At 36.2% G+C, this 133,683-nt stretch overlaps 3 protein-coding genes across 3 annotated transcripts; 1 reads left to right on the top strand and 2 right to left on the bottom strand.

Annotated features, from left to right (window-relative positions):
- Window positions 1-13,096: 13,096 nt before the first annotated feature.
- LOC149797275 (uncharacterized) lies at window positions 13,097-26,831 on the bottom strand. The gene is made up of 9 exons (XM_089960385.1): window positions 26,653-26,831; window positions 26,161-26,227; window positions 25,434-25,523; window positions 24,551-24,652; window positions 23,757-23,946; window positions 19,952-20,065; window positions 19,235-19,395; window positions 14,596-14,736; window positions 13,097-13,328 (listed from the first exon to the last, which is right to left on the bottom strand). Exons 1-9 carry the CDS (start codon window positions 26,700-26,702, stop codon window positions 13,170-13,172), a joined length of 1,074 nt encoding a protein of 357 aa, XP_089816511.1. The 5' UTR covers window positions 26,703-26,831; the 3' UTR covers window positions 13,097-13,169.
- Window positions 26,832-28,157: 1,326 nt separating this feature from the next.
- On the top strand, window positions 28,158-42,614 carry LOC149797274 (lactadherin-like). The gene is made up of 9 exons (XM_089960384.1): window positions 28,158-28,258; window positions 29,292-29,367; window positions 31,432-31,518; window positions 32,010-32,111; window positions 34,036-34,225; window positions 34,889-35,002; window positions 35,298-35,462; window positions 40,511-40,644; window positions 42,408-42,614. Exons 1-9 carry the CDS (start codon window positions 28,191-28,193, stop codon window positions 42,549-42,551), a joined length of 1,080 nt encoding a protein of 359 aa, XP_089816510.1. The 5' UTR covers window positions 28,158-28,190; the 3' UTR covers window positions 42,552-42,614.
- Window positions 42,615-44,550: 1,936 nt separating this feature from the next.
- Window positions 44,551-102,793, bottom strand: LOC149797273 (uncharacterized). Its single transcript, XM_089961984.1, has 11 exons — window positions 102,652-102,793; window positions 99,027-99,074; window positions 95,885-95,977; window positions 94,314-94,439; window positions 87,291-87,487; window positions 81,203-81,260; window positions 73,329-73,428; window positions 69,907-70,087; window positions 60,357-60,548; window positions 56,418-56,522; window positions 44,551-52,469 (listed from the first exon to the last, which is right to left on the bottom strand). The coding sequence occupies exons 1-11, from the start codon at window positions 102,686-102,688 to the stop codon at window positions 52,176-52,178; spliced, it is 1,431 nt and encodes a 476-aa protein (XP_089818110.1). The 5' UTR covers window positions 102,689-102,793; the 3' UTR covers window positions 44,551-52,175.
- Between the last annotated feature and the right edge of the window lie 30,890 nt (window positions 102,794-133,683).

Raw genomic sequence — 133,683 nt, 5'->3', positions numbered from 1 at the left:
ATAGTAACAGTGTTAAAGCTGACATCAGTAGGCTCCACTATACGTACGATTAGGAAATCATATGTTAAACTGGTCCATAGGTTTAACATAGGAATGGGTTTATGGGTCCAAAGTGTTTATGGAGTCAAAATTATTTATGGGGTCAAAAGTGTTTATAGGGTCATAATGGTTTATTGGGTCAAAAGTGCTATAGGTTAAATGGTAACTCTGTAACTGTTATAGGCCATTTCCATATTGAAAAATCTATTGGACATATGGTAAATGTCATATCAACAGTGTTAGATACAATCCAACACACACTTGTCTGAGTATCATTCAGCGCCTCCTTTTTTTAAATTACATTTCAAATACATACCATACAATCTAGCATCCACTTTTGATTACAATCCAAAAACACCAAATATACAATCCAGCACCTAATTTTTTTATTACTGTTTAAACACACATGTTTGTATGATTTCATCGCTTCTTTTACATCATAGCCCTTTCGCTGACATATACTATTCAGCCTCATTTTTTCATCACTATACAAACGCTTATAGGGCACTATGAGAAATTAACATTGGAATACTAAATACTATCCAACTACACACGGTCCAAAACGACTTATGTAGTGTCTAACATCCCCACAACTAATGTCAGCGAAAGGACTATGATGTAAAAGAAGCGATGAAATCATACAAACATATTGTCCATCATATCATCTCTACCATCCAACACCCATAGACAATCCAAAATGCCCTGTGTAGCGTCTTGTATTCAAATATCAACTATCAAAAGAACGGGATATGGTGTAAAAGGAGATGAAATCTTACAAAAGTATTATCCAACACACCATCTATACTATCCAATAACCCATACACACTATCCAAAATACAATTTTCCAATCATTGAATGCTGTGTCGGTGTGTGTGTGTGTGTGTGTGTGTGTGTGTGTGTGTGTGTGTGTGTCCACAATATAAAAAATAAAGACAAAAAACACATACGTTTTTCACTGGTATATTCTCTGCTTTTTCACACACTTCACAAAAATCCATTTTCTTCTTTCACTATCTGTCTCTCTTTGAATTTCTTCGTCTTCTGTTGTTCTTCGAGTCGTCTGGATTTCTCTCGTTTGTTCCGTTTTTATTTCTTCCTTTCTAACGACAATGATAACAGGTATCGTAACCTTTGTCTCTCTTTTCTCCTGTCGTTCCTTTACTTTGACATTGTGGGGATTCTGGAACCCAGCGTCCTTTCTCCTGACAGGTTTAGCAAGTAGCTTGACTTTTATCTCGAGAAGAGGAGTAGATGTCTTGTCAGAGGTATCGGTTGTTTCCACTTGAATTCACAAAATGTGTGTACTTCCATATCCGCCATTTTGATTCTCTAGCCACGCAAACCGGCACCTAACAACATTGTTCATCCCACATAATTATGAAGGCATGTCTCATTTTGTGCACAAGTATATAACATAACATCACATTATGTTGTGCATATCAACTGCATGAGACATATGCGTGTCTTTTCTCCTTTTTTCTTCTAGTAGAACATTGAAATTTCAACCATGTTTGTTGTTCTTTCATAAGCAAACAGATCCATCAATAAATAGACGCATAAACAAATGGATACACAAACAAGTAGAAATATGCATTTACATGCGCTAAAATCAATTATTTGATTATAGCTCAAGTTAAAAAGCCAATTGGTAATATATATTTTTAAATTTTAATAAGGCATTTCAAGAATAATCGGTTTTGAGATTCGGTACAAAGTCGTGCTTCTCTAGGCAAATGTTTCGTTTTAATACAATGAAGACAATTTCCTTGAACAGTTATCGTTTATATTCAATATCACCCATAATCTCCACCACAAATACAATATTTGACCCTACTTATTAAAACTGGTTCGTCAGCTGTCTTTAGTACATGCACGTGTTTGAGAAAAGAATTTGTACATAAAAATCTGGCATAATACACATAGTATGATATTTTACTTCCGTAACTGTTATTGTATCCCGAAGATCATTGCCCGGAAATACTCTTTCAAGGTGATAAGCTTAGGGTCAAAACACAAAATATTTTTTAAAAGACAATATTTTCTGTTTGTATAAAAAAAACTGCATTTATTTTTTATAACAATATGCTCGATTACGCTTCAACTTCACTCTTCTGTCTTTCGATATAAGCCAGGTAACTTACAGTTTTATTTTTATTTTTGTTCTATAGGGGTACATAATTTCAAATCCAATCTATGTATCATTTCGATTAAGTAAATATCCTAATCGACAAGTAAATAAGATTATTATCTTGAATATACGTGATGACTCATGTTGATAAAGGTTTGTTAGGGACTCAAAATGGAGGCGCAAGATACGCTCTCGTTGTATTGTGTGTATTTGCGTACACAATCATGACGTCTGTGAAAACAACCCATAATACCTTCGTATGACTGAAAGCAGTATGTTTCATCGCCGATTTGTGGGATCCCTTATTAGAAACACTAAAACAACAACGTCATTTTAAAGAAGATGATTGTTTGAGACTCTCCATTTATTACGACAGTTTGAAGTTGCCCGTCTCGATTGAGTTTAGCAGATCGGCAGAATTAATGCCGTCTGAAGTCGTCCACAAAATTCAACAGCAATCTAATAACGAAATTAAGATGACCAATGGAAAAGCCACACTACACATGATCATATTTCATCTCCTAAAGATATTACTGGTATAATAAATTCACAGTATAGTCCAAATCAACAACTCCCAAGACTAGATATGTTTAGCCCCGGGCTATCTTTATGGGTTGAACATATGCCTACAAGAAGGAAACCGCAGAATGGAAAAGAGCATGACAGAGAACTCGACAATCGGACAGACGAAAACAACGCAGAACTAATGTTACAAGAGGTAGACATACGGAAAGAGACTGCGTGTGGCATTCAAGAAAGGCAAAAAATTCAAGACGAATCGGCTCCTCCCTAAACATTTAAAGTATTCCCTCAAGTTGATCGTCGACCTCTGGTGTTTCTGGTGTTTCGAGGGTACACTTTCCCAGACGGAAAATATATTCACGTTTATCATCAAGGACATTTCGATGCCATTACTAGTATCACATGATTTCTCGAATACAGTTACTACTGTGAGAAATGTTACCAAGGAGTTACTACTCGAGACCAACACATTCACTGAGGAGAGAGATGCTGGGGTTGTTTGGCGTCCAAGCAATGCATTCCTGAAGGAAAGGAACGAATTCATTGCTTTTCATGCAAGCGAACCTTTGTCGGTCCTACGTGTTACGAACAACATCGCATGAAGCAAGATCAACAACAGAAAAGTGCTTGCGAATTATTGGACATCTCATTAAAATCAAAAACTCCAAGACACACGTTTGTCAAGAAAAGAGAATGAAATGCCGTTTCTGTGACCTGATCGTGGACTCTGAACATTAATGTTGCATTAAAAATACAACAATGAACTGAAGGAAGACCAGCACAAGAAAAAGAAACAAGTGGATTTCATCTTTTTTAATGTTGACTGTACGCAAAGAGACTGACATTGCCGTATCTAATTTCTGCGTAGCTCAGTGGGCTTGCTTGAAGTTCATCCAAGAACCGTCACTGTCCTAATTGTAGTAAGTTTCCAGGAGGACGTACAAAAAAAATCTTTCGAGGACCCGCACTCTTCTCGATTTTGCCAACTGGATCTTATACCCTACCGACGACACTTTTAGCCAAGAGGGCATCCAGCGTTACGGAGACTGCCATTGATATGCTACAGTTAAAGCTTACATTTTCGGGATACGACACACGGCTTCTTTTGAAATATTATTCAGAACAAGGCACGAAATGCCCTACAGTCATCATGAACGGAGCCAAACTCATCTACAGGAAAGTCGGACAAATTTTATTTAAAAATTCCACGAGTTATTTGACCATGCCTTTGAGAGCCTAAAATGTTCGAAATGACAGAAATGGCAAAAGTGGTATTTTCACACTTTTTTTTAATACCGATGCCAATAAATAAGCGTTGCTCCTGCATTTGCATGAATTTTACTTTTAAAACCCCCACAGTATTCACACATAACAACGAGAAGCATTGTACGCTTGGTACCAAGCTTGCGTTTCCAACCCTTTCGACTTTCAGGATGAAATATTAAAGTAGTGTCGGTCCGTTGTGGAATGTTTACGTTGTTGCTGTAGAAAAGTTCGACAATTATTTCTGGATCACGGAGTAATCGATCCTTTGAAGGAAACCTCTACCATCGATTAATGTACCGCAAGAAAGTCATGCCCCGGCACAAACTAGTCACTAAACCCAATACAACTTACCTCGCCGTGAGCCGTCGATACTGCGTCAAACCTGCGCCTTAGCTGCATTACTTGTGCGAAAGACAAATGGATCCAGCCTGCTAGAAACAAGGGAGAAAAGAAAATTGGAAGTCTTTCGGTGGACAGTTGGGATTTAGAAGACCCATTGAAGAGAGGTTGTCAAGATAGTTGTGAAACGCTAGGAATAATTGTATAATTTGCGGCATATATTTTTTAAACTAGTGGTACCTAACTGCTCTAGGAGGATCGATTCTTTTGCAAGTGTTTAAATGGTCAGACATTGAACAACTACCCACAGATAATAAGGATTTTGATGCGTTGACTTCTATTTCTAAAGTAACTTCTTCTCCAGCGATATCTTTTTTAGCTGCTGCTGAAGCCTGCATCCACTAAAAACTGGCCACACCAAAATCCAAACTCTGAGACAGAACGGAAGTGTTGCAAGGTTCGATTTATCTAAACAAGAACTGTCACGATTTAGTCCGTTTGAAAACACCTTAACGTCGAGTGATGCCTGTCATGAAGCTGATATTACATACCGACAATCAGTGGGTGCGAATTCCAGTATAACAAAGAAATGGAAGATATGATTCACTTGAGTGTTTTTGCTCCTGAAACAAATAATTTCATCCCAAAGAAGTGTACACTACTATACTCGTCGTCCTCACAATATATCAAAAGAAAAATGAAAAAACTTCAAAGGACTTCCTCCTCTTTTATCGAAACATTGGGATGTTGCAACAAGAATTACAATCGTTGTTGGATCGAACAAGGATAAGGATAAATCGCAATGGTACGACGAAGTATTGCAATGTCTTCAATTATTTCACCAGAAAGCATTAGACGAAACTGCTAAACCTCAGATATGTCAAGGTACTCACGAAAAGCGAACCCAAATTTTCCAAGAAGAAGACACACGAGAATCGTTTCAAACTGGTCTGCTCCCATACAGACTTCGATGTCATCAGCTTCCTTGTTCACACCTTACCCAACTCCCAGACAAGAAGAAATAAAAGCTTGGGTCAAATAGATTGCGTCGTCAACATCTTCGGCTTAAGAAAAAAAGAAAGAATGAAAGAAGTGAAGAAAGAGAGCAAGATAAACGAGACCCTTTTACAACCCCGGCTGATACTCTTGTGGCTCGTCCGACATGTCAAACGTCCTCCGAACCACACGAATTGAAGTGTAGAATCGGAGAACAGGGTTGACTTATTGAGGAGTCACCATGGAAACCCTTTTAGCTCGCATTTACTACAATACTGTCCATGCTGCGTTCACAGACGGGTTCAAAAATTGTTTCGTGCTGCTAAACCCAAGCTTACAAGTGTACGTTTATTAGAGGTTCGACAATGGTTACAATAATAAGCGACGTACACGTTATACAAACCCATTCCAGGAAAATTTCCAGATGTCAAACCAAAGAGGAAGGCACCGATCATCAATGGCAAGCGGATTTAGCTGATGTCTCTAATTTGGCAAAGGACAATCGTAGTTACAACTATTTGTTTTGTGTCATCGACGTCTTTTCCATATCAACTTTGGTCGTTCCTTTAACTTCCAAAACGATTTCCGAGTTTGTAGGAGCTTTAAAACTGGTTTCAAAACAAAACAAACAGACAAAAACACCACATTCCTGAACCTAGCTTTAGAAAAGAAAAAAATAAGAGAGACATCCAATTTTTACCACCGAGGATAACGAAACGAAAGCCAGTCTCTTGGAACGTTTTCATCACACTTTAAAAGAACCTGTGTGAATATATTTTACATCTCAAATACATCGACTTGTTACCACGTCTCGTCTAAGCTTGCAAACCAATCGCTGTAAGAAAAAAAAGACTCGATCGATGAACATGTAAAGTAGGCAAACACAGACTCGAGAAAATGAAAGTGCGTTGGAAAGGATATCCACCGAGTATTGTTGTTTTTTTTTGGATTGCCGCCTCGCAAGTCATCGATTATAAAAAGAAGTAATGATCATTCCATTAAGCACTGAACCTACCTCTCATTCTTAAAGTTCCTCTCTACGATATCTTAAAAATCAATCCCTGTGGGTGTAGTGTGGAGAACGTGAGCTTCAAACTAACAGCGTCTTTTTCTGCCAAATCTTTATGGTTTACTGTGTCATCAGAGCAGCCATCACCAAACTGATTTTGCAACAAGGAGACAAATAATTGTGGACCATTTTACTCAGCAGTAGCATCTGGTATCTTTTTTCAAATATTTCCTGGAAATATTCTTGTGACAGTAGTAGGCTTTCCATCAAGCCAGTCATCGTAATAGTGTCAGCAACAATAGTTTTCTTTTGGAACATTTAGAAAATCATTCTCCTTTGATATCCAGTGACTCTTCGGGAAGCAGAACCATCGAAGTCTGAATAATATACCCAGTGACAGTTCTATGGCTGTGTTTCACAACAACTATTTATGTTATTTCAGAACCAAATTGCCTCAATCCTTAAAATTTGATCACGAATCATTATCGCCCAAATCCTGAAAGACTAAGTTCAAGAACCGCTGTGCAAAATTAATTCCCTCCTATACGAATTCAAAAAGCAAACACACTCCAGTCCATCTCAAATGAGTACCTCTACCATAAGAATTTTTGTTTGGTATTAGTTTAATCCTCGACATCTGGTCTAAACGACTGCTGATATTTTCAATGAACAGTTTGGCAAAGCCCTGGAGAAAACTACAAAGAGCGTGAAGATCGAGTACCATACAATTGCTCTTCGCCTGAGAAGGCAGTTTATGGATGACAAAACACTGACTTTTGAATTTTGTCCTAAATTGTGTTATATTCTGGGTGGTCAGACATCAAGGTTAACACGAAAGTGATCAACAGTTCCAATCGGTTATTTTCGTCACTTTGTGCAGCTGAATAGAAAGAATGAATTTGATGTTTTTGTACTTCGATGTGGCGGAGTACAACGTGGTGGTAAACACGGCCACTCCGTTACTGAGAATCATTCCTGTGAAAGCGAATTCTACAGTAGGTGCTTACGAGAAAGGTGGAAACACGTAACATGTTCACCGTGAGTTTGTACGTCCTCGCTGTCTTCTTGTCACTATATCTTACTTTGTGAGTGTGAACATTGGTATATATGGAGATCTGGGACAGTATGTTCCATTCTCAAAAGGAAAAGTCGCGCTGAAACTAAATTTTCAAAAATGATTCTCTAGCGAAATGTAACCCATGTATCCTGGAGATATGCTAAAATCCGCTTTTGTACGGTGACAACCAGATTAAAACCGATGGTGACACGAGGATTGTATGCTATGAAAGGTGTCACTTTGACGCGAGGCCTTCCTAAGGACAGCAAGTATGTGTTTCTTCAAACTGCAGATTTTATGTAGGGTCGCCAAGAGACCTCCTATAAATTTGCTACCTGCTTCTAGCCAAGGCATTTATTTTCTCTTCTAGGCTAATGCAAGGACAAGGCAGATGGAGATGGCGAATCTCATTCCGATCTCATCAACACGTTAAATTACTAAGTGAAACAGAAAATGCACACATGAGTGTTCACGGTCCGAACTCTGTTTGTCATGACGATGCAAGAATCCTGATGGGAAGAATTTCGTCACGTTTTGGTTTTGAATAAATCAGCCCACACTGAATTTGAAATCAAAGTAGAAACCGAAGATTTCATCGATCTGAATAACAGTCGCTTCTTGTACCTGAAAGTCAAAGTTCTCAAGACGGACAACAACAATTCAGCCGGCGATGCAAGAGTAGCTTCCGTCAACCATTTCATGCATTCATTGTTCAGCGAAGAGGATTTGTAATTGAATAACAAACACACTAGCAGCAGCCTGGATACGTACCTGAAAAATATCGTTAGGTTTGAACAGAAAGCCAAGAACACACATATGGATGCTTCTGTGGTATGGAAACTTGACACTTTAGACAAGTTTAACGACACACACATAAAGGAAGATGGCTAACCTCATAAATCTGAATTTAAAAACCGTCGAAACAAAATCAAACAAAGAGCAGTTTAAAATTAATGGATCGTTTGGATTTGGCTATTCGGTTGCAAAACAACTGTTTGTTGAACGGAGTGTATATAGGCCTGAGACTGAATCGAAGCAGTACCTTCTTCCATTTGATGGCTAATGCAAACGAGCACAAACCCATTAGAGAAGCCCGACTTTACGCGCACCGTGTAAAGTTTTATAAAAAGTGGGAAACGACATCAGTCAAACTTTGAGCTGAACGACAACCAAACATCCTATAAGATGAGTGAAGGTGAAAACTTGACCGCTGCCTCTGGACTCCAATCCTAGATCGAAGATAATCTTATCCAAGGACAGCTAACTAATTAATTACTCACTGACATCATCTGTTTCGAGTATTAACACACGTCAACGTATCTAAGATAGAGGTCTCTTGAGATGCCCAGAGACTGTGTACCAGACGCTTTGAACCTAAATTTTCCCAGACAAATTACTTGAGATCATACTTGAACGTGTTTGAAGATGCGAGACAGTTATTTGCCAACAGCAGCCACAACATTCGTACGACCATTATATGCAGGAGGTTATGCTCTGTGGGGTTTTAATTTAACTTCAGACCAAGGTAGCAACAATGGACATTTCCACCCTATAAAATAGGGCCAACTTTGTGTGGAACTTCAGTCCTCAACAGTTCTGATCAACACAGTGAACGTCATCTTGTATGCAGAATGAGATAATACTCTTGAAATCAATCATTTTAGATAAGTGATTCTAGTCTATTAAAAGCTATGGAATACGAACAGTCTTTGGAAATAGAATATGATGATGTGTTAGAGCAAAACAGCAAGAAGAAAATAAAAACAAACTACAGAAGGAAAAGACAGAGACATCCAATATGTCGAGATGGACAGAACAAGAACATAAATTATTCTCCTGGTTTGCTAATGATCTGGTTGAAAGAATTACAGATCTCTACTCATGAATATTATTTCAGCTGTCAAAACGATCAACCAGCCATATTCAGCATGACTTATGTATGATGTATCAAGAAGAAAAGTTGGAGGAGTATATGGATGATGCCTAGAATCTTCGATTTTGAGAAATTGGTATAAAGACTTGTGTGACTAATCCTTACCGCCATTGACTTCTCTGGAGAGCGAACGAATCGAAGCTCTCTTTCAACAGATTACTTACTGGACAGAGATTTTCAAGGCGAAATCTATTTGTGAATTGATGACTCATTATTGCCTGTGAAAAAATAATGGATGCCTATGAACTTCATTATTTTCTGACGCACATTTCATACACTTCTTCTTGAAATCCTGTGGTGTGTGCTAAAGAGATGAACTACTTCTCCATCGCAAACCTAAAGACATTCAAGCTGACGTCATTAACACAGACGACAGTCATCAAATATGAACCCATTCGGTAGCCGTCTACTTTCCCAACGATCAGAGTTGTGACTATTTTGATTCTTACGGAGCACCTACTCTAGAAGACGACATAACTGAATTTATGAGAAAAATGCCATATCAACTCAATTCAGTAATGTGACGTTACAAGGAACAGATTCCATAGCGAGTGGACAATATTGTGTGTTTTTTCTCATCAAAGTAGTCTTGTATATATCTTGGAAGATTTAGTGATTTTTTTATCCTGGGTACGCCAGAGACGATAATAAAGTAGAAAGATGGTTTTGTGAATAATATGGTTATCTCAGGTTTTTAGCTCAGCAACGTAGTGTGTATCGACGGCACAATGACAGTTCCTTAGATCAGTGGAAGTCATGTTTGACTCCACAACGTTGTCAGTCTTGCAAATGCGTTAATGTTTGCAACTGTTGAATTGATGATTTGTATTTGTGTGTACTTCTTCTTGTGATTACACATGTTAATTTTTTAAATGGTGTCTCTTGTTGTTTTATAGAAAGAGTATGAAAATATATTATTTCACCTTTCTCTCTATAGAGCTTGGTCATGATTTCCTTCACGTTCGCGTGCCGAATCGAAGAGATGCATTACATCACGTAGGTGCTTTAGGCACATAAAGAGTTGTGTTTGCCAGTCTGTTTCGATATTTTTTATACTTTAGATAAGTGACTTGAACACTCACACACGCACACCATTCAATCATGGGGCAAAGGGATTTTCGATTGTGTGTTGGATAGTGTGCGTGGTGTTTTGGATAGTTTGCTTGTGCGATTTCGTGTTCTTTTAAATCTCACCCCTTCTAGTCTCGTAGTAGGTGTAGGTGTTTAGACACTATATATTTGTGTGGTTTCATCCCTTCCTATTCATCACACTCTTTTCTTTTCGTTTCAGACACAAACTTTGAGGATTAGTGGGTAATGCCTGTTGGAAAGTGTATGTGGTGTGTTGGATAGTTTGTTTGTGCGATTTCATATTCTTCGTTTACATCATATCCATTTTGTCTGATAGTAGATGTGGGTTTTTTTAGACACTTCACAAGGCGTTTTGGATAGTGTGTAGTTGGACGATATATAGCTATTGACCATATAAACTAAACCTATGGACCAATTTAGCATATGATTTCCCATTCGTACTTATAGTGGCACATATTGAGGTCAACTCTAACAATGTTACTGTGTCGCCCAGTTGAGGTCAACCACTTGTAACACTGTTACCGCTGGATCCATTAAACAATTTTGACCCTATAAACCCATTCTCATGTTAAACCTATGGCCACTTTAACATAGGATTTACGGTATGGCCCCATAACGACCCATCAGTAGAAGTCTTCGGGCCAATGTTAATTTCCATACGAACCACAATACTCCCGTACAACTATTGTGGTCATTCATATTGTAATGGAGCATGGAAACTATTTTAAAATCAAGGGGAAGAAATTAGCAAATATCTGCTTCTTAAACAGACTGTACCCCCGTTTCCAGGTAATGTGACTTATTATAACATTATTAAGTCAGTATTAGATAAAGTAATTGATTTGTTTACACTTGAAATAACTTGTCAGCAATGACAGATAAAACGAATTTCTTGCGGTAATTCGTTTTCAAAATAGGTCATGCTCAACCATATTTGAATATTCGCCATATCTACAACCATCTATTTATGACTACTAATAAGGGCGCAATGTTCTTATATGACACGTCGTAAAAACTAACCTGAAAACGGAAGAAGTATGATGCAGATTACTACGGCGAACGATTCAAAAGCAGATTTTGACTCGAGCACCTAAACACTATTTTATACGTGTTTCTGTGGTGAAAATCGGCAGTTTTTGGGTATTAAATAAGAGACATACTTTAATTGTTTACGGATATGTATGCAATATTTTCAAATTTTCTGACTGAATGCAGAAAAAGTGCCGAGTGTTAATCTCAAACGGCTGTTGCATTTGTAGATATCTGATCATTTTAGTATCCTATCGGTGAAAGAGAATCGGGTACTAACAGTAGTACCACATCTAACCTTTGGTGTGAAAGAGCCAGGGATTTAACTCAGAAACGCAGAGATCTAAAGCTTGTTTTTAGCCACTAGTTCTGCCTAGTAGTTTAGATTGTCAGAACGTAAAATTAAAGCGTAGCCAGGAATAACGGATCCTTTTGAGTTTATAAAACGCCGTATTCATAGTGTTATGTTCATTTAATTTGTATTATGTGTTGTCTTTTCTCCATGATTATATACTACGCATATCCATAGTGTTTAGGGTTAGTCAAACGTCTTGTTATTTTGAAAACATATTGCATAAGTAATATTTTTCTATGATTTTTGATTATATATTAAAATCATTATTAACCGGAGGTAAACATCTTTACGGATGTTGAGTTCAAGATCTAGGGGCTTTCTTGGTGGGTTTTTGTTGTTGTTTGTTTTAGAAATTAAGAATGTTCTAGAATCAAATTGTTTCAGAATTTGATGGGAAAATGACCTTCATCTTGGCTGTTATTATGTCTTAGCTTTTAATATTAATGTTGTTTACTTCAAAATTATTCATTCCAATCTCAATATCCAAAGTGGAATCAGTCTTATTGTTATGTTCAAGTTTAATTTGAGATGATTTCTTTAAATTATTCTTTCTGGAATTACAAAGTGCTCATCATTAATAATGTAGGATTAAATCACTATTTTGAATTACTGTGAATTCATTTACTGACATTTTGGATCATGTCATTGTGATATATGAAGATATAGCACATAAACACTATTCCAAGCTATTGGTACATCAACACAACCAAACTTGGACTTGTTTCGGAACACCAATGGAATTCATTCAGAATACTCTATACTTTTTGGAGTTTTGATAGAACTCTTAGGACTATTTGGGATTAAACTCAAAATATTATAATTTCTTTCAAATTTTCACTTTGTATTCTCGGGAAATCAATGATTTGTTGAATTTTATAAAACGTGTCGCTTTTCACTCTTTTCTGTTACTTAGTTTATGATCATAGATTGGTAACAATAGCATTAGTTTGGATATTCTCTAGCATCGAAATTTGTATTCCTTATTGTGTGCTTAAATGTCGTATTCATAGCATTATTCCTGATATACTCTCGCATCTAAGTTTATAAGTCTTCTCGCTCAAGGTCGGGATACAAAACTTAATTCTTTGTAAAAGTTTCCTTGAAGCTTTGCTTCATAGACAGTCTACGAGACAGTTGGCAAAAACAAAGAATTGTCATTTAATATTTAATGACATGTGAACACACGTGCACGGAGAGATGACATACACAAATCTTCGCGTACCTTGGTTTGAGAAAAATAAAATGAGTTCGGTATTACTGCCACAGTTTCTCATGAGTGGATGAACTAAGTCATAACGAACAAAAAAAATGTCAACAAATAAGCACATATATTGACGATAAAACTCCAGTTTATTTTCATATATTCCATAAAGACTATTTAAGCATGGTCTCCTCAAGGCTTTCCTAGTTGTCCACTTTACATGCATAAATCTCGACCCTCATTCCAGGTTTGATAGCAGACGTCCAGTTGGACGGGTGAAACCGGATGTAGCGAGCTCTGATGGGCATTGGTAATGGTTGCCTGCTCACGCTATTGACAGAAGACCCACTGCCGGCAAATAACTGAAATATATCAATAATATTCGGGATTTGTTGCAAAATTGTTTGAATAAGATCTTAATATAAAATATTTTTTCCTGGATTCCCATGTATGCCGTTAATTATAGTTTTGTTTTTTTATTAACACATTTTCGGTATTTAAGCATTCTTTTTAAGTCACTATAATTGTCCAAACTTGTGCTGCATTCTAAAATAAAATTCAAAAATGCACAATATATGTTCAGTGAAAATCATTAGTCATAACCGACTGAGTGATTGAAAACATAAACAAGTGAGGCATTCTGCGCATCTTGACCCTCCACATTCTTTATCATTAACGTCTTCCTTCTCCTCCCTCATCTTGTTAGTCGCAGAAATACAAATGACAGAGCTGTAAAAACCATTGTGCGACCAAACTAGAATCACCACTGAACAGGCCTGTACATATTATTTGAAACATCAGAAATGGGGCTAAATGATCTATCTACCTACCTATCTATCTATATGTCTATATAAATACTTACCTGTCTATCGTCCTATTTATCTATCTACATATATGTCTATCTACTTACCTGTCTATCAACCTATCTATCTATCTACCTACTCACCTGTCTATCAACCTACCTACCCGTCTAACTATCTGTCTATCTACTTACCTCTCTATCAACCTACCGACCTATCAATATGTCGGTCTATCAATCTACCGACTTACCTGTCTATCAACCAACATACCCACCTCTCTCTCTCTCTCTCTTTCTCTTTATATATATATATATATATATATATATATATATATATATATATATATATATATATATATATGTATACCTAATTACCTGTCTATCAACCTACCCACCTATCTATCTATCTATCTACTTATCTATATACCGATTTACCTGTCTGTCTATCAACCTATCTATCTCTCTATCTACTTACTTACCTACCTATCTACATACCTACCTACCTATCTATCTATCTAGCTAGCTAGCTACTTATATGTCTATCTACCTATCTATCTACCTACCTACTTACCTTTCTATCAGCCTACCTACCTATCTATATATGTGTCTATCTATATATCTCTGTCTGTCTGTCAGTCTGTCTGTCTGTCTATCTATCTATCTCTATCTATCTGGGGGTATATATATATATATATATATATATATATATATATATATATATATATATATATATATATATATATATATATATATTCAAAAAGTCACCATAAAATATGTTTATCTCTGTCTCTGTCCATTTCGTGAAAGTGTAAAACTTTGCATTTACTAACCGTAGTAGTATTTCCGGTCTTGACCGCATTGAAGTTATTTCCATCCACACTGTAGGTAATACTGTACTGATTGACGTAATAGGAACCGATAGCACCTTGTGTTTCTACAGCATACACATCATGGACTGCGCCAATATCAATCTGTAATGATTGATATCCATAAACATGTTTAATCGACGGGCAACCTACGCAATGTTATAAATATGGAAGACATTAATAACAGGGTTTTGTGGGGCTATGACACAGTTCCATATCTTTTTATCCAACAACGTTTGTTTACATCGTTTTTACCCTTCTATGTCGAAATTTAACAACCCTCTTGTGGTAATCCAGATTGTTTAAAAAAAATAGAAAATGATTACCATGATGACACCTCCAACAACGACATTCTTTTTTACTGCGTCTAAAATTAATTCTGTTTCTTGCTTCATACGAAATATAGCTCAATAAACCCCACTAAACCCAACTACTAAACAGACTGAAAACTTATCTACGAGTATGTTTTATAATATCCTAATACCATCAGTACAGTATAGTTTGTCATCGAAATTATTTAATCTTTGTTTAGCTATCTATTCTGTGTTTATTTCATGACAATATGGTCTTATCGTGGTCATTTCTGAAATGTGATTTTTTTTCTTCATTACATAGTACCTGACGAAAATTGTTATGAATAACATTCTTTTTTACCACGGCTTTTTTAACACCTTTAGAATTAATACGTTTCTTTGGATTTGAACATAATACTGAATATATCTTGCTTCGAAGTCCAACAAATTCGATAACTGGCTCAAAACAAACTTCGTCTTTCATCTTACCGATTCCTTTTTAATTTGTTGGGTCGTGAAATCCTGTCTTTTGAGAAACATCAGATAGATCAAATATTTCTATATTATTATATATATCCTGATACGCATCATCATTAGACAATCAACTCCATCAGTCTCATACGCGAGTGAATCAGTATCTGTGAACAACACCCTTGCACTTGGCTATTTATTGTTTACAAAACTACACTGAAAATCGTACATAAACCACTTTGAGATTTCTAACATAGATGCATCGACATAGACTGACTTATTAAGTACTAAAATTGTTTTATGCTTCTTAATCATAACGAGATTTTCATTGAGGTGTATTAATCCAGCAAACATTCTGACGCGCCAAGCTTGCTGCATCATTTGGGATTATCAACGACTTCAATATCAACTCCATTTCGAATATTCTCCATCGTCTTTCCGAACACAGAATTGTTTGTCAGCTTCAAAAAAGCTTTATCACAATCCGTTTTAGCTATCGTTTGCATATCAGTGTTGAATTTGATATAATCGGCCATCCACCGTGATTGTTTTAATTTTAAAATTCAGTGATTTTTTTAAAAGAATAAGTCATTATTGAGCGGCTGTTTATGCAAACAGTAATGACAAATATAACTGTGTTTACTCAACAAATGCGGGACTAATTTAGTTACTGAATACGGCTTTCATCGCCGATGTGATAACTGCTCTTTTCATTATAAAGAATATCGTAGTATCATTTTTTCTGCCATAAAAGGATAATCATTATGATAATTATGCAACGTTTCGGGATAATCAACATCTATTTCAACGAAATAAGTAAAATCTAAATCGGAAAGATCTACAGTTATATTTTTTGTTTCTGTGAGCAAATTGCCTATAGTTTCCCTTATAAGGCATTCGTTCTGACATTGCCTAGCCATACAGGTTATTGTATTGAAATACAAAATATATTTATTTGGTTTAGTCGGATCATAATCAGATAAATATTTATTGTTAGCGCGTGCATATTTTTTTAAACGCTGATTACACAACGAATACCTTTTTCAATAAAATAGTACATATCAGGATATGTTATTAGTTCTACTTCCGTTTTGGTTAGCTTGAATAATGCATCCCATGCTAACCCTGGTGATGAGAAATACCAACAAGGATCTAGTTTCTACTTGTCAATATTTGTTCGACGAAAACTCTGAATTATATCATCGATTACTAAAACATATTACATCAAATACAAATCTAGATAATCACCAAGAGTCTTACAACTAAATTCTTGCCAGACTCGATGTGCGTGATTATATTCATCATCAGTTATATTTTCCACTGAGAGTGATGAATACAATTTATCATGATCTGGGTGTAATGTTTCATTAAGTCGTTCAAAGCTATAAAAATACTCGAATGGGAAGATGCCTACTTTCTGCCTCCTTAATTCTGCTCGTTCATCAAAATGTCCCACCAGCGACGGAATGTCCTTACAATTTTTTTACTAGCGAGTACAATGAAAAGTTCATGAATCGCAGATTATCAATAAAACGAAGTAGCCCAACTGTTAGCGACATAATTTTTTCAGCGTTGTTTGGGATACCATCTATTTTGCGACCATTACACAGTTTGATAGTATCAGGATGAACTAACACTGATATGATGAAATGACCAACATAGGGTGACCTAACACTGATATGATGAAATGACCATCATAGGATGACCTAACACTGATATGATGAAATGACCATCATAGGATGACCTAACACTGATATGATGAAATGACCATCATAGGATGACCTAACACTGATATGATGAAATGACCATCATAGCTTTTAAAATTATGTGCAACACAAGGAACGAACTTGGATGTATGAACTTTTACATTACAACGATTATGTGCGGTTCTTCTGTATTATTCAGTAATATGACAGTGATCACGAACTTTTCTAGTATCATCAAAATTTGTATCTGTTAATGGAGTTATAAACGTTTTTTTCACAAATATGACAGCATGCAGCTGCTTCAAACCCGTGCTGCTGCTCTGTGGTTAATTGGATCATTGGAACTGGATTGGAAAAATGTTTAAATATTTTTGATGCTTCATTGAAAAGATTTTTTATTAACTAAACAGCTGGTTCTTCATCGTTTTTATTTTTTCGTCGGTAGATTTTAACAGGCTCAGATAGCGCAGGATTAACCATACAAGTAACTTTATAAACAACAGAGACTGGACTGTGTTTATTTGTGTGCGTGTTTATTAACGATCCAACAAAATTAGATTCTTCAGGAATGAACTCTTGAACTGACTCAAAATCGTGCCTAATTGTGAATGGTATCACGAACTTTTTCTTATAGTTAGAGAATGTCAGTACTTTATCTTTTTCGTCTGGCAATGTTGTGCGTTGTTGATGAATACAGTATTTTATTGTGCTTCAAGAGAAGTTTTCCATAGGTAAAATCCCATAAACAGCGATAGCAAAAATACTTTTTTCTTTGTGTTTGTTAAACTGTTTGCCTGCTAATCCATTAAAAAAATTTTCAGCGCATAATGTTTCTTATACAGCAACAGATTAACTGTTTTACAATTAGCTCTCTTTGACTTTCATCTTGGAAAGATTCCATTATCATCAACACCAAATACATTGACTACACTTGGTAAGAGATTAAGATTATTTGTTCTATAGTGTCTATTTGTGATATTTGCTTTTTATAAAAAAAAAAGATGCGTTACACATAAATACACTCCTGGCTATAAAGCACCGACTAATTTTAGATATAAAGTAACCAGGGGTGCCCGCAGATTTTTTTGTTTTTTTTTGTTGGGGGGGGGGTAAAACTTGTAGTGGTCAGCCATTAAGTTTTATGAATGTAGGCCAAACGTAGAGGTGATTGTGCACGTAACTGCGCCCTTGAAAGTCACGTTAACATATAAACCATTTACGTTCTGATGTAAGGACCTTACTAAATTAGCTTTTTTTTAAAAAAAAATTAACACTTGCTGTAAGATACGTTTGTCTTTGCAATGAGGAAAAAAAAAGAAAAGGTGCAGATGATTAGGAATAAATGAGAGTAATGTTGTGACTGGTTCCCTACGGCGACTATTGCAGGTACGATAGTCAGATAAATCAGTCCCCCAAATCTGTTGATTCTGATAGACGATATGTTGGTCTGAAGTTACATGATTATTAAAATGTGCAAGTTTTCCGCATGCAGATCTTTCCGGAACACACATGCGTACGATTTAGACACTCACCAGTATTTGGTTATAGTCATATCTAGCACGAAATTCAAAATGTTCACAGGGCAGAGGGTTATTCCACATGGATTAACAAGACGGCAAACATAGGATTTGATCTGAACATAGTATGCACCTATCGCCAAAAGAACCCTTCAGCTGACTAGTAGCTCAACAGCTGAGAGCAATACCGGTGTGTGCAGAGAAAAGTGACAGCAGATATTTGCATCTTTTAAAGAATAGGTGATATCAGCCCCTAAATCGCTAGTCAATATTGTTATAGGTCAGGGGCTGATTTATAGGCCAATACTAACAGTAGATCAATGGTAAGGGCGTTTTGATTCATGACCGGATGTGCGCGGGTTCTCAGATCAGTCCGGATTGACTAACGTGATGGTTCCTTCTGTATCGCACTTCACAAAACTTACCTGGACACGATGTAACTAACTACGAAAGATACGTTGTTTGCCGTAACATCACCTAATGCCAGCCAAAACTAATTATCAAGTTTAACATACTTTGAATAAACGATGAACCCGATTTACCGGGAAGGTCACTTCCGCCAGTTTTAAAACGACAAAAACTAACTATTTTATTGATTACAAAAAGAACCTCATACCTGGAGCCATGAGTTAGCTCCATCTCCAATCCAGCCAATGGAGTCGTATAGCCGTCCGTTGGCTCCGGACCGGTCGTTACTGGACAAGTGAGCGGACAACTGGGCATCTGGGATCTTATTAGCGGTATTATTACTCACCCCTACAGCCGTAGTGGAACAATCTAAAAATAAGAGTGTATATATATATATATATATATATATATATATATATATATATATATATATATATATATATATATATATATATATATATATGGTCATACATACATGGTCAGACACCTGGACCTAGCCATTGGAACATTCGAAGTCGATTTAGAGCATCTATAATCTTCAAAATATAAAACAAGGATTGTTATGGCGTCAACACATTCTTAAGATGCCTATTATAAGTCGATCATTCCTCGTAATTCTGTAAAATAGGTCAATATTGCTTATCCGTAAATTAATTTCATATATTACAATTATGAAAAATAAAGGCTTTGTGCTCACAAGAAATCTATCGAGGGTTAACGCTGTAAGTGAAATGAAGCTTAATGAAATGAAGCTTGACTGCAAACCTGGTTGAAATAAGAAATGAAAAGAAAATGTTGATACGCTGATGCCACCGTTCGAAAGCTTTTTCACAAACAGAAGGACATTACTACGGCGGGAGCTAATAATAATAATAATAATAGGAAGAAGAAGAAGAAGAAGAAGAAGAAGAAGAATGCTTCTTACTGTACTCGCAGCTCTGACCCCCATACATTGGTAGGCACGTGCATTTGTAGCTATCAATCAAATCTTGACATGATCCACCGTTGCGGCATGGGTTGCTTACACACTGGTCTCTCTCTGTGAATAATAATAATAATAATAATAATAATAATAATAATAATAACACTACTACTACTAATAATAATAATAATGATAATAATAATGTAGTAAATTTAGAGTATGTGCACTTGGTTGTAGTGCCCCGTTTTAAGCAATTCTTAGATTTGTGTGATTACTTGTTTGATTATTGGAATTCGGCGCCATGGAAATATTCCTGGCCCGAACTAATGAGCTAATTAATAGAAGCAAACGTCACGGAGTGAAGTGTTAGTGTGTTTCCATGATGTCCTGGTTCACTAGTAGTGAATTCGATCAAAACCGAATGAATGTCCCTGTCGTTAAATAGTACATATTAAAATCTAGTGGTATACATTGGTAGCGTGACTGCAAGGACGGTACTTACGGTATTAAACCGGTAAATTACACAAGGGCATAAATAAAAAGGGACTTGACAGACACCGTTCATGTCGCCATGTGGGCGAATATGGTGCAGTTATATCGGCGAAATGTGCCTAGAAAGCATCATTGACTGGCCTAAGGTGGCGGAGTTAAAATAGTTCCCATTGTTAGGGAGTATTCATATATGTTCTAAGGCGTGAACGGTTGGTGGTACGGAAACATAATGAAGCCAAAACATGCAGATGTACGGTTGATAGATAGTTGGCAGTTTGGTTTATCTGTGGTCTTGCATTAATTAGAGGAAAATTTAGGTATAGAATGGACACGTCGGGCTTTCTGATTTACATCTGAGGTTGTATGGAAGTCTTTGGAAAGTCGGGGAAACTTATGACTTCTAGCGAGAATCGCGCCAGGGTTTGACAACCGCTCGGTCAAGTATTTACCCGTGTGCGTGTAATAATAATACTAATAATAATAATAATAATAACACTACTACTACTACTACTACTACTACTAATAATAATAATAATAATAATAATGACAACGGCGCAGACGAGAACAACAAATATATATGCGATAATAGGAGTAGTAGTAGTAGCGAAATAGACAAAAATATCATTGGCAGCAATGGTGATGGTAGTAGTAGTAATGAACACAAATACAGTAAGCAACAGTCATAGTAGTAGTGGTAATGAAGACAACTACAGTAAGCAATAGCTATAATAGTAGTGGTAACTAAGACAACTACAGTAAGTAATAGTGATAGTAGTAATGGTAATGAACACAACTACAGCAAGCAGTAGTCATAATAGTAGTTGTAATGAACACAACTAGCACGACTCGGTTGCCCCAGGAAGTTCATTAAGATGATCCAACTTTTCCACGACGGCATAACGGGACTCGTTCTCTACAACGGGGATGTCTCCAAGCGATTCAACATTTCTAACGACGTGAAGCAGGGCTGCGTTCTCGCCCCAGTATTATTCAACATATTCAAGAGGCACTTTTCGCAGATGACTGTGCTCTCATAGCACACACGAAAGCAGATCTCCAGATCATCGTTACTCGCTTCGCGGAAGCCTCGAGACTTTTCGGACTCACTATCAGTCTGAACAAGACATATGTACTTCACCGACCTGTCTCAGTCACCATAGCCCCCCCCCCCCCCCGATTATGTCTATCAAAGGCATCCAACTGGAAGCTGTCGATCACTTCAAGTACATTGGAAACATCATATCTTCCGATGGATTGCTAGACGAAGAGATAACGGCACGTATCAGCAGCGTCAGTCAATCATTAGGACATCTCTGCTTTAGCTGTTGAGTCACAGGAATATCAAACCGTCCACCAAGATAAAGGTTTATAAAGCAGTTGTGCTAACAAGCCTCCTATATGGATGTGAGACCTGGACAACATACAAGAAGCACATCAACCAACTTGAGTACTTCCACACGAGAGCCCTGCACTGGATTATGGGCATCAGATGGCAAGACAGAATGATGAACCTAGAAGTGCTGGATGGAGCAGGCTTAACTTGTATCGAAGCGATGGTCATGAGGGCCCAACACCGGTGGACGGGTCGTGTCATCCTTATGGAGGAGTCTCGAATTTGCAATGAACACAACAACAACAATAGTCATAGTAGTAGTTGTAATTAACACAACAACAACAATAGTCATAGTAGTAGTTGTAATTAACACAACAACAACAACAGTCATAGTTGTAGTTGTAATTAACACAACAGCAACAATAGTCATAGTAGTAGTTGTAATTAACACAACAACAACAATAGTCATAGTAGTAGTTGTAACTAACACAACAACAACAATAGTCATAGTTGTAGTTGTAATTAACACTACTACAACAAGCAATAACCATAATGGTAGTTATAATGAACGCAACTACAGCAAGCAGATTTCATAGTAGTAATTGTAATGGACACAACTACAGCAAACATTGGTCATAGTAGTTGTAATGAACAGAACAACATCAATAATCATAGTAGTAGTTGTAATTAACCAGCTACAGCAAGCCATAGTAGTTGTAATGAACACATGTACAGTAAGTAATATTCATAGTAGTAGTTGTAATTATCACAAGTACAACAAGCAATAACCATAATAGTAGTTATAATGAAAACAACTACAGCAAGCAGTTGTCATAGTAGTAGTTGTAATGAACACAACTACAGCAAGCAATAGTCACAGTAGTAGTTGCAATGAACACAACTACAGCAAGCAGTATCCATAATAATTTGTAGTAATGAACACAACAACAGCAATAGTCATAGTAGTATTTGTAATTAACACAAATACAGCAAGCAATTGTCATAGTCGTAGTCGTAATTAACACAACTACAGCATGCAATTGTCATGGTAGTGGTTGTAATGAACACAACTACAGCATTATTCATAGTAGTGGCTGTAATGAACACAACTACAGCATTAGTCATAATAGTAGTTGTAATGAACACAACTACAGCAAGCAATAGTCAAAGTTTGTTATAATGAACATAACTACAACGGCTAAGACAGAGGTACATGTTTTTGTTTTATTATTTATTCACTCATAACGATCCGTGGAGTTGCTACTTCTCCCGTCGTCTGACTAAAACTCACAATGGCATCAGCGTCAACAGTATCACCATCGTCATAAACAAGATACACAACAACAGCAACAACAGTCACAATAAGAACTCCAATAAGCAAACACTGTAAATTACAACAAAATTAATATGACGAGGATAATATGACCGATCAGAATTCTGTTTATTTCATGGGGGTCCGACTACGACAAATCCATTGTTGTATGTTGGTTGTTGTTGTTGTTGTTGTAGGGTTTAACGCCATTTTTCAGCACACGATAGGCTATACATGGCGGCCAGTATTAATGGTGAAGGAAGAACCCGGAAAACCGCGGAAAAAACCACCGACCCTCGAGAAGCTACTGACAAGCTTTCTCACATACCCACATTGGCCGAATCCAAGACTCGAACCTACGCAGACAGAGGTAAGATGGCAGTGATCCGTAACGGAGAGCGCTTTAGACCACTCGGCCACTCGGGGCCCCCTTGTATGTTGGTAGTTATTTTCTAGGCAATGCCAGCTGCTATTTCATTAAATTTAATTCATGCTTTGATTAATTTAATAAGTTTTATTGTTTTTACAAGTTTTTATGTATTTAAATTATATATATATATATATATATATATATATATATATATATATATATATATATATATATATATATATATATATATATATATATATATATATATATATATATATATATATAAAATGTTCCGAGTTACCTCGCGTATCAATAGAGAATATCTGGTCAGCGTACTTCCCATGCGTATCGCTGACCCGCACTCCAAACTCGTACGACGCATCTACATCTGGGGCCACACCACTAACGTGACCAGTATCTGGATCTATGATAACTCCTGGAGGAAGAGCCCCGGAAATTTTCTCAAAGCGAAGTTTGGTTCCTTCTGGGTCCTGTATAAAATACAATATCATTCGTGTGGTGACAGTCATGGAACATCCACATTTGGTTCTCTGTTTTAGTGTTGGAATGCTGCTATTCAAACTCCGTAGATCTAAAAATTGTTCATATTTTAAAAAAGTAAAGATGGGACCGTTCGAAGTTATAAAAAAAGAAGAGGAGGCGGGACTGAGCTTGTTTCGTCACTACAAGCATAATTTATTATGATTTAATATAACACCCACATGTACATTCCACGGGAGTTTGCCCTGGATAAATTATTTTTACAATATTTTATCTCTTTCGCATTCAGTACATGAATGGAACAATTTACTTAACGCACCAGAAGTATTAAAATGGATGTCGAACTTATCCTATGAGCGCTTTTTATTTGCAAATGAACAGGCTTAGTGAGCAAAGTTGCAAATGAAATCGGTTTATTTATATTACACATTTCTGCAAAGTTAGAGTTGATTCTGTTTGATTTACTAACAATCTGATGGTAGTCAATCCATGGTATCTCAAAACATTCTAGTGCGAACATTGGGAACAACTCTCTTAACATAAAAATCAGGTGAAAATTCCAAGCTAATTATGAAAACCAAGAGTATTTTTTACCTGTGCCTCGAGATATACGTTGATTTTGCTACCACCAAGGTAAGTTCCCAGGCTTCCATGGGCGGATTTTTCACCCCAAATCGGTGGCAGACTGTTCACAACCTGGCAAAACAGGCAAAATCTCTCCGTATAAAAACGGGATGATAAAGACAAATTTAGGAAAACTTATGACTCTATAAGACTCAGCCTTCATAAATATATCAATCTTGGCGTTCTGAAGATATATATATTACACACAGACACGCGCGCGCGTGCACGCTCATATTGCTAACACGTCATGCAAGTTGGGATATCTCAGATATTGCACATAATACACGTTCGTTATGTCTTAATCCAAACGTCGCAGGTTAGATACACGCCTTGACAAGCCATAGTCGGCTGCCTTGATGTGTCTTGAGGAAGACTTAAATTTCCTCAGCATAATGTGCTAAAAGTGCCGTTAAAACCAGCAAAAATAAACATAATTGTGGGGATAGAGGAATGGCATTTTCAAGAATTTAAAAGTTATTCATAGACCATGTAATAAAACAAGTATGCACATTTTAGTTTTAGTACATGAAACCAGTCTAACAATCACGTCATCTCCGCTTTACGTCGTTCACAACATGATCATATAGCATAGTCTTGACAGCGACAACCACTGTCGGATAACGATCGCTTCCCAGTCACACGTGTGTTTGTTTCGTCTCGTTTAATGCATAAGTGAGAAAATGTATCTATCAAAACAACAACTCCTTCCAATTCAGACCATTCATTACAACCTGAGGTGTACACTAAATACGGTTTTACGGTAAAGACACACACATGAGAGAGAGAGAGAGAGAGAGAGAGAGAGAGGATATTGGCAGAAAGGGACACATGTATCATGACCATAAGCGAATACCTCAAACAATCTCAATATGTCTGTGTGACCAATGAAAACGGTACCATTTTTTCCGGGTCTCATGTGAATGTTTCCTCCAACTGGACCCGCCTGGTAAAGACATAAAGATTAGTGTTCCAAACCTATTATTATTAAACATTAATACATTAACAAAAATGCCCCTCATTACATTGTCGTTTGCATAAGAAACCACGTTTTGAAGTTCTGACAGAAAGGTGTGCACTGTACTCGTATTAGCAATAATTGCAACTGAAGTGTAACGGATAAAGGGTGGGGTGAGATTGTTTTAAAAAAAAAAATAGCTTTAGCTTGTTTTTAAGACTGAGAAGAAAAAAATCTAATTATAAGACCTAATTTAAATATTACCACCAAGTCTTCTGGTTCTTAATTTATTGGTATTATTTCTAGTAAGATAAATTTAGAAAAATTAAACTGTACACACTGCTTATGATGGAACTCATCGTTTCATTACCATATATTGACCCAGGTTTTTTAGCTAAACTAATAAACAAAACTGTGCTCCTACATATTTAAATTAGCGAAGTCGCATACAGGTGTGACCTTGCACAAGCATAATCTACAAGGCAATATCTTTATTCATGATTAAATAGAAAGCAGAAAAGTAATTTAGAATAATAAATAAACTTAAGAATATTTTATAAATTTGCAAGAAAAATAATAAACACTACGAAACATTATCAGCTGGGAATTGTAACGGAACTTTTACCTCGATTGTTATGCTTCCATTTCGCTCTGCTGTCACGAGAACGCTGGGATACTGTACTTCGAAGAAGCTGGTAAAATAGAGAAAAACAGATTAGTTGCACACAAAAAGGAATGATCACGATCCGAAGGTGCAGCGATTATACTGAAAGTAACATTTCTAGCATAATTTAAAGTATATATATATATATATATATATATATATATATATATATATATATATATATATATATATATATATATATATATATATATATATATATATATATATATATATATAAACTAAATTTTTCAAATAATGTTTGAATTTGAAAGCCATGCTAAATTTTCTTATTATAAGATAGCCGATTTCTTTTATGGTGGTCATGACATTAAAAAACCTTCTACTTAAAGGATAACCATTTTATCAGAAGAAAATGGAAAATATATTGATTTATACGTGAATTTAAAGGTTGACATTTAAAAAATGAAATGATTTTGCCAAATGTAAATTTACCTTGCATATGTGGAAGAAATGAATGCAAAGCAGATGAAAAGTGGTTTCATCTTCGTCTAACAAGGACTCCCCGTCAAAACTGGAAATTGGTCTTAGTCAAAGTAATCGTCTCTTCAGTCAAACTTCACGTTACTGGGGCACAGTCGTTTAGCTTGGTACAGTTCACTTGTGATATCACATGTTATCCGCTCTTGGATACAAAAACTGTAACCCTTCAGACAAGTAATAAATTGAAGTTAAATGTAAACGATGTCTTTAAGTCAAAACAGAAAAGATCACATATGTTATATACAGATATAATTAATGATTGGTAATGATTCTGTCTGTTTGCAAATGACATGGGAGCCAGGATACTTTACCCAGCCATTCAAAAGTACTCATTAAGGTAGCACCTTACTTAAGGTTGTAATTCTCAAGCAGACCGTCTTTGACATGGTAAATATAATATAATATTAAATAGCACAGATATTTTGAATTAAAGTTACAAGATTTCATGTAAAAATTTATATTTCACTCTCATGAAATAACGAGTTCAATTCCGAATGCAGTGTAGAAAAAGTTTGTTTGTTGATTTATTTGTTTGTTTGTCATTCCGTGTGCGACCAATGTAACCGCTAATTGGCGTTTAAACAAAATGTCAGATAATCTATTTTATTTTTAAATTAATTATGTCATGTGGAACTTGAAATTAAAATTGAACTGGGCATTCGATGCTGTGCAACTCCAATGTAAACAGTGGAATTTTAAAATCGATGGGGGAGACCAATCCACACAGAAAGCTCATGCCGACACTTGTTAGACGCTCTAAAAACCCGGGAGCGCATCCCGAAAAACTAGCATGCATTTTTGCACATTAATTTAAAATCCTGGGTTTGGGTGTGAGTTGGTGGGGAGAGGATAAAAAGATTTGTTGTTTTTTTCCTGTTGCAAAATGTGATTTACCACCTCGAGAGAATCATCGCAGTTGATTTTGAAAATGGTACATATGCAAGATACTAAGTAAGTCAAAACAAACAAAGTAAATAAATAAAAACTTATTTTCACTTTCGGTAGAATTATGTGGCTCCCCCACCCCACTCGTCCAAGCTACATAATACGTCCATTTTCTTCAGATAAAAGCATTGGTCTTAGCGCACAGAAATATTAATCTCTGTCGCTTTGTGTCTTTATCTGTTTATTTATTTATTTATTTATTTATTTATTTATTTATTTATTTTCCTTGCTACGTAATGATATGCAAACTGATATAGAGTCGGCTATTTTAGATCGAACCAATATATATAAACGATCCATTTATTTGCTATGTAATTTAATGTATAGTTTACCCTCGTACACTCATTTATCTTAAGTCAAACACAACGAGTACATAACATGCCCTAATATACGCATGAATTATTTTTTCTTGATGGCACATTGCACTGTAGTGTAATGCAGCTCTTATCATTACTAACTAGAACAATCTTTTGATACGACCCCTAATGTACTCAAATCAGGCGGCCCGCAGATTTTCCACCTTGTCTTTATTTGAAGCGTTTACAATGGACAGGGAAAAGATGCTGATTTTATTACATTTCCTGTCATTCGCCGGACTATGTATATCGGAAGAGTAAGTATATGTTTCATTAATTATATTACTCTGTTAATTAAAGAGATCTTTTTGAATTGCAAATGTGTGGAAGTGTATTGTTAATTTGAAAAGGTGTTTCGGTCTAAAGTCGTAAAGTAAATTCCAGTTGTCCCATTTATATCGCTAATGTTTCGTCTAGCTCTCTTCTCTCTTCCAAAACATAGTGTTGTTCTCTTTAAGAAATTTTACCGATATATAAACCGATGGTATTATTACTAAATTTAATGTGGTCTCAATATCTCACGAGAAAAACCGTATTGAATTCAACATGTAAGGTAGCAATGAATGAAAACTATACATATTTCTGTTTAGTTCATTCATAAAGAAATGCTGCCATACAAAACATAGATAATTGTGTAAGAACACTGTGAAAATTAGGATCAAGGATGTCGAGAATCGAGAAATAAAATCCGAACATTGACAAAACAAAAACAACAAAAACATTGGATTTAGCTGTAGTGAAACAATTCATCACTTTGTTACTTTTTGTGACTTATTGATGATGTTTAATGCATTTAGATGGTTATTGGTAAGCAAGATAAAAAAGCAAGGGCTAAATGCAACTATGTAAACAATTATCCAAGATATATTTAAAAACAGTTTGCCAAAGGACAAACACACACACACACATATATATATGAACACACACACACACACACACACACACACACACACATATATATATATATATATATATATATATATATATATATATATATATATATATATATATATATATATATATATATATATGTATGCTTGCGTGTGTGTGTGTGTGGGTCACATGATAAATGATTATAAAAACGGCCGCGGGGGGGGGGGGAGCAGCAAAAGTAAATACATCCACAAGTTTTGTTTTCGCACGTATTTGCGTTGTTTTCAGGAAAGCAAATTTATTATGTTGTTGTTTATGATGGTTCCGATATTTCCCTTTGATATTCTCTACAGCCTCAATATCCGATGTTGCTAATAAACTGTTATTTTTATGTATCTTTTTTTTCTACCGTTTAAGACCGAGCGTTCCTCTCATTGTCAATAAACCGAATGTGGCCTTCGAAGCAAAAGTAAATGGAAGTATTGGCCTGGAAGTAAGTAAATGGAAATATTGGCCTAGAAGTAAGTAAATGAAAACATTGGCCTAGGAGTAAGTAAATGAAAACATTGGCCTAGAATAAAGTAAATGGAAATATTGGCCTGGAAGTAAGTAGTCAAACAGAAGCAGAAGATAATAATAGAAGACAAAACTTGATCTTTATCAAATGTAACTAAAGTTAAAAACAAACATGGCAGTCTCAAACACATAACAAAAAATTTGTAACTATCAGGGTTAGATTTGAAAACGAATAGATGGAAAGATAAGTGATGTGGAGTTTAGAAAAGAGCTAGATTTGAATAAATGATTACTTTACTTCTTTGAGCTGAAAGGAGAATTTGGTTAATAAATATAACGATAGGCATATGTGTTTGGGGTAGTGATTTTGATTTTAAAACGAGTCTGTGTTTTCCGACACAAGCGTTCAGATCAAAATATACGAACGGTCTAATAATGATTCAGATATGCCTAAACAGACCATTTTCTTTGTTCTCTGACTTGAATATGAAAAGAACGTTTGATGGCAAACAGCTTGACATAATAAAGATATATTCCAATCTGGGAGTTAGTTCATTAAATATGTTGATAGTTTGCATTGAAACTCCAGCAGCAGGAGGTGTTAAGTAATGCTGCCGTCGAGGATATAATCCAGAACTTATTATAACAAAGTAAAATTGTCTAGATATAACCCATGACTTATTATAACAAAGTAAAGTTGTCTAGATATAACCCAGGACTTATTATAACAAAGTAAAGTTGTCTAGATATAACCCAGGACTTATTATAACAAAGTAAAATTGTCTAGATATAACCCAGGACTTATTATAACAAAGTAAAGTTGTCTAGATATAACCCAGGACTTATTATAACAAAGTAAAGTTGTCTAGATATAACCCAGGACTTATTATAACAAAGTAAAATTGTCTAGATATAACCCAGGACTTATTATAACAAAGTAAAGTTGTCTAGATATAACCCAGGACTTATTATAACAAAGTAAAGTTGTCTAGATATAACCCAGGACTTATTATAACAAAGTAAAGTTGTCTAGATATAACCCAGGACTTATTATAACAAAGTAAAGTTGTCTAGATATAACCCAGGACTTATTATAACAAAGTAAAGTTGTCTAGATATAACCCAGGACTTATTATAACAAAGTAAAGTTGTCTAGATATAACCCAGGACTTATTATAACAAAGTAAAGTTGTCTAGATATAACCCAGGACTTATTATAACAAAGTAAAGTTGTCTAGATATAACCCAGGACTTATTATAACAAAGTAAAGTTGTCTAGATATAACCCAGGACTTATTATAACAAAGTAAAGTTGTCTAGATATAACCCAGGACTTATTATAACAAAGTAAAGTTGTCTAGATATAACCCAGGACTTATTATAACAAAGTAAAGTTGTCTAGATATAACCCAGGACTTATTATAACAAAGTAAAGTTGTCTAGATATAACCCAGGACCTATAATAACAAAGTAAAGTTGTCTAGATATAACCCAGGACCTATTATAACAAAGTAAAGTTGTCTAGATATAACCCAGGACTTATTATAACAAAGTAAAGTTGTCTAGATATAACCCAGGACTTATAATAACAAAGTAAAATTGTCTAGATATAACCCAGAACTTATTATAACAAAGTAAAGTTGTCTAGATATAACCCAGGACTTATTATAACAAAGTAAAGTTGTCTAGATATAACCCAGGACTTATTATAACAAAGTAAAATTGTCTAGATTCAAAGGTCGAGTCCTGCTAGACCAAGCTGCATTGCGATAAAACCATCCAGCACCAACACTTTTTGACAGAATGTTCGAAATAAAAATATAAATGTGCAAAATCGAAAGAACGTCAAATAGCTCAATTGTGAGCAGTTTTCAAAACTTTTGCTTAAGGTTAAACATATGAATTTGTTGGCATATATAATTTTAGCTTCATGCTAAGCATATGAAGTTTTTAGCAGCATAAATTCTAACACATGTAAAATATGTATGATGTTGCTTGCTCTAGGAAGGGATAATGGACACGCTATTTTCTTTACTTGCAGTCAGGCGCGTATGGCAACATTTCGTTTCTCCCTGGCACTGGCGGAAGTGTGTATTTTGACGGAGAAGATCTAATAGAGCTGATTGCCGTATGAATACCTCTCTCAGTATTCCTTTGCGAATTTAGAACAGAGAATTCGAGATTATAATCTCAAAGATGATTACAAAATTTAACAGACAAATATAAAAGCACAAATTGTATTTTCATTGCAATGAATCGTTTTATGTCTTGAAGTAAAGTAAAAAAATGTTTAAGATCAATAAAGCTGACAACCCCAACAAATTTAAAGCATTGGCCCGCACCGAGGATCAATAGCAGCGTAACCTCCGTTAATTGTTATCTCTTCTAAACAATAATTCATTATATATAGTCTGGTTTTAACTTTTCATTTCTTCTCCTTTTGGTGTTGTCTGCAAAATTAACGTTCTCTGCGAATTCGTTGATCTGTAAATTGAGTTTAAAGCAAACACAAATAAGTACTAACGACTTGTGGTATATTTTTGGGTTTTATGAGTTTTTTGTTCTTGAATAACAAAATGCTTAACTAATTTTATGGCATTTTTTATTGGTTTTATCCAGACTATCATCAGCCTTCCCCCCGTGTGGGTGGAACATTCTCCATTTGGATACCTAGGTACTTTCCATGGAGGACAACAGATCAGTGTCCAGTTGGAAGCCAAGGTAATTTCTAATTGGAATAAGAATATTCCAATTATCAGCTGTGAGTACATTGTTTTCACAAGTGCTACCTGTTTGAAATTAATAAGAAGACAGAAGCAATAAATTTGCGCTTTGACTCCTATAAGAAAGTAATCTAGATTTGGTCATATTGAAAAGAGAACAATAATATTTGAATAAAAACCGACACGGATGAAGTGGAAAATGAAGAAACGAAAATAATAAGGTACATATAAATAGATATTCTCTCTGTATGAGTAACTAAAAACACTTTCAGAAGATGCAGCTTTTAAGACAACTCTCATGGAAAAACAGCAACATCTTGTTCTTGTTTTTTATTTCGTGCACTTTCATTTGGATTCTTGGACTGGAAGAATATGACCTTGAAAGGTCGATAAACATACTTGGAGCAATACATGTACTTTAATTTGCTTTCATTGTGACGATGGAAGCTAAATTATTTTCAATGTGTCGCAAATTATACAGATTTCATCATTATGTAGCATAAAACATCAGTCGAGGTTGCTCGTTTAAAGGAAGATTACATTTATTTATTAAAAAAATTGATTTGAGAGTAAAACTTGGTATCCATATTTGCCTAGTGGTACTGATGTGCATCTTCTTCAGTTTCAGTACTGTTACTGTTTTTAACCATATTTCTGTTCATCTTTCAATTAATTATCTACACTTTCGTTTCCTGAGCAAACTCCAAAACTGTTTCAGACATTGCTATGGAATTTGATACATATATTATATGGAAGAAATCGCCTTTAGTTTCAAAATGTTTTCGTTTCAAAATTTTTCACATCTCATCTGTTTGTATTCCATCCATCCGTTATTCAGACTTTGAAATAATAATAAAAAATTTCCCAAAACCGTTCAAGATATCTCAGTGAAACCTGGAATATATTATACTAGTGGTCCAGACAAACATTTACAGTTCAAAATTCTTCGTTTCAATGCCTTTCAGTTTTCTGAGAAACATTTACTATTCAAATTTCGTCGTTTCAATACCTTTCAGTTTTTTGAGAAACATTTACTATTCAAAATCGTCGTTTCAATACCTTTCAGTTTTTTTGAGAAACATTTACTATTCAAAATTCTTCGTTTCAATACCATTCAGTTTTTAGAGAAACATTTACTATTCAAAATTCTTCGTTTCAATACCTTTCAGTTTTTTTTAAGAAACATTTACTATTCAAAATTCATCGTTTCAATACCATTCCGTTTTTGAGAAACATTTACTATACAAAATTCATCGTTTCAATACCATTCAGTTTTTAGAGAAACATTTACTGTTCAAAATTCTTCGTTTCAATACCTTTCAGTTTTTAGAGAAACATTTACTATTCGAAATTCTTCGTTTCAATACCATTCAGTTTTTAGAGAAACATTTACTATACGAAATTCATCGTTTCAATACAATTCAGTTTTTAGAGAAACATTTACTATTCAAAATTCATCGTTTCAATACCATTCAGTTTTTAGAGAAACATTTACTATTCGAAATTCTTCATTTCAATACCATTCAGTTTTTAGAGAAACATTTACTATTCGAAATTCTTCGTTTCAATACCTTTCAGTTTTTAGAGAAACATTTACTATTCGAAATTCTTCGTTTCAATACCTTTCAGTTTTTAGAGAAACATTTACTATTCGAAATGTTTCGTTTCAATACCTTTCAGTTTTTAGAGAAACATTTACTATTCGAAATTCTTCGTTTCAATACCTTTCAGTTTTTAGGGAAACATTTACTATTCGAAAGTTTTCGTTTCAATATCTTTCATTTTTTGTTCCTCATATTTGTCTTGCCATTCATTCATTGTCCACTCTTTTTTTTTGTAATCGATGACTTTATAACCTAAAATAATCTTTTGACTTAATGCTATACACATGTCTCTTTCAACTTTACGTAAAAAACCTATAGGACCCAGAGGGAGGGTGGATATACTATAGAAAAGTTGCCGGCGATTTCCCACCGGGTATAAATATAAATTCCAAAACCGGCGAGGTTCGAGGTTTGATTCCCGATACAGACACGACATTCATCTTCACAATCCGAGCAACAGATATCCATGGAAAATTTGCAGACTCTGTCTTCAAAATAGTTGTAAATGGTATGATTTTCAATCTGCTTTAATATATATATATATATATATATATATATATATATATATATATATATATATATATATATATATATATATATATATAGTATTAAACACTTATATGCAAACCCAATTTCGTAATTAGGGATAACACACACACACACACACACAGACACACACACACTTCAAAGCCACTTACGCTTAAATACAATTTCGAATTTTGAAATATATGTCCTGTATAAACTTTATACGGCATTCTCAACACACAAGGTAAAAGTGTGTAGTATTAGGGAACCTACATGTGCTGCACAGCGTCTTTGTAACTTAGGTTAGTTTGAAAAAATTGTTTTTCAAACTGATAAATAACTGTAAAAGATACAACTCGTGAGAAACAATGTGGAGAAACTCCGTACGTGTGGGGATACCTCTTTTCAAGTTCTTATCCGTCTCGTTTTAAATAAAAGAGAGAATACTTGAACTCATTACGCCTAATTCTCTTTTGCATAAAATTTGTCATACTTTGTGTTTATGAAATGCAAAAATATGGAAATACTATCATAATCATGAAACATGACTGGAAACATATTGTTGATATTTTGACCCAAAAATGACGACTCTTTCATTATTTCTGTATTCTTCTCAAAATTAAATATTTTACTACCTTTGCTGCAGAAGGTGACTCTTGCACAAACATGACGTGCCAACACGAAGGAGTGTGTCACGATATCAATGACGACTTTCAATGTGATTGTGTGCATCCATACGGTGGAAAACAATGTGAATTAAGTAAGTAACTATTTATCTAAACCATCATGAATTTTAACTTCTGTAACTTATCATCAGTCAATTTATCGTGACGTACAGTCGACGAAGCTTTTTTATTTATTTAATAAATTAGCATTTACACAAATATAGGAGTTAAAGGGAATGTTTTCTTTTCTCGAATGGCACAGGCTTCAAACGGAACGTCAATTTTTCATGATAACAAACAATACAGTGTCAGAACTGAAACCGAATATGTGGAAGAGGAAGAAGGCGAGGAAGAGAATAAATATTTATCAGATTTTATCTTTATTTTCAGATTGTACAGGTAACTCCCTTGGTGTACAGGATCCACACGTGATATCCGAGGCACAGATGACTGCTTATAAAACTTACAATGGCTATGCCGCTTCCAATGGTCGACTTAACAACGCTCATGGCTGGATTGGAATGGGGAAGGGTTCTTATCTGCAAATTGACTTCAGTAAGAATTATAAATGATAAAACATGCCATTTAATGTATTCATTACAGTATTTGGTATATAAAATATGGTCGACTTTTGCACACCACTCCACACCCTGTATGCCAAATGACTAATTAGGTCAGCCCCAGAGATCGAACCAATACTGGGAAGAGCCCGCAATACCACGTGGTAAACGACAGTGAGAGAATACAATTAATATCGAGGGTTGTAACCTCAGCTACAAGCTGTAAAGTTGTATCCTCCGTCATTTTCAGTTTTACACCACATGATACTGTGGTCGCTCCGGCATTGTCAATTTTAGCTATTGGGTATGCAGAGTGGGTAAACCAGAACACGCCAGAAAGTTGTGGTCAAGAACCCAATAATTCACAGGTACCCCTATTGACGAATCCACCACCGTCTGTCAGTGAATAATTGTTTGTCGAAATTCTAACTGACAAACAACAATTTGACACCGTGTTAGGTGTGAATGAGACCTGCGGTATTAAGATTTTCTTCTTTAACTCCTCTGTACCTTGGTTCACTAAGGATTAGAAAATTATGTAGTCCAACAGAGCATCCTCTGAAACCTGCTCTGATATTGATGGACGACTAGTGGGTCTGAATTCACCGAGAGCCGACCATAGGTCGATTGGACCGAATTGGCCAATTGGGCCCCGCGCTCACAGGGGTTCAGCTCGTCAGTAGTTATTAAAAAAATATATATTTATAGAGAGAAAGTAATTTTGACACGAGGGAAGAAAATTGTTAATTCAGTATTATATAAAATTGTTTAAAAGTTTATTTCCAAATGCCATGCTTACAGAAGATCCAGCTCGTAAATCCTGGGACCCAGCCAAAATGATCAATATAGATTTTTAATTTTTAATTACAATTACGGGGATCTTAGTGATGAATCCTTCCGTCTCACCTGGCGTAAGGCTACGTAAACATAATATGACAGTAGGTTTTAGTGATAGATCCGTCGATCCAGCCATGCCCGGGGCACGACTGCTACCGGCAACAGCCAGACCGACTTCCACACGGCCGGTAACCGTGCCGACCATACTTCTAGCGAACTATCCGTCCGTATCAAAATAGTTCGGCAGAGCCGGCTTGTCTTAATATTCACTGCTTACCCGCAGGGCATTGGCCATGATTTATATATAGACGATTACATCTCATCATCGTTGCCACAGGCAATGTTTTATCTCAGAATGGAAGCAGATGATGAACAATAGTGGGTGTGAAGATATTCCTGAGTAACAGCCTTACTCCTATTCGACCATGGAGAGGACCGAGCTTAGTTTTAAGGTATCGAGAGTGTTGCTGTTTTTTTGTGTGATTTTTTTTAATGCATTCCATCCACTATAGTCAGGAATGATCATAATATTATAGTGTCGGTCGACATCGACCCTGAAGAAGACTCCATCCTTCCGGCTGCTTCCCCAGCCAATGAAAACCAATGGGATTAACGATAGACTGGCTATCTTGACATATCTGTGACCCGGGGAATACTAAGGTTTTCTTTTCGGAGAGCCAAGTAACAGCGACATTTTCATCGCGCTGGTTCAAGACATTAAATCGCTTGCAATACTGAACTCCATCCGTTACATAAAACTTTTGAACCCGTTAACAGGTCAGCCCAACCTTTTTTATAAAGTGGATAAAAATGTGTTCCTCGCCACATCAAAGTGATTTCGTTACGTTTTCGCCCTGTCTACGATGTTGGATTTGACCTCCGTGGCTATTTTCGGACTGGGGTAAAAATTTGACAACCAACACGCCTGGGAGTAGAAATACTCTGATCATTAACAGAGCAACTCACCATTCAGTAGCGAAAATATTGACAGACTCTGCCAATCATGACTTTGTATGTCGTTTCGCGTGTTTGCGCCACAAGTCGCTATAGTCGCATCAGGTTCTGGCTTCAGTGATGACTCCATTTGGCTCGCCATTGCTGTTTATGGGCAATATTAAAGACGTTTTGGAGGCATTCAGCTCAAATCTACCCCTCCAACTTGCCGTTCCACCCATATCTGTTTTAAAAACCAGCTGTTCCTGCAACAACTAGGGGCTATAAGCGATCTAAGCAAAAAGAATTCTTTACGTCCAAAGTGCTATTCAGATCTTAACCTGATGACAGCAGACAACACCCGAACCAGTCTAGGAGGCACCATTACGGGGGTTGTAAGAAACCATTTTTCTCTACCCCCACAAGTCTCCTGCCTCCAGCCGCTGTCTTCTGGACAAGCCCCAAGCGGATGTGTCGGAATGTATAAACGCCAGTGCATACGGTTGTGATGCCACTTGGACTGGTTTCGAATTAAAAACATTGTCCCTTTGAGTGCCTCTATCCCTCAACTAACCGACTTTTTCTCCGGTTTTACGGGCAGAAAGAAACTGGCACCAAATACCATTCCATGATATCTGACAAATTCATGCACTATGGCAGAATATATATATATATATATATATATATATATATATATATATATATATATATATATATATATATATATATATATATCGATCTTTTATCTCAGGAATGTAGCTCCGCAGAGACAAAACCTGAATCTGATGGGTCATGTGCCCGAGACAACTACAAGACCCCGTTAAACCAACACAATCTCTCAGCTTTGCCAGGGAAGTTTGACGATATGAAGATTTCAGTAATCATCTTTTTAACCCGATTTAAAACCCGGTTCTCGTGACCAATGGCTGTGTTGCGTTAAGTGTCAGAGTAGGTTATCGTTCACATAGGAAATCCAATCTTTCTTCCCTAGAATAATGACGAAGGTATAGGTAGGATGCTCAGCATTCCACCCTCCTATTACCCATTACCTTTAATTTTAACGTGATCGGGGAATGTACTTAAAGGAGAAAGCAAATTTTTCACGCAAATTATGTTTCTCCGAAAATACTGACCCTCTCATCCACCCTTCTATGCGAGTCTCCTCCTTGGCAGTTCGCTCAGTTTAGAATCTGCTGAAACGTAGTGGTGGCAAGGGGAAGTAATGTGAACGAGTTACTGCCCTTCGTCTATATGATATAAATAGAAAAGACGAATTTCCTCCCATAGTTGGGCTGGATTCGGGAATTAGCAGACTTTAGGCTAATGTTACTGTAAGTGTAGGAGAAATATTATTTACTAGAAAAATTTGCTTTCTCCGGAAAAGAGCGAGACATAGTGTTCCGTCTGTATTCTTAATGGCAAATGAAACTGAATAGTTGGCCATTGGTATTTTATCGAATGACAGTTTAGTGTTACATACCAATTGCAACTTATAGGGCAGTATAGCAAATACTGAGGGTCACGTATCGGTATAATCTTGAGATCTGCATCGACTTCCCGATACGTTTCCCAGTTGTTGGTACTTGTGTCACGAGACTACAGTCCGCATGGCCGCCGTGTACCAACCTTTGGAAAGACTACTTGCATGGGATCCGTGTGCCCAAAATAGAAAAGACTATCCACATGGCCAGTAGCGTACTACACGGGGCGGCTGGAGGGGGGGGGGGTTGTTCAGGGCGGTATATGTCAGCATTTTACCCCAAATATTATCGTAGTTGTTACAACCACTACGCCAAAACCCGTTTGGGCCATCATCGTAGCACGGCGATCATTCAATGCATTAGGTACTAGTCCAAAATAATCCGAATGATCTAAACGCAACTATAAAACATGACATTTACCAGTCAGTAACATCACAAGATTGGCGGCCGATTGATAAACTATAAAACACCATAAAGAAGGAAATTGTTCCATAGTGTCTATTTCATATGGCCATCGTGTCATCATCATCATCATCATCAGTCTCTTGACCTAGTGTGGTTGTCGAGGCGCTGTGCTGCTGATCATCTGACCACTTCCGTGTACTAAATGTTGTAACGACTATTCGTATGTCTGCCGGTTGCTAACACTATTCGCACTACTGTTGAAAAAAACACCGGAAATTATATTTTCATTCGCATTTCGGACGGTTTTTGTCTTAGAGTTTGGATTATAACAATTCTAGTATGTGTTACTCCCAAACTCTTATTAGTTTAAAGATAGCAAACATATTTGAGCATAGCATAAAAAGAATGTTTTTCTAGTGCGAATAACGGATAAAGGTAATCGATTAGGTGGCAATAGTGGAGTTTTTCACCTACGAGCTACGCTCAGTATTTATTCGAAATTTCCACCGGACACTTGCGTATAACATTGGATAAGCTTTAACGACAATGACTTACAAATTTAGATTAAAGGTAATCGGATGTAGAAATGAGTATACGTCACAGATCAGGTGGTACTCGGATGACGTACGAATAGTTTTATGCAAATTATATGAAAGTTACATATGGCGGCCCCGCGAATAAATTTTTTTCTCTTCAGATTTGGTACACGGAGGTCGTGAAAATAGTTTTTCCTAGTTAAGGTGCACGGCGGCCGCGCGAAAAGCCTCTGCCAACTTGTAAAGCCATGCACGGGACACGTGATGTTCTCAGGACATATTAACTGAGTTGAGTTTTCATCTGAGCATAATAAATAATGAAAATATGTATTCAAATGTACAGAGAAACTGACGAAATCTCTTCCCCGTTTAACTTAATTATGATTGTTCAGTTTTCTACGGGCAAAGGCGTCACAATAATTTATATACTTGTTCTCATTTTTAAACTTGCAATATGCCATTCTTTTAATATTTCAATTCAAATTGACCATGTGTTTAAAGCCACAGAGGTCTGTATCGTGGCCTTCAATTGACCTGTCATACATGTACTAAACAATAACTAGTTATTATATAGTACATGTAAGACAGGTCAATTGTAAGCAACGATGCAAGTCCCTGTGTTTAAACAGAGTAGCATGTATGAAAATTTACAATCCGGTATAAAATCTAGACATTGCAAATATTATCGTAGTTGTTACAAATGCCCGATGATGCTGAATCTGTAAACATCCGCATGTCCGGAAATCTCCGTGCTCATCAAGTTAAATCCCTGCCGACAATTAATTCGTTATACATCACCTGTCATTTAATGCATGTCATTTCAGATAAAGGATATCTTTAATTTATTACAGAGAATAAAACGATGTTGCACTCTGTGATTATGCAGAAAGTAAATACTAGTTACTATACGGAATCCTACTTTATAACGTACAGTCTGGACGGAAATCATTTTGACACTGTCAGTGATCTACGCGGGGATATGTGGGTAAGAATTTCAGCTTGCATTGGTCATACTCTCTCTCTCTCTCTGCGTCGTGTTCCATTCTCGTAACAATGTTTCTAAAGTCATATCGTGCTTGATATTATTTTCATTTATTTATTATTCGTTCATTTTATAGCTACCCCATTTCTCCCAGAGAGGGTTTGTTTATTTACTCTTTCATGATGTAAGATTTACTGATCTATCGTTCTTATATTAGTGTGAATACCATGTAGCTGTGGTTATCCGCTTGGAAGAAATAGCAATAAATAGATTTGGTAGAAATGTTGGAGATCATACGCGCACCATTTTCGTGTTGTACAAACTAGACATAATACAAATGTAATTGACCGCTTCTTTGGCCTAAGTGGTTAGAGCGTCCGCCTTGGATGCAGGAGATCGCGGGTTCGAACCCCTGCAGAGTCATATCAAAGACTTATAAAAATGGTACTAGCAGCCGCCTCGCTTGGCGCTCAGCATTAAGACTTTTGCCTATTATCCCGTCCATTATATTAATATCATCAAACACATGTTGCCTATTATCCAGTCCATTATATCATTTATCAGATATATATTGCCTATTATCCAGTCCATTATATCATTTATCAGATATATACTGCCTATTATCCAGTCCATTACATCATTCATCAGATATACATTGCCTATTATCCTGTCCATTACATCAGCATCATCAGACACAGCTTGTCTATAATCCTATCCATTATATCAGTCAAGGAAACATTATTTACTATCCTGTCCATTATATCAGCATCATTAGAAACACCTTATCTATTATCCAGTCCATAATAAGAGTTATCAGACACACTTTGTCTATTATCCTGTCCATTATATCAGTGTCGTCAGAAACACCTTGTTTATTATCCTGTCCATTATAACAGAGTAATATGAAACACCTTGTACATTATCCTGTCCATTATATCAGTCATCCAACACACCTTGTCTAGCATACTGACCATTATATTAGTCAACAGAAACATCTTGATACTATTATCCTGTCCATTATATCACTCATCAGACACACTTTGTCTATTATCCTGTCAATTATATCAACATCATAGACATACCTTGTCTTTTGTCCCGTCCATTATATCAGTCATCAGACATACCTTGTCTTTTGTCCTGTCCATTATAACAGTCATCAAAAACACCTTGACTATTATCCTGTCCATTATCTCAAAGTCATCAGAAACACCTTGTCTATTATCCTGTCCATTATCTCAAAGTCATCAGAAACACCTTGTCTATTATCCTGTCCATTATCTCAAAGTCATCAGAAACACCTTGTCTATTATCCTGTCCATAATAAAAGATTCATCAGATGCATGATATCTGACAGTTAGGACAATTATAATTTACCATAATATTAATCATGACAACCCAGTAGGTCTTGATGGAAATGTTTGATCCACCCTTGAAGATGTAAATGTAATTGCAAAACAAATACTAGTGTTTGATTATACTATATTATTATATGAAATGTTATAAAAGCCCACAGTGTAATGTATATATCATAGAGCATAAGCTTATGAAGCCCACAATGTAATTCATATATCATCAGGCATAAGGTTACAAAACCCACAATATAATTTATATAGCATTGTGTGTAATATTCTGAAACCCACAACTGTCTTCTGTCTTTCTTTAATTCTGTAGTTGTAAACATTCTGTTCTTATGGATGTATTGTTTAATTAGGAATTTAACTGAATTGTATAACAACTAATTTCGCATACTTTTACTTTTTATTTAGAAAGGAAATGGGGGCAACAATATTTACAAAACAGACCTTGTGCAACCTGTTGAGGGACGGTTTTTCCGTGTTTACCCGTTTACATGGACAGCAGCTTCTAATCCCGGAATGAGGATAGAAATGTTCGGTTGTTATGTGTTTTGAAAAGACATTGATCTGTGAATTTCAGTACAGAAAGTAAAGTCAAATTCCCGCATTAAAATCAAACTCTTATTTGTAAATAAATAGTTTCCTTTAATTAGAATCAGGCTGAGACAAATGTCAGACTGTTTCTGTTAGTATTTATTTTTCTTCTTCTTCTTTTCTTACATTTGTATCACTGGTTGCTTTTCCATTTTTCTAGCATCAAGGACCAAAATTAAAAATAGTCATTTTAGCAATAAATGTAATACTTCATCAGTGTTGATTAAAGCCACACATCAGGTGGAATTTAAATATTGAAGACTACATCAATCAGGATTCAGCTTCATTAAACATGGAATGTCAACATACAAACATGAAATCCATGGCATATCTACATTGTTTTCAAGATGTTTGGCTCCATTTCCCTGCTTTCCCATTCTTGTATCATGACTGAGGAGCCAATATTCAACACTTACTTCATGTTGAGTATCTCTCTCTCTCTCTCATGAATATTGATCAGCTGGGGCGCTGGAATATGGGCTGTAGGCAATCCGACATAGCATGGTGTTAACTTCTTATATTTACAATGGTGATGTTATCAAATCTTGTTCTACAACTCTGAATTGAAATCAGTTCACTCACAGATTCTGCCAATTAACATCAGATTAATTCGTACATGTGCAAAATGGCCAGGTTTCTCAGTCTGAGGGAGAAATTGGTTGGCTCATAATGTGATGCAACACTGATATCATCTGGTGTTAAGGGAACCCAACAATGTTTAGGACCAATATCTTTCATGACTGAGTATTATTCAGATGATTTGGCATGTACGACTTTTTGCATGTAATGGCAGCATTGGGCTTGTGATATGCAAAATACTTTTTAATAGCCATGTATAAGTATACATCCTTTACTGTCAAACATCTTCAAAGTTGAATAATAGAAAGGAAAGAATGAACGAATGCCTAAACTATAAAGTCACTACATTAAATTTGAAGATAGCCCCCCCCCATGAGGTAAAATGCAGAAAAGAATGTGCAAATTAAAATTTAAAATATTAATATGTTACCTTGACCCTGAAGATAGGATCCCCAGTCTGCTATAAGATATAGAAAGATATACAAATATAGAGGGTTTCATTCCAAAATTTCTAAGGGGTTGAAATTTATAGAGCAAAAAGAAAAGTGTGATGTATGGACAGCAACATGAATACTTTGTGACCAGCTTTCTATGACAAGGGACAAAACATGAAAAGATCACTGAAAAATAGTGTAAATGTACAGGGTTTATTCTGCATTAGAAATATATTTCAGTATACAGGTGCAGGGATAAAACGTTACCACTGAAATATGGGTTTTGCACATGTCGAGTTTAATCTAATGTTTTGTACATTTTTACCATGGTGGGTATTAACAACTGCTATCTGCAAGAAAATAAATTCCCTCCATAAAATAATTTGGTTTTCTTAAGTTGGGATGCATGTTTGTTGTGTTACAAAATTCCTGCTGGCCAAAGATATAAAAAAATTAAGAATTTATTATAGGTAAGATGAGTCAAATAGGCACTGAAAATTGACAATCCAATTAATGCACGAGTCACATTACCATTCCAATGTGGGGCCCCGAGTGGCCGAGTGGTCTAAAGCACTCTCCGTTACGGATCACTGCCATCTCACCTCTGTCTGCGTGGGTTCAAGTCTCGGATTCGGCTAATGTGGGTATGTGAGAAAGCTTGCCAGTAGCTTCTCGTGGGTCGGTGGTTCTTTCCGGGGTTTTCCTGGGTTCTTCCTCCACCATTAATACTGGCCGCCATGTATAGCCTATCGTGTGCTGAAAAATGGCGTTAAACCCTTCAACAACAACAACCATTCCAATGTGGAAAACACTGTAATAAGAAACTCCACATAGATGGACAGACAGACAGAGAGATGGACAATTAGATAAATAAACGTAATCCTAGGTACCATTAGTTTCTTTATGATGGGTATAAAAATAAACAAAATGAATATATACAAATTAACTCCATCATTAATATGTTTATTAAAAAGAAGGCCAGCTTCTTAGTAAGCATGGTACATAACATTAAGACTTGTTACTAAATATTTGATTAAATTCTGGTAAATTTACAGACACAATGTTAATCCTAATGTGTACACTGAAAACATAGTTACAATCAATGCTTTAAAAGTTCACAAATATTGTACAATGGACGGAGAAAAACAATTGGCAGATCACTACAAAAAACATTAAAAATAAATTACAGATGAATAAAAGCTGCAATTGGGTATTTGAATAAAAGCTGTAATTGGGTATTTGAATAAAAGCTGTAACTTGGTATTTGAATAAAAGCTGTAATTGGGTATTTGAATAAAAGCTGGTATTGGGTATTTGAATAAAAGCTGTAATTGGGTATTTGAATAAAAGCTGTAACTGGGTATTTTAATAAAAGCTGTAATTGGGTATTTGAATAAAAGCTGTAATTGGGTATTTGAATAAAAGCTGTAATCGGGTATTTCCACCTGATTTTTGACATCCTCCTCAAGATATAACACAGTATCTAAGTTGGTTAACATCTCAAGAAATTGGTTTGATTGCTACCTAGTATTCCAAGAGGAACAATTTCTGGAAATAAAACGACTCAACTTCTTTTGTTTAAACAAGGATGCTTTTGTCATTCCTAATTACTATTTTCAAACATAAACATGTATAAATTTCTTACTTCTAAATCAATCTTTCAAATTATTTGTACAGACAGGAATAGATAAGTCTGCCAAGGTTATATAAGGACTACATATAATATGTCTCACTTGTGAATGACTGAGGTAAAAATGAAGAGTCCCTCTAAGGTCCGACAGGGATCCCTGTAACATAGTGTCTTACCTGTCACAGACAAAGACAGAAATAAAGAGGTCCTCAAAGGTTAGACAAGGGTTCCATGTAACATGGTGACTTGACTGGCTGTCTGAAGTAGAAATGAAGAATACCAATAAGGTTACATAAGAGTTCCATGTAACATGGTGTCTTGCCTGTGACTGGCAGAGATATAAATGAAAAGGCCCACTAAAATTAGACAAAGGTTCATGTAATATGATATCTCAGCTGTGACTGGCAGATATAGGAATGAAGAATCCCTCTACAGGGTAAAACCAGGGTTTCATTTAACATGGCGTCTATCCTGTAACTAGCAGTTATATAAATGAAGAGACCCTCTAAGCTTACATAAAGGTTCATGTAACAAAGTACCTTGCCAGTAACTGCCAGATATAGAAATGAATAGGCTCTCTGAGGTTACACAAGGCTCTGTGTAACATGACATCTCATCTGTTACTTGCAGAGACAGAAATGATGAGGCCCTCTAAGGTTACACAAGTGTTCCATGTAACATGTTGTCTACCTTGTGACTGGCAGAACAGAAGAGCTCTAAAGTTAGACAAGGTTCCATGTAATATGGTATCTTGTCTGTAACAGGAGTAGACAGAAATGAAGAGATGTATAAGGTTAGACAAGGGTTCCATGCAACATGTCTTGCCTGTGACTGGCTGAAGTAAAAATGAATAGGTCCTCTACTATCAGACATGGGTTCCATATAACATAGTGTCTTGATTTTGACTGGCAGAGATAGAAATGAAGTAGAACTCTATGGTTAGTCATGGGTTCCATGAAACCTGGTGTCTCACCTGTGACTTCCAGGGTTAGAAATGAAAAAGCCTTCCAAAATTAGACAAGGGTTGCATATTTTGCCAGCGTCTAGAAGCCTTAGGTTAGACTAAGATTCCATTTTTTGACACAATGTCTTGCCTGTGACTGCTTTAAGCAGAAATGTCCCTTCAAGGTCAAACTATGTATCCATGTATTATAGTGTCTTGTCTGTTACTGGGAGAGACATAAATGAAGAAGCCTTCAAATGTTCAACAAGGGTTTATATAACATGGTGTCTTTCCTGTCACTGGAAGAGACAGAAATAAAGACGCCATCTGAGGTTATACAAAGTTTCATGTAACATGGTGTCTTGCCTGTGACAGGTAGAGATGGAAATGAAAAGGCACTCTAAGGTCAGACAAAGGTTTCATGTAATATGACATCATGTCTGTAACTTGCTGTGCTTGAAATAAAGAGGGTCTCTAAGGTTTAACAAGGGTTCCATGTAACATTGTCTTATCTGTTATGGCAGAGACAGAAATTGAGATTAAAACATTGGTATAATAATACACACACACCCGACACAAACACACACACACACACACACACATACAACCAGGTTCCAGTAACTGATAACTTTCAAAACTTTTTTAATTCAAATTCTCACACATACATTGTTGTCAATGCAGGTGAGAAAAAGAAAAAAAACATCACATCAGGGCACAACTTTAGGCACATATACAGAGTATACCAGTTTTATTTGAAAAAAAACAACAGGTAAAAGGGAGATAACTTTCACAAACTTAAATACAGAATCTTAATGCTGTCACTGGTAGAAGAGTGATAACTGCTTCACTATTCACTGCTGAGTTAAACTAAATCACTAGTGGTTACTAACAACAATTGAAAATATAACTAAAGATAACATAATGCTGAATTGGCCTGGACCTCATAACACTCTTAATCTTGACACTGAAAGATCTTGTATGAAACAATCCCATAAATTGAATCTTGTAATGCAACTTTGAATTGCCTCAGAGTGAAAACTCCAACATCGGACTTAAGCTCAAATTTTATTAATCTTCAGACCATATCTCTCTTATATTTCATGTTCTATAATGACAACTGATAACACAAAGCTGCAGTGATAACTCAGGCAGATAATGTTACAAAACCCACAATGTAATTCCTATATCATTGGGCACACAACTGTATAGTGCCCAGAAGAATTCAATAAAGTGGCAGTGGAGAGGTCAAAAATTCATTTTACTCAAATAATATAGGATTGACAAATTTCCATACTTAAAACCTGAAAATAATTTCCTTCCATTTTGAAAAATCTGTCATCCGTGTTGTCATGTTTGCTGTGGAAATAAGACTTCAGATCTTGTAACATCTAATGATATCTCATAAAATCTCCATAAAATATTTAACCAGAGAAATTATTTATTACAGTTGTTTGAATTTTTAATTATTTATTACATGCTGTCTTTGCCTTTCATGTGGCTGAGTTCTCAACCCAAGCAAACTAACTAAAATGTTTTTCTCTGCCACCGTGTATCATTTTCTGATATGGTTGGTCACAAACTACAAATGTCTAATAATCTAAAGTGGTTGAGAACAAATTTTTTTATACATCTGACACAGAAAATAGTACATTTATCTGTACTAATGTACCTATACCTTTACTAGTACATTTTACCTGTACTAACGACTTTCATGCTCTCCGTCTCATTAACCTGGAAGTCAAGAATTTTCTAGACATGTACATCATAATTTTGGAGATATCAGGTCACATTTTTAATTTTTTATACACTACTGTAAATGTTAAATTCTGTGATGGGTTTTGACAATCTTTTACTTTCTGGGTGCATTTCGGACAGCAATGTAAGAAATTTTGTAAGCAGGTGATGTGATTCATTTACCTGTAGATCTCTGACTTCACTCCTTCTTAAAAAGTCTACTCTTCTGGTCACTAGAAATCAACCACAAGAAAGCTTAGAGTTAACAATGAAAAATGCATATCACAACATAGGCTTGTCAACATCATGATGTCAGCACCAGATGATGGAAAATCTGGTGAGAATTAAAAAATACTTGGATGCAATGAATACTCGGGGGTAGAAGAAAAAAATATATTCCCTGGGAGCCCTGGACAACTAAAAAGTAATGCCAGGGAACCATTTATTCTAATGTGAAAGCCTGGCCAGGCAACTAAAAATATATTATTAAAAAAATGTGTAATGTTAAAAATTATAATGAACATTTAACTGTTACATCAGTACTCTGTGGTAATAAATTGCTCATTATCAATTATCCACAGTACTCTATGGTACATAAATTGCTCATTATCAATTATCCAGAGTCAATACTAGAATTTTCTTGCTAAATTTATCAAATTGTTATACATTTGCAATGGACAGCATACTGCAACATTTCATCATAAGACAGATTTGCCTTAATCTACAACCAAAACAATAACAATGGTTTTACAATTGTGGACACATTTCCCTCAGCTTTCAGCTCAACCAATTAAAACTATCGATACATTCTTATTGTCTAAAATATTTACATTAAGTGAATTTCAGCTAAAGCAAGTTAGTGTGGACATGTCAGCTGCCTGTCTGGTTTTATAGAGAACTTTACATAAGTTCGTATACTCAGAATGGTGCATACTTTAGTTCTTATGAATGCAGTACTATACATTAACTCCCTGAGATACATGAGGGTTATGTTCCCGGGACCTCTGTGTTAGTTGGTTTTTATGTAAGTTGGGTCTTACAATTGTTCTTATGCTTTAATGTCATGTTGAAGGGTACCTTCAACAAACACAAAAAAAACCCTTAAAATTATGAAAAAATGTAACAGGAATGATTTATACATTTACATGAGAGGAGAAGCGGAACTAGATACTGCAGAGGCACTTGATCTGAAGGTTGCAAAAACAGGTAGCCTAGACCAGGCATTAAGTCTGTGCATATTTACGGTTCATTTACGTATCTGCAAGTTTATGTATGTCACATTTTACATATCTTGGGGAGCTGGTGTACAATAATAACCAGAAAAATTATTGCACAATATACAATTGTCATTTGAAACTGATGACATTTGATTCTGTAACCTATACACCAACTAAACCACACCTCTTAATACAAGATATGAAACAGTATGATCGACTGTACTGTTTGAAATGTACAATAAAACACAAAATATATATTGGACAGTTTAACAATTCAAAACAAATATATTAAATGAATAAGAGTAATAAATCTAAATCTAAAGTGATACTAGAATCATGACTAATGGTTTTAATTAGAGAAAGAAATTCTGAACCTATTTATAACAAAAATTTAATGAATTTTCAGATATCACAAAATACTGATTTAAATAAAGTATAAGGCCTGTCCTTACAAAACAGTTCCTGTTAAACAGTGAGCATGGTCATGGATTCCATGTCGTCAAGTGGTAGAAAATTATATGTATCATGTTCCTCATCATAAGGTGTTCCCACTATAAGGCAACATACTATATGGTTCCCATTGACAGTGTTATAATGAGTTCTGTACAAAGTAAGACAGTCCATGGTTTCATTTTTCTTATAAGCAGGTTCCAATTTGCAAAATAAATTTATCAAAGTACTGTAATTTTTTTACAAAGTATGTACTTAAAATACCCATAATAAATTAAAAAAATAATGAAAGGCATCAGTTTAATATATTTCAGAACTCCATGTGACCAAAATAATGCTTGTCTCTCTAGTGAACAGCCAAAGGTTATTTGCCAATGATCATGCTACTGGAACTTGTGCATTAGAAATATCTTGTTCTCATTAAACTATTTCATTCTTTTTTTATCCATAGTGCTGAATCAGCCACCAAAAACTAAATTACATTTTGATGGGGAATAATGACCAAGAGAATTATAATTACATTCTGGAGAATAATGAATGCATACTTAAAAGCAAATAAAGATTGGAACACATATTAAATTTGTTTTCCATAATTTTATCATCACTGTAAAAATGAAGACAATTCCTATAAAAGCTTCCAGTAAATATTCATCTCTATTTAGCAGACACCTGGACTCAATGATTATTTCCATTCTCTGGCACGGAATTATCCTTGATAAAGTTGTGTATTAAAATATTCAGTCGCTTGAGCATACTGACCATGAAAATAAAGAATTTGTTTTCCTCCAAAAAGACACTGTTCATATAAAGACATGTAAACAGATCAGTAAACTTGTCTTTTCTTGCTTCTATTCATTCAAATCAATATGTTGGGTAACTTCAAAATGTCTTATTTCTTTATTGTTATTATACGAACTGAATAAAGGCAAAATATTACTTAGAAAAATTAATTACTTGGGTAAATGCTCAATGTAAATCATCATTGTCATTTGTGGGTATGCTGCTGACTGTACAAAATGTACTAATCATAAAAGATTAATAGCTAACTGGATTTAATTGTTTATCATGCTTTCTCTTGGCATAAACGTCATGTGATGTGAAATTTTACTCTGCTTCCTGTCTGAGAATCTCCTGAATCATAAACCCTTGGATTTTTTTCTGACATTACTTGAAGAAACATTAACATTGACACACTCATTAAAGGTCACACTCAGGACCTGGACAGATTGTCTAGGATTATCAAAGATTGCAATGAATAAGATAAGACAGTACATGGTCACCATGACAGTACACACTCAGGACCTGGACAGATTGTCTAGGATTATCAAAGATTGCAATGAATAAGACAAGACAGTACATGATCACCATGACAGTACACACTCATGACCTGGACAGATTGTCTAGGATTATCAAAGATTGCAATGAATAAGATAAGACAGTACATGGTCACCATGACAGTACACACTCAGGACCTGGACAGATTGTCTAGGATTCTCAAAGATTGCAATGAATAAGATAAGACAGTACATGGTCACCATGACAGTACACACTCAGGACCTGGACAGATTGTCTAGGATTATCAAAGATTGCAATCAATAAGATAAGACAGTACATGATCACCATGACAGTACACACTCATGACCTGGACAGATTGTCTAGGATTATCAAAGATTGCAATGAATAAGATAAGACAGTACATGGTCACCATGACAGTATACACTCAGGACCTGGACAGATTGTCTAGGATTATCAAAGATTACAATCAATAAGATAAGACAGTACATAATCACCATGACAGTACACACTCAGGACCTGGACAGATTGTCTAGGATTATCAAAGATTGCAATGAATAAGATAAGACAGTACATGATCACCATTTTTGCTCATGATTCTTGATATTTCCACTTGTTTCTCCTTTTGTTTGACCCCCTTTTGTGGCATCTTTTCAAATTATTTCAGAACTGTAGAACATGATATTCCACTAATTTTTCTACCGATAAAATCTTTCTTGATTAACAGAATTTTCATCTGCTTCTGACTGTCTCAGTTTCTTACCATGAGGTGATATTTTTTCATCCAACATTAATAAAATATGAATTTATACATTAAAATTAGTTTCCTTGGTAAATTTACTAATCTTCATGCTCACCAATATTTTGTGATTTACTGGACGAGGTAGCAGTGGAAGTGTCAATAAATCTCTCTACGCAATTATTATTCTGATGCTCAACACTTATCTACTGGGTTTTTTCCCCTGAGGTAATGTGAAAACATCATTAAGACCAAAGGAGTGAAATATCTTAATTATTACCAATTATCTACCATAAACAACTGATATAAATCTACGAAAATGACCTTTGTTTTAATTTTGCATGTTAGTAAATAAAGTGACAGAACAACTAAATTATAACAAGGGGCATAACGATATGGTTTACATGCATGTAGATTAAAGCACAAAATTTCATCACAATTTTAAGTGATCTAAAGAATTTGAAATAAGTTTTAAAAACTGGATCCAAGACAAATATATCAGTGAGGGCATATTACAAATGGGTTACATTATACACTAAGACCACCCCAGTCAACAGAGAGATCCATCACCAGTCAAAAGCCATTTTAATTTTCTTCCTGGCTGTCTTAACATCCTTGATGGCATCCTGGCATTCAATCTGAGTGTGACAAATCTTGGCCCTGTTGTGCTCCACAATTCTTGATATTTCTGTCACCTTCTCTTGAGTGTACCCCACCTCCTGGCTCTCTTCTCCAGCATCTAGTGGAAGGAGAACTGGGAGGGGCTTCTCACAAAGCTTGCCAATGATTGTATCAAAGTCCTTCAGCAGTGATTCAAGCTGTGGGCACTCAGTCAAGATGGTTTTGCTAACCACTACATACTGGAAGATAAAACGACAACACTGACCATATATGGCTGCAATGGAGATGGGTGTATATAATTCAAAGATGAACATAATTCTAAATGTCACTAGCCATGTTGGGGAGGTGGAGCACACAAGATACTTCGCTTTTTGAGTAAGTTAAGCAATGCTGAGTAAGCCCTGGAAAGTGGGTCAAAATAACCCAGTTTGGGTGCATTACATACCTTCATCCCATAACCCCATGTAGTACGCAAATTGCAACAACTGCAGGAAACATAATACAATTAATGTTAATGAAATAATAAAAGTAGGTCAGAGAAATCAAACTTTTTTTGTGCAAAACTGCTTTACCCAAAGTGAACCCATACTAGAATTTTGGTTGCCAGAGGTGAATAGGTACAGTGTGACCCTGCTATAACATGGTATTTGGGAGCCATAGAACCTGACCGTGTTATAGACTGAACCATGTTATAAGCAACCAGGTCAGTTAGCTGACGCAAATGACGCATGTACCCCCAAAAATATGTGCAGGAGGTGGGTGTGTAGGTAATAAATGCGGGCGCAAAAAATATGTGCTTTATTGGCACAGTTACCATCTTAAATTGATGCATATTAAATGAGAAATACAACTGTAGTGAAAACAGAGAAGGAATATATAATATTTTACTTTATTCAGAGACCCACACATTGGTACATGTACATGTATACTGTTAATTATGTACATGTCTAATGTATAGCATTAATAGAGTATCAACACCGTGTACTCACCTGCCAATCTCATCACATACATTGAATCTGCAAGTAATTCTATTGAAAATATGCACATACACAGATTTAAAATATTCAATAATTTTGTGACAGCTTTGAATTCAGTGGAAAAAAATAGCACAATCATGTAACAAATGATGACGCACATTTACTTTTCAGTACATCTCAAGTTGGTAAAATTTAGTTTGCATTTTAAGCTGTCATTGTTAGCATTCGTAAGCATAAACTTTTTTCCTGCAAAAACGAAACTTTCAAGCAAAGTAAACATGTTCAAGCCATGTTGGAAAATGAAACAATCCATCAGATTCCATTGCTTTTATTTAAGTTTGGTACTGACTTCCTTTGAAGAAAAGTTCTTTGTTTTTATTGAAGATTGAAGTCAGCTTTCTTTGATGGAGGGTGCAGGCATTATTGAAGTCACTGCTTAATGAAAGCTTTTGAGAATCAAACAAATGCCCATTTCATATTGTGGTGGCAACATCAAATAATTGTACTGCATGACTAAGACTGATTTTTTTTCTCCCTTTGCTTAGTACATTTTCATAATCTGTGTTTCAAAGTTAATCCGTTTTCTTTGAAATTTCAGCAAATTATTTTATCTGGGTACATTTTTAAAAAAGGAATTGGCCATCATTTGGTCAATTGTAATTACTGTTTCTCCCTGCCTATTGAATAGACCAACAAGATCTTGGGTTTTTAATTTTTAATTTTTTTATAATTTTTTTTTTGTGGTAGCAGAGTGATACTGCCTTCCACACATGCATCAGAAATTTAAAAAAGGGTCAATGGTCAATCAGGGATTACTACAGAAAATGTGAGTGTTCTGAAGGATTTAATTCTGAGTGAAAAGAAGAGGAATTTTATTTACAACCTAAATACAAATATCAGTCTATGTAAATATATTAATTACTTGCAAGTGGCCGAAAATCCAATTAAAGATAGATTATGAGACAATGCCAAGTCTGGTTGATCTCCACTATTAGAAATGTCAAAAACAAAGTGGATATCTCAAAACTCATGCTAGATGTCAATATAAGTAGATTATGATATAACAATGCACTGTTAAGATGGTTTGTCAATATGGACAAAGAATTTGTTTATGTAACAACAGATAAATTTCAGTGCTTTTTATATCAAGTTAGCAGCTTCCTTGCATCTGAATTTCTCCACTCCAAACCAATGGTTGTATATACAAGTTTAGACGGCCAACAATGTCGCCTATAAAAAAAAATCCCTAGATGGAATATTTTGCCACCAAAAAGAAATTAAAATGTGATTTGTGACATTGGCGAAGCCCTGCGTGATCTCTGAATAAACATTTTACACGTTATTTTTCCTACTTTTAAGAAGAAAAAACTATTTTTTCGTGTACAAAAAAAATACAAATAAAATTTCAGGAGCCACAACATGATTGTCTTGTAATATTCATACGTGATCTCTTTCCCAAAATGATAATAAACTTTTTAAGGTTTTTTTTCACTTTTAAGAAAGACTTTTTTCTGTGTATGAGAAAAATACATGTATATGAAATTCCAGGTGCCACACCATGACCGTGTTATATCCGAATTCATGTTATAACAGAGTGTGCTATAGCAGGGTCACACTGTATTGGGATTTAAGCCTGGTCAAAATATTTAGTGATAATGAATAAAGCACTGAAAATAATTCACACTGACCTAGTTTTTGTATATGATACATTTTAATATAAGTTTTATCATACTGAAATTTGGTGTCAATGTTTTAACAGGGTTAATAATATAAGAGTTATAACAAGGACAAAAAAAGTGGACAATGTGAATCCTACAGTCCCTGTAGCAACAACAAACTGGAACCAAACCATAACTCGCTGGAACCCAACCATAACTCACTTTGTTATAATACAACTTATGGACAATACACATAACAAGTAGAAGCAAATCATCTAAATCCCCTGCTCTGCCAAAGTGTGTGAATGAAAGATGAATGGATGCACAGACAAATGGATAAAAATAAAAAAAAGATTCTGAAACATGAGTTTTGCAAATGACAAAAGACCCCTCCAGAATGCTAGTCTAATATGTGTATCAGTTTCAAAGAGATGGATAGATGGATGAATAGACAAAGAGATGAAAACATTTTACAATATTAGCAAAGATGAAGAACTCTGAAATGGAAAAGGAACATTTACTATACTACCATTATACTGTGAACACCAAATTCAACATAGATATCTGATAGAGTATTAGTTCTTTTTGGTGCCAGAAATGAAGGTAAGGATAATGGATGATGGATTGACAAATGGCCCAAAACAATGGAATATTTTGAAATGAAGAATTGTGAATAACAAAATGCACACCTGGACAACAAGTGTAATATATGTAAACTTTAATGAGTTTCAGAGAAATATCTCAAATGGTTTTGGAGTTTTGCAGAAATATCTTGAAAGGTGTTGGAGTTTCACAGAGATATCTTGAATGGCGCAGAAGTATGCTTTGAAAATGAAGGTGTGAATAATGATGGGATGGATGCACAGGCAAACAAATCAAACATTAAAAAACATTAAAAATAAAGAATTGTGATTATAAAAAAGACCTTGCCATAGAACACAAAAAAGCTAGCCAACACAGGCTTATATGATGATAGGAACTGAACCCACAGCCTTTCAGTTGTTGAGTGACTTGCAACCAAATGTTCAAACCCTGCCACTAGATCATCCCTGCATTGAGTGCTTGGCACTTCACTCTAATTGCTTAAGACAAAAATTCCATTAAAATATAGAAATGAAGCACTGTAAATAGCAAAAAGGCCCATCTACTTTCCTATTCTAATTAGTATATAAATTTCAATGAGATATCCTATACAGTATCAGAGTTTTGCCCTGGAAATGAAAGTATAGATGATGGATGGATGGATAGAAAATGGTCAAAAATGTAAAAATGCCAAAAGTGAAGAACCGTGAAAGTAGTAAAAGGCACACCTTGTCCACTAGTCTAGGTTTCATAAACAAAGACAATATACAGTATGTATGTATGTATGTATGTATGTATGTATGTATGTATGTATGTATGTATGCATGCATGCATGCATGCATGCATGCATGCATGCATGTATGTACACACACAACACACACAAACATGTTTGATATGAATACCAAAGACATAAAAATATCTGTAACCAAGAGTTTTTAAACATATTTCTAATCTTATCTTCAATAAATACCTCATCATTGAAACATTTAATTGCTTTCTTTACTGGTTTTGGTAATTTCTTGTCAACGTTATCTTTCACTATTTCAAACTTGTAAAATCCTTCATCCTCAACTTTCTGTAAAAAGAAGAAAAATAAGTCATAATTTTACAGGATTTTTTTTACTCACAAAAACATAACATAAAAATGATCCAAGATGTTATTCAGTGAAAAAGCAAATCTTTGATTATTTTACAAAGTGCAAGACTTAATTTGAAGATAATTAATATTAGGTGCAACCTAATATACCATAGTGTGAAGTGAAGTATAAATGCTTGTGATGTGCACCATTCATTTAATTTTGGGTTCATAAAGGGAATATGTCCTCATTTTTTAGCAGTAACAAAGATATACCCTGCTGTTAACCATTCTGTTTTGGAGACAAGTAATACAAGAACAGTGATAAGCCGAAGAAATAAGAATGTTTAATTAGGTCTAAAAACACAGTAAAAACTGTTTAAAATTCATGACAGAATATTTGTTCATGCTTCTCTGATTTATGACATTTTATGTGAAGAAATGGCAATACATGATTGTAAAGTAAATCTAAATCTATAATTATCTGCAGCAGTATTTTAATGATACAACAAGCCTACAATGAATGGTTGTTGTTGTGGGGTTTAAAGCCATTTTTTGGCACACGATAGGCTATACATGGCGGCCAGTATTAATGGTGGAGGAAGAACCTGGGAAAACCCCAGGAAGAACCACTGACCCACGAGAAGCTACTGGCAAGCTTTCTCACATACCCACATTGGCCGAATCCTAGACTTGAACCCATGCAAACAGAGGTTAGATGGCAGTGATCCGTAACAGAGAGCGCTTTAGACCACTCGGCCACTTGGGGAGCCACCATGAATGGTGCATTATTTTATTGTTAGAGCAAGCATACCGTAGAATGGTACATTATTTTAATGCTAGAACAACAGTGCCTTGAATGGTACTTAAAATTTAAAACCAGAACAATTGTTCCATGAATGGTACATCATTTTAATGCTGAACAAATGTGCCATGAATGGTATATTATATTAATGTTGAAACAAGAGTACCATGAAACTGTTTCAATGCTTGAACAATAGTACCATGAATGGTACATTATTCTAATGGCAGAATAAGTGTACAATGAATTGTACATTACTTTAATGCTTGAACAAGTATACCAAGAATTGAACATTATTTTAATGCTAGAATTAGAGTGGCATGAATGGTGCATTATTGTAATGCTAAAACAAAGCTGCCAAGAAGGGCACATTATATTAACACTAGAATAAGTGTATAATGAATGGCACATTATTTAATGCCAGAACAAGAGTTTCATGAATGCTAAATTGTTTTAATGCTAGAACAACAGTACCATGAATGGTACATTATTTTGACGGTAAAACAAGCATACAATGAATGGTACATGTTTTAGTGCCAGAACAAGAGTACCATGAACAGTGCATGATTTTAATGCTAGAACAAGTGTATCATCTACGGCACATTATTTTAATACTAGAACACTAGTACCATAATGGTACAATATTAGTTTAATAATAGAACAAATGTCAATGAAAGGTACCTTATTTTAACTCAAGAACAATAGTGCCATGAATGATCAATTAATTTAAAATGCTAGAAGAATGTCATCAATGGTCCATTTTTTAAATTTTAGAACAAGTGTACCATGAATGGTATATTATTTTAATGCTAGATAAAGTGTGCCATGAATGGCACATTATTTTAATTCTAGAACACAAGTACCATGAAAGTCATGTTAATTTAATGCTAGAACAAAAATACCATGAATGGTACATTATTTTAAAGCTAGAACAATAGTACTTTTAACGCCACAAGTGTACCATGAATGGTACACTATTTTAATGTTAGAACAAAAATACCAAGAATAACACATTATTTTAATGCTGTAAAGAAGTGCATCATGAATGGTATATTATTTTAATGCTTGAATTAAAGTACAGAGAATCACACATTATCTTAATGCTAGAAGAAGTCTATCATGAATGGCACATTATTTTAATAGGAGAACAAGAATACCATGAATGGTACATTATTTTCACTTCTCGTGGGTCGGTGGTTCTTTCCGGGGTTTTCCGGGTTCTTCCTCCACCATTAATACTGGCCACCATGTATAGCCTATCGTGCTGAAAAATGGCGTTAAACCCCACAACAACAACAACAACATTATTTTCATGCTAGAAAAAGGGTAACATACATTTTACAATATTTTAATGTTAGAACAAGCGTACAATGAATGGTACATTATTTTAATGTTAAAACAACAGTACCCTGAATGGCACATTATTTTAATGCTAGAACAATATTAACATGCATACTATGAATGTCACATCATTTTAATGCTCGATAAAAGTGCCATGAATGGTACAATATTTTATTGCTAGAACAAGAGTACTGTGAATGCTATACTATTTTAATGCTACAACAAGCATGCCATGAATAGTTCATTATTTTAATGTTAAAACAACAGTACCCTGAATGGCACATTATTTTAATGCTAGAACAATATTAACATGCATACTATGAATGGCACATCATTTTAATGCTCAATAAAAGTACCATGAATGGTACAATATTTTATTGCTAGAACAAGAGTAATGTGAATGGTACACTATTTTAATGCTGCAACAGGCATGCCATGAATGGTACATTATTTTAATACTAGAACAAGAGTGCCATGATTGGTACATTATTTTAAAGCTAGATCAAGCGAACCATGAATGGTACATTATTTTAAAGCTAGAGCAAGCGAACCATGAATGGTACATTATTTTAATACTAGAACAAGAGTGCCATGATTGGTACATTATTTTAAAGTTAGATCAAGCAAACCATGAATGGTACATTATTTTAAAGCTAGAGCAAGCGAATCATGAATGGTATATTAATGCTAAAACAAGAGAACCATGAATGGCACATTATATGCCTGCTCCTGTGTTAAAGTCCTCTACACAGGCACCAATGGTTGACTCTCGAGATTATTGACCGATTGGTCTCAATGACCTTGACCTTTGCTTAAGGTATGCAATCTTAAACTAAACTCACTGTGCAGAAACTATTATTTTCTTATCAGATTTAACAGAACTGTACCATCTGATCTTTTTTTCTTACAGTCAGTGACCTTTACTTTTGACCTTTTGGCTGAAATATCAGTAGGCTTCTTTTTTACTCTTAATGCAAGTCATTCACAAAGTTTGATCCAGGTATTTATACAGAACTGATGCAACTGTGCAGAAACCATATTTATTTTTCAGTCACAATGACTTTGGCCTTTGACCACTGACCCTAAAATCAATTTGCAATCCAGAAATTTGGTAATGGTAGATGGCAAAGAATCTGACTGTTTATACAGAAATTAAATTGGAAAGAGACAGATGGCTAGACTTGTGGATGGTCAATATCAGAATATAATATACTCCACCTTATAACAGTCAAAATTATCTCCACATTCTTCAGCATCTCTACAACTATTCAATTTTCATTACTCAACCAGATATCAAGTTTTAGATCAACATCCTGTCAGTTTCACACAGTGAACTGCAATCTTCTCATCTGCTGCCAGCTGGTGGCTCAAAACCCTCTGACTTCAAGAAATTTGAATACTGTAACTGTCTTCTTTTAGAACAATGTGGCATTTTTTGTCATAATATTTCACTGACTTAGTCTTATACGTTTAATTTTGGGCCAGCTACTTAAAAAAATAACGAAAACGCTAAAACTGCAGCAAGAATATTTTACATCCCTGATGCTGACACACTGCTTCATGCAAATGGAATGAGATATAAAAAAATCCTTTAACACTTTTCATGGTTAAAATGAAATGCTCACATTTTAATCTCTTTCAAAACATATATACCTGCTGTTAAGTTATTGCATATCAATACTAAACCTTACTTTGATCTGAAATCCTTCTGGCAGTTTGTTCTTCAGACCCTGAATGCAATCTTCAAGGCTATTTTCATCCTTGGTTATAATCTCTGCCTTACAGCAGTTTTGCTTGAACTTGGCCCACGCCACTTTATGGTAATGCATAAGCATGGCCAGCTTCTTAATGCAGGTGTCCCCCTGGACAAAGACCTCATCAAACTATGCATGACAGACAAAAGAGGATAGTTATCATAGGTATGTGTGGCAGGAGTTACTATTTTTACATGCAAGAATGAATAAACCCTGTAATGAAGGTAACAGCAACCTAGTTTTGGTGCACAAAACAGGATCATCTCTAGATGCAGAAACATTGAAAATGAAGTAGCAATAGAAGAAAAATATTGGCATCAAAGTCTAAACACAATTTTGTTTTCAGTCATATCAACCCAAAAAAGTGGAACCATGTAACCTTGTTTGAGTGTATGACACATCAGAATCTGTATTAAACTTCTTTTGCTGGACTGCAACTCATCAACTCTGTTACTGGATTGATGAAGGATATGTAGGAGGGCAAAGAGGCATAACTCTTTCCTTGCTAACATTTTTTTTTACTGTATATGAATATAATTGATATAAAGAAGTATTACAATGAGGTCCTGTGTGACTTCAACAACCAAGATCTCTTGACATCTGGCAGATTTGTGGCCATTTTGTTTGTCAAAAAAATGTGCCAAAGTGCTCATTTTAACACTCTAAAGTCCATTTTTCTTAATGCCCGCAATTTCTATCAACATTAAATTGAGGCAGACTGAAGATACGTACAGATTATGTTTTATCATGCAGAATTTAGTCATATTTGCAAAAATATGGCTAGATAATTCAAAAGTGCAAATCTGTAAATGTTCAAAACTACATTTATTAGACCTGGTATTTATTGTTGTGTTTAGAGCACAATTTTTTTCTATATATAATTTTCTTTTGTAATCAATAACATTGCAAGCCAAGTAATAAATTACTGAGAAATACATGTCCCATAAAAATTAAAAATCTTCTCTGTACTACATTGACCAAGTTCCTTGTCAGTGTTATTTCCTTTAAATGTGGACAAAAGTGTTGATGACAAAATCTTTCCAAAAATTCATATATAAGCTATAGAAACAGAAAAGGAGGCAACAGAAAAAAATACACTGCTTGGCTAAAAGAACGAATGTTTCTTTACACTAGGCCAAATTCTGAAATATCAGAAACTGAGATATATTTGAAGTATGAAGCCCAAAACTTGAGCATTTTAACAAATAGCTTATAAACTCTAAATTGTCAATACTGGACCAAACATCTGGTGGAAAGTAGCCAAAATGTTTCTGAGACAACATTGAAAATTAGAGCATCCATTTCCAAATATATAATAACCAATATTTTCATTCCAGTGTTGATAAAGCAAACTTGTTTAATGAATATTTTTCTAAACAATCCTTGGTAGATAATGCTTTCACTACCCTGTCTTCTTACCACTTCTTGACACTGGCCTTAATAATGTCAATATTAGGATCAATGGTCTTAATAATGTTAACATTAGGATCAATGGCCTTAATAATGTTAACATCAGCATCAATGGTCTTAATAATGTGATCATTAGCATCAATGGTCTTAATAATGTTAACATCAGCATCGATGGCCTTAATAATGTTAACATTAGCATCAATGGTCTTAACAATGTTAACATTACCATCAATGGCCTTAATAATGTTAACATCAGCATCAATGGTCTTAATAATGTTAACATTAGCATCAATGGTCTTAATAATGTTAAAATTACCATCAATGGTCTTAATAATGTTGCCATAGATAATGCTTTCACTACCCTGTCTTCTTACCTCTTCTTGACACTGGCCTTAATAATGTTAACATCAGCATCAATGGCCCTAATAATGTTAACATCAGCATCAATGGTCTTAATAATGTTATCATTAGCATCAATGGTCTTAATAATGTTAACATTACCATCAATGGCCTTAATAATGTTAACATTAGCATCAATGGTCTTAATAATGTTAACATTAGCATCAACGGTCTTAATAATGTTAACATTACCATCAATGGCCTTAATAATGTTAACATCAGCATCAATGGTCTTACTAATGTTAACATTAGGATCAATGGCCTTAATAATGTTAACATTACCATCAATTGCCTTAATAATGTTAACATTAGCATCAATGGTCTTAATAATGTTAACATTAGCATCAATGGTCTTAATAATGTTAACATTACCATCAATGGTCTTAATAATGTTAACATTACCATCAATGGTCTTAATAATGTTAACATTAGCATCAATGGTCTTAATAATGTTAACATTACCATCAATGGCCTTAATAATGTTAACATTAGCATCAATGGTCTTAATAATGTTAACATTAGCATCAACGGTCTTAATAATGTTAACATTACCATCAATGGTCTTAATAATATTGCCATAGATAATGCTTTCACTACCCTGTCTTCTTACCTCTTCTTGACACTGGCCGTAATAATGTTAACATCAGCATCAATGGCCCTAATAATGTTAACATCAGCATCAATGGTCTTAATAATGTTATCATTAGCATCAATGGTCTTAATAATGTTAACATTACCATCAATGGCCTTAATAATGTTAACATTAGCATCAATGGTCTTAATAATGTTAACATTAGCATCAACGGTCTTAATAATGTTAACATTAGCATCAACGGTCTTAATAATGTTAACATCAGCATCAATGGTCTTAATAATGTTAACATTAGCATCAATGGCCTTAATAATGTTAACATTAGCATCAATGGTCTTAATAATGTTAACATTACCATCAATGGTCTTAATAATGTTAACATTAGCATCAATGGTCTTAATAATGTTAACATTACCATCAATGGCCTTAATAATGTTAACATTAGCATCAATGGTCTTAATAATGTTAACATTAGCATCAACGGTCTTAATAATGTTAACATTACCATCAATGGTCTTAATAATATTGCCATAGATAATGCTTTCACTACCCTGTCTTCTTACCTCTTCTTGACACTGGCCTTAATAATGTTAACATCAGCATCAATGGCCTTAATAATGTTAACATCAGCATCAATGGCCTTAATAATGTTAACATCAGCATCAATGGCCTTAATAATGTTATCATTAGCATCAATGGTCTTAATAATGTTGCCATAGATAATGCTTTCACTACCCTGTCTTCTTACCTCTTCTTGACACTGGCCTTAATAATGTTAACATCAGCATCAATGGCCTTAATAATGTTAACATTAGGATCAATGGTCTTAATAATGTTATCATTAGCATCAATGGTCTTAATAATGTTAACATTAGCATCAATGGCCTTAATAATGTTAACATTAGCATCAATGGTCTTAATAATGTTAACATTAGCATCAATGGTCTTAATAATGTTAACATTACCATCAATGGTCTTAATAATGTTAACATTACCATCAATGGTCTTAATAATGTTGCCATAGATAATGCTTTCACTACCCTGTCTTCTTACCTCTTCTTGACACTGGCCTTAATAATGTTAACATTAGCATCAATGGCCTTAATAATGTTAACATCAGTATCGATGGCCTTAATAATGTTAACATCAGCATCAATGGTCTTAATAATGTTAACATTAGCATCAATGGTCTTAATAATGTTATCATTAGCATCAATGGTCTTAATAATGTTGCCATAGATAATGCTTTCACTACCCTGTCTTCTTACCTCTTCTTGACACTGGCCTTAATAATGTTAACATCAGCAAAAATGGCCTTAATAATGTTAACATCAGCATCAATGGCCTTAATAATGTTAACATCAGCATCAATGGTCTTAATAATGTTAACATTACCAACAATGGTCTTAATAATGTTGCCATAGATAATGCTTTCACTACCCTGTCTTCTTACCTCTTCTTGACACTGGCCTTAATAATGTTAACATCAGCATCAATGGCCTTAATAATGTTAACATTAGGATCAATGGCCTTAATAATGTTAACATCAGCATCAATGGTCTTAATAATGTTAACATTAGCATCAGTGGTCTTAATAATGTTAACATTAGCATCAATGGTCTTAATAATGTTAACATTACCATCAATGGTCTTAATAATGTTGCCATAGATAATGCTTTCACTACCCTGTCTTCTTACCTCTTCTTGACACTGGCCTTAATAATGTTAACATCAGCATCAATGGCCTTAATAATGTTAATATCAGCATCAATGGTCTTAATAATGTTATCATTAGCATCAATGGTCTTAATAATGTTGCCATAGATAATGCTTTCACTACCCTGTCTTCTTACCTCTTCTTGACACTGGCCTTAATAATGTTAACATCAGCATCAATGGCCTTAATAATGTTAACATCAGTATCGATGGCCTTAATAATGTTAACATCAGCATCAATGGTCTTAATAATGTTATCATTAGCATCAATGGTCTTAATAATGTTGCCATAGATAATGCTTTCACTACCCCGTCTTCTTACCTCTTCTTGACACTGGCCTTAATAATGTTAACATCAGCATCAATGGCCTTAATAATGTTAACATCAGCATCGATGGCCTTAATAATGTTAACATCAGCATCAATGGCCTTAATAATGTTAACATCAGCATCGATAGCCTTAATAATGTTAACATCAGCATCAATGGCCTTAATAATGTTAACATCAGCATCGATGGCCTTAATGATGTTAACATCAGCATCGATGGCCTTAATGATGTTAACATCAGCATCAATGGCCTTAATAATGTTAACATCAGCATCAATGGTCTTAATAATGTTAACATCAGCATCGATGGCCTTAATAATGTTAACATCAGCATCAATGGCCTTAATAATGTTAACATCAGCATCAATGGCCTTAATAATGTTAACATCAGCATCGATGGTCTTAATAATGTTAACATCAGCATCAATGACCTTAATAATGTTAACATCAGCATCGATGGCCTTAATAATGTTAACATCAGCATCAATGGCCTTAATAATGTTAACATCAGCATCGATGGCCTTAATAATGTTAACATCTGCATCAATGGTCTTAATAATATTAATATTTGCATCAATGGCCTTAATAATGTTAACATTGGCATCAATGTCCCAGATATTGTTCTTTAAAGTCTCCACATCAGTAAGGCAGTGGGTCCTGATAAGATCTACTGTAGGAAACATATAGGAGGCACTTACATATTATCACAGCATTTATCAGAAATGTTCAGTAATTCACTCCAATCTTCATAGTTTCCAACAGAGTGGAAAGAGGCTAATGTTATTCTTATTCATAGGAAGGGAACAAAAACGTTGTAGTAGACTGTAGTGTTTAGTGTTATTTGTAAGGCCTTTGACAAGGTCTGGCACAAAGGTTTATTTCAAAACCTACAAAATACTGGAAGTGGTGATGGACTTTTGGAATGGTTTGAAAATTATCTCTCAGACAGAATGCAAAAAGTTGTAACAGAAGTCTGCACTTCACACCGACAACATGTACGAGCTGGTGTGCCCCAGGGATCTATACTTAGACCACTGTTATTTTTAATTTACATGTAATAATATTGTGACTGATATTCAGTCCAGTATAAGACTGCTTGCCGATGATACATCACTGTCAATTATTGTTGAGGACCAAGCCCTGGCTGCTGGTGTTTTGAATGAAAAAGCTAATTGAGATTAATGTACTCAGCCAATCAATAGTTAGTTGATTTTAATCCAAACAAAACGGAAGAATGACTATATCAAGAAATTCTCAAAAGGAACAACATCCACAAGTTTTAATGAATGGCACCATTATTATCACCTTGCATGCATACTTAAGCCTAATTTTGAATGAATCTGTATTTTGGCATACATATACAGGAATTAACTACAAAAGCATGGAAAAAGTTAAGTATACTATAAAATTTGAAATTTAAAACTTGATAGAAAATCATTAGAACTTCTTTATTTCACCTTTATAAGACCTCTTTTAGAGTATGGGGATATTATCTGGGATAAATGCATTTGGATAAAATAGATCAAATGGAAAAAATACAAGATGAAGCTTGTAGAATCGTTTGTGGAGCAACAAAACATACATCATATGCTAGAGTTTTGGAAATGAAATGGGGAAAGACTTTCAACATGGGGCTACAAAGATAAAATTATAACTTTTCATAAATGTACCACTGCATGGCTCTAGGATACATGTGGTCAAGTGTCCAGTGGGTAAGTAACAGACAACTTTGTGACAGAACAAACCTCCAAATGCTCTTGGCCAAAACAAGTCCATACCAAAGTTCATTATTACCAAAGAATCTTGCAGAAAGGATCCTTCTCTGTCAAAACTCAAAACAACCCTTCATTGTACTCTTTTAATCACATCTAAATATGAATCTAGAAAAAGTCCCAATCTATCATTGTCAAGGAGAAAGAATACCACAAATTATGCACACAAAATTTTGACTTGGTTGAAGTTTATTAAATGACAATCTTTTCAAAAACCATTTGTTTTCTAGCAATTGATGTTCGTGTGGTGAACCAGAAACTACAAAGCATTATCTCTCAGACTGTATAAATTATCTTACTCTTAGAAATAAAATAATAGGAATGCTGCCCCACAATACTAATAAACCATTCTTATTTGCAGGTAACCATTTGCAATCAGTTGGGGTCAATGAGGAGACCTTCAAGGTGGTCCATAAGTACATGTACACAATTACAACTAAGAGATTTGCCTGATCACTAATTATGTCTTCACTTTAAGCTGTTATACGTCCAGTATGTATTAATATAAATATATACCACTCAGGCTGAAGTTAAAAGTCTTTTATCTGCTCCCCACTCTGTCAATGCCTACATCTTAATAATTTTTATTCCTTTTCTCTCATTTGTTGATTTTGCATGTGTATATATATAGTAAAATGTTTCTGCTGCAAACACTTATTAGTTGCTGTCAGACATTATAACAATATTACATGTACAATTTTCTTTAAAAAAGACTTTTAACTTCAACATCTCATAATCATTTCAATATTTAAAATATTATGCCTTCATTAACCACATCAGCTACATTATATATTAATATATTAAAATAAAATTAAAATATTAATGTCAAGGAGAGAGCCTGAATTAAGTTTTGCTTGCTGCTCAATCTTCTATATCAATTATTTGAATTTATGTGCTTTCAATGATGACATCTAAAAATAGATGCTGTATAAACAAAAATCTCTTCAAATTTGAATGTAATTGTATGTTTCTTAGGAACCCTTTTAACATGACAGACTTTCAGCCACTAATATGCACTATAAATGATGTTGTTGCAATCTGGGTGAATTTCCATGAACCATACCAAAACAGTTTCTTTACAAAATCTCTTATACTTTAAATGAAGGTGTCTTTTAAGTGTCTCTTGAACACTTTTGGTCATGAATTAAAATCTGCAAATTTAATCAGGCTGCTGCAGTTTGATTGGGCTGCATGCATTAAGTACAACATTGAAGCTTCATGAGGTTTACATAGGTTTAAGTGAACAAAATTCAAGAAAAAATTCAAGTACAGTTCAAGGACAGAGCCCAGATTCTCGAGTAACAGGGAATATGATGCTATCTAAAATGCCTCTAAAATAGGTAAAGTAAAAAGAAGATAAAATAACTACTTGAAAGCATGCTGAATTTACCATTAATTCAAGTCATAAAAATGTACAAGTACTACAGTCCAAACTGACATGGCGTACAACTATGTTTTCTTTTTTTGTGGTGCCAGTGTGCACCACAAAAAAAGAAAACAAGACAAAAACATAAAAACCCTTAAGTCCAGAGAGTATAAAAAAACTGAAAAACCAGTGTAGGAAAGAAACTTCTTACATGAAAAGCAGTATGCTTTGTTAGTGCCTTTGTCACTTTTTCAAAGCGCGTCTTTATTCTATATTCCTTCATTTCAAGTCGTGTTTCTTGAAAGCAACAAGAACCTCATGATGGCTCATGACTGATCCATCCCTTTGTTTTACTTGCTGGCTCTTTTAAAAACAGGTGAAAAAAACTTGGTACACATTTTATTAAGTGAAGAAAAAAAAAATGTACTCATAGAAAGCATATGTTCTATGGAGAAGGGTGACTACTCACGATTAGCAGATGACATGTTCACTCACTGTCCACTAAAAACTATGAACACTGATATTTTTCCCTTCAAAATATGAATTGTAAAGCAAAGGAGATGCAGAAACATATAGTTCAAATATTTTATTTTCTTATTTGACAAATTAAAGTATATTCAAGGACAGTGTCAACAACTGGTCACAATTCAAGCATATTCAAGGACATGAAAAAAGATTTCAAACCTGAAGGACATTCAAGGACATTCAAGGATATTCAATGTGCATGCAATCCCTGCTTCATAGAAGTAAAAATAATTACTGTAATAAACCTAAAAAACTGGACTTTCCAATTTTCCATATTTATAATAATTGTAAATAGTACCAAAAATTTCAAGACATCAAGCAGGTTCTCTTTGAAGCTGAAAAGAAATTAACTGTACTGAAAAAAACTGGTGATTGTATAATAAACCATCTGGCTTTGGAATAGATTTATTGGTCCTAATTATTACGTGCATTAACTGATGGTGTTGTCAACATGCAGCTGTCATGCTACACAACTCATTATCTGATGTAGGTCTCTTAAGAAAGTGAAATGTGAGCTTGTTAAAGGTGATAATATGGAACAAACAGTAGATGGAATTAATAAATGAATCACTTTCATAACTGTAAAAAAAACAACGGCCATTGATGTTAAATTGAGCCAACATGTGACTGCTGTCTTCATTTATATTTACCACTAGAATACAAAGGGAGACAGAAACATCATGCACCTTAATTCCTACTCTCACCAAATTGGATTAAATTGGGTGATATAGAGTTTAAACATGCGTGTGGGTTTGTTTATTTTCCCTTTTCCAGTAAACTAAACTGTGTTTACATTTATTGGTGATGAAGCAGTCAATGTCTCTGTCACCCAAGTTCACAAGTTCTTGTAGTCTCAGTTTTATTCAATGGCATATTTCCCCTTGATAACTTCATTTTTGGACAGAGTCAGTTTGGTTTTCATGCCTGTAACCAAAGTACAAATAATGGTATTCTGCAATTAAATTCCTGAACCAGTCAAATGATTTTAAATATACAGGGCAATAATCAGCATATTTGGTGTTTAGCCAGAACTATTAGAATGTGGGGGTCCACAAAATTTATTTAAGAGGAGATCCTCGTACTCGAAAAGGTTGGGAAAAACTGATGCAGAACTTAAAGGCCTAAAAATTCTGTACTCTGTGAGATCAGCCAATATGTGTCAGATTTTTCAAACCTTCTTAGATTCAAGTACACAAAAACACTGCATATGCTTGAACAATCAGAGCTCATGTGTGGGATATACTCATCTACTTTTTCTAGCCCTTCCAGTTAGCTTCTAGTACCACACTATTATAAATAGTATAAATTAGTTTACACAGGCTATAGGCATGTAGTAAAGTAAAGCGAGGTTAATACAATTATTGACTTGTCATACTCACACTCTCCACATCTGTCATTTCCAGTTTTTCATAGAAAATCTCGACTCTCTTTTCTTTTTCGACTTTTTGTTCCTTTTCTTTTAGTTTCCTGAGCAAGAACTTTTTCTCCAGGACATGTCGGACAAGCGATTGTAAAGCAAGATGAACCGTATTATCTGCATCCTTTGATGACACATGGACACTAAAGTGGAGTAAAAGTTGTTAATTAGTTCTGAATACTAGAGATAGAAACAATTGAGAATGTAAGGGTATGGAAAATGAACCAGAGGAACAATTGACTCACATAAATATATCCTCACCTCTCTCATATCACACTTCTGGCCCATAATATGAACTAAGTTTCACAGCAATTCATTAAATCCCACAAGAGTAGTTGCATTCACAAAATTACGTTATACCGTGCCTCCAGCTGTACATTAAAAAGGGCAATAACTCTTGCAAAAATCAGGAAAGCACAAAGATTTATCAACATGTGCACCTTTAGATGATGACAATAATATCGACCAAGTTTTACAGCAATCCATAAAAAAACTGCAAGGCAAACTGCAAGACTAGTTGCACTAACAAGACTAGTCTTATAACGCATTACTCTACAAGACAAGGGCAATAACTCCAACAAAAATTCCAGAAGTAATTTGTTGATATGTACATTTTTAGGCAATGAGCATTAAGTTTTCCGAATTTCAACACAATGAATCAAAAACTGCATGACTTGATGTGCTAATGAGATTGTGTCATACACAACATTAAGCTACAAGACATAAATTGCAGGGTCAGAGTTACCTGTCAGCATATACATCTTCAGATGATAACCATAAAATTTACCACGTTTTGTGGCAATCCATTAAAAAAAAATAATTCAGGACTAGTTTCACCAATGAGACTGGGTCATCACTACAATGACAAAAAAAGCAATAACCTGGATAAAAATTGCAGGAGCTAAGTGATTTGTCCATATGCATATCTTCACATGATGACTATAACATTTAATAATCACCATAATATTTTCTTTGCAAGCCATCAAAAATGGTCGAACTAACTGCACTAATAAATCCTTGATATAAAGGATGGAGGGACAGATGTACAGAAGGATATATCATCAGATGGACAGAAGGATGGAGGGATAGACGGACAGAAGGATGGAGGGACAGATTGACAGAAGGATAGAGGGAATGATAAACAGAAGGATGGATAGACTGATGGACAGAAGGATGGATGGATACAAGGGTTATGATATACACCTACTTGTATAGGTATAAAAGATTAAGCTTACAACTTACACCTCTCCTTGCATAACACTGAGGTCCAAAAACACACACGGTGAATATAAGCAAGGGGGTGAGTTACTGAGGGACCTTTGAAAAACTAATAAAGGGATGAAGATTGACAGGAAGAGACAAAAGTGAAAATTCAGATGAGTGGTGGGAGCAGGTTATATTACTGAATATTCATATTGTTGAGAATAACTGATTAAATAGCTTTTATAATGGAGTTCTTCATTTTTCTTTATAAATCACCTATAATTTTGAGACAAACAATCTTAAAAAGATTGTTAAAAACAGCATTCCAAGCAGTTTCAGTACATGTGTACCACAGAACGCAGTGTGCATTTACATCACTGCTTTTTGTGTTAAGTAGACACATTCTAGTATTATTTGTCATTCAAAATTAATAGAGGGTTCTTTTTAAAAAATGGCAGACTTAATTTCAAAAAACATTGTTGCAAGAGGTGACTTAAGCCAAACTGGATAGATGTATAGATAGAGAAAATAAAGGAAAAAAGGTTTAAAATGAATGCAAATATACTATTAAGTGGAATATGTGAGAACAAAATCAACAACTTACATTTTGTCCATCATCATTTACTAAAACCAATAGAAACCCATACTACTTGACATTTTACACCCATGAATTCTATTCTAGGTCACATACGGGTATAAAAATAGTTGTCCAAAATTATTCAATTTAGAATATTCCAAAATATGATAATTCCACACATCTTACAAATGAACAATGAAAGTTAAGTAAACACTTCCTATAAATGTCATTATCATTATATCATCTGGTACAAAGCCCAATAATTTGTTCTGGTTTCTTGTAAACATTGTCTGACTGCTTCCTCATCTTACTGTCACCTGTGCATGCTTATGTGGACACTGAGCTTGTACTCTGGAGTGACACTCTAATCATGCAGCAGCTGAACATGTGTTAATATAAACTCTTGTTAACTTGATATAAGAGTCTGCTTGCCACTGAATAAGTATGAAATCTGTGGCTCAATCAAAGGGTTGTCAGCTGGAAAACAAAGTGGGTGCTGCAATTAAATGACACTGAACAAGTATCAAATCTGCAGTTCAATCAAATAACTGTCAACTGGGAAATGAAAATCAATACTGCCTTTATAAGCTAAGGGCTTGCTCTGGCAGATAACTTAAGAAATATTACTCAGGAATTAGATCTGGCATGTGAAAAAGGCAAACATACATCAAAATCAAACATTTATTGCATCACATATAAGCAGTGTTTATGCAGCAAAATACACAATATAATACAAATACAGGTTGTCTGAACACTACAAAAATAGAAGCACTATGTTTACTGGTAGACATCCAAGGGAAAACAACAATTAACATAATAATGCAAGGTGGGTCCATTTTAATCAATTCTTACAATGCAACAAACACTTCCCAAAGATGTAGATTAAAACAGAGCAAGCACATTATTAGGGTCTTACAGAAAAGCTTACAGGCAGAAATGTCATGGTTGATCAATTCTTTATGTCTGAATAGAAGAGTATGTACCATGATTATCCTAATTATATTAAAATAGAATTAAAAGATTACAACATGAATTTCACCTGACAGTACATCTCTAATTGGTATTTTTTTCTTACAGTGTTGCCACCTGCTAGCATTTACCAGAATTTCACTGACCACTATTTTTCTATGTATCATTATTTTTGTAGTGTAAAAAATTATTTTTATTCATGAAAATTTAACAAAAAGTGATTTTTCATTAAAACTTGCTAATTTCTTGAGGATGAATCTAGATTTCCAGGCACTAACTGATGACAAGATGAGCATTAAATTGGGGTTTCATTTACAAACTTTGATTGCAATTTTCTTCATGTTAAAAAAATAAGGGCATCTTCTATAGGTGTTTTCTACAAATAAATGGCATCCATACCTGACCCTGCATTATAAGTGGGTTTGTGAGTTATCTAGATACATGCTACTAAGGGAGAGGTGTATCATTATTATCTATTTTTTCTATGAGTTTCTTTTCTCCTGATTCTCCAGTTACCTTGACCTCTGAGACCACCATACACTGAAAGTCTAAGTGTTAAATTACCTGATATAAATTGTGACAATTTGTTTAAAAATCAATGAAATTACATCAATTAAATTTAGTTTTTCAAATACCTGCTGACAAAATTGTGTTCCTTGGCTATGTCTTCCAGTTTCTGTACACAGGCAGGCTTGATTTCGTTCCCATCAGGACCAATCCATGGCCGAATGTCCTCTGGAATCAACAAAAAATATCAGTATAGGTTGGAGTTTCCTAAACTTAATAGTTTTTCAAAAGGCTGGACTATATCCAAGTTTCCATGGTATGAAGTGACCAAAGAAATGACCAATGAAATGATCCCCCACAGCGCTGCACACCACCCCACAGCACTGCACACCACCCAACAGCACTGCAAAAGTTGATGTCCATTTACACAAAGTCTACAGAAGAAAGGAAGTTAATGACAGAGTTTTGAAACCCACACACTCAGATCTGTAAGCTGCAATGCCAGGCCTCCTTAAAAAAATCTTGTATGCAAGTGACCTATTGGCTCAGTGCTTATTCAGTCATTAGTTGGTTCTAGCTGCAAAGACCCCAGATCTGCAAAATGCACTGGCAGATCAGCATCTATGCAGTTTGTTAGGAGTAATCAAACAAACAACACAGACCATGACTTGTCAGTGCATTATCTATGCTGTTTGCAGCTGGATCCAACTTATAAGTGAGTGTGTAAGGTAACCCTCCTTGTATACACTAATTATTTTCTTAAAATGTCTCACCCAAGAACAGGACTATGAGCAAGTGTTGTGGTGATGCTGGTTTTGAGTCAATAGATCTTCTAACCCTGAGTGTGTTATGCATACATCTAGGAAACTGATTCTTTCTTGAATGAACATAAAACATCATTATGATAGATATTACAATAAATGTATTACCTGGCACCATAAAAGGAGCAGTATAAAAAAAATGTTCTGTACCCAGTGTGTTTTTGTTTTCCTTCATGCTCGCATAGACATTCATGTTCAAGCACCTGTGTGTAAAAGTTCCTGTAATAATTTTTTTCACAAGACGATATTTCCAAAATGTGTAGATGATGCACAGCTGAGAATAAAAACAATTAAAATTATCTCACCTTAATGGATTATTGTCAACCACTGAAGTACTCTCCCCCTTAATGGATTAATGTAAAACCTTGAAGTACTCTCATCCAACTAGATTATTGTAAACCCTTTAAGTACTCTCCCCAACTAGATTATTGTAAAACTTTGAAGTACTCTCACCCTACTAGCTCAATGTAAACCCTTGAATACTCTCCCCTACTATAGTGCTGTAAAACTTTGAAGTACTCTCCGTCTACTAATTATTGTAAACCCTTTAGGTATTATCTCCTACTAGATTACTGTAAAACATTTAAGTACTCTCCATCTACCAGATTACTGTAAAACTTTGAAGTACTGTCCATCTACTAGATTACTGTAAAACTTTGAAATACTGTCCACCTACTAGATTACTGCAAACCCTTGAAGTAGTCTCCATCTAATAGATTACTGCAAAACTCTGAAGTACTGTCCATCTACTTGATTACTGTAAAACTTTGAAGTACTGTACATCTGCTAGATTACTGTACAACTCTGAAGTACTCTCCGTCTACTAGATTAATGAACAACTTTGAAGTACTGTCCATCTACTAGATAACTGTAAAACTTTGAAGTACTGTCCATCTACTAGATTATTGTAAACCCTTGAAGTACTCTCCATCTACTAGATTACCGTAAACCCCTGAAGTACTCTCTCCTACTAGATTGCTGTAAAACTTTGAAGTACTCTCCATCTACTAGATTACTGTAAAACTTTGAAGTACTCTCCATCCACTAGATTACTGTAAAACTCTGAAGTACTCTATATCTACTAGATCACTGTAAAACTTTGAAGTACTGTCCATCTACTAGATGTCTGTAAAACTTTGAAGTACTCTCCATCTACTAGATTATTGTAAAACTTTGAAATACTCTTTTACTAGCTATTGTAAACCCGTGAAGTACTCTCTCCTACTAGATAACTGTAAAACTTTGAAGTACTCTCTCCTACTATATTACTGTAAAACTTTGAAATACTCTCCATCTACTAGATTACTGTAAACCCTTGAAGTACTCTATCCTAAAAGATTACTGTAAACCCTTGAAGTACTCTCTCCTACTAGATTACTGTAAAACTTTGAAGTACTCTCCATCTACTAGATTGCTGTAAAACTTTGAAGTACTCTCCATCCACTAGATTACTGTAAAACTTTGAAGTACTGTCCATCTACTAGATTACTGTAAAACTTTGAAGTACTCTCCATCTACCAGATTATTGTAAAACTCTGAAGTACTCCCCATCTACGAGATTACTGCAAAGCTTTGAAATACTCTCCATCTACTAGATTATTGTAAACCCTTGAAGTATTCTCTCCTAAAAGATTACTGAATATATACAGGTAATACATTTACTGTAAACCCTTGAAGTACTCTCTCATAATATATTACTGTAAAACTTTGAAATACTCTCCATTAACTAGATTATTGTAAACTCTTGAAGTACTCTCATCCTACTAGGTTACTGTAAAACTTTCAAGTACTATCCATCTACTATATTATTGTAAAACCTTAAAGTATTCCCCATCTACTAGATTACTGCAAAATCTTTGAAATACTCTCCATCTACTAGATTATTGTAAACCCTTGAAGTACTCTCTCCTAAAAGATTACTGTATATATACAGGTAATACATTTATTGTAAACCTTTGAAGTACTCTCTATTATATTACTGTAAAACTTTGAAATACTCTCCATTAACTAGATTATTGTAAACCCTTGAAGTACTCTCTCCTAAAAGATTACTGTACCCTTGAAGTACTCTCACCCTACTAGATTACTGTAAAACTTTGAAGTACTCTCCATCTACTAGATTACTGTAAAACTCTTAAGTACTCTTCATCTACTAGATTATTGTAAAACTTTGAAGTACTCTCCATCCACTAGATTACTGTAAAACTTTGAAGTACTCTCCCCTACTAGATTACTGTAGAACTTTGAAATATTGTCCATCTACTAGATTACTGTAAAACTTTGAAGTACTCTCTCCTATTAGATTACTGTAAAACTGTGAAGTACTCTACCCTACTAGATTACTGTAAAACTTTGAAATACTCTCCATCTACTATATTACTGTAAACCCTTGAAGTACTCTCTCCTATTAGATTACTGTAAAACTTTGAAGTACTCTCTCCTACTAGATTACTGTAAAACTTTGAAATACTCTCCATCTACTAGATTATTGCAAACCCTTGAAATACTCTCTTAACAGATTACTGAAAACCATTGAAGTACTCTCTCCTACTAGATTGCTGAAAACCTCTGAAGTACTCTCCATCTACTAGATTACTGTAAAACTTTGAAGTACTCTCCATCTACTAGATTACTGTAAAACTTTGAAGTACTCTCCATCTACTAGATTACTGTAAAACTTTGAAGTACTCTCCATCTGCTAGATTACCGTAAAACTTTGAAATACTCTCCATCTACTAGAATATTGTAAACTCTAGAAGTACTTTCTCCTACTAGATTGCTGTAAAACTTTGAAATACTTTCCATCTACTAGATTATTGTAAACCCTTGAAGTACTCTCTCCTAATAGTTTACTGTAAACCCTTGAAGTACTCTCTCCTACTAGATTACTGTAAAACTTTGAAATACTCTCCATCTACTAGATTATTGTAAACCATTAAAGTACTCTCTCCTACTAGATTACTGTAAACCACTGAAGTACTCTCTCCTATTAGATTACTGTAAAACTTTTGAAGTTTTCTTTATCTACTAGATTACTGTAAAACACTGAAGTACTATCCATCTACTAGATTACTGTAAAACTTTGAAATACTCTCCATCTACTAGATTACTGTAAAACTTTGAAGTACGATCCAACTACTAAATTACTGTAAACCCTTGAAGTAGTCTCCCCTTATGTTGACACCTTTTTTAAATCTTGTATTCACAAAGAAAACATAGTTCATACAGCCCCATAGAATCTTGTTCAAGGAGGTTTCAAAAACTTTCGAAAGTTTGTAAGAAGCATTTGTTTATAAGGGAATTGAACTTTTTCAATGTTACTGTTATTTCACAACATACATGGGTACATATGAAGAGGAAAAATGGTAAATTATCTGTAGTGTGAATCATTTGATCCACCCAACATTATCACAATTTCTTCATTCATCAGTTTGGAAAATATGTAAGTAACAAAAGTGCTTGAATTAAAAAGTCACATGCATTATTCAAATTCAAGTTGTCATATTCCCTCTGAACTTTTGGTAACAATTCATGGACTTGCAAGAATGAATTGTCATGGCTTTACAAAACAAAGGAAAATACTTTTTTATAACCATATTTCAGGCACAGATGATGGTAAACAGCATATGCAAGTTGAAAACAGTGTTTAAATATCTCTCTTGGTGCTATAACACTCAGAACGATCAAAAGTTCTCTGGTGACAAACAAGTCTGGTCTGTAAGGAGGATGTAGAATCATTATGAAGTGCTTTTCCAACATGTACTCAGTAACCTTGACCAACTTGTAAGCTGAAGCAGCAGCTTCAAGAAGCAAAGATCCTCTGATCCTGGACTGTGTTTACACAATCCTCTAACCCTGGACTGTGTTTACACAATCCTCTAAAAGTTTCATTTTGTCCTTGCAAAAAATGCCAGTTACTGAAGCACTGTCTGGCAATGGTATCTAGACAACCAGGCAGTTAGGGTAAAGAACATCGCATATAAAATCCCTCTTTGAAACATCCCTTATATATTTGACCTCACGATCCTGCACCCTAACCATCACCCATTCCAGGGTCCTCAGGCATAGGCAACAAGAATTCCAAGGGGACTCACATTATACTAGCAGAAACGAATTTCTATAAATCCAAGACATGATTGCTTTTTTCTCTTATTTATTGAGAGCAGATACCATCTCTGATATATCTGAGCATTACAGGATTTTAAAGATGATCACCATGGTACCCATATTGAATAAGAGCATCACCATTTTTATTTAGCACTAAACAGAGACCATAAAAAGTCTATTGGTGAAAATCCCATGTTGATATGACCAATCAAGATAGTTGTCATGGTGGCCATATTGAATGTCTGATTAGTACCAGTTCATTAAGAACCAACTAGACATCAAACAAACTTATTGCATCGAAACCAAATGTTGATACAACCATCCATCCATGAGGGGTAGCAGTAAGATCTGAGGTCAGATTAGCACCATTTTCATTAAGGACTGCATTTAAAGTCTTTTAGTGAAAACTCCATTTTAATGTGACCATTCCATTCAATAGGAGAAACATTAACAAGATTTTTAACAAAGCTGCCGTGGTGGCCATATTGGACGTCAAAGGAGCAGCATTTTAATTTAGGACCCTGAGATGAATGTGTTTGTGTGTGTGTGTGTGTGTGTGTGTGTGTAAAGTTTCAAGGCAATCCTCTAAATAGTTTAGAGACGAAGTGATAATAAACATGTGCTAACAGACAGACATACAATGGATGGATGGACAACAGACAATGGATGAAGGACATGAATAGCTAAAAATGATAACCTTTATACCAATTCATTATTTTTTATGTAACAGTGTCACTTAATGCATGGATTTCTAATGCTGTGGATAGAAAATGGGAAATGGCACAAATGGATGGATGGATACAGTGAAAGCTGAATCTTTTAGGTTGTTGTTGCTGAGATGATGATCTTTTATTCAGACAATGGAACATAAATGTCATCTTCTGAAATTATCCAATAATTCTGTTTGACAAAGACTAATGATCTTTTGATGATATCCTTTAGTCAGGGTGACATTTTACTTATACACCTTCATTAATTGTCTGCCCTTGTAAACTTTGGTTGGTTATAACAACTTGCAAACAATGCCACTATATCAGACTATGTCCTCCAGTTCGGTTGATAAAAAACAAATATGTATTATTAATGACAAATCTTTTGTTATGAACTGATACACTGCAATTCAGATATGTTATTAAATAGGTTCTGGACGTCTAGTTAATACAATGAATACATAACAACATGTCTAAAATATATTTCATTAAATAAAATGCCTAAAATGGTTGATCCAATACCCATTTACCATGTCACTAAAGTTGTAATCAAATACTTTCTTTTTTCTTGAAACAATAAGATTATAAAATTACTAAAGTTGCCCATACCCATGAACATCATTATCATCAGCAAATTATGGTATTATGATAGCATAGAATTGCAAAATTTATAAACGCATATAAATTTAGGTTTACAGTATTAGGATACTGTTCATATGTTGCTGTATTCATTATAACAGTTATTCAGTTACTTTCCAATAAACCTGTTATTCAGTCACTATCTAATATATATGTTATTCAGTCATTATTCTCAAAAGCTTCCAATATACTTGTTATTCAGACGCTATTGTCAAAATTCCATATATTCTGTGTTGGCAAGGAAGAGAACAGTTAGCTGGAGTGAAAATGTCACCATGCAGCCTTGAGCATAAAACAAAGTGCAACCAACACACAGTTCCAACAATTTCATGTGCTGCTCAGTTTTTTATTCAAAGTTATTGAATTCATGTTGCCATCACTGGATGCAAAATAATGGATTCCCCACAAAAAGTTTTAATAAATTTCTGGTAACCAAATTTTCACTACTCTGGGGACTATTTCTCTAAATGTACAATTGGAGTTAGGTTAAAAAAAGACAGTACATATTTGCCATTTCTAGTACACGCCTTGTACCATATCATCTCTTGGAATAAATGTAAATATTGGATATTTCTAGCACACTTAGAATATCCCATCACCTTTAAGAAGAAAAAAAAACATATTGGCCACATTTGGCACATGAAATGTACCCCTTCACGTCTTGGAAAAAGGTATATACACTTTGGCACACAGACTGTACCTCTTCAGCTCTCAGAAAAAGTACATACACTTTTGGCACACAGACTGTACCCATTCATCTCTCAGAAAAAGTACATATACTTTTGGCACACAGACTGTATCCATTCATCTCTCTGAAAAAGTACATATACTTTTGGCACACAGACTGTACCCATTCATCTCTTAGAAAAGAAGTACATACACTTTTGGCACAGAGATTGTATCCATTCATCTTTTGACAAAAAGGTACCTATTAGTCACTTATAGCATACACCAAATAATGGCATATCTGGCCAAAATAGTAACACTTTGTAACTATGACAATTTTAAAGATCTGCTACCACTTGTGCCTTCATTGTTTAAGATTGATAAATTACGTTCAGCTATCTAATTCATGGCAATTTCCATCACAAACTCTGTGAATATAAAAAGCAAGTAGGATTAAAATATTCTCAAGGCTTTCCTTTAAAAATCTAAGAAATTTAAAGAATTATCCAGAATGTTGTCTTACTGGCAAGCCTTACAATAAAGAATGATTACACTAATGAATGGTTACAATAATGAATGATTGAAATAATGAATGGTTTACAATAATGATTACAATAATAAATGGTTACAATAATGATAACAATAATAAATAGTTACAATAATGATTACAATAATAAATGGTTACAATAGTGAATGGTTACAATAACGAATGGTGTAAAAGCTTCACAAAATTAGCATGAAATCATAATGCTAACATTTCTGTCATGTTTTCTGCCAGAGAGTTACCTTTGTTTTGCAACATGGTAATACTGGCAAGACAAGAAATCAGCTGCAAAAAGACCAAAAAAAGGCAAGACATGAAATCAACTGCAAAAAGACTGAATACAGGCAACACAAGAAATCAAGTGCAAATATACTGAATACAGGCAATACAAGAAACAAACTGCAAACAGACTAAATAGAGGCAAGACAAGAAATGAACTGCAAATAGGCTGTATACAGGCAAGACATCAACTGCAAACAGACTAATATATGCTACACTAAGAGCATTTGTCTTACCTATATTGGGATTACTGTCCAAAAACTTAAGCCTCTCTGCACGAATTTTCTGTTCAATCTGCAAACAAAAGACATTATTCTAATTTATTACATAACTACTGCTGTTAAGTTATGAGAAAAAATCTTTGGGTAAAATGGAGGAAATGATTTTAAAATTACTGTGATACAGGTTAAGAGTTTTGGGTTCAAAGTTAACAATCAGAGTACCTAATAATCCTTATCTTAAATGATATTGTGAAAGATAATCACGATAACCCAAATCTGCAAAGAAATATTAAAAAAACAGATAATTCTCTTTCATTGATAAATCCAAAATAAAAAGGTGACAGGCAGAGAAACTCCGACCATATATATTTGCTTAAAAGTCAAGTCCAACTAAAAGATGCGCAGACCCAGATATGCCATTGTATAAATTGCTGGCAGATCTGGATCTATGCAGTTTGTTAGCAGTAATCAGGGGAATAAACAAAACAAACCCTGATGTTCCAATGATCACACATATCAACATTTGCATTTGTTGCTATCTGAATGGTCACACATATCAGCATCTGCATTAGTTGCTATGGTCACACATATCAACATTTGCATTAGGTGCTATGGTCACACATATCAGCGTTTGCATTAGTTGCTATGGTCACACATATCAACATCTGCATTAGTTGCTATGGTCACACATATCAACATCTGCATTAGTTGTTATGGTCACACATATCAGCATTTGCATTAGGTGCTATGGTCATACATATCAACATTTGCATTAGTTGCTATGGTCACACATATCAGCATTTGCATAAGTGCTATGGTCACATATATCAACATTTGCTATCTGAATGGTCACACATAACATCTGCATATCAACATTTGCATTTTCTTTATAATCTGAAATTTTCAATGTCAAAGGATTTACTTTTGTTCTACTAGTAGCTATAACAGTTATTTTCATCTGGTGTTCTTCCTACCATACTTCTAATGCTGGGTCCAGGATTTTCTAATTGAGAATTATGTTTCGATTTCATTCTCCTATTTCATATTTCAGAAGCAGGATTTCCAACCAATGGCACATAATGAGCAGAAGTTTTTTTCCTCATCTTGCATTTTTCATGAGCAAATTTAATGAAGATTGGCAAGTTAATTTATACTTAAGTCTGTTAGAAACTGTAATGTAATTCTGACATTATGACTCCACAGATTTGCACTGTGACATCATATCTCCATACAGTACTGTGAGATAATTGTGACATCATGGCTCCATACATTGCTGAGAAATTGGTATTGTGACATCATGATTCCATAAACATTTCAGAGATATTTGTATTGTGATATCATGACTCCATAGAGTGCAGAGAGATCTTTACTGTAAATCATGACTCCATAAAGAAAGCAGAGATTTGTATTGTGATATCAAGACTGCACTGAGTGCAGAGAGTTCTGTAATGTGACATCATGACTCAATACAGTGCAGAGATCTGTACTGTGACTTCATGACTCCATAGGGTGCTGAGAGATCTGTATGTGACTCCGTAGAGTGCAGAGAGATCTTTAATATCACAACTCCATAAAATGTGCAGAGAGTTTTGTAATATGACATCAGAGATATTTGCATTTTAACATCATGACTCCAAAGTGTGCAGAAAGATAAGTAGTGACATCATGACTCCATAAAAAATACTGAAACATCTGTATTATGACATCCATGACTCCATAGAGTGCCGTGAGATTTATATTGTGACACCATGACTGCAGAAAGAGTGCAGAAAGATCTTTATGTTACATCATGACTCCACAGAATGCAAAGAGATCTGTATTGTGAGAGCATGGCTCCATAAAGAGTGCAGTAAGATCTGTCTTGTGCTGTCATGACCCCAGAGAGTGCACAGAGCTTTGCATTTTGTCATCTAGACTCCAAAAAGTGCTGAAAAGATTTGCATTTTGACATTGTGACTCCAAAGAAAGCGGTGAACAATTCTGAAATGTAGATAATTAGGGATGGTAGTTTGGTATTTGAGGATCTTAAGATTGAATGGTATTTAACGGTATTAAAAGTGAGGCATCACTCAATCTGCAGCAGTAAATCCATCATTAACATTTTCGTATCCATAACACTGATATTCCCTTCTTCTACAACTGTTGGATATCTCTGTTCATTACAAGAACTCATACACATTATGATATAACACTAAATCACAAAAAGTGCAAGGGCTGATAATTTCATTCAATAATGCAGCAAACTCAGAAACCTTAAATGATGTATGGGCCATATTATAAAGTAAAGAAGAAAGAGATCGAGACCTTTCTTGACACATAATATATACTCACAACCTACAAACTGTATAAACAGTAAGCAGTCATGCTTAATGCTCATGGAAAACTGTCACCAAGTGAAAGTTTATGCTACTGATTGGCACTGATTTAAGTAAGTGGCAAAGATGGTCAGAAAATAGCAAAACACTAGTGCACAGATTACTTAATGACTGACAATAGCTAGGGTAATTATGTGTTAAGAGTCCACTGAAGGCTTCTGTGGGAAACCTCATTAGGCTAATTTGCATAGGTAAGATACATAAAATGGAACAACCCAATTCGTTTAGGTGAATAAAGAGATTCGGGCTAAAGAAACAAACCTGATAACACTTTGTTGCCTTGAATAATAAAGTTTAAATCATCTTTATTAAAGATAACTGGTTAGTCTGTGATCAGCAGCAACATTAATTTGGAATTATAAAAGGCAAAACATGATTATTTCTATGGCTGGAATAGTGCTGAAGTGAGATTCAGTTTTTTAAAGAAACATGGCTGTGATGGTTGATCCATCTGTGGATCAAGGAAAGGCCAGGAAAAATAAATTTTAAAACTCCTGGTTGCTGAGCATTTGACTTTACGAAAGTCAGTAAAGGGAAACATTTTATACTTTGACATACTGCAACCAACATACTGATGTTAGTCGTTCTCAAGCAATGTGTACAGCCTCCATCAACACAGCAATATCACTCTGCCTCCAGGCATTTACAGAAAGAGCATTTTTAATGTTCACAAAAATTCAACAAGATTTTCAGCAAGTTTGAACAATAGTACCATCCAGTCTCTGATGAACAGTAATAACACTTGTAACACCTTCAAACCCTCCAATAAACTACTGAGAGCAACAAAGTCTGCAAATTAAAAGTTAATAATACATTCCACAGATTTTAAAGACAGAAACTTTGTGCATTTTGCAATTTGATGTATGTTTGTGATTATGTGAGTGTGTTCACAAATGTATACGTGTGTTTATCATTATGTGTGTTCACAAATGTGTATGTGTGTTTATGATATATGATATTGCTAAGTCAGCTTTGTTTTGTTTGAAAGTGTACTAAATGATTCAATGAAAATATTTTTTCCCTTGATCTAAATTCCAGACATTTTTCATAGGCTTATATAAATAGATAACATATTCTCAATTGTTTAATTCTGCTTCTTTGACTTATTTGCACTGACACCACTTGGGACCACAAAAAACACTTTTTTAGTCCCACTCCAACATGATCTGGAAGACTGGCATGAATTTAAAACTAAGGACGATCAAAGCTCCTGGATGTAGATATTGCACCGCATATAAGTAATCTGTCTGTAAAACAGTATTAGGATGTACTTAAGCTGATGTTATTTTGACTAACCGTGTGCTTCATGTCCACTGACCTGCACACCATGATTCAAATTAATGTTTTACTTTTTTTCTGCTTTTGAATTGACAATTCTTTATATTACATACAGGTAAAACCCATTAAAACACAATTCATTTTAACACAATTCTGCTTAAAAAAATAGCAGCATGGCTTCCAATTTTTTAATTTAAGGTGACCTCTCTTTTTAGCATCCTAAATACATGCTCTCAGAAATGCCGATTATTTGTATCCCTAACAGATTTTGAATCCCAAAAATGCATATAATGTTGCCTTAACTTCACCATGCACCATTTCTGCCGTATTGGCATGTATACAATTCAAAACTGAAGTATATTTGATGTCTGATGAAACCCAGTGAACAGAACAAACAATACTGAAATTTCAATGCACATTTTCTATGAGGAAGTTCTTCGAAATTTTTTTTAATGTAATCCCGCTTACATTACAATGTTATTCTTTGGACCCTGAGCATCGCATTATAATGGGTCTTACATGTACAGTAAAAACTGTTATGAGCAACCTCTGCTATGAGCGACCACCTGTCATTTCTGACCACAACTGTAATGTGCGGAGAGATTTTATTACATAAACGCTCTGTCATGAGCAACCACCTGCTGAATGCAACCAGTGACCACAACGTCTAGGCAAAATATACATTTTGACAATGCTATGAACAACCACATTCCAATAATGAGGATCTAATCCATTGACCTTTATTTAATCCCTGTAAAAATGACCACTCATACAGTTAAAAAAAAAATTGGCTGGCTCTTGATATCTAAAATTTTGTAGGTATCCTTATAGACTTTTATAGTTTTTGCTGCAGACCAGACTGAACTACATGTAGATTATTCCCAAGACTGATTCCCTGCTTTGTATGCTCCTTGTGTCGTTTTCCACTATTTGTAATGGGAGAGCAATGCAGGAAGCATACAAAGTAGGGAACCAAACAAATTTTTATCATGCTTATCCTGCTTCCCGGCCTCAAGGTAGATCATATGTATGAGTACAACCCATCATCCCTATGAACAAGCATATTGCGAGAACGCAGACACCACTGACCTATATGCAATTAATTGTTACAATGACAGCTTGATTAGTAACAATTGTTCTGATCAAAAGACAAAAATAAAAAGAATAATAATAATAAAATTAAAAAAAGATTGTGACTACCAGTGATAGATGCTACAGTCCATAAACCAGGTTAATGTACGTGTCACAAATTGCCATTGTAGTGCCGAAATTGATGTAGTGGTCGCGTATATTGTTTGTCTTTAGAGTTAATACGTATTGCCTTGGGTAAATAAGGTCATTGTCTATTAAACCAGCACAAGAGAATCATTTGCGGGATTCGATTGACAGTGTTCAAGACTTGTGATGTTTCTTGTTTTTTCCCCTGATGTTAAGTGATTACATCCCAATCAAAGCTGTCGTCTATTCAAGTTGGTGCAACCGGGTTATACACTGTTTATTGAGTTAATCCTTGTATGTCTTCTTTGAATTAAGTCGTTCACTTTTGTCTCTGAGTAAATGTTTCTGTTTCTGGATGAGATAACTGTTTCTTTTTATTTCATTATTGTTAGATAGGCAATGCACATGTATAGATTTTTCATATTTTCCCAAAGCCTAGTCAAAACTGTCTGTACGTTTAATATTACAACAGAGCACTAATAATGTTAACACCTAGAACCATAATAACAATGGATGAACCTCCAACTAAAACAAGACAAATTTTAAGGCTGGAAAAAATAATTATTGTAACTGAAAGAAGTGAAAAAGAGCAGACCACTTGCAAAAAAGTGGTCAAAAATGTCAGTAAAACAAATTTAGGTTGTTATAATGTAGATGGAGTAAATCAGAAATGATTTCATATCTAATGTATGTGATCTTCAAATGTAAATGTGATTTCATGCTTAATGATAGAAGTATATCTTTATTGCTACATAATTTTGTTTTTAGATGAATGCATACAATATTTTAGCAAGAACTATTAATAAAATAGAATATCTCTACAGTGATTGTGGCTATTTTTCCTTAAATTGTTCTCAAACTGGACCTTGGAAACTGATCTTTTTGTACAAACCTGCTATGAGAAGTCACCTGTCTTGAGAGACCATTTTCTGTTGGCAGAAGGGCCAGTCTCTCATAATAGGTTTTACTGTATATGCTTTGATCATCACATTGAAAGGGTTTTAAATATATGTATATGTTCTTACCTGAAACAGATAAAATGTGATACCATTACTACTATTGTTAATTACAAAAACAACAATAACATGTGTCAGTTTTTTTCAGCTTATCTACGCTTAATTTTAAAATAACAAGTTTCAACTCACATCATCTACCAGCTCTGCCACATTTTTAAGGCATGAAATCAAGCCACTAAGTGATATCCAAAAGTTATAATTTTAGGTAATACATACCACATCATATTTGGTCCCTAGTAACAGAACTGGAAAGGTCTCAGGGTCCACAGGGGTTTCCTCCACAGTGATGGTGCTGATTTGATTGTTATTTGTACTCTCCAGTATTGTCTGGGTTTGTGTGGTATTGATCAAAACAATCTGTTTCCAAACTGGGGACATATTCATGCTACTGTCATCTGTCATGTCCACCACAACTGAAGCATGAAGTATAAATTTATTTGAAATACAGCATCTTAAAAGATGGTTTATTACATGCAAAATTTATTAAACAAGTTGAAAAATAATAATGTGTCACCAGCTGCTCAAAGAATACATGTTCGTTCATGAATATAAGTTGCCAGTTCTATTTATCACATAATTTAACAGACCTTGAGTTATCTTATCACATAATGATATAACTTATATGTCACACTTTGGTGCATGATATTTAAGACATAATGGTATAACTTATCACAGCATTATTTCAGAGTTTGGTGAACAATATTTAAAACATAATGGTATAAATCATTATGGCATTATGTCATAGTTTGGTTTACAATACATAAGACATAATGGTATAACTTATCAGGGCATTATGTCAGCTTGGTAAACAATATTTAAGACAAAATGGTATAACTTAATCAGGGCATTATGCTGCAGTTTGATTTACAGTATTCAAGACATAATATTATAATTTATGAGGGCATTATGTCACAGTTTGGTTTATAATACTTAAGACATAATGGTATAACTTATCATGGCATTATGTCACAGTTTGATTTATAAAACTTAAGACATAATGGTATAACTTATCAGGGCTTTATGTCAGCTTGGTGAACAATATTTAAGACATAATGGTATAACTTAATCAGGGCATTATGTCACAGTTTGGTTTACAGTATTCAAGACATAATGGTATAATTAATGAGGGCATTATGTCACAGTTTGGTTTACAGTATTCAAGACACAATGGTATAACTTAATCAGGACATTATGTCACAGTTTGGTTTACAGTATTCAAGACATAATGGTATAACTTATCAGTGCATTATGTCACAGTTTGGTGAACAATATTTAAGACATAATGGTATAACTTATTAGGTTATTATGCCACAGTTGGTGTACAATATTTAAGACACAATGATATAATTTATCAAGGCATTATGTCACAGTTTGGTGTACGATATGTAAGACACAATGGTATAACTTATTATGGCATTATGTCACAGTCTGGAGTACAGTATTTATGGCATAACATCATCCTGCTTCATTAAGACTATTCTCTTGTTCCCATCATGTCCATACTTGAAATGGTAATTAAATTTTCATTACAACCTGCTTTGGGGCCCCGGGTGTCCAAGTGGTCTGAAGCGCTCACTTTTTCTGATCAATGCCATCTTCCCTATGTCTGTGTGGGATGAAGTCTCTGGCTCAACCAATGTGGGTATGTGAGAAAGCAGCCAGTAGCTTCCAATGGGTTGGTGGTTCTTCCTCCACAACATGTATAGCCTATTTTGCATTGAGAAATCACATTAAACTCCAAAACAACAACAACTTGCTGCTGAATTGTGAAATTTTACCAAAAAAAACTTATTTTCATTGAACTTAACTTCACTTATACTCAGACCAATATGAAATTAATAAGTGAAGAACATGCTAGTATTTGCTATGCACTGAATGATATATTAATAATCAATTTATTTTTCGAAAAGATGTTTTCCTGAAAATGGGGTTATTTTTCAAACTCTCTAAAGTATGAAACAGTGGGACTATAAAGCAGAAACTAAATCTTGACTAAATAATAATTTAATACTGAAATCATGGTCAGTTAAATGGTCATTTACCTGAAGAAACTAATACTTGAAAATTTGACTGACTGGAATGAGTACTTGTATATTTAACATTTCCATGCAGGTATACAAGGTTGTTTTGTGTATTTAATGCCAATTTTCAGCACATGATAATACATGGCCAGTATATTTGGTGGAGCAAGAACCTGAGGAAAACCATGGAGTCACCAACCCAAGGGAAGCTACTGACAAGCATTCTCACAAACCCACATTAGCCAAACCAAGACTTGAACCCCTGTGGACAGAGGTGAGGTACCCAGGGCACCTGCAGACCAGGTATAATGGAATTACATCAATTTAAATCATCATTTTCCCTATATGGTGGGGGGGAAAAAATTAAACAAAATTTAACTCATGTCTGAAATGATTCTCTGAAATTTGACTAAGTACCACATCGTTTCTGAGAATGAAATTAAAGTCAAACAAGGGCAATATACAAACTGATCACCTTATTTACACATGAACCGATATAAGCCTATGAAATTTGTTTATCTACAATGAATAATTTGTAGTGACAAGCCTAGTCAGTTTTCAAACACAACATGTATAATCAAAGTGAAGCATTAAAACAGTGAGCTTAACAAAACAGCTAGCGTGACAAAACAGTGAGCGCGACAAAACCACTAACTTGAGAAACTTAAAAATGAATAGCAAACTAAAACTAAAAATTTCATCAAGTTGAAAAAAGACATTCCCAAATGGACTGATAACAGATTAATTGGATCCTTATTTAACAGTTCACCTTGTATTGATTCTTCTATGAATATATTTTAGTTATACACCTCTCCCTCAATAACTTGCGCATGTCGGGGTCCAAAAACATCAACCAAATTATAAGCGAGGTGCAAGTTATCAAGGAACCTATAAAAATTAAAAAAAACTGATAAAGGGATCAGTGAAAAGACAAAAGGGGGTGGGTGGGTTGGTAGGTTATGGTGATGAATACTCAATTTATAATCGTGCTGAGATTAACTGTAAATAAATATCTCTTCGTAACGGTGTACTTTATTTTTTCCTCATTGAGTAACATTAATTTCAGGATAAATTACAGTACATTGAGGAGATCATCAAAACATTATTCCACATGGTTTCCGTTTGCTTAACACATGTACCACTTCACAAATTGTGTACTACATCAATAATTTTTGTGTTGAATTGGATACATTCTAGTTTTATTGTTTGATCCAAATTAGATGACTTTTAATACAAAAGATGTACACTCTTTTCGAGAAACAATGCCGATCAAATGATAGATAGATAGACAGATAGATTGACAGATAGATAGATACATAGATAGATAGATAGACAGATAGATAGACAGACAGACAGATAGATAGACAGATAGATAGATAGATAGATAGATTTGATTGTGGTAGAAGTAAAATGAGAAGAAAAAAATCACAAGGGATAATCATTCCCCCAATATGAATTTAATGGGTCTACAAATTTAAAACAACGTAAATTAGAACACGATAATACTTGCAGTTTTGACACACATGACAACTATCACTTTAGATTTAGAAAAAATCAGTTAATTTTTTGTGTTACTCATTGATTTCTCTGCTGCCGAGCAAAATCCCTCAGACTTCTCAACTGCATGATCTTTACATAGTCAACAATTTGGGTCTCCAACCACCGTATGTCAATGTTAAAGATTTGACTGCTTCCTGTACAGAGGGGGGAGGTGGTGCAACATCTGCATTTGCATCACTCTCAACACTTGTGGTACTCCAGTTGGAATGTCTTCTGCTGCAAATTTGTTCATCATAGAACTAATAATTTTTTCATCTGACACGTATTCAGCTGTGGGACAGTCAATGTCAGCACAAATCCACTCCTCCATATCATTAAGAGAAACACCCATCTCAGGACCATGAGTCTGTACAAATTTCTCCCAAACAGCCTTTGCATTAATCACATCAGTTTCACTGAAACCTTCAAAGTCACTATTATTGTCGCTGTCTCTGTTACTGTTTCACTTTACGTTAAAGGCAGCTCCAAGACCCTTAATCCAGCACCCCTCTATGATCTTAGGAGTGATTGCTTTCCAAGCCTGACCACCCATGAATACAGCCTCTTTTAAATTCACACTCTTGAGAAAGGTCGTAACACCTTCTCCACTGTTAAGCATTTACTGTATTAACAGCCGATGGTAATTCTGTTTAAAAGTGCTGATAATTCCTTGATCCAGTGGCTGGATTATAGATGTTGTATTTTTGGAGAGGTATTCCACCTGGATCTTTCCATCACTTGTTACAAGTGAATCAGCAGGGGGTGGGCTGGGTAATTATCCAATAAAAGTAGAGTTTTCTCCTCTAAGCCCCTGGATCGCTGGTGGTTTCTGACAGCTGGGACAAACATCTTGAAAAACCACTCCGTAAATAGGACTTGTATTTGCCAATATATAACAGTTTCATCTTGTGTGTACCAGTTTTGTTCACACTAAACAAAAGTGTTAATCTCTCTTTGTTCAGCCTGAAGCCCTCCTTTTTGTGTGGGTCATCCCTGGTAGCAAATGTTTTATCTGGCATCATTCTATAGCAAAGACCAGCCTGATCACAGCTGTAAATTTGGTCTTCTGTGTATTGTTCACATATGGTTATCTCTCTGAGCTGGTTAGGATAGTTACATGTGGCTTTCTGATTCTTTGAGTGCATCTCTACCGACAATGAATTTTGTTTCATTCCATGTCAGTGCTGGAATCTCCAAAGCCATCCTTGGCTCGTCCTAAAATGAGAATCATTGTCCATACATTTTGCCATTTTCTCTGCTTGGGCCTTGAGAATTCTTCCAGAGATGGGAACACCTAGTTCACGTTACTGTGTAAATCATGTGTACACTGCATCATCTAATTTGGTATCACGTGCAGTCTGTGCTCATTTTTGTTTGATCCCATCATCTGAATCAACATCACGTAAGTAATTCTGAAGTTTCTGCTCATCCTTAAGCCAACCTAATGGTCACATTTACAAATGACTAGGATACATTACTGATTAGTATATACTTTAATGATGTATAGTACATAAAAATGTGAAACCATTTTTGATTGGTCAAATAAAATGAATTCTGAGAACGGTAGTGATCACAAGAACTTATGCTTGGATTTGCATACCTTTAACATTTTTTCATTGTACCTCCCTTGCTTGATTTGATACAAAAGACATATTTAAAGTGATAAAACAACACAGGTCTCTTTTAATTGATTTTTTTAATGCAACAAACACTTCCCCAAGTTGTTGATCAAAGCAAAGCCGGCATGTAATTAGGTTCTCACAGAAGTGCTCACAGGTTTCGATGTGACAGTCAATTGACTCTTTTCATGTTTTCATAGAAGAGAATACGTTGCGATTATAATGTTTACAATGAAACAGAATTAAAGGATTAGAACATGACTTTCACATATCAATACATTTAATTGGTGTTTATTTCATTCTCTGATGCCACCTGTTAGCATTGACTAGAAGTTTTCATTGATCACTATTTCACCAGACTGTTTTTTTACAGTGTATTGACAACTATCTATCATAAAAAAACTTACATAATCTATGATATCTTATTTAGAACTATCAAATTTCACAATATGGGTTCTATCTTTACTGGCATTAATCACCATTTTTGATGATAAAACAAGCGATGTATCAAGGTTTAATTTACCAATTCTTATCGTAATTTTTTAACGTTCAGCATATTTTAAAAGATATTTAAAATATATTTTCTTAGGACAAAATCGGGATCCATGCTGGACACCACATTATGTGCAGGTTCACTAGTTATCAGGGCATGAGTTATCGAGGGAGAGGTGTATATGACAGGGATTAGCTTAATATATTTATAAATACAGATACATAAAAAAAGGACAGACACCTCTTGACCATGTGAAACAATCAAAGGTCATAAAATAACAACGGAAATTTTGCTATAATATAATCTAAATAAATGATATGTGGAAAAAGAAAAATTGAATACTTCTCTGAACATGTTTAAGAATTAGGAGAGATGCAAGTGATGCTCATCATGATATGTTCTGTGGGTCTCTAAAAATTCTGATGGTACCATATCGCCAACAGGCTAGAAAATCTATAATTATCTTTAATTTTGTTTACATTTTGGAGAAATCAGAAAATATTCTCTCAAATAAAAAACAATATAAATGCATAACAGTATAATGACTTCATCCTACATTACAGCTGGTTGTGACTGGTATGTGTATGACAATCTTGTTCATTAAGTCTCACATTTCTTTATAAATCTTAAAGCATTGGGACACGGAAATTTTTTTTTTTTTTAACATGCATATAAGTCTCCAGACATGAAAAATAAAAATGATTTTTCTTCCTGTCCAAAGACTTGCATCCATTACAATACACTGTCTATGACCCATCTAAATAATGGCATTTGTTTTGCTCAAATAGCAAGAGACATACCCAGCCAATTAAATTTTTTTAATGGCTCCAAAGATTTTCAAATATTCAATTATTTTTCTTAATTAATGCATTATCTATATAGGAAAAAGGGTTACTGGCATATCAAATGAACATGTTGGTTTTCTGAGCTATAGAGGTCCATAAAATAAGTCCTCGTTCAATTCTCTCTGTGTGTGATTTGGATTTTTAATGTAGCTTTAACAATTTTTAAGTCATATCGCTACAATGTCTGCAATGTGGCAGTTTATAGTTATGTCTAGCACTGGGGCATCATGCCGCAAACATGCAGCACCCAGTCACATTATTCTGACACCAGGCAGATCAGTCCTAACACCAACCTCTTAATGCTGAGTGCCTAGCGAGTCAGCTGTTAGTACCATTTGTACAAGTCGTTGGTATGACTCGGCCAGGGTTCAAGCCCATGACCTCCCACATCTGAGGCAGACGCTCTAACCACTAGGCCACCAGAGCAATCTCCTCATGCAATTGCTAAAATTGGATAAATTTAGAAGATATGTTAGTATGTACACCCTTTAGTGAAAAAGCCATCAAGATATCATATGTGATCAAGTATTTCTCCCAATCTGTAGATTAATGTCCTAATACTTTCAAACTATTTTTGCCATTTTGCATATATAGTATGCAGCAAAAGCTAAATACAGATTTCAAACCATCTTTGAAATTTAGCACAAATATTACAAAGAAACTAAATTAGGGAAGAAACCTAAGCAATCTAATTTAACAACAAGGATCAACTAAGGATTTACCAATTGCAGCATCTAAGTTCCTGAAGTAGGATTTGTAAAGGTCCATATCCTCTTTCCCAGGTATGTCCCACAAGGCAAGGGACACAACTCTGCCAGCAGGTACATTCAGCTTCCTCACTGCATTTTCTAAAATTTATAAGAATGATAATAATAATTCTTTATTTATAGAGGGTGACTCATTAGTCAAGGACTATTCTCCCTTGAGGCCCTCTAAGGAGAGTATAACAATACACAATGTATGAAGACAGAAATAATTACTGTTTATTTTAACATGTTTAGTATTAAAATATTAAATTCCATTATCTACTATAAACACACCCATGCTCATGATATCTCTTCTTAAATACCATAATATTTTCAGCAGATTTTACATGTAGTGGAAGCTTGTTCCACAGAACTGTACCAGAGTATTGGAAGCTCTTTTTAAATTGCTCTATTCCTGGTTTTGGTGCTAGAAGGTTTCCATGTGATATTGATCTCAACTGGTATTTTGTTGAAAAAGGCCTGAATAAGTCCTGCAAATACTCTGGTGCAGTCCCTTGTAGACATTTATACAAAAGAACTGTCTTGTGAAAATCTATCCTGTCTCATATATATATATACATACATACATACATACATACATCCATACATCCATCCATACATACATACATACATACATACATATATATTAGCAACAGTAACGCAATCTTGATTGTTAAATCATGTTGAGATGCCAGCATCAGAAAACTGGGATCATTACAAGACTTGAAGTTTCAATTCATCATCCATATTTTCTGATGCTGATGAGAAGACATGATGTAGACTGAAACATTATGATGATATGTTTGCTACACATCTAATGAAATCACTTAACTGAACAAAAAGAAGTTGCTTAATGTGTAGACCTTTTTAATAACAACTTTATCTTAAATCGTGAACAGAAAATTACATACTGATCAGCTGCATGAGTATTCCTGTTTATGAATGAAGCATATGAAACAACAGTTACCTCTCTTTATTATGATCACTGATAGTAACAGATTTTTTTTATGCATGGAGGAAGCAGACATTTACAGTTATTGTGCAGTTGTTAAATTTTGCATCACAGAAGATTCCAACAGCCGAATGACTCTGAAAGTTTCTCTCTGAGGCCAAGCTAAAACCAGTGTGAAAAGCCATGATGGGAGTAAGGCATCAGGGAATGACGGAATTATTTTGACAGTTATTTACAATGGGATTGGACAAATTGTTGGAACTTCATGAAACTGGTTTGTTACAGAAAATGTTACTCATTTCCTTCTGTATGTCAAGTGACACTATGTTATAGTCATTCACGCTTATTCAGCTGATACCAGAAAACCTTGAGAAAAAAAAGTAGTTCCACCCTCGTTTGAAAAGATGGTAATAAGGGATTGGAAAACAATAGTATCATTTTATGACTTCAAGGAAAAGACTGCAGAATTCAGGCTCTTTCTTGGGTAAATAGTGTATAATAATTTATTTTTCTGAAGCTACTCTGCTGTTTATAAAGTTCTAATTCTGTTATTCTCATATTTTGTCATGCTATTCGTATGTCCACATCTACCTACCTATAACTACCTTGTTGGTTGGAATATAAAGTGGGCTGAATTGGTTGTGGACATATCTCATGAGTACACTTGTCTTTCCACATGCAGAATCACCTTAAAAAAATTAACAAAAATAAATCCAGGAAACAATGTTCGTAATGAAGGTAAACTCTGTAAAATACAATTCAAATATTCATGGGGATAACATTTCAAAGCCTGGAAGAAAACAGATGATTTCAGGACTGAAAAGGGATATGGGGGAAGAAATAACATTTAGTAGGGCCTTTGTGTTTATCTTAATACCCAATACAAAATACTATGTTTCATGGTGAGATTAATTTCAAAGATATAACAATGGAGAAGAAATAAAAGAAAAATAAGATAGTGAATTCTCACAAGATATTTCAGATTTCACAGTATCTGAATACAATTCAATGTGCATGTTTAAAAAAGTGTAAATTGTACTCCCAAACTTTAAATTTGCATATCCTTATACAGTTCGCTGCAATAGTTGGAAACTAAATAAACAAGACATAAATGCATATTTTTCTTAAAATGTTGTTGTTGTTGTAGGGTGTAATGCCATTTTTCAGCACACGATAGGCTATACATGGCAGCCAGTATTAATGGTGGAGGAAGAACCTGGGAAAACCCCAGAATGAACCACCGACCCACGAGAAGCTACTGGCAAGCTTTCTCACATACCCACATTAGCCGAATCCGTGACTCGAACCCACGAAGACAGAGGTGAGATGGCAGTGATCCATAACGAAGAGCACTTTAGACCACTCGGCCACTTGGGGCCCCTTCTTAAAATGTGATTCAGTACATATTTTCTCATTATTCTGAACAATGCACACAAAAAATGACGTGGAGCTGCTGACTCATCAATTTCTGTAGGATAAATACATTTTTATTTAAAATATGGAGTTTGTGTGAATATAATAAATCATGTACGTTTTCATTTACAAAAAATATAAATTTTTTGAAAATGCAAAAATTTATACATAAAATTATTTTATATTTCTGAGTGCTTAGCATCATGAAATATAAAGGTGTCAGACAAAAAAAAAGATTTGCATTACCTTCAATACCTGCCAACCTCTGCATACTAGTATAAAAAAAATAAACACAAAGTTTATGTCCCATTTTTCTCATACATGCTTTTCCTTTTGATAACACCTGGTTCATATGTTTTCGAGTATAATTATCAACAATGAATAATAAAGAAACTTCTCTATGTTGTAGACATTTATTTCCTCCAATTGTCCAGTTCAACCAGTGAAAATTAAGATGTATGAAGTTATGTGCGAGGTATATTCCTAGAGCAACAGTAAGCTCACAATTGTAATTACAATAAAACAGCTTGTGACACTCAAACAGCCTTTTGTTCTTATGAGAGAATGTGTGAGATATGTGGATGCAACAATAATATTGTGCTAAAATTCATGCATTCAGATCAGTATATCTTTGTATCCATTAAGGAACATTATGTTGGCAATGAAGAGAGATTGATCGAGATGACACAGTTACATCACTAATCCTCATGCACTAGGGCAGTACTATATTACGGTGGCAAACACCTCTAAATAAACATTTAATTTCTGTCTTGATTACATTAGACATTGTCACATCACCTCAAAATCTACATGGCAATGTGGAGTTATTACATGCTAATTAAATATACCTAGAGATTTTGGCTGAAACAAAGTTACTAGTGGATTTGTGGTGGAATGAGTACAAAAGGTGCCCATGTGAGAGAAAATTAGTGAGGATATCAAGGGAAAATGAAGAGATCAGTAGGGAAATGAGGCCATCAGGTGGAAAATATAAACTGACAGGTTGAAAATTTAAATTTTTAGCATTAATAATAAATATTAACAGTAAATGCCTTTAACAGCCAATGTCTATATATAACAATATAAAAATGATAAAAACTTGTACAGTATAGGGAAATATCTCTATTATCAACACAAAATAGTTTTTTTTAAAAGTATGGTATTAAATTAGGACCATTTCAGTTAAGGCTGAACAAATGAGTCTCCCTTTGGAAGAGGTTTGATAAAGCTCAGTAAGGTAGACATGTCTTTTGTATAATGGTAACCATCATTAGTAGATAAAATCCAAATGCAAATCAAACATACAGAACCAAAATGTATCACAACAAGCACAATTACTAAAAGACATTATTAAAGAACTGAAATCGCTAACTCAATGACTTTTTACATTTATGACAGTAAATGCAAAGGTTTTAATCATTTAAGTTGTTTACTATAATGAAACAATACAAATACTTGATCCTTGGTCTATTCTCTTGACTTTGAATTGTTCTGATGGACAATTTATCCTAGATATAAAAAAAAAAATGGTTTCCAATCTCTCATTTTAAAATGTATGAGCTATATGGGTGTAGGACAAAATCCCCCCAGAAAAACTTCCAAAATGAAAGATAATAAGACATAATTCCCTCCTCCTGTACAAGTTTTTTAAACTTTTTAAACTGTCAAAAATATAATGACCTATTTTGAAAAAGGATAGAGGAAAAAGAAGAAATCTGAAATATCATGAATATTTAATTTAACTGTGGAATTTCATGTTCATAGAATAAAATTATGGCTTAGATATAAGTACTTCCCAAAATATAACAATAATGGTCAAATACAGTAACTTCAGCACTTATTCCATCTTTAGGCCAGAATTGCTCTAATTCCAATGGATATGGTATGCAATAAAATGTAAGTGTTAAAAACCTTGAGGAAGGATTTAATGCAATAGATTAAAAGTGTTCATAGTGATATTTATAAAAGCGATGTGACAAAAGACATGCGCATGCAATTAGTCTTTGGATCAAGATCATTAGGCATCTTAATCTTGTCTGTTAAGCTCTAACATCTAACCCACTCACTATACATCATTTACCTACTAAAGGGAAACTGACACAAAGCTTCAAAGGGCCCAAACTGACATACAAAGTTCTAGTAAAACCTTAAAATTAATGTATATTTCCTTTAGGTTTGTCTGAAAAATAATTTTCAAAATGTTACATTTTTTCAAAGAATGTACCAATCTTATGTTACAAATTTTATAGGTTCTGAAAACAATGTTTTCCAGGATTTTTCTCCAAGACTTAACAGACTGGTATCATGACTATAGTTTTACTTACCAACTAAAGCTATCTTCAGCTGGGGTACTGTGCCAGATAAGGATGAGCCTACAAATCAGAAACATATTAATAAAATGAATACTGTATCTAGGATATGTATTCTGGTAGTTGTTGCATTAAATCCATCAAATGCAAATAATAAAGTTTTGCGAACAGGGTATATAAATGCAATAGTGAAATTATAAAATGTTGGCAGCCACAATGGTATTGTGAAGATGTTAAAAAGAAGTTCCTTGAATATTTTTATATTTTCAGTAATAACTGTCATAACGAATGATATCAGCATTATGTTTACCAGTTTTCTAGGCATTCTTGCTAGGATGCTACCAGTCTAATTTACTGAACTTCTTTTTAGTATTTTGTTGAAGTCTGGAAATGTCTTTGTTGTTAGTAATATAGACCATATAAGATGCAAGATCAGCATTATATGGACAAATTTAATATGCCTTCATGCCAGAATGCTGTCAAATATAGTCCAATTCTCTTGTACCCAGTACTCTACCTGTCAAATATAGTCCAATTCTCATGTACCCAGTACTCTACCTGTCAGATATAGTCCAATTCTCTTGTACCCATTACTCTACCTGTCAAATATAGTCCAATTCTCTTGTACCCAGTACTCTGTCAAATATAGTCCAATTCTTTTGTACCCAGTACTCTACCTGTCAAATATAGTCCAATTCTCTTGTACCCAGTACTCTACCTGTCAAATATAGTCCAATTCTCTTGTACCCAGTACACTACCTGTCAAATTAGATCAAATTCTCTTGAACTGTTTTGGGAAGAAGTTATTTCCAAAAAATTTTTTCTTCTAATTTTGTACATGGGGCAGCTCAGTTTGTTTGACAAAAATAAGAAATCTTCAAGCAAGGATGCTGTAGCTGCATTTTGTCAAATTATGAGATGCAACTTTTTAGAAGGAATCATTTTTTCAGCTTTTATTAATGGCAGCCATATTTGGTGGCAGATCAGCATGATTTGTAAAGGGTGGTAATTAGTGATGAATCAGCATCATCTGTTCAAACATGGCAAAAAAGTCTCCACCCTGGATTCCTTGTTCACACTTCTCTCATCCTTCTGCCACATTATCTCCTGTAGCTAGCACTCTTTTGCATTTTCATACTGGCCCACAGCTCATACAAATTCAGAAACCTCTTGCAAATTTGATAGTATATTACTTAGTTCACTTATCTTGCTGTTGTAAACAACACACACACATCACACAGCAATAATAATAAACATTACAGACTTCATTATGCTAATGGCAAATTGGCTATGTGCATGTGTGTGTGTGAATTAGATTTTTAACATAGCTTTAAAAATAATCAGTCATATCGCTACAATGTCTGCGGTGTGACAGTTTATAGTGATGTCTAGCACCGAGGCATCATACCGCAGACATGTAGCATGATGTCCCACCCAGTCATATTATCCTGACACCATGCCAACCAGACCTAACACTAACCTCTTAATGCTGAGTGCCTAGCGAGGCAGCTGTTAATACCATTTTTTTGAAGTCTTTGGTATGACTCTGCTGAGGTTCGAACCCGCGACCTCCCATATCTGAGGCAGACACTCTGTGCAATTTTTAAAGGATTCATTCATTTTAGATGGAATCTGCATATAAGATGCTGGCTGATTTGGACCAGACTTATTCGGACCATATTACAAACCACATGAAATAAAATGATGCTTAATCTCAGCTGTAAATATATTTACAAATGTTTAAAATATTTTTTTCTCTCATTATTTTGCATTTATATTGAGCAGTTCAAACACTTACACAAGATAATAGTTTTATCTGCAAATCAAATAAAATAATGTAAGACTGTTTATCTTGCATTGCTAGTTTAACAGTAAAATACTTTAAAGCAGCTCATTCATATTTATACAAAATTGAAATAGATTATTTTACTGACAAAGAACGCAACTAATAACACTGAAAACAAATTGTGAAAACTGAGTCTATGCAATAAAAATCTGTCTTGTCTCCATAGAACGCTGTGCCATATTCTCACAGTACTAAACAAGAAGACACCTGTAAATAAAAGACAATCATTTACCTGCTAATGAAAGCTGCCTTGCTAGATTATTTACCATTTATCTCCAATCCTGTATTCAGCAAATATTGTAAATGATATCAATCTAAAATGTCAAATGGAATATAAGGTCTACAGATATTCTTGTATTCTTGCAGTAAATGTACTCACTACATAGAAGTCCAAACAGGTTATGAAATGAACACAATGTCACAAGTAATACACTGAATTGTCCATTCCAGAAAACTTAAAATTACCAAGTTTAATAGTATTCACATATTTATGATTGTTATGAACATATACAATTTTCTTTCCAGTTATTCTTTGAAGAGGTAATATGGGCACCTGAAAAGACACTCTCTAGTCATTATTCTCATTTCTGAGAAGTACAGTGAGTCCATCACATTTTCCCATATTGACAATAATCAGTTGTTTGTAAATTCCTCTATATCAGTGACTTTGACTTCTGCTGATCAACATTTCTACTGTTTGTCTCTTCTGTACATAATTTTGTGTTTATTTATCTTTGATTTTCATTTATGAAAAAAAGCTTTTCTTTGCAAAATTGTATTCTCTTCATTTCAGTTGATGGTCGATGCTTTTGATGATGACGTTTGCCCATCTGTTATGGATATGCTGTTATTGGAATAGATTCTGTACTTTCTAAAGACAGTTGTGGTGTTTTCAGGAAACATCGCTCTTACATTTCTATTCCATTCACTCCATTAGTTCCCTCTTTGTCAAGCATATGATTTAATTTCCCATTATTATTCATTACAGCTTTTCTTGTAATGTATTAATGTTATAATTTCTTTTATATATTTTGGTATGTTATTAATTATACAATCTGAAAGAGCCATATACAATTACAACATTTCTGGATGAAATAAAAATTTCAATAAAACAATCTTTATTGTTTACCATATTTCTAGATGTAAGCGATATCTAAATAAGGTCAATCATGTGATTAGGCTTGCATCATTGTAAACAATTATAATATTTGATGGCCTTGTTCATCTAAGAAAAATCTGGTTCAGCTTTTAGTTTAAGTCACTGGAGACTTATAGTTGTATGGGGATAAAGGGAAAGTAGATCTTTGATAAACTGTCCATTCATTCACTGCTTGGTTGTTTATTTCCGGAAAAAGTAACACTGTTGAAAGACTTATTAGTTATTAAAGATTAAACTTCTCCTATTTATAATACTACAACTATAAACGATGGCAGATGGCGTAACGGTGTATTTAGAACGGAATTGTCAATAGCGCAAGATTGGAAAACCCATGGGAATAGGAGAAAGGAGCATGTACTGTATTGGTCCAAATTAATCATGGTCCGAGTCGGCGAGCATTCTGCATATAATCGCGCGTCTTGAAAAAACTCTGAATATAATTTTTTTTTATTCAGAAATGCTGGCTTTCGTCCACAGAAATAAGTGGTGGACTGGTTTGGGTCATAAAAGGCTGACCCAAGTACACGCCAATGGCGTGAATATTCCTTGTGTCTTGAAAACAGGAGACATTTGGAAACAGGTGCCAGCTCAATAAGAGTTGCAGTTGGGAATCAAATAAAGCGAACTTTAAATACCAGTGGACGGAAGGCCTATGCTGCAACCAGTTCCCATTCTAATGTATCATATCTAAGGAATTAAACTGTGTTTAAAATTCATCCTAGTATCACAATTTATACAAAATAATCAATGGTTCTTGTCTTTGTTCGATGGAAAAAATTTAGCTTGGTCGGTAGTTATGGGTAAAACGTCACTGTGTTTTGTGTGTATAACACGACCCAAAGCGCATCGCTGTAGGTCCCGTTCTATTTGGTATTGACGAAAACGGTTGTAAAATCGGGCAAGAGCTCCTTGGGTAAAATTTTAAATTCATAAAATTTCACCTTTCTACAACTAGATATCATATCTAATTAAAATATGGTCTGCTCTGAAATCAGCACCAAAAGCAAACATGCATCAAGACACACATGTATAGGAATGAAGAATGTTATCATTGTAAACAGTACGTGTCTAATACTCGAAAGACAGTTTTAGAAACTTAACAAAATAAATATGCTGAAAAATTATAGATTTCTTTCAAAAGTGAAATTCAGTGAGATATTTCAAAATCTTTACCAGTTATAAAACTAGGCACCAATAAAAGGACATCCATGGATCACTCATGAAATCAAATGGTTGGTTATAAAAAGAGACTATCAATATCGATAACATAAGAAATCCGATAAGGCAGCCCTCAGAAATGATCTCATGAAAATTATACATCTGTTTAAAACAAAAATTAAACAACTAACAACAGTTAACAACACCAACAACACATCTGCAGCCTCACTCCATACGAATTAAGAAGCAAATCGATTTTTTAAAAAAGAAACAGAAATCAGTTAAGATAATTTAAACTTGCATAACAATGGAGTCTCGTGGAGCTGCTTCACTAAAACAGCTATACAGGGAAACACAACGCAAGAGAAACTAAAAATAAGACGAAATTTCTGTCCGTTTCAGTCTTAATACCAAATTTCTATCCGTTTCAGTCTTAATGCCAAATTTCTATCCGTTTTAGTCTTAATGCCAAATTTCTATCCGTTTCAGTCTTAATGCCAAATTTCTATCCGTTTCAGTCTTAATGCGAAATTTCTATCCATTTCAGTCTTAATACCAAATTTCTATCCGTTTCAGTCTTAATGCCAGATTACATCCTAGATGTTCAACCAGATCTGTCAAAATGTTGGTTCAGGATTATTTCCCACTTGGCATCGTGAGGAGGTTTGGTTTGAAATTGTATGGCACAGGATTGTATAGTGGCGTTCGCACAATGTGCATGTGCCACTGTTCTATGCCTGCACGGCAGGCTATTTAATTATTCATGGGGAAAGTAATTTGAATCACATCCCCCAGGCTTTTATGTGCTCAAAGAGTACCATTTAATTAAGCCGTCAGGTCGTAGGACTATTTTTTTTTGGGGGGGGGTGGGGGTGGGGGGAAGGGATACTAGACAGTATTTTCATGTTTCTATGTTTCCCCCTAAGGTATGTGTGTGTGTGTGTGTGTGTGTGTGTGTGTGTGTGTGTGTTTCAATTTTATATTAGAATTTTGATTAAAATTTAAAATTTAAAATTTTGGATGGGATATTTATTTTGCCTAGTGTGTTCTAAAGGGTTGATCATCCGGTTTCGGCTTTAATTGCCCAGCCGAAATCCCTTCCCTTGTTATTTGATTAATGAGTGAAGACGGAGGAAATAAGAAGGAAAAAAATCACAAAACCTATCCCCTTATCTCGTTTCTAAAGTAAAGTGTTGTTATTTATTCTCTTTAGTTTGTAAATATAATTTGTTTTTTTTAAAAATAATTTTGCGTTAGATTTATATTTCAATTTGAATGGGAAACAGTTGCATTTCTACTTTTTTTGAAAATAAATCCTATTGTTTTAAGTGTCTGGTCATAGTGAGACGTTTCCCGTATTTACAGATTTATGATAGACAGCCATGACTTGTTTTAAGTATCCGCATTTCTTTTATTTTTACATGCTTCTCTTAAATTGGGGCACGGACATGTCTACCAGTGAGATTAAATTTGGCTAAAAGAGCGTCTAAGACTATTAAATTCTATTTGGTTGGAGAAAAAAAATTCGAAAAGAAAAAAGGAAAATTAACAATTTTATTCTTGTTAATTTTGGGGTAACCATGCGTACTATGTTTTCCCCGTCTTTGTGTCATGTCTGTCAATGTCCTTCGTATGGGTTTTTCTGAGACTCTTTCACAGGCCTGTCCACTTTGCGTAGCGTCATGTGGCTTACATGCGTAGGTTCCCTGTCCTTCTATATAGCAAAAGAAGCTAAAGAAAAAAAAAAACAAAAACAAATAGAAGGAACATTCTTTTAGTTCTATTGCTTCATGGTTCCCAATTAGTTTTCTGTTAAAGAATTATAATTATTGGTTTTTATTGGAGTATTTCTATCAGGTGAGAGATTAGGTGAAGGATCCAGCCTGTGCACAGACGGAACATACCCCTACTTGGGAGTAAACCGATGCCCCCCCCCCCCTTTATTTATTAATTTATTGTTACTTATTGGGTATCTGCTAAATTTTGGTTATTCTTGTAACACTTTTCTTCAACGTACATGCATTAGTAGTTAAGGGGGACGATTTAGGGACTATGGGAGTTATCATTAAAAACACCCCTGGGACGATATAGGGACTATGTAAATTTAACATGGAGAAAACCCCTGGGACGATATAGGGACAAGGGAATTAACATTAGGGAATAGTTCGTGGGACGATATAGGGACAAGGTTAATTAACATGGGGAAAAATCGTGGGACGATATAGGGACAAGGGAAATTGAACATAGGGGAAAAAGTCTTGGGTCACTCTAGCCTCAAGGGAAATTGAACATGGGGAAAAAAAATGGGGCAAGCAATTGAAAGTCAAATCTCTTTTCGAGACCTATGGGTGGCCCTGAAAAGGGTCTTTGGGTTTCTTCTTCTTTTATTTCCTCCACTTCTTCATCCATCCCCTTATCTTTTCTAATAATCCTTTCTTCTTCTTTATATCTGACTCCGGTAACCAGTCAGGATGGCCCAACTCTCTAAACTTCGTCTGTATCTTCATCCAATTGTTGTTAAGCCTCTCAAACTCTTCCTTTTTCTTTTTCTTTTCCTCATCTTTTCTTTCTTCCCTCCATCTCTCTTTAATCTTCTCTACTTCTTCCTCCATTACTTTTCTCATCAGATCTTCCCCTTTCTTCATCTTGTCCAACCCCCATTTTACATTCCTCTACACTGTCCAGTACAATATCTTTTCTAGGAAGCACCGGACTTGGATGACATGATCCAGTGCTTCCTTCAAACTTCCCACTCTGAAGTAAGGTGGGTTAATGAAGCCTCTTGACTTATTGACTTCTTCTTCTATCATCCCTGCTATCATCTCCATGCCTCCATTCCTCTTCTATTCTTCCTACAACATATTCTACATCCATTATCCAAAAATAGATGACTCTCAATAGATTAAATAAAACTGATACTTGAGTCATTTTGTCTCAGTTATTCCTTAGAATGGTTCCAACATCAAACTTTGTGGGTTCTTATAGTGAAAGCGCGGACGCGATGGAAAACATCCCCCTAAAACAAAATTGATCTTACCTAGATCATGACCAAACAACGCGCGGACGTGAAGGAAAACATCCCCTACTTTTCTCATTTCATATGATCTACTATCCACATACGTGAACCAGCAATAAACAAACCCCAAATCTACTATTTACACACGCAAATCATTAAAACGAAATCCATAATCTACTGTCCACACAATCGTACGTGAGCGGTTACAAAACCCAAACTATACTCTCCACATGCGCTAAGAAACAATAAACAAACCCATAATCTACTATTCACACAAACGTACGTGAGCGCTTACAAACACAAACACACAAACACAAACACAAACAGATACCCTCACACTAGGAAAAAAAGAGTCAGTGTTTATATTAACACTACTCTACATACACACATTGGCAAATAGATTACTATATCTTTTCTAGAGATTGGGATAGCCCTGAGAAGGGCTGTTTGTTTTTTTGAACTCCATGACACCTGGTTAATGATGGCACCTTCCAGGCCTGGCACAACACACACATCTTCTTCCCCAGTCTCTTTTCACTCGTTTTGGGGGAAGAGCAGAGGCGGGATAAGTGGCTTCAGAATCCCAATTTTCTGTCTCTGGGATTCTGAAATTTCCTCTCTCCTCTTCTTTGTTTCTTCTCTCCTCCTCTTCTTTGTTTCTTCTCTCCTCCTCTTTCATCCTTCCGTCTTCTACTAGGGCCTCTGCAGCCAGCTCATTCACGATACGCCTGGCATATTCCAGGTGTACATAAAGTTCAAGCAGTTTTGCTAGTCTGGTGTTCATTCTCTTGATCAATCAACAAGGGTAGCTAGACTGCCGAACGAGTTTCAATTTATACTGAAAGCGCGGACGTGATGGAAAACATCCCCCAAAACAAAATTGATCTTACCTAGATCATGACCAAACAACGCGCGGACCTAAAAGAAACACTCACTCACTTTTTTATACTGCCCATCACTATTCTAAACAATTTTATTAAACAAATAATATACTATTCACATACGCAAAGCAATCCAATCAAACCCCCAAATCTACTCTCCCCACACCTCAAACAGCAAAAAACATGATCTTAATCTACTATCCACACAAACGTACGTGAGCACTTACAAACACACAATCATATACACAAACACATACACTCACACTATAAAAAAGAGTCAGTGTTTATATTCACACTACTCTACATACACACATTGGCAAATCGATTGTTATTTCTTTTCTAGAGTATTGAGGTAGCCCTGAAAAGGGCTGTTTTTTTGTTTGCTATGGCAATCTTTTAGTTTCTAAGAATGCGACGTCCTCTGAGGATAGACTTTCTGACGATAGGTCTGCTTCTTCGGAAAGAGAAGAAGAACTCTTTGGTGTCGATACGACAATCGACAAAGCCTCTGTCAGGTTCAGGTTGCTGCTGCTGCTGCTGCTTCTGCTGCTGTTGCTGCTCTCTCTACTGTTTCTGAAGTCTGTACTTCTCTGTCCATTCTTCTTTCTCCCTGTTCACTTCTTCTCTGAAGAGCTCTTCTATCAGGTCTTCAGTGACGTTTAACATTCTCACATTCTCTATCTCTTCTGGCTTCGGTATCAGACTGTGTCTGACCCTATGCAAATTCACGTAGGCTTCGTTTAGCTTAGCTAGTTTGGAGCACATCTTCGTAGGAGGATGAGTCGACAATGGATGGTTAGACTGGAGTCTTACCCGGCTTTAAAGTCAAAGCGCGGACGCGAAGGAAAACATCCCTACACGGTTTTCGAGCCGCAACGTTCAATGAGTGTCATGAGAGAGATAGAGAGAAGTCAAAGAGCATGAATCAACATTCTTATAGCCAAACAAACCACAAAGGCATTTTTTCAAAACACAACATTTTTTTATTCAAAAATCACTTAACACTAACCAACAACTCTAACATTTTTTAACAATAATCCAACAATATAACATCAAATATTTTTTCAAATCTCAAACATTTTTTTTTCAATTCACACTCTACTTTAAACAGGGTTGACAACGTTGTGAATGAAATTGTGATTTCCACTGTTGGAAGTCATTAGGCCATTGATGGCCACTACGTTTCCTAGCTTAAGACAAAAGATAAGCATAATGGTCACAAAACCATCGATCTACTTTCACATCATTTCTAGAAGAAGAACGAGGATCAAAATGAGTCACTAAATGTTCTAAGGAATAGCCCAGGCTGCGATGATGCAGCAAATACACACAATATTGTCCACACACCAAGGAATCTGTGCCTTGTAATTTCACATTATTAAATCGGGTAGTCTGAGCATTTCTTCTCATAAAGGCAATGATATCGTCTTCCAAAGGGGGCAATCCGTACGAATCGAAATATTCCACACATCCTTCTTGAGGAAAGTAAACGGCTACCAAGTGGGTTCCTGGGAGATGACTATCGACCGTGTTGATCACATAAGCTAGATGGTCTTGAGGTTTGCGATGAGGAAGTTCATCTTTAGCACAGACGACAGGATTCCAAGAAGACGTATACGAACTGTGGTTCAAAAGGTAATAAAGTTTCCCAGGTATCCATGTTTTGTTTTTTTCTTCTTCACAGGTAATAATAAGTCATCAATTCGATCCTGACTTTTTGCTTGAAAATGTCTGACAAATAACCGTTTCTTCGTTTCGTCTCCTCACTCTGATTCAGGAGAGCTTCGATACGATCGATCTCTTGAGTGGTTAATGGTGGACAAGAATGTTCACGCAAGTCTTTATACCACTGATGCCACACGACTTCGTCCGAGATAAGACTCCAAGCTTCGTCCACATACTCGTCCAATTTTTCTTCTTGAGTCAGCATCAGGCATTTATCGTGCTGAATTTGACTGGGATGATCGTTTTGACATCCATAGCAATCTTTCTTGATCAATTCCGTTATTTTTTCGACCAAGTGTTTGGCAAAACAGGAGACTAAATGCGCTTCTTGTTCTGGCCATCTTGACTTCATCTAAATGACTTCTTCTTTTTCCACGGTCTCCTCACATTCCATCTCCAAAGTTTCTCCACTAGGTAAAGAGGGATAACAATCTTCCATGGCTTCTAATAATCTAGAATGACTTCTCTCAAACTGTTGATTTCTATCGTATTATCAAATTCTGCATAGAGGATGACGTTCAACGTTGGATCAGCAGGGTCTCGTTTTGCAAACTGAATTTCCACACGAATCTGGCCGGATTTTATAGGGTGGAAATGTCCCTCGTCGCTGCCTTGGTCTGGAGTGAAATCAAAACCCCACAAAGCATAACCTCCTGCATAATCCTCGTACGTAATGCCGTGACTGGTGTTGGTTCCTAACTGTCCGGTGGCTTCGTACAGGGACAAGTACGATCTCAAGTAATTCTTCTTCTCAAAGACAGGTTCGAAAGGTCTGGTACACAAGGTCTTGCCATCGCGACTGACTTCGATCTTGGACACGTTGAAGTGTCGAAAGTAGAAAGGATTTTTAGCGATAACTCCGTTGAAGGCTTCATTCTCGACCATACCAACGATCAAACGTTTGGGTAGCTGTCCTTGAAACAGATGATCTTCGATCATGGATCTTTGCCCCTTGGGAATAGTGAAGGTTTTCACTTCCACTCGTCGTATCGGATAATTCGCGGTCGTTCTGCTCAACGTCTGACTGATGTCGTTACCTACTTTAGGTAACACTTCCACGCGGCGTACGTAGAGTCTGGCTTCTTGGATTTTGGTTTTGTAATCGTCAGTATCAGCCAATAAATGGAAAGTGCTACTGATACGATTCAGTCTCAGGCGGACATCCACCCCGTTCAGCAAATATTTCTCTTGCAACCACATGTCCAAATGCAAACGATCCATCAGTTCTAAACTTTTGTTGGGTCCCATGATTCTGTTTCTTCGTTCTAGAAATCCCTCATTTGTTAATTTAGTTTTATCCTTTGTATCAGTTTCCAATATTTCAAACTGGTCTGCATCGTCAGCTTCCCATACCACACAGGCATTGAGATGAGTATTCTTGGCGTCTATTCCGTACGTCAAGAGATTTTCCAGGTACGCTCAATAAGGGTAAGTATCCATGCTGCTACTGACTAGTTTGTTATTCAAGTACAAGTCCACTCCACTGAACAAGGAATGCATGAAATTGTTGACGGGAGCTACTGGCTCAGTGTCTATATCACTTCCTGTCTTATCTACAACTTTGACTTTCAAGTACAAGTAACTGCTATTCAGATCGATGTAATCTTCGGATTGTCCTTTGATTTCAAACTCGATGGGAGCGGAATCCGTCAAAGAGGAGACCGGGTGAAATTCCAACCACTGGGATTCTTGCATGGTCATCATGATGGGCGGCATGGCAAACAGATCCAGTTCCGACATGGAACAAGCGCAAGACTCTCGGTGCATCATTTTTTTCTTCTGTTTTTTTTAGTAATCGAAAACGTCTAAGTCTCGAACGGTTCTTCTTTACTTTGTCTTTCTAGCTTTAGACGTGTGAAGTCTGGTGAAAGGGTGTTTTCTTCGTCGTCTCTTTCTGCCTTGTCCTTGCTGAATGCCTGACTCGGTAGCGTGCAGGGCATTTATAGGTGTGTCTCGTCGGCCCAAAAGGTCTTTACCCGTTTGCAGCAAGACATTTTTGCCTGCCCTCATGAAGGCTTCTTTGGGGTTTTGTTTGTCGATGATGACATTTTGGAGAAATTCTTTGCCTTGCGTCAGTGCCGCATCTTTCAAGGCGTGCAATCCGCGTGTCACCATCGGTTTCAACACCGGAGTCACCGAATGAAAAGCCGATTTTAACATATCTCCTAAACCGTGTCCTCGCTGTCGAGCAACCCCTCGGTACACTGGATACATGACTTACGAATCGTGAGAGAACCGTTTTCGAAAATGGAGTTTCACCGTGACTTTTCCTTTGGTGAATGGAATATTTTGTCCCAGATCTCCTTTTATAGCAATGTTGACCGTGTCAAAATACGACTTGCTGACAGGCAAATAGTGAGGATGTACAAATTCGCGGTGAACGTGGTAAGTGTTTCCACCTTCCTCGTCACTGGTCGTGGTACTATCCACTTTGAAAGGAATGACACGCAGTAACGGCACGGAGGTGTGTCCCACCACGTTATACTCTACCACATCGGAGTACACAAACATCAAATTCAGTCCTTGGTTCAGTTCTACAGGGAATCGAAAAAACTTGTAAAATTCTGTATTGCTGTTGATCTTCGGTTTAAAATTTGGAGCCATTTTTGTGTCTCCTTCTAAAATATCAAACAAGTCACGATTAAAACTGATGGACAACGTTTGGGTATCCTGAAATTTCATCAGTAAGCGACGAGCCTCTTTATGGTACTCCAGGGTGACACTTTTTTTGATTCTGTTCAGGGCTTTGCCAAAGGCTAACTCGAACCTGGAAGCAATGGTATCCACCAAATATTGACCACTAAAATAAAACCCTGAAGGAATTTTCAAGGTGTAGATACTGAAGGCTGGATTGCTGGATTGTGTCCCCTGAAAACACGATGTCATTCATGGCTTGTTGCAATTGTTCGTTCAGGATATCCACCTCAAAAGTGTTTTGCTTTTCGGTGATGTTTTGGATTTGTGTAGGGTGAATCATTTTCACTAAAGCCACTTCCCAATGGGCTTCGTGATCTAACTGGATGGCCTGAGGTAATTTGGCCGTGTAACAGCACAACGTGTTGTGGGGAAACACCTCCATGGAACTGTCGCTAGGTAAGGTTAAGTAAAATTGGTTTTGGTGACTCATAATTCCAGAGTTCTGTGGCTGTCCGAGGGGTTACTGGACGTCAGAGGCGTGTCTCCGCCCAAAATGGGGTTCTGGTTGTTGTTGGAGTGGTGACTGGCACAGGCACTGGACACAAGTTTTCCGTGGTTCCCGTTCGAGGAGAATTTCAGGGAGGGATTGGGAAGCAGGTAACCGATGCAACTGCTCAATAAAATGGTCCACAATTGTTTGTCTCCTTGTTGCAAACTCAAACTGGCGATGGCTGCCCCGATGACACAATACACCACAAAGATTTGGCAGAAAAAGACGATTTGCGTTTTAGGCACACGTTCTCCGCACCACACCCACAAGGGTTGTTTTTGTAAAGCTTGCAGAGAAGAACTGGGTGAAGGAGTGGTCGACGTAGCTGTGTCTGTGTGAAAGGGCATGATGGTCACTTCTTTTTATAGTCGATGACTTGCGAAGCGTCGATCCAAGAATCAAAACTGAGTGGATATCCTTTCCAACGTACTTTGACTTCTTTGACACGTCGTTTGCCCAATTTACGGGTTCTGCGTTCGAGAATGCTTTCGATGTCGTACACGTCGTCTTCTTTTTTGGTGACACGTTGTAACTCGGGCAAATAAAACGTTCCTTTGAGCACTTCTCCGTTCATGTCTTCCAATTTATAGACGGCAGGATTACGGCCATGCACTCGTCCAGTGACACGAAACAATTCGGTCGTCCAGTTAGGTAAGTAACCTTTGTCGAAAGTGTGTTTGGTTTTGACAATGCGCACCCAATCTCCTACGGCCAACACTCCACTTTTCTTGGGGACAGCCCTCGTCGGGGACGTACCAAACAGACGCTCAAACACCAGCACTTCGTTGTCGGGAGTCACTTCTTGCAGGGCACGTCCGATGCTTCGATGGTAAGATTGGTTGTACGCTTGCACCAGGTGCGGTAAGATGTCGATGTACTTCAGAGTGTGGTGATGCGTAAAATATTTCCACATGCGTTCTTTCAAAGTGCGTTGAAAACGTTCCACGATGCTGGCTTTGGTTTCGGGATTCTCGGTGGTAAAAAAATGAATGTCACGTTTCTTCAATTCTTTTTGGAAAGCTTGGTTCAGAAATTCGGTACCTTTGTCCGTTTGCCATCGAAGAGGGTGACGACCGCTTTGTTTCAACACTCGTTGCAGGGCTCGCACTAACTCGCTGCTGGATTTGGAAGTCAAGGGTACGACCCAGGCAAATTTGGAAAAGACGTCGATGACACAAAACAAATATTTGTAGCCACGATTGTAGCTGGCCAAATGAGAGACATCGGCTAAATCGGCTTGCCATTGATGATCGATGTCTTCCACTCGGGTGCGACTTCTGGAAAACTTGCGTCGAATGGGTTTGTGTAAAGTGTAGGTAGCTTGTTCTTGTAACCATCGTTGCACTTGAGGTAAACGGAGACTTTTCAGTCGCAATTTGGCAGCACGATACAATTTTTGAACTCCTGCGTAACCTTCAGGATGCGAGGGATCGTAGTAAATGCTGGCTAAGACTTTTTCCATATTTTGTGTTTGTTTGTGTGTTAATAGGTTACCCACTCTTCGGTGATGCTACTTTGAGTGGGACGAAAGGGTGGTTTAGAAACGGATTTACGTGTCCGATGGGCTACGGGAGTAGAAGTCGAAGGTAGTGGTGGCGGAGGTGGCAATCGAATGGCTTTGGTCTTCTTTTCTTTTTTCACTTCTGGCTTCCCTTCCTTCTTTTTCACTTCTGTCGAAGGAGGAGTGGACATCATCTTTTTAAAGCAAGCTTTCATTTCTTCTCGTTGGGGTGTGGGCGACGGGGTCAACAAGGATGCTGCAATCTTACTTGAAATGGGTGCTGCTGACGGTGTTTGAAACACTTCTCGCATCTCTTCTTCCTCAGGTCTTCGTCGGGTAGCATCTCTGCTGACCCCTGGGGATGGTAGTAGTGGTGGTGGTGGTGGTAGTGATGATGGTGCTGGACTTTTCATTAAGGTCTTAAAATCTTTCAGAGTGGGTAGAGCTGTTTCGTCTAAACCTTTCTGGTGAAAGAGTTGCAGTCGTTGCAAGAGTTGACCGTAATTTTGCGATTTTTCTGTTTCGACAAATATTGGCGATCCATCAAGGACTGCAATTCGTGTTGTAAGTGGGACATCTCGCTCAAATGCGGATTGGCAGGTAAATGCGGGGTGCGTTGTTCTTGCCAACGATGGTATTCCATCCATCGTTTGTAAGGCACTAAAGCTAGTTTTCGTCCTTCCATGGGGTTGTCAGGGGTCGATTCTGAGATCTTGGGACTTCAGAGGGCCTTTTTATCTTGCTCCCACCAGTCCTCCCAACATGGTTCCCAAGACTCCTTTCAGTAAGGGGCCTAACAAGAGCGGTAAAATGCCTCCACGTTATACCAACATCTTCTTCTTTTGACGAATGGGAATTTTCTTTTGAACCATTTGGCGAAGAACGTGACGATGTTTGCTTAAGCATTGTTTCTGGTGTCTGGACAAAGAGATCGTGCCTTTCAAGACGTTCAAACAGCATTCGCACAGGGTATCGATGACCTCTTTGGAGGCTGATTGAATGAGTTTTTTTTCGTAGGGGTGGAGAAGCTTTGGACAGGACAGATAACATGTTCCCATGTTTGACTAAACGAAGAGGCAGTCCTTTTCTTTTCTTTCCTTGGGGCTGTTTAGAAGAGGGATGTTTTGTGGAGGGTGACATCTTTGAGTCTTCAACACCAAAAACACTGATACCCCGACTTGGTCACAGGCCTTTTTTTATACTGGAACGCGTCGCCACTGATTCTCTTTACGTCGTATCAACTTCAGGACAGGCATGACACGTCGTGCAGGGGTACGCAACGGACTAAATCGAGCCAGTTCTTGCTTGGACAAATCCAGTAAACTTTGTAACATGCCCGGTCTTTCTTGGACTTTGATTTTGGGAGAAGGTACTTTGTGAGCAGCAGCCACTGCCACTAAATTGGAGGGTCCTGCCACTGGGAAAGTTCTTGGGGTCATCAACGGAGAAGTTCTTGGTGTGATCAACGTCTCCAAGTACTCTTCAGTTCTTGGTGTCATCAACGGAGAAGTGGATGAACGTGAAGCTGCCGGAGACGCAGTCACCGCCGTGGCAGGTCGTGGTTTGCGAGTGTAAGGTTGTGTCCTGGCCGAAGTGCCTCTCTTGCGACTAGTTTTCTTCTGTGGGCTTTTCTTTTTCTGGGGACTTTTTGTCTGTTTCTTTTTCTGGGGGCCTCTTTTCTTTTTCCGGGGTGGTGTCTGGTAAGAGGAGGGTCCCGCCACTGGTGAAGTTCTCCTTGGGGACCTGGTCTTTTTCTTCTTCTTGGAGCTTCGTTTGACTTTTTTCTTGGGGAGAAGTTTGGGGGCATTAGGATCCCATCTTAAGAGAGAGCGAATGATGACCCCTGCTAGAGTACCGCTCCCTCCAGGTTTCAAAATGATTTGTTTTTGGTTTGAGTGTCGATGCGGGGATCGGCCAGTTGGGTCAAAGCGACTTTGTTTCGATCAAAAAAGCTTTTCGTTTGATGAGGAATCTGAATGATCCCTTGTATTAATTGACGTGCCGTCACCGTGAACCATCGTAACACTTCTTTGAGACTAGCTTCTAAGACACGAGCTCGTGTTTGTGGATTTTTTTCTCGACTGATGCCATAAAAAGCACGAATCAATTTGACGGGAAGATGCGACTGAAGGGACGTCATGTTCAAAATCTGTGTGAGACAGACGAAAAGGGTCTGAGGTTTTTATAGATTTTTTTGTGGAGTGAAATTAAGTCGAGGACGGAGACGTGTACAGGACAGGCCCTCCCCGTCTTGGCACCAGTGGTGAAACAAGTGGGTACGAAATCGCAAATCCTCGGGAGTCGTAGGTTTCAAATCGACGAGTAAATAGGCGTGTGGAGTTTGAGTGGCATCGTCTTACGCCTGAGTCAACCAAGGCGTTCCTAACTGTTTGGCTAAGACTTGCACTTGCGATTTATCTCGAGGGCTTTTAAACAAGACCACGTAATGCGCATTGAGACTGATGGTACGATGGGCTTTACTTTGTTGAAACAAATTTTGGGTGACGTAAACGACACTGGCATTACGGTGATGCCCTTTGCGCGTGAACCACAGTTTAATTTCTTCTTCGTCTTCTCCTAACATGTCGTCGAAAATGACCAAATGGTTCTGACGGGAGTCAGAGACGATGCCGTCGTTTTATTTAGGAATGCCTTCCACAAACACGATGGAATCGCCTTGACTTTCTCGCAAGAGGCTGTACACCGATTGCCACTCTTTGTAACACCACACGATCCGCTGAGGTGGTCGATCGATCAAATGATGTTTATATTCCATCAAACGTTTGACGAATTCGGTTTTGCCTGAACCGCTAGGTTCAGCAATGAGCATGTTAAAGGGATGGCGAAGATACAAAGCCTTCCAACTGGCACGATCTAAGTGTTCGTCGATGACTTTGACAGTGGAGGAAGAGGGAGCAGAGACAGCAGAGGTAGCCATAGTGTCAGGAATGTCACTTGTGACACGAAAACAAACAAGACGAGAGTTTATATACTTTTTTTCAGAACACGTTTATTGAATGTTTTAAACATGAATACGAAAGACAAAAATATATAAAAGCCAAAGGCTTAAGTACAACGATAAAAGGCACATGAAAATCATTAACGTCGAATAAAAACAAGTGTCTGTACAAGATGTTTTGGGTAAAGTTCTGACCAATTCTATAGAGGGTAAGGTCACACAAGTGTCCTCCCGAAAAGGTCTTTCATGCCTGTCCACGACAGTCCTGTCCTGGGTGACGGGTTCTTCTGGCACCGTCACTAACACAGGTTGAAAAGTAACTTTTTTCTTTGGACGTTGAAAGGAAGGATCACAACTCTCGAGCATACTGGGCCACTTCTTGGGTCCAAGCCTCAAAATCCCATTTTTTACAGGCACGGACATCTGTCATATGGGGTGTAAGTCACAAGCTACACACACATCGTCATACACGTCTTGGGTAGCTAAAAGTTGACGAATCTTTTTTTCCCGTAGAGGTCGAGAAGTATCCAGATGAAAACGTAAGGCTTTGAGCAAAAGGAGTCTCTCGTGAACATTTAAAGGCACCACTTTCATGTTGGATGGGGTGGTAAATACTGTTCGTGAAGAGTCCACAAGGAATCGGCTGGTAAACGAAATCCCAGAAAACAAGTCACTAAGACACACACCACTTGTCGACCCAAATTGAATGGATACAGTTCTTGTAATAATCGATGGTAATGATCCACGGTTTGAATATGGTTATTGAGTTCCTTCCACGGAATCTGTTGGATTACATGTGATAAAAGTCGTGGCATGGCAGCCTGTTTTTATAGTCTCTTTGTTTCGGAAAGAATACACGTACTTTCTAGCCAGAGATCTTCGTTTTCCAGTGGGGAATTTAAATGTTGCATACTGTAACCGAAACGTCAGAGTTTGTTTAGAAGTTTCCTCTTCCACTAAGTAGATTCCACGTAAAATATGTCGGTAATCCTTTACCTTGTCTTCCTCAATGCGTTGTACTAGGTGAATCTCGAAGTAACCAAAATAATCAACACGTGGATCATCGGGGCCCTGGAAGTATTGAACAAGGTCTGACCATTGAAACAATTTCTGACGAATCAGTTCTCTTATACCATTCAGGTACCAGTGGTTAAAGATCTGGGGACGTAACGGATACAACTGTCCTTTACGTTTGACTTGTATTTTGACCAGCTCTCGGTAAATGCGTTCTCTCAACTCCACAGGCAAAGCATGAATGTTCTCTTGTAAAGTATCCATAAACAGATTATGGTAAGTTACTTCAATGTCTCGGTCCCACTAAGGGTAAGTAATGACAATTCGGTGACCATCGAGCATGTTCTACGTAGGCCGAATCTTGCAGTTCCCAGTGATGAAGTGACACACCGCAACTGAAGCATTTGACTTTATCTCCTTCGCCCAAGTACAACAATCCGGATCTGGCTAATTCTTCGGGGGTCGGTCCTCCCAGATACTTAGGCCATTTTCCTTTGAACGATTGAAGACGATTTTCAAAGTCGCAATATTCCGACAAACGCACAGGAAACGAATATTCGTCTTTCACAGGTTCGTTTCGATGAGGGTTGGGTGACATGGACAGGAGTATGCTCAGAGCTGGATGACATCCGTAGGGGGGTAGACGTGAAGGTGAACATCCACCTTTAAAACGAAACCCAGTAAAATGTCCAAGAGGACGAGCGGCATCGCTTTCGCATCTCTCAGGTTTGACACGCACAGCATCACTTTCCATGATAGGGGTAGTGAGAACAAAGTTCCCATGATGCTTTACGGCATCGCTAAGGTCACAACGTACAGCATCGTACCCATCGCAAGGCTCACAATCGCATTCCACTTCCGAAGCCCCACACATGAATTGTGCCTGTCTAAACTTGTTTTGTGTGTCTCTGAAAGTATTCATTTTGTTCGCTAGGTCTTGGTAGTCCCAATGAACTATCGATCTTGACCATAGCCCCTTTTTATACTAGTCGCAAGGTAAAGTGGTTGGGTAGTCGCACTCGCTTCTGGTACACTATTTGATAGACTTTTTCCAAGGGTCGACTGACGATGTGGTGAGTTGGTAAACGTACAATCTTGTTCGGTTCATAGGTGGTCACTTTAAAGTGTTCATCCTCTCCAGACTGCAAGGCTTCTTTCAATACCCCAAAGTTGACCACACGACTGGTACGATAATTCAGAGTCAATCCTTTCACTTTACACTGCGTGTGCACTTCTCCTTGTTTGTCACGGTATTCGTAGCCGTAATTTTTTGGACCGCCACTGACGAAACTTAGAATCGTGTCGTCGGGATGCTCGTCTGTCCAGGCTCCTAAACGGTCTCCTTCGATGTCAGGGTGCTGTTGACTCGGGTGATGGATGTAAATGCACTGTCCGTGTCAAAGTACAGGACGCGTTCCCTTAACAGTTCTAAAGCTTCGTACAATTTTAAGCGAGCATGGGCTGTCACGTAAGCCGCAATGATGACATTTCCAAAGGGGTCGTCTTGTACAAAGTCCAGATCTTCTTCGTAATTGACCAAGATCAAATCCTCACGAACGACGTCCACGTGTTTCATGTATCTGGTTTTGTCGTGAATCATCTGAAAGTAGCGGGAAGGTTCTGTCAAATATTCCGTCTTGGGTAAACACGGGCGTTGTGCCATTTTACCCCACAAGCAATTTAACATGACTTTGGCAAACGATCGCCTGCCTTCGTTTTTCTCGATGTGATCTAAAGGGATGCCTTTTGTTCATAGTATTTCTCTTTGAATGTCTTTTGGTCTTCGGGAGTGTGACACCAGGAAGGATAGTCGCTGGCTTCTTGCTTCAGTTTCAAAAAGGCATCCACGTAGTCGGCGAAAATACCCTTGTGGTATTGTTGTGTCTTGGGAAAGTGACAAATTTCGTACACTTCTAACAGTTGGTATCCCATGTCCAGAGCTTTGAACAATTCTACGCTGACCAAGGCCCGTTCTTCCTGGGTGTGCTGACAAGGTTGGTCTTGGTTGCACGTTTCGGCACAAGTACGGCACAAAGGAAACATCAGTTTGCCTTGGCAATGGTGAGGTAACACGGGATGGTACAAGTCCGAGGGAGGCAAAACTTTACACTTGATCAAGCCTTCGTATTGTCGAATGTTTTTCAGGTCGATGTGTTCCGTGAACAATTGTGGGTGCCCTACAGGAAAGCGACAATATTTGCACACGTAGGGATACTGCGAACACACGTCCAAGTATTTGATTTCTTCTCTTTTCTCTTCGTCGGCTTGGTACAGCAAACAGGTGGCATTGGTCCTTCCTCCGTACAAACTATCCCTCGGGTTCAGCGGGTCCATGAACTGGTAACTTTCCACGAGGCGTTTAAATTCGGGATCGATTTTCAAACGGTGATCGTACTCGTGTTCCCACATTTCCACCACTTGGTATCCTTCCTGTTCTAACTTTAGGCGTCGCTGACAAATGTCCTGGTACAAGTCTTCCATGGTTCGTTGTAAAAACTGATTTTTGGTGTCGTGGTCAGGGTAGCGGAGGGGACATCCGTGAAATAAGCAACCGTTAAACTCGTACACGATCTTGGGGTTTTCTAAGTCCCAGCCATCGACCGAATGCGTTCCGATGGTCTTTTCACCTCCTCCGTTGCGGACATGCTGAATCCATTTGTCTTCCTTGTCGCACAAGTAATGTAACCAGCGTAGGGCTTTGACCGAGTATTGACGTTTGACATAGTTGGTCGTTTGAGGACTGATGACAGCCACGGTGTTTTCAGGCATGAATCGTTGCCGGTACACTAAGGAACACGCTTTGGCAATGGTGCAAGCTTCTTTCAAAGGATCGACCCCTCCGTGTTCTATGAACAGTTCTCGAAATTCTCCACAGCATCGCCGTAAAATGTCCACGTCGGAACGACAATACTTTAGCATTTCTTCCTGAAAGTCGAAAGGGTCGGAGGTGTGAGCCTGGTACCAAGCGTAGAAAGCTTCTCGTTGTTCGGTACGCATGTTGTCGGGGTCGTAATTGTGAGCCTCAGGTAAATGGGGTAGAACGGCGTGTTGATTGGCTTCCGTATTGAAAAAGTGTGGAAAGTACCCTTTAGCCATTTCTGTCATTCCAAACGTTTAAGGCATTCGACTCAAAGGCATGGCCAAGTAACTCATCGAATCTTTAAACTGTACTTGTCCCACTTGCATGAAAATGATTTTGGCTCCGTTCAAAGTGACTTTAGGACGTTCGGTGCCATGTTCTGTATAGTATCTGAGAAGAAACTGTCCATCGTATCCGGAGAAATTGTGAGCCATCACCGTGGCATGACGATGACAATCTCCGTAACGTTCGATGTCCTCTTGGCTCCACGTCTTGTCGATGGGGTCTAAGACCCATCGGGCGAAATCGGCTAGCGTGTTCGGCCGTCGAATGATTTTTTCACGTCCTCCAGGAATTTTGCTGTAGTGAGGGCAATGACTGAAGATAGGTTCTTAAATGCACTTCTCGCAAGCTCGATGAGCCACGCAGAAATTAGGAATGTGAATGCCAGTCTCTTGCATGCATTCGAAATCGAAAAAGATGAAATTGCCTTTCTTCTTGTGTAGCAGCAGAGAGACTGAGCCCACCAACTATTTCGTCAAACAGAACCTTCGATCCAAAACACTCTTGATAGAAGGTCTTGTCTTCACAAATAAACCCTTAAAGTCAGAAACAATGATAAATAGGCTTTCTCGCTGACCAGAAGGGTTATCTCATGAAAAATATCTACCTATATAACTACTACTCGATACAAGGGTCTACTAGACGGAACATTCGGTGTTGTTTCAGTCTCTCTGCTGCTCGAAATACTTTGTATTTCTAAAAATCCTTTAGGATTTCTAAGTAAAAATTGTATCTAATCCTATTCGATACCGTGTCCGAGGATCATGTAAATTTATCGTTACAAATCCGTGTGGTTTTGCCTGAGCACGACTAAAGAAATTTCTGAATTTATTTATGTCCATGTCACCGCTGCACCAAGTCTGATGAATATTTTGTAACGTGTGTGCGTCAACGCCGTTAAATACCGCGAGAACGTTACAGTTATCTCTGATCACTTTTGGCATTTGTGTATACCGTTGAGTTACATAAATCACATCAGTGTTTTTGTGCCGTCCACGTGAGAATATCCTGGCAGGGTTTGATTGTTTGTCCAACATGATATCGTCGTACACGACTAAATTATTAATACTCGCATCAATATCATCGATACTCGGTGCTTCATCAATATCAGTTATAAAATCAACAATATCTTCTTCACTTATCGATTTTGCACTTTCGTTAAAATCTTTTAACACGCTGTAGCATCGCTGATCGTCCACTGACGGTGCTATCAAATATAATTTATCCAACTTCATCCACTTCATCCAGATGGACCCATAATAATCATTCGAACAGAATTTGGTAGCACTGAGTTATGTTTAATTGGCTCTCGTCGCTTTGACGCAGAAAAGTCAGTAATCTCCATTTGAAATGTCTTTGACATTTTTATATATCATAAAAATAATATGGATTTATATTGTGTGAAATGCCGAACACGTACCCCAACTGTGGATATGACAACAATTACAACAAAAAATAATCGACAAGCGCTTACAGGCAAGTGTGAACGATGTGGCATAAAAAAGTTTAAATTTATTATAAAAAAGGGAGGTGATATCGCAGCCAATTTAGCCAAGTTACCAGGAACACCGTGGGCTTAATACCCAGGAAAAAAACATCTTCCAGGATAGAATTACTGTGGTCCTGGAACCCGACTTGATATCAGACTTGATGCTCAGGATCAGCCAAATCCAGGTGAGTATCCGATAAATGCTATTGATAAGGCGTGTCATGTTCATGATGTAGCTTACCGAAGTAAGGATTTGCAACAGCGCCATGTGGCGGACGTGAAATTAATTCATGCGTTAAATGCCATCACTGATAAATCTTTCAAAGAAAAGTTAGCATCCTGGTTGATAAAATCTGCAATGAAAGGTAAAGTAACGCTAGGTACTGGTATATAATGGAGTCGATTTATTATTCCCCAAGCGGATATTGGAGAGGTGGCGCAGCAATTAGTAAACTCGCTGAAGCAGCAAAAGTTACAAAAGTTACTGTTAAAAATTGGTTATCCCGACAGGCAATATGGCAAATTTATCTACCGCGCCCTAAACAAATTCACTTTGCACATTTCGATGTTAGTGTGCCAAATGAGGTTCATCAGGCTGATATATTATTTCTGCCACATGATACTATCCGAAGACGTAGATACAAGTACGCGTTAACTGTAGTTGATATTGCAAGTAGATACAAAGATGCTGAAACGTTAACGACTAAAACAGCATCTGAGGTTGCTTCTGCGTTTAAACGAATTTATCAACGTGGTCTACGTTTGCCAAGTCTATTACAAGTTGATCCTGGCAAAGAATTTCAGGGTGCAGTATCATCACTGATGAAACAACATAACGTCATCATCAGACGAGGACATACTGAAATTCATCGCGATCAGGCAATTGTTGAGCGATTCAATCGAACACTTGCTGAGCGGTTATTTGGATATCAGTATGCGAAGGAATTTATTCAAGATACGAGATCGCGCGAATGGGTTGCAAGATTACCAAGCGTGATAGCTGCGCTAAATAATGAGATCACACAAACAACCAACATGAAACCTGCCATCGCGATCACAAAAAAAACATATACCCGTACGACGTGATTCTTCAGCGCAGCCAATACTGGGTAATGTCACTGTAAGATATTTATATGAACCAGGTGAACTTGAAGGTGGTAAAAAAAGAGCAACTGATCCTATTTGGAGTGTTACCACACACAAGATATCCACCGTGACAAGATCTACTGGTAGACCAGCAATCTACAGGCTGGATTCAACTGCTCCTCAACGCGGATTCACACGTGAGCAATTACAAGTAATTCCCGAGGACACACAATTACCACCCCGATCACTTAACTAGCACCACGACGTCGATTGCACTCAAGACAGGTCAACAAGATATTATCACGTGTATGACCGCGACTGTTATCTTTTCTGTCTACGGTAAATTGTCCTGGATTATTACTCGAATACTGCCATAGCATTATACAATTACAGCTCGCACAGTGATTATTCTGCTGTTATTTCAGAGCGACAACGAAGTCATCGTCGAGGTCGAAATCGCGATTACTTTTTTGTCACTCTGTTTGTAACCGGCGAGTTTTCTTCTTATTACATCACCATCGGCGATGCTGTTGTTTTTATTAGCTATTGAATCTTCCAATACAATCCTTCGCAGTTGAGATATTCTTCTGACTCTGGACACAGCCAAGTAGACTAGGTTTGACCATTCGATTCGATCATCAACAATCCAGACAGTTGTATCACTGATAGTTAGTCCTTCAGACGAATGAATTGTCATTGCGTATCCTAGCGTCCACGGGGATTTATTCATTTTTAGTGCATCTTTGACAGCATTAATATCAACTAACACAATATCATTCAATACTAAATTCTGTTTCCCTGACTCTGTCCCTGGTATATCAACATCTATATTTTGTAACCGCGTATCAGCTGGTCTATAACATAACGGCACTGGCAACATTGGAAACTTTTCTTGTTGTAATTGAAATAACTGCTGTTGAAGTGTGTCTCTGACTATCTTTCTACTTGCCACTATCAAATCGTCTGGTTTCCAAGAGCTCCAAAAGTCGCTCATCGAAGTTTCAGGAATCATCTCGCGTATAATTTCACATTGAATTTTATTCGGTTGTAATCTGATTAATGTTTTAAATTCTTTCAACGTTGCATCAAGTGCTCTACAATCATCAGACACTTCTTCGTAATAATCAACAAAATCTTTTAACCAATCATGAGGAGATGCGCCGACAAACGGAGGTGGTTGACCGTGATCGCCGCACATAATCACTGCAGTATTTTTCGTTAGCAGCCAATCAAGAAATGTTTTTAACGTTTCCATCGGCACCGTACATATGTCATCCCAAATTATTTTCTCGGGAATATATTTTGTTCCCATTCGATCTGACGTCCACACACCGCCGCTGTATTTGAAAAAGCTGTGATAAGTACAACAATTGACTCCTCGTTGTTTCATCTCCCTGGCGAGCCTGTGTGCAGGTGTTAGCACAATCATATCCGATTTTCCAAATAATTCAATCGCTCGAGTTGTCTTACCAGACCCACCCGGCCCGTTCAAATAAACGGTTTTGTGTCTAGTGATTGGATCATACACAGATGGCAACATTGACTTTGTCAATGTCGTCGACATTTCTGATAATTCTGATTTACAATAATCATCCTTAATTGCAACATCAGCGGATTCACAATATTCATGTAACATCTCCGCTTTTATTCTCCACGAACTCCATGATTCATTGTAAAAGTCTTCGACGCTCTTTGTAAAACGAGCCAGTTATTCTGAGTATCTGCTACTGATATAAAATGAATCCGTTGCAACTCTAACTGCGGTGTCAGGAAATCGATTTATCATTGATAGCAAATTTATAGAAACATAAGCCAGCATTGAAGATCTTAGATGTGTGTATTGAGACGATTCTCCGTCGATATAACTTACAATTGTGCCCAACTTTTTCCCGTCGGACAAGTAAGCGTCCTCCCGATTACAAAATATATTTCTCGCAACAGCGCAGCAATTATAAAATCCAATTCAGCATCATCGATAATCAGTCGCGAGTGATGTAGTTTGTGATCATATGCAACACCTTGAGTAAATTTACCGATTATTCTTCGTCCGAGATCTTTTGCTATTTTTTCACTATTGCTAAGTTTGATCTTGAGAACTTTAGGAGCTTCTTTAATAATGACATCCATGGGAGTATTTGGACTCTCTCGTGCATACTCGCTAATAACTTCATCGAGACTGATACGCTCCGGTGTTGGCAACCAAACTGAGGTCTGTGGTTGATATGATATGATTGCTTCACTGACAGTCAACGATACCAGTATTCGGCTGTCAAGCATATATCGCAATAACACTATTGGTACCCAGCGTTTTTCACTGAAGTGTCTGCCAAACCAAACATAACAGCACGGATGAAGTCCCACGGCGAATTCAAACGAAGTCACACGAGCAAATCCTGTCAGGTCAAAATCGGGTAAAGGACCGTTTATAGCAACTCGTGTCATCGAGTTCGAAGGATGTCCAAATCGCTTAAAGTATCGCGACACTCGCCCATCCCGAGAAAGCTTCCTGGGTAGCAAGCAATCATATCCACGGAAATCATATCCCGGTAGTCATACCGGGTATTCCATAACCCGCCATGTCCATACTCGACACAACTCAAATGTATATCCGAAAGAAACTGACTTCGGGTTGGTCTCCACGAATTTCTTTCTCTTGCGGCGTGAGCGGCAACACTTGGAACTGTAAAACAATTAACCGATAACTGCTCAACGTTTTCATCGATTTTCACATATTTCTGTGCGAGTTTTTTCATTTGTTGTTGCAACGACTCCGTCCGGTATAATTCACCGTTGGGTTTTACAAATTGATCATATTCGCCATATTCGGAACTCCTAAATAACCACACTGACACAGGGTCGGTTTTACTCAGTGTGTAAATAACATCAAATATGTTTTCCGAGTAAAGTTTTACAACACGATCTCGTGGAAATATTTTAACTGCATCAGTCCAGGCATGAGAGTTATGATCAATAATTTCAATCGGCGATCCTGACTTTTTATAATGCTTCGAATTATATAATATTTCCCCGGTTAGTGTTTTTACTGTTATTGAATATTTTAATTTACTTGATAGCACAGCAACATCATTTATTGATGCCCCAGTATCCTTGACTTGCTCAGCCCATGGTGTTATTTTTCACGTCGCAGATCGGTTAAACCGTTTCCTCGTTTTGCGTTTTTAAAATGTTCCATTACTCGCTCGGCTACACAATTTAACGCCAACGACGAAGTCATTTTCATCGGGGTGAGTTTATCAATTTTTGGTTTTTTTTACCGAATATATTCCATAAATGACTGCGGTTACAGGATACGCTCGAGCGTAATATGGTTTATCAATCCCGGTCAGCATTCCTGTTTTGGAATCTTTACTTAACAGAATGGTCTTTCCGTTAGCAAGAACAGGGTCGAGTTTGTCACGGATAATCCACGTATCGGAATCTGTTTGCACAATAAATTTTATTCTGAAAAAATATTTCTTACCGCGTTGATGTTTATCAAGGGGAAGAAAATCAATAATTGTTTTTGCTCGGGCATCAGTCATTGTAGCATCGATGACTTCGTCAACATCGATGCTGTCATCGATGATTTCGTCAATATCGCGGATAATTTTAAACGACGACCATACATGAGATGCGCCGTCGTCGCGGAATTCTATTTTGGCATCCCTGATAATATTAAAAAGATCAGTTAGATTCCGTCGTCGTGAGTCTCTGTTTAGTCTGTCAAGATCGAATCTCCCGGCGCCAAATAACTCCTTCATATTATATTTAAGACAAATATTTAAATAAGAAATATTATATATACAAATGAATAACTGCAAGTGGTTACAAGTTGGATCTGTAACAGTCTGTAATAAGCCCTGCAGGAAGGAATTCTGCGGTGAACACATACAAAGCATCAAACGAGGAAGCACAGGACCTATACCATGCCTGCGATATGTCATTGGGGTCAGGAGTAAAACACAGTTATGTGCGGGATGCGGAGGAAAGCGATACCGTGAACTCAAGCGATATTACAAAAAAAAATAATGGAGATGCGCTGAAACCCGAGAGTGATTATATAACTAAGTTTTCAGACAAATTATAAATTAGACAAATATATTACAGTATAAATGAATCAAGAATTTGTTCGACATCCAACCATTAAGAATTATGAAGCATCTCGCGAGGGAATAGTCAGAAATAGAAGGTTGAAAAACCCAGTTGGTGTTGTTGATAATGCTGGTTATCTTAGATTTACTGTTGGAAAAAAGTTATCACATTCACAGGTTTGTGTTTGAGGTATTTAACGGAGAGATCAAAGATGGTCTTGTAATCGATCACAAAGATAATAATAAACTTAATAACTCTCTCCAAAATTTACAATCCATTACTCCGAGCGAGAATTCTGCACGAGTTGGCACTGGTAAATTTGTAAAAATTCCCAGAGCTGTCAGATCTTTCAACATAAGTACTTGTAAAAAAATAATATTTCACTCAATGAACTCAGCTGCCAAATATTTTGGTATTTCGGTTCAACGTGTTGCAGAAAATATAATCAAATCTACTCTGTCAAAAACATATAAGCAGAAGATTACTTTTCATTATCACGAGGATTTACCAAACTGAGATAACTCCGTTAGGCATATCTCATGCAATTAGTTCCCTCCCTTTGTGCGATGGGTAAATTTATTCAGCGGTAAATCGTTTACAGGTAACAGCAGACGGTTTTCTGCACAAGGAAGTAAATAACTTCCCTTTATTTTATCAAGGTGACAAAGTCAAGAATGACAAAGTCAGGGACAAACGTGTATTTATCTTTGTTTTCCTTGATGAAATCAAGGATGAGATCTTTATTTTATTACACTTGTTTGGGTTTTTGTTACATCCTATTTTCCACACGATCATATTTAAGAAAAGATATTTTAAACAAATCACGATGAGCTATTTTTGAACTTCCAAGTATTAGTCGGTTTATATACGATATCGTCCGAATAATAACGGGGTTTCGAAACCCAACGAAGTTGCACAACTTTCCCCGTTATCACCCCGTTAGGGGTGGTCTTTTACCACTCAACGGGATTGATTTTGGCGGAGGGAGTGCAACTTTGTTGGACGTAGAATATAACCCCACATCTGTCTGTGGTGTCTATATGTTGTACCGTCCTAGGATAAGTTATATATGCAATTATAAATATTTTAAATACAACTGATGTAAATATTGTAAATACAACTGCTGTAAATATGCTTCTACAATGCTGTAAATATGCTTCTACAATGCTGTAAATATGCTTCTACTGTAAATAAGGATAAGTTAGAATTAAGTTATATATGTAAATACAAGGGTCAAAACGACCCACTTTTTTATTTTAAATATATAAAAATATATATAAATATGAATCACGAACATATCAATAATGTGACTGATGCTATTAAAAAATTAGAAAAACAAGGATTTAATATATCACTAAATCCTGAAACAGTTCTGTCTGATTTTGAATCATTATATGAAGCTAAATACGCAGGGCGTTATATTCTTCATGCTCAATATCGATTCATAAAGATGATTCAAAATAATTTGTATAAATCGCTGGCCAGCGTAGAAGAAGCACAAATAAATGAATTTGTTCCATTGTCTCGTGCAATTGAAAAAATTAGGTTGGCATTGGCAGCCGAGTATGAAACAAAAAAGATAATAAATAATAGCGTTAGAAAATTGAAACATTGTATGTCCCTTGATTTCATCAAAGACAAAGTCAGCGATGACAGCGTCAAGGATGATGAAATCAAGGAAGTAAATACCTCTCCTTGACTTTGTCAAGTACTTGGAAGTGAAATCGAAAGTAAAAAAAAATATATTACTTTTTTTTTACTTCCCCCTTGACAAAGTCAAGGTGACAGCGTCAAGGTGATGAAATCAGGGTGATTAGTCGGTTGGGTTCAATGCAAGAGTGTGCATAATTGATAATTTGATCTCTGTCACATACTATTGCGGTAATATGCTCGCGTCTGAGACTATCTAACTGTTGCTGTGTTAGTAAGAAATCTTCTTCTCCGTATTCATCAATGAGCAATTTAACGTTAATTTCTTCTTGTGCAAATGCAGCCTTGACTGCTTGCTCGAGTGCTTGTTTGTCATACACAAAAACATTTATGTGGTGCTACATATTTGAGATTTATATAAATCTATCTGACGATCTAAATAAGCGTATATACTCGAGGATTTGATGTGTAATGCGCGATCACAACATGATATTTTATCAATACTTGTAGTTGTGCGTCAGTCAGTATAAAAACGTCATGACCGTATATATCAACAATTATTTTTACCGGGGTAACTTTTCCGGTTCTGACAGCACTATCAAGAAGTACTTTATCATATATGAAACATTTCACGTGGTGATACATTATATGATACTTGCTTGATTAATTGTTAATTTCTGTGACTTTTACTAGCAAATACCCCGTCGGGTCAGGGAAATATGTCGAGGTCAGTGACTTTTACTAGCAAATACCCCCTCGGGTCAATTAAATCTGTCACCGGCACTGACTTTTACTAGCTAAGACCCCATAAAATCAGGGAAATCTGTCACCGGTGATGGCCTTTTACTAGCAAATACCCCCTAAAGTCAAGGAAATCTGTCGATGTCAGGAAAAATCAGATAATAACTGAAATAACTGAAATGTTTCTGGGATTTCTACGGGATTTGCAATTATTTATTTGTATAGCATCAAGGAAATTTGTCGATTTCAGTGACTTTTACTAGCTAAGACCTTCTAAAGTCAAGGAAATCTGTCACTGGCGATGGAAAATGCAAGAAAATCTGTCGATGACACTGACTTTTACTAGCTAATACCCCCTCGGGTCAAGGAAATCTGTCACCGGCGATGGTCTTTTACTAGCAAATACCCCATCAGGGTTGAAAAATTAGACGATTTCTGTGATTTTTACTAGTAAATACCCCGTAAATTTCAGTGAATTTGTCAGTGTTGCAGTAAAAATATAAAGCAAAATATTTTTACTGCAATATCTTATTGAGACGATCTCGTGAAATGCATGAGTCATGCTATATTTTTTTATAATTTGTTGAAATATTTTTTATGTTGACGGTGACATTACTGCTATCGTCGTCGTCGTCAGTGCCATCAGTGCTATCATCGTCAGTGACATCAGTGCTATCATCGTCAGTTACATCAGTGCTATCATCGTCAGTTACATCAGTGCTATCATCGTCGGTGATGTCACTGCTATCATCAATGAAATCATCATCACATTTTTTCGGAAATGTTTTGCATTTCTGGGACATTATTATAATATAATATTATTAATTGTAAATCGTTTACGATGAAAGTCCCGAAAATCGAAACTTTTAGGATTGGAAATTGTTTTACGATGAAAGTCCCGAAAATCGAAGATTTTTAGGACTTGGAAATCCTCACGATTGAAAGTCCTTAGGACTTTACCAGGAGACTAATATGTAGTGTTTCATTCCGTAAATCAAGGGGATTCCCAGACTGGTCTGTCAGCGCGAAATTTATTTTGGTCACCCATGGATTATGACATCGTAGATAGACCGGATTGATTGGCTCTTGCACGATCAGAAATCCAGGTGGTTCTTTCGGAGTAAATGAATAAAGAATAAATCCTTGCTGGGCTTGATTTGATACTGTCGTGTCCGTGCTGTGACTGCCATCAATGACATCACAAGATTGACCGCGACCACTTCAGTTATGTTTACGATGCCCGGGGATACGTGTCGGCCTTGCCCTTCGGGGTTATTATTGTGTCTGAGAATAGTTGGCTCCGGTAGTGTTTTTCTGTACCGTGCAAGTATGTCGTCAAAGAACTCATCGATGATTTTGGTGGTGGATTTTTTAGTTCGTCTGCGTTGTACCAGGGGAATTTATAATTTGGCAATTCAGCTTCTGTTATTTTGTAATAATCGAGAAATCGTTGTTTATTGACAAGAGTTTCATCGTTAATTATTGCTTGAATTAATCGCCGGTGATAATATTCCATGTCTGATACAAGCTGATTTAATATTTCAATTTGTTTAATGATTTCAACGCGTGAACTTGTTATATCAAAAAGATGTTCCTGGAAATGTTGCCGTAGTCGCGTTAGTTGTGCTTCATGTTCTTGATTAATGTTTTTAAAATGATTAATAATTAAACTTAAACTAAGTGCATAACCTCTTCCTACGGGCGCTGGTAGTATGGGTTGTGCCAGTGGAGCAACTTCAGGCCATCCTAACACTGTTCTGATCGAACTATTGTATATATCCACGGCGTAGTCTGGGGTGTTTATTTCGATCGCAGAAGACAGCGTTGGCTCATGAACAGTTATTTCTATTTGGATTCCTTTGTTGTGATATTTTTTATTCGACGTTGTAATTCATCATTGATTTCTTCGATTTGATAAGACCCGGTTGGTAACCGAATGACATTCCCGTCTGGCGTGCCATCGGGTTTATTTTTGTATGCAAACACAAACGAAATTATTTGCTGGCAATCCACCAAACGATTTTGATCTGATATTGGGCCAACTGTGATATACTCGTAATTGCGCTAACGCGATTTCGCTTACTGGAATCGGAGTTGGAAAATTAATACTGAATTCTGGCTTAGTTGAGGTTACTATTAACAAAGATGTTCGCGACGGGTTTGTATTTGCGACTATCTGCTGAAGTAATTCCGTCATTATTCGTTTGCTGTCGTTTCAAATCGAAGTTCTTTGAAAAACACTTTGTGTTTTCGTAATCGTTGTACGCGGCTGCCATCTGCGCGAATTCGGAATCTGATATTGTTGCATCGTCAAGGCTGGATGATATCAACGAGGACAATTTCGAGTAGGTGCTTGTGGCCGCGCTGTTTAACTTTTCATACCCGTGCAATTTTGTTAACGCACACGAGGATATTTTTTTCGCAATGATATTAGCAACTCCTGCAATTGTCGCTGATGTTGAAACTGTAATTGTGACCGCAATTGCGGTCGTTACCGGAGTTAACGCAGACAATAGCACTCCAGTAGATGCAACTACCGAATACACTATTGTGTCTAATACAGTTACACGCCGTTTGTATTTTTTATCTTTGTTGCGCATTTGTCAATAGTATCTTTTAGCGTTGATTGCCATTCGCGTACTTGATCATATCTATATTGCTGAGCATCTAATGTTGTCGTTGATGCTGATTTCATTTTATTATTTTACGCGGTAACCAATTGAGGCGTTTGAGCAACAAATTCCAAACACCACCAGTAAGATGTTGCGGTTAATGTCTCATCAGCTGCTACCAACATAAAATCCTCTTCGGTTCCCTTGTTTAATATGATAGTCACAACCCCGGAATACTTGTCAGTGGAATGGCTTCTCCAGGGATATGTTATTGTAAAAATCTCAAATTTAGCGGCACTGAACACAGACAGTCTATACACGCCAGTGGCTGTTTCTGTATATTTGATAGTATTATTTTGTTTGGACCATGTTGCGAATCCCGATGATACCGTGTATACGATGTTGGTGATATGCCCCGGGGTAACTCCAGTGGGGACTTTAATCAAACTGGTTTCTACGGAGATTTGTAAACGCGTTTACGTGAACATCATACTCTGCCCGCAACGTTGTTAGTTTACTGTCAATGGCGCTAGTGCTTGTGTGGACACTCGTGTCCACATATTGTTTGTTTGCGGTATCTTCCGGGGATGCTGGATCTCTTAAAACCACTATTTTGTTACCGTTCATGCTGAGTTCACCTGTCATTGTATCACCGGTCTTCGCTACACGTCCCCCTGCAGCTTTTTGTGTGTCATCTCGAAGCATCGCGATTGATATCAGCGAATCTCTGATTTTTCCGCTGTCGGTGAACACAGGGATGTTACCCGGAGTGGCTCCAAGGACCCTACGAATTATTTCATGCCATTTGATATCGCTGGTTTTTAGTTTTCCGTGCCGGTCCTGAAAAATAACAACCTCATCTGGGTCTATCCCGGTTAACGTTAAAAAATTATCGATTTCATCCTTGGTCACATATTTTGATAAATCCACATCGGCGCGTTTTTTTGTCTTTATTTCGAGAAGAGATCTTCCGTAAATATCAACCATTATTTGATAGGAAACTGTTTAAATCGACCCATAGTATACTCGTGCACGATTTTGAGAGGAGAAATCTTTGATTTCGAGATCGCATCAAGAACATTTAATACTTCACGGCCACATATCGGAGGATAGGTCAGTGTTTGTGTTGGTAACGTTGAGTACCAAACCGCTGTCGGGATGTTTTTTGTGTATCGAAGGAATTCAACTGGCGGTGCTAGCCCGTACGAATCGAAATATATAATTCCACGTGGATGGATCGCGTAAGCAACCCAGTGAGTTCCTGGACCATCACTGTTATCGAGATTAATAATTCCGGTTTCTGGATTATTCGGTCGTTTTGGTAATTGATCTCGCATAAAGACGCCTCTGAAGTTCTTTATATTTAATTGTTTAACAGCATCAAGCAAATCAAAATTTGACATCGGTAGAAAAC

Source organism: Sinohyriopsis cumingii, chromosome 6 (genome assembly GCF_028554795.1).
Source record: "Sinohyriopsis cumingii isolate HCF-2022 chromosome 6, ASM2855479v2, whole genome shotgun sequence".
NCBI classification, from domain to species: Eukaryota; Metazoa; Mollusca; class Bivalvia; order Unionida; family Unionidae; genus Sinohyriopsis; species Sinohyriopsis cumingii.
This window is presented reverse-complemented; position numbering and strand designations above follow the sequence as displayed.

Excerpts from the sequence above, each read along its gene's own strand:
- LOC149797273 (XM_089961984.1), bottom strand. The coding sequence starts at position 102,688 with ATGGGAACTGGTTGCAGCATAGGCCTTCCGTCCACTG. Across the intron at positions 60,549-69,906 it reads AAATGACAGATGTGGAGAGT|TTTGATGAGGTCTTTGTCCA; the intron begins GTGAGTATGACA and ends TGTCATGCATAG. Across the intron at positions 56,523-60,356 it reads CAGAAGGATTTCAGATCAAA|AAAGTTGAGGATGAAGGATT; the intron begins GTAAGGTTTAGT and ends TTCTTTTTACAG.
- LOC149797275 (XM_089960385.1), bottom strand. The coding sequence starts at position 26,702 with ATGAAACCACTTTTCATCTGCTTTGCATTCATTTCTTCCACATATGCA. Across the intron at positions 23,947-24,550 it reads ACGTATATCTCGAGGCACAG|GACCCAGAAGGAACCAAACT; the intron begins GTAAAAAATACT and ends TATTTTATACAG. Across the intron at positions 14,737-19,234 it reads GAGCTAACTCATGGCTCCAG|ATTGATATTGGCGCAGTCCA; the intron begins GTATGAGGTTCT and ends CAATCATTACAG.
- LOC149797274 (XM_089960384.1), top strand. The coding sequence starts at position 28,191 with ATGGACAGGGAAAAGATGCTGATTTTATTACATTTCCTGTCATTCGCC. Across the intron at positions 28,259-29,291 it reads GGACTATGTATATCGGAAGA|ACCGAGCGTTCCTCTCATTG; the intron begins GTAAGTATATGT and ends CTACCGTTTAAG. Across the intron at positions 29,368-31,431 it reads ATGGAAGTATTGGCCTGGAA|TCAGGCGCGTATGGCAACAT; the intron begins GTAAGTAAATGG and ends CTTTACTTGCAG.